Below are 125,000 nucleotides of genomic sequence, written 5' to 3' on the forward strand. Positions count from 1 at the left end.
GCTACTGTCCTCTGCCGCTGTCGAGCTTCGCTGCAGGATGCCGTCCTTCTCTCCCTCCGCTGCCGGCTGCTGACCTTCGCTATATATCCATACATATATACATACAGTATATATAAAAAAAAATATATATATATAAATATATATATATGTTCTTCAGTATTTATTGATACCTTTTTTTTATTTGGACCAACAATTTGTGTCATGGGACAAGCTTTCAAGAGTTTTCCTCTTCCTCAGGTCAAGCAATACCATAAATATATACGCACATAAACATGCGCACACACAGTGTATATGTGTGCGTGTGCGCATGTTTATGTGTGCGTGTGCGCATGTTTGTGTGCGTGTGTGCATATGTGTGCGTGTGCGCATGTATATGTGTGCGTGTACGCATGTATACGTGTGTGCATGTTTGTGTGTGTATATATGTGCGTTTGCGCATGTTTATGTGCGCATGTATACGTGTGTGCATGTTTATGTGTACGTGTGCGCATGTTTATGTGTGCGTGTGCGCATGTTTGTGTGCGTGTGCGCATGTATGTGTGCGTGAGCGCATGTATGTGTGTATGTGTGCGTGTGCGCATGTATACGTGTGTGCATGTATGTGTGCGTGTGCACGTGTATGTGTGCGCGTGCGCATGTATATGCGTGCGTGTGCATATATATCTATATCATACAAACACTCACAAAGGGGGTAAGCGCGGCCCTCCTACCCCAGCCGCCAAAGCTCCCTTACCCCCTCGCCGCTCCCTTCCCCCCCCCCGCCCGCTCCCTTACCCCCCCCGCCCGCTCCCTTACCCCCCCGGCCGCCAACTCCCCAGCCGCTGGGGGGCCAAGCAGCCTCGGATCTGCGCCAGTCCCACTCTCCACCACCTCTCACTCCCGTTGTGTGTGTGTGTGTGTGTGTGTAGGGACATTTTACTCCTGCCAACAATTTGTGCCTCACTTTCACCCCACCCCCCCCCCTACCCTGTCCTTCACCCCCCTACCCCTGCCCTTCTCCCCCCCTACCCCTGCCCTTCACCCCCCCTACCCCTGCCCTTCATCCCCCTCTACCCCTGCCCTTCACCCCCCCTACTACCCCTGCTCTTCACCCCCCCTAACCCTGACCTTCACCCACCCCTACCCTTCACCCACCCCTACCCCTGCCCTTCACCCCCCCTACCCCTGCCCTTCACCCCCCCCCCCACGCCTGCCCTTTGACGCACGCACACACCCTGACTGACGCACACACAGACCCTGACTGACGCACGCACACACCCTGACTGACGCACGCACACACACCCTGACTGGCGCACGCACACAAACCCTGACTGGCGCACGCACACAAACCCTGACTGGCGCACGCACACAAACCCTGACAGCCGCACGCACACACACCCTGACTGACGCACGCACACACCCTGACTGACGCACGCACACACACTGACGCACGCACACACTGACTGACTGACGCACGCACACACACACACACAGACTGATTGACGCACTGACTGACACACACACATACATACTGACGCACGCACACAACCCCTCACAGCCGCATGCACACAACCCCTCACAGCCACACGCACACACACACAGACTGACGCGCGCACACACACACACACACACACACACTGACTGCTGCACACACACCCACTGACTGCTGCACACACACACACTGACTGCTGCACACACACACACACACACTGACACACACACACTGACACAAACAAACACACACACTGACACACACACACACACTGACTGACACACACAAACACTGACTGACACACACACACACTGACTGACGCACGCGCGCACACCCCCACACCCACGCGCACACACACACAGACTGACGCGCGCGCGCACACACAATGAATGGTACACACACACACTGACACACACACACACACACTGACACACACACACACACACACACACACACACTGACTGACACACACACACTAACTGACGCGCGCGCGCGCGCACCCCCCCACACCCACACACACACTGACTGAATGAATGACTGACTGCCGCACGCACACACTGACTGACTGAGGCACACACACACGCACACACTGACTGTGTGTGTGTGTGCGTCAGTCAGTCTGTGTGTGTGTTTGTGTTTCTGCGTCAGACTCACTGACGCGCGCGCACACACACTGACTGACTGACGCACACACACTGCATGAAGCTGTAAAGGAGGGAGGGGGGGGAACTGGATTGATGTGAATGGGGAACAAACAGAGAGAGGGGGAGGGGTGAGGAGAGAGAGAGGAGCGGGAACATTACATCCCGGGCAACGCCGGGTCTCTCAGCTAGTATAAAATAAACGTAAAGAGAGGGTGCATACCATTCAATGATGGATACAAAAAAAGGAACAACAGGACAGTCACTCTTATACTCCCAGAAAGTGAATATATATATCATTTACGTGAATTACTATCCGTATTTGAAGTGTGTGTGTATATAAATATATATATACATACAAATGAGCATACAGTAATATTTCCATTTGTAATATTTCCATTTGCTATTTGCCTTGCTATGGAGGGTTTTTGTCACTTTTTTACTCACATACACTGGCGACACAGTTTATTACACTGCGGCCAGATCCGCAAGCCGGGAGATTTCCCGGCTTGCTAGTGGCCGCCCCTCGGCGTGCCGCGCGTCATAGACGCGCGGTCACGCGTCTTCGGGAGCGTGCGCCCCCTGCACGCGCGTCCAGGGGCTCCCCGAGGGAGCCCTGGTGTCCCGCGATCGCGGGACAGCGGCAGGCCAGCGGCAGGGGGTTCCGGGGGACCCGGCGGACCCGGCAGCGGTAGGGAGAGCGCCCCGATCGGAGGGCGCTCTTCCGCTGCTTCGGCGCGCGCCCGTCACTCTCGGGCGCGCGCCAGGCTACTGCTGCGGCACAGAACGGGCAAATGCTCGAATAAACTGTGCCGCAGCAGTAACTTCACATATACATACATATATAATATATAATATATATATAATATATATATAATATATATATATATATATATATATATATATATATATATATATATATATATATATATATGCGCAGTGGAAGTGTATTGTGTGTATTTACCTACACACTCACTCCACATTTCAGTAACATACATATACATCTAAATAATATTCACATATACACGTTTGCTATAAATGGAATTATTACAATTTTACATTATATACACGTGCAATGAATGGAATAAACACTGTAATAAGTTTGAAATCGCCTATCCGAGCTGCTATGCATGGCTGATCCCTTTTCTCCAGCTTCCTTGAATGTACTACTGTATGAGGAAGATCATGTGACCAGATGCTAGTGCACGTTTAGAGAGAGGGAGGGCAGTGCTGACAAAGGGGTGTGCCTGGGTTTGTGACAGGCCATGAAGGGGCAGTGCCTTAGCAAATGCTTGTTAAAATAGAATACAAGAAAATTGGTCTTTCAAAGTTGTTTTTTTTAAAACAGAAAATGCTAAAAGTATTATTTCTTACTACAGAACTGATTTATTAAAAAAAACACACATGCAGGATATAGACTGAACTGCAGCTTTAACTTGCTAGCATATAACTTACATGCATAGGATATCAATAGGTGTCCCTCCCTAGAGGAGACACTAACTACTGCGTCTCGCAGGACGCTACTACATCATGCGCCACGGCAGACGCCAACAATGCCCGAACCCGCCACCGGGTGATCCCACCCCGTGTCCAGTCACCCCACACAATGTCCCACAGTCTAGAGAGAGAGGATATGGGTGACTGCGCAGTCACTATTAAAGCTAATAGGATTGTTGGTGCACTTGTAGAGTTAGAGTACCTGCCAAGCACTCCAGTGCTTGGATCTGCAACTGGCTTCACAAAGGATCCGATGCGCGAAGACACCGGAACCACCATCCAGGGCGATCCCACCCGGGTGACTGCTGCAGCCACAGCGGAGGTCTGAGCCCACCTCGGAATGGAAACGCAGCGTCCGCTGTGTCCCTAACTGTCACTGAATACTGATAAGGGGTAGGGTCCCTAACCTGGGGCCTGTCCCTACAACACTCAGCTACTGGTGACTCAGGGCTATCTGGGGCCTAGGGGGCTGCTGGCCTAGTGCAGGGAGTCACTGACTCCTGCACCCTACCTCCTTCCCCTAGCTGCTCCGGTCACCAACTGCCAAACATGCTGCAAGCCCGCGAAATGTATCCAATCTCCCCTGCAGGGAGATGCTGTCGCCCTATTGCCTCCCTGGGGTCATGTGAGCGCTCCTAGGCTCATGGGATATGCAGTCCCTTCCAAGTGCCCTCTTTCTATTGGTCCGGGTTGCCGCGCTATCACTGCGCATGCGCGACCTGTCTGTGGGCCTCCCGGCGCTTCTGGCCCCTGCGCATGAGCAACGCACCTTGCAATGGCGGCGCCCTGCACCACGAGCCGCCGGGACCTCAGCAACGCGACCGCGGCCTTACCAACGGGCCGCGCGCGTCCCCAGCAACCGGCCGCATCCATAGCAGAGGCGCGCTATGCTCGCGCACGCCCCCACACTTCACCCCGAGCGGCTGCCGTGAGTAACCGGAGGGGGGGTGGGGGGGTTTGCGCACTGACAGGGGACCTGGCTACATACCTTTATATGTTTACGTAATCATTGAGATAATATCTATATAGTGTGATCTTGTACAGCTTGGGTCCCTGTTTAAACATCTAATTATTTCTCTAGATCTAGTGAGGTTTCCGATATATACACCTGCTTTATATCGCTGCACCATATATATTTGATTACCATTTCTCCGGTACCTATTTTTGGATAGGGGACTATATATTTGGTTGTAAGATTTGTATGCCAACTGTTCTATAGGTGGCGCCTATATCCTATGAGGATTTTATTACACCACACATTATATGTTCACGAGTTATTTTTCATGTTTATTAAAACGTTATTGTTTTTTCACCTTTAGTCCTATGTGGACATACAGTATATGTTTTATATATGTCAGCTGATGGTTAGCCTCACCATTTTGTTGGGGATATTTAATCTCATGGAGTAATCACTCACCTACTATTTTGCCCCAGCGAGTGCTAGATATAGGAACTTTTTTGGGGTTCTCTTGGGACCCACTTTGTCAATATGTGACAGAAAGGTGCCCAGGCACCAGCATGATAAAAGTTAAGCTCGGTCCCTGCACGTCCTTCTCTGGGGCTCCTCTGGCCATCAGACCCCTGAGTTTCCCTGTTTTTACATGCCCGGTAGCCCCTTGCGTCCCATGTAAACTGTCATTCTCTATTCCTGAAGTATATAAACTGTACTCAAGTATAACAGTGTTTTGTACCCACAACAAAGCAGAACCAAGGTCTCTAGACATGCAGGGCTGAGAAACCCCTTTGTGTAGCCCGCATATCTGGAGAAATAGCTAGTGCTGGGACTAGAGGGGGAGGTGTAGGGTCAAAGGAGAGAGTGGCTAGGGGGCAGAGATTGAGCCGAGGGGGACATCTGCCTGAAACGTAGAGCATTTAGCTGTCCCCGTAACCAGAGTGGCGCCAGCCCAGTGGGGGATACCCTGCTGGCCGGGGAAGCCGGTTCCGAGCTCCCGCTGGTGGGCGCTGCTGTCATTGGCCCGTTTGTATTTCCCTCCTTTAACTCTTTCAGCACCGCCTCCAGCCCTGATTAGCCAATGCAGGTGAAGCCTCGCACCGTGATAGGTTCCTGAGCAGCATCCGCGCTGTGATTGGTCGCCAGCCCTTCTACCATGATTAAACGATCAGCGTTCCAGAGCTCAGCCTGATCCTGACATGGAGGTGAGCTGAGCACTGCGCACCGAGGCTGCGCCGGGGACACCTGGAAATGAGGCTGGGAGCCTAACCGAGCGGGAAATTCAAGTGTGCCGGATGCTACGGGACTGTGTGGTGCCGGAGAAGCGGAGAGCAGGAATTTTAAGGGGGAGATGTGAAAGTGCTCTGCTGCAAATTGCCCCAGGTCTGGACGGTCCCTACCCCTACGGCAGGTGGGATCAAACCCTGAGCAAGCCTTCAATTTGGCGCCCAGCACGGAGCCAGCTTGGATCCCCCCGTATGCCCCTGTTTCAGTGTAGCTCTGGTTTGTGTTGTCGTGTTTTATTGAACTGCCTGGCACCTTGATCCCAGAGATAAGTTCTGCTCTCCTGTGACAGGGACCACTTTAGTGGATTAATAAAAAAAGAAAAGTCCGAAATACAGTGCAGCCCCCTCTGGAGAAGCGGCATCTCTTACCCTTTCATTCGGTAAAAATAAAATGAGCCCCTAGTTTTAAAATCCCCAACTCGTTTGTATAAAACTTCTATAAACCGTGGTCTCGTTCTCTGCCGCTATGTAAACCGTGGCCTCGTTCTCTGCCGCTATGTAAACTGTGGCCTCGTTCTCTGCCGCTATGTAAACCGTGGCCTTGTTCTCTGCCGCTATGTAAACGTGGCCTCATTCTCTGCCGCTATGTAAACCGTGGCCTTGTTCTCTGCCGCTATGTAAACCGTGGTCTCGTTCTCTGCCGCTATGTAAACCGTGGCCTCGTTCTCTGCCGCTATGTAAACTGTGGCCTCGTTCTCTGCCCCTATGTAAACCGTGTCCTCGTTCTCTGCCGCTATGTAAACCGTGGCCTTGTTCTCTGCCGCTATGTAAACGTGGCCTCATTCTCTGCCGCTATGTAAACCGTGGCCTTGTTCTCTGCCGCTATGTAAACCGTGGTCTCGTTCTCTGCCGCTATGTAAACCGTGGCCTCGTTCTCTGCCGCGATGTAAACCGTGGCCTCGTTCTCTGCCGCTATGTAAACCGTGGTCTCATTCTCTGCCGCTATGTAAACCATGGCCTCGTTCTCTGCCACTATGTAAACTGTGGCCTCGTTCTCTGCCGCTATGTAAACCGTGGCCTTGTTCTCTGCCGCTATGTAAACGTGGCCTCATTCTCTGCCGCTATGTAAACCGTGGCCTTGTTCTCTGCCGCTATGTAAACCGTGGTCTCGTTCTCTGCCGCTATGTAAACCGTGGCCTCGTTCTCTGCCGCGATGTAAACCGTGGCCTCGTTCTCTGCCGCTATGTAAACCGTGGTCTCATTCTCTGCCGCTATGTAAACCGTGGTCTCGTTCTCTGCCGCTATGTAAACTGTGGCCTCGTTCTCTGCCCCTATGTAAACCGTGTCCTCGTTCTCTGCCGCTATGTAAACTGTGGTCTCATTCTCTGCCGCTATGTAAACCGTGGCCTCGTTCTCTGCCGCTATGTAAACCGTGGCCTCGTTCTCTGCCCCTATGTAAACCGTGTCCTCGTTCTCTGCCGCTATGTAAACTGTGGTCTCATTCTCTGCCGCTATGTAAACCGTGGCCTCGTTCTCTGCCGCTATGTAAACCGTGGCCTCGTTCTCTGCCGCTATGTAAACCGTGTCCTCGTTCTCTGCCCCTATGTAAACCGTGTCCTCGTTCTCTGCCGCTATGTAAACTGTGGTCTCATTCTCTGCCGCTATGTAAACCGTGTCCTCGTTCTCTGCCCCTATGTAAACCGTGTCCTCGTTCTCTGCCCCTATGTAAACTGTGGCCTCGTTCTCTGCCCCTATGTAAACCGTGTCCTCGTTCTCTGCCGCTATGTAAACTGTGGTCTCATTCTCTGCCGCTATGTAAACCGTGGCCTCGTTCTCTGCCGCTATGTAAACCGTGGCCTCGTTCTCTGCCGCTATGTAAACCGTGTCCTCGTTCTCTGCCGCTATGTAAACTGTGGTCTCATTCTCTGCCGCTATGTAAACCGTGGCCTCGTTCTCTGCCGCTATGTAAACCGTGGCCTCGTTCTCTGCCCCTATGTAAACCGTGGCCTCGTTCTCTGCCGCTATGTAAACCGTGGCCTCGTTCTCTGCCGCTATGTAAACCGTGTCCTCGTTCTCTGCCGCTATGTAAACCGTGTCCTCGTTCTCTGCCCCTATGTAAACCGTGTCCTCGTTCTCTGCCGCTATGTAAACTGTGGTCTCATTCTCTGCCGCTATGTAAACCGTGTCCTCGTTCTCTGCCCCTATGTAAACCGTGTCCTCGTTCTCTGCCGCTATGTAAACCGTGTCCTCGTTCTCTGCCGCTATGTAAACCGTGGCCTTGTTCTCTGCCGCTATGTAAACCGTGGCCTCGTTCTCTGCCGCTATGTAAACCGTGGCCTCGTTCTCTGCCGCTATGTAAACCGTGGTCTCGTTCTCTGCCGCTATGTAAACCGTGGCCCCGTTCTCTGCCGCTATGTAAACCGTGGCCTCGTTCTCTGCCGCTATGTAAACCGTGGTCTCGTTCTCTGCCGCTATGTAAACCGTGGCCCCGTTCTCTGCCGCTATGTAAACCGTGGTCTCGTTCTCTGCCGCTATGTAAACCGTGGCCCCGTTCTCTGCCGCTATGTAAACCGTGGCCTCGTTCTGTGCCGCTATGTAAACCGTGGCCTCGTTCTCTGCCGCTATGTAAACCGTGGTCTCGTTCTGTGCCGCTATGTGCTGTGTTTTATTGTTACTTGTCCGTCAGTAACAAGCAAAGCTCTTTTGCTGGAGCTTCATGTATCAAAGTTTTAAGCAAAAATAACCTCAATTAAAGCCCCTTTAGTCAGGGACGGGCAACTCCAGTCCTCAAGGGCCACAAACGGGTCAGGTTTTCAGGGTATCCCTGCATCTGCACAGGGGGCTCAATAATGTTGAAGCGTCCACCACCTGTGCTGAAGCAGGGGTATCCTGAAAACCTGACCTGCTGGTGGTCCTTGAGGACTGGAGTTGCCCCTCCTGCCTTTAGAGCTGTACGAGCATCCAGAGTACCCCATGAGAGCCGTATGATGTATTCTGAACCACATTTTCTAGGGGTAGAACGTGGCGCATACACGAACGAGTACACGCCTCTAGGAGCGGTAACGTGATGCGGCTTCTGTTCCGGACATTGGTCTGCATGTGATGGGGAGGGGGCAGCACAAGCAGAGGCCAATCACGTACGATGTAATGTCATAATCTCCCCTGGGGGGCTCACCATCATAATAGGTAATATCAGGAGGAACTGCACGTTTAAGGCTTGTTTCACTCAGGGGTTTTATTAGCACTGACGGTGCTCAGAAGAATACGCAATCAGGACAGACCAATACATAGAGATACCTTGGTTAGACGAGGTGGGGGCCCTGGGTGGGGTAACTTAACTACTATAGCCACATCCAGGCGAGAGAAAGGAGAGAGGGTGAGAAATGGAAATTCAAAAGACCACCGTAGAAGGAACCACTATAATTTCTACACGTATGGGTGTCAGAGGGTGTAGGACACGTGTTATCTCCTGTACCATTCTTACACATATGGGTGTCAGAGGGTGTAGTATCCGTGTTATCTCCTGTACCATTCTTACACGTATGGGTGTCAGAGGGTGTTGTATCCGTGTTATCTCCTGTACCATTCTTACACGTATGAGTGTCAGAGTGTAGGACCTGTGTTATCTCCTGTACCATTCCTACATGCATGGGTGTCAGAGCGTGTAGGAGCCGTGTTATCTCCTGTACCATTCCTACATGCATGGGTGTCAGAGCGTGTAGGACCCGTGTTATCTCCTGTACCATTCCTACATGCATGGGTGTCAGAGAGTGTAGGACCCGTGTTATCTCCTGTACCATTCCTACATGCATGGGTGTCACAGAGTGTAGGACCCGTGTTATCTCCTGTACCATTCCTACATGCATGGGTGTCAGAGCGTGTAGGACCCGTGTTATCTCCTGTACCATTCCTACATGCCTGGGTGTCAGAGCGTGTAGGACCGTGTATCTCCTGTACCATTCCTACATGCATGGGTGTCAGAGCGTGTAGGACCGTGTATCTCCTGTACCATTCCTACATGCATGGGTGTCAGAGCGTGTAGGACCGTGTATCTCCTGTACCATTCCTACATGCATGGGTGTCAGAGAGTGTAGGACCATGTTATCTCCTGCACCATTCCTACATGCATGGGTGTCAGAGAGTGTAGGACCATGTTATCTCCTGTACCATTCCTACATGCATGGGTGTCAGAGCGTGTAGGACCATGTTATCTCCTGTACCATTCCTACATGACCACATAGCCCAGGCATACCCCATTACCTTTTCCTCTTCTTCTCTCCGCTCTTGGTCACCGGTGACACCCCGGAGGGAGAAGGGCGACTGACTGGAGGAGTTAAAGGCTGGCAGTGAGAGGTGGGGAGATCATGCCACACCCCTCACTCTGTTTTCACAGTGTCTATCCTGGGGCCCATCTCGCACGTGGTCCGTTGGACGTTAATGTAGGTCCGGTTGCGCAGTTGATTCTCACTGCGTGACTCTCACTGCTTGACTCCGTTAATGTTCCTTCAGATCGGGGTTGGATGGTGCCTGTGGGTTTGGCGCTAGGGGTTAAATAGCCCCATTGGTACCGGCTGGGTGGGGGGTAAGTGCAGGGTAACCTTGTCAGACGGGGCTCAGTTAAGGTAATGCCTGGTGGTGGCATGGTGGGTGAGTGGGCAGGGCTTACTGTGCTTGGAGTACTTGGGGCCCATCTTGGGTCTGACGTGGGGTCAGCTGAGCAGCTGGGACTCTGGACGGTCAGGGATAATGGGTCATGATTTGGCCGTCATTGGTCTTACCTGTGCGTGGAGCACTCTGGCAGGGTTAGCACCTCCACTTTTTCTGTATTTGTATAAAAGCCGCAGACCTGTGTGTGTGTGCAGATTCTGAGGTCATGGGATTCAGAGCGTGTAGGAGCTGTGTATCAACTGTCCCATTCGTACATGTATGGTGTTCAGAGCGTGTAGGAGCCATTTATCTCCTGTCCCATTCGTACATGTATGGGGTTCAGAGCGTGTAGGAGCCATTTATCTCCTGTCCCATTCGTACATGTATGGAGTTCAGAGCGTGTAGGAGCCGTGTATCTCCTGTCCCACTCATACATGTGTGGGGATCAGAGCATGTAGGAGCCGTGTATCTCCTGTCCCATTCCTACCTGTATGGGGTTCAGAGCGTGTAGGAGCCGTGTATCTCCTGTCCCATTCCTACATGTATGGGGTTCAGAGTGTGTAGGAGCCGTGTATCTCCTGTCCCACTCCTACATGTATGGGGATCAGAGCATGTAGGAGCCATGTATCTCCTGTCCCATTCCTACATGTATAGGGTTCAGAGCGTGTAGGACCCGTGTATCTCCTGTCCCATTCCAACATGTTTGGGGTTCAGAGCGTGTTGGAGCCGTGTATCCCCTGTCCCATTCCTACATGTATGGGATTCAGAGTGTGTACGAGTCGTGTATCACCTGTCCCATTCCTACATGTATGGGGTTCAGAGCGTGTAGGAGCCGTGTATCTCCTGTCCCATTCCTACATGTATGGGGTTCAGAGCGTGTAGGAGCCGTGTATTTCCTGTCCCATTACTGCATGTATGGGGTTCAGAGCGTGTAGGACCCGTGTATTTCCTGTCCCATTCCTGCCTGTATGGGGTTCAGAGCGTTTAGGAGCCGTGTATCTCCTGTCCCATTCCTACATGTATGGGGTTCAGAGCGTGTAGGAGCCGTGTATCTCCTGTCCCATTCCTACATGTCTGGGATTCAAAGTGTGTTGGACCCATGTATCTCCTGTCCCATTTTTACATGTATGGGGTTCAGAGCGTGTAGGAGCCGTGTATCTCCTGTCCCATTCCTACATGTATGGGGTTCAGAGCGTGTAGGAGCCGTGTATTTCCTGTCCCATTACTGCATGTATGGGGTTCAGAGCGTGTAGGACCCGTGTATTTCCTGTCCCATTCCTACATGTATGGGGTTCAGAGCATGTAGGACCCGTGTATCTCCTGTCCCATTCCTACATGTATGGGGTTCAGAGCGTGTAGGAGCCGTGTATCTCCTGTCCCATTCCTACATGTATGGGTTTGTATTGTATTGTATGTCTTTATTTATATAGCGCCATTAATGTACATAACGCTTCACTGTAATACATGTGGTAATCGAATAAATAACAGATAATATAAATAACAGATCATGGGAATAAGTGCTTTAGACATAAACATAACATTAAGGAAGAGGAGTCCCTGTCCCGAGGAGCTTACAATCTAATTGGTAGGTAGGGAGAACGTATAGAGACAGTAGGAGGGAGTTCTGGTAAGTGCGTCTGCAGGGGGCCAAGCTTTATGTGTCATGTGTTCAGAATATCCACAGTGCTAGTCATATGCTTCTTTAAGCTAGTGTGTCTTAAGGTGGGTCTTAAAGGTGGATAGAGGGTGCTAGTCGGGTACAGAGGGGAAGGGCATTCCAGAGGTGTGGGGCAGTCAGTGAAAAAGGTTTAAGGCGGGAGAGGGCTTTAGATAAAAAGGGGGTAGAAAGAAGACATCCTTGAGCAGAACGCAAGAGTCGGGATGGTGCATAGCGAGAAATTAGGGCTGAGATGTAAGGAGGGGCAGAAGAGTGTAAAGCTTTAAAAGTGAGGAGAAGAATGGAGTGTGAGATGCGGGATTTGATCGGAAGCCAGGAGAGGGATTTCAGGAGGGGAGATGCTGAGACAGATCTAGGAAAGAGTAGAGTGATTCTGGCAGCAGCATTTAGGATAGATTGTAGGGGATACAGGTGAGAGGCAGGAAGGCCGGACAGCAGGAGGTTACAGTAATCAAGACGGGAGAGAATGAGGGCCTGAGTCAGAATTTTAGCAGTCGAGCAACAGAGGAAAGGGCATATCTTTGTTATATTGCGGAGGAAAAAGCAACAAGTTTTAGAAATGTTTTGAATGTGAGGGGCGAATGTGAGAGAGGAGTCGAGTGTGACCCCTAGGCAGCGTGCTTGGGCTACTGGGTGAATGATCGTAGTTCCAACTGTAATGTGGAAGGAGGTAGTAGGGCCAGGTTTGGGAGGAAGTATGAGAAGCTCTGTTTTAGCCATGTTGAGTTTAAGGCGACGGAGGGCCATCCAGGATGATATAGCAGATAGACATTCAGAAACTTTGGTCTGTATAGCAGGTGTAAGGTCAGGTGTTGAAAAGTATATATGTGTGTCGTCAGCATAGAGGTGATATTTAAACCCAAAAGATGTTATTAGGTCACATAGAGAGAGTGTGTACAGAGAAAAGAGAAGAGGTCCCAGGACAGAGCCCTGGGGTACCCCCACAGAGAGATCAATAGAGGAGGAGGAGTTGTTGGCAGAAGAGACACTGAAAGTACGATGGGAGAGGTAGGATGAGATCCAGGATAGAGCTTTGTTCCGAAAACCAAGAGTATGGAGAATGTGAAGGAGAAGAGGGTGGTCCACTGTGTCAAATGCTGCAAAGAGGTCGAGTAATATGAGCAGAGTGTAATGACTTCTGTCTTTGGCAGCATGGAGGTCGTCAGTTATTTTAGTGAGGGCTGTTTCCGTGGAGTGAGCAGTGCGGAAGCCAGATTGTAGAGGGTCTAGGAGAGAATAGGTGTTGAGAAAATGGAGCAAGCGAGAGAATACAAGACGTTCAAGGAGTTTAGAGGCAAAAGGCAGGAGGGAGAAAGGTCGATAGTTAGAAAGACAGGTAGGGTCAAGCTTGCTGTTTTTGAGTAATGGTATGACTGTTGCATGTTTGAAGCGTGTAGGAGCAGTGTATCTCCTTTCCCATTCCTACATGTATGGGGTTCAGAGCGGGTAGGAGCCGTGTATCTCCTGTCCCATTCCTACATGTATGGGGTTCAGAGCGTGTATGAGCCGTGTATCTCCTGTCCCATTCCTACAGTACATGTATGGAGTTCAGAGCGTGTACGAGCCGTGTATCTCCTGTCCCATTCCTACATGTATGGGTTTCAGAGCATGTAGGACCCGTGTATCTCCTATCCCATTCCAACATGTATGGGGTTCAGAGCGTGAAGGAAGCCGTGTATCCCCTGTCCCATTCCTACATGTATGGGGTTCAGAGCGTGTAGGAGCCATGTATCTCCTGTCCCATTCCTACATGTATGGGGTTCAGAGCGTGTAGGAGCCGTGTATCTCCTATCCCATTCCTACATGTATGGAGTTCAGAGCGTGTAGGACCCGTGAACTTCCTTTCCCATTCCTGCATGTATGGGATTCTGAGCGTGTAGGAGCCGTGTATCTCCTGTCCCATTCCTACATGTATGGGGTTCAGAGCGTGTAGGAGCTGTGTATCTCCTGTCCCATTTTTACATGTATAGATTTCAGAGCGGTTAGGAGCCGTGTATCTCCTGTCCCATTCCTACATGTATGGGGTTCAGAGCGTGTAGGAGCCCTGTATCTCCTGTTCCATTCCTAGATGTATGGGGTTCAGAGCGGGTAGGAGCCGTGTATCTCCTGTCCCATTCCTACATGTATGGGATTCAGAGCGTGTACGAGCTGTGTATCTCCTGTTCCATTCCTACATTATGGGGTTCAGAGCGTGTAGGAGCCGTGTATCTCCTGTCCCATTCCTACATGTATGGGGTTCAGAGCGTGTAGGAGCCGTGTATCTCCTGTCCCATTCCTACATGTATGGGGTTCAGAGCGTGTAGGAGCCGTGTATCTCCTGTCCCACTCCTACATGTATGGGGATCAGAGCATGTAGGAGCCGTGTATCTCCTGTCCCATTCCTACATGTATGGGGTTCAGAGCATGTAGGACCCATGTATCTCCTGTCCCATTCCAACATGTATGGGGTTCAGAGCGTGTTGGAGCCGTGTATCCCGTCCCATTCCTACATGTATGGGGTTCAGAGCGTGTAGGAGCTGTGTATCTCCTGTCCCACTCCTACATGTATGGGGATCAGAGCGTGTAGGAGCCATGTATCTCCTGTCCCATTCGTACATGTATGGGGTTCAGAGTGTGTAGGAGCCGCGTATCTCCTGTCCCACTCCTACATGTATGGGGATCAGAGCATGTAGGAGCCGTGTATCTCCTGTCCCATTCCAACATGTATGGGGTTCAGAGCGTGTTGGAGCCGTGTATCCCCTGTTCCATTCCTACATGTATGGGGTTCAGAGCGTGTATGAGCCGTGTATCTCCTGTCCCATTCCTACAGTACATGTATGGAGTTTAGAGCGTGTACGAGCCGTGTATCTCCTGTCCCATTCCTACATGTATGGGGTTCAGAGCGGGTAGGAGCCGTGTATCCCCTGTTCCATTCCTACATGTATGGGTTTCAGAGCATGTAGGACCCGTGTATCTCCTGTCCCATTCCTACATGTATGGGGTTCAGAGCGTGTAGGACCCGTGTATCTCCTGTCCCATTCCAACATGTATGGGGTTCAGAGCGTGAAGGAGCCGTGTACCCACTGTCCCATTCCTACATGTATGGGGTTCAGAGCGTGTAGGAGCCGTGTATCTCCTGTCCCATTCCTACATGTATGGGGTTCAGAGCGTGTAGGAGCCGTGTATCTCCTGTCCCATTCCGACATGTATGGGGTTCAGAGCGTGTAGGACCCGTGAACTTCCTGTGCCATTCCTGCATGTATGGGATTCTGAGCGTGTAGGAGCCGTGTATCTCCTGTCCCATTCCTACATGTATGGGGTTCAGAGCGTGTAGGAGCCCTGTATCTCCTGTTCCATTCCTACATGTATGGGGTTCAGAGTGTGTAGGAGCCGTGTCCCATTCCTACATGTATGGGGTTCAGAGCGTGTAGGAGCCGTGTTATCTCCTGTCCCATTCCTACATGTATGAGGTTCAGAGTGGGTAGGAGCCTTTTATCTCCTGTTCCATTCCTACATTATGGGGTTCAGAGCGTGTAGGAGCCGTGTATCCCCTGTCCCATTCCTACATGTATGGGGATCAGAGCATGTAGGAGCCGTGTATCTCCTGTCCCATTCCTACATGTATGGGGTTCAAAGCATGTAGGACTCATGTATCTCCTGTCCCATTCCTACATGTATGGGGTTCAGAGCGTGCTGGAGCCGTGTATCCCCTGTCCCATTCCTACATGTATGGGGTTCAAAGCGTGTAGGAGCTGTGTATCTCCTGTCCCACTCCTACATGTATGGTGATCAGAGCGTGTAGGAGCCATGTATCTCCTGTCCCATTCGTACATGTATGGGGTTCAGAGTGTGTAGGAGCCGCGTATCTCCTGTCCCACTCCTACATGTATGGGGATCAGAGCATGTAGGAGCCGTGTATCTCCTATCCCATTCCTACATGTATGGGGTTCAGAGCGTGTAGGACCCATGTATCTCCTGTTCCATTCCAACATGTATGGGGTTCAGAGCGTGTTGGAGCCGTGTATCCCCTGTCCTATTCCTACATGTATGGGATTCAGAGCGTGTACGAGCCGTGTATCTCCTGTCCCATTCCTACATGTATGGGATTCAGAGCGTGTAGGAGCCGTATATCTCCTGTCCCATTCGTACATTTATGGGGTTTAGAGCGTGTAGGAGCCGTGTATCCCCTGTCCCATTCCTGCATGTATGGGAATCTGAGCGTGTAGGAGCCGTGTATCTCCTGTCCCATTCCTACATGTATGGGGTTCAGAGTGTGTAGGAGCCGTGTATCTCCTGTCCCATTCCTACATGTATGGGGTTCAGAGCGTGTAGGAGGCGTTTATCTCCTGTCCCATTCCTACATGTATGGGGTCCAGAGCGTGTAGGACCCGTGTATTTCCTGTCCCATTCCTACATGAAGGGGGTTCTGAGCGTGTAGGAGCCGTGTATCTCCTGTCCCATTCCTACATGTTTGGGGTTCAGAGCGTGTAGGAGCCGTGTATCTCCTGTCCCATTTTTACATGTATGGGTTTCAGAGCGGGTAGGAGCCGTGTATCTCCTGTCCCACTCCTACATGTATGGGGTTCAGAGCGTGTAGGACCCGTGTATCTCCTGTCCCATTCCTACATGTATGGGGTTCAGAGCGTGTAGGACCCGTGTATTTCCTGTCCCATTCCTACATGTATGGGGTTCAGAACGTGTAGGAGCCATGTATCTCCTGTCCCATTCCTACATGTATGGGGTTCAGAGCGTGTAGGACCCATGTATTCCCTGTCCCATTCCTGCATGTATGGGGTTCAGAGCGTTTAGGAGCCGTGTATCTCCTGTCCCATTCCTGCATGTATGGGGTTCAGAGCGTGTAGGAGCCGTGTATCTCCTGTCCCATTCCTACATGTCTGGGATTCAAAGCGTGTTGGACCCATGTATCTCCTGTCCCATTTTTACATGTATGGGTTTCAGAGCGGGTAGGAGCCGTGTATCACCTGTCCCATTCCTAGATGTATGGGGTTCAGAGCATGTAGGACCCGTGTATCTCCTGTCCCATTCCTACATGTATGGGGTTCAGAGCGTGTAGGAGCCGTGTATCTCCTGTCCCATTCCTACATGTATGGGTTTGATTGTATTGTATTGTATGTCTTTATTTATATAGCGCCATTAATGTACATAACGCTTCAAAGTAATACATGTGGTAATCGAATAAATAACAGATAATATAAATAACAGATCGTGGGAATAAGTGCTTTAGACATAAACATAACATTAAGGAAGAGGAGTCCCTGCCCCGAGGAGCTTACAATCTAATTGGTAGGTAGGGAGAACGTATAGAGACAGTAGGAGGGAGTTCTGGTAAGTGCGTCTGCAGGGGGCCAAGCTTTATGTATCATGTGTTCAGAATATCCACAGTGCTAGTCATATGCTTCTTTAAGCTAGTGTGTCTTAAGGTGGGTCTTAAAGGTGGATAGAGGGTGCTAGTCGGGTACTGAGGGGAAGGGCATTCCAGAGGTGTGGGGCAGTCAGTGAAAAAGGTTTAAGGCGGGAGAGGGCTTTAGATAAAAAGGGGGTAGAAAGAAGAAATCCTTGAGCAGAACGCAAGAGTCGGGATGGTGCATAGCGAGAAATTAGGGCTGAGATGTAAGGAGGGGCAGAAAAGTGTAAAGCTTTAAAAGTGAGGAGAAGAATGGAGTGTGAGATGCGGGATTTGATCGGAAGCCAGGAGAGGGATTTCAGGAGGGGAGATGCTGAGACAGATCTGGGAAAGAGTAGAGTGATTCTGGCAGCAGCATTTAGGATAGATTGTAGGGGATACAGGTGAGAGGCAGGAAGGCCGGACAGCAGGAGGTTACAGTAATCAAGACGGGAGAGAATGAGGGCCTGAGTCAGAGTTTTAGCAGTCGAGCAACAGAGGAAAGGGCGTATCTTTGTTATATTGCGGAGGAAAAAGCGACAAGTTTTAGAAATGTTTTGAATGTGAGGGGCGAATGTGAGAGAGGAGTCGAGTGTGACCCCTAGGCAGCGTGCTTGGGCTACTGGGTGAATGATCGTAGTTCCAACAGTAATGTGGAAGGAGGTAGTAGGTCCAGGTTTGGGAGGAAGTATGAGGAGCTCTGTTTTAGCCATGTTGAGTCTAAGGCGGCGGAGGGCCATCCAGGATGATATAGCAGAGAGACATTCAGAAACTTTGGTCTGTATAGCAGGTGTAAGGTCGGGTGTTGAAAAGTATATTTGTGTGTCGTCAGCATAGAGGTGATATCTAAACCCAAAAGATGTTATTAGGTCACCTAGAGAGTGTGTACAGAGAAAAGAGAAGAGGTCCCAGGATAGAGCCCTGGGGTACCCCCACAGAGAGATCAATAGAGGAGGAGGAGTTGTTGGCAGAAGAGACACTGAAAGTACGATGGGAGAGGTAGGATGAGATCCAGGATAGAGCTTTGTTCCGAATACCAAGAGTATGGAGAATGTGAAGGAGAAGAGGGTGATCCACAGAATCAAATGCTGCAGAGAGGTCGAGTAATATGAGCAGAGTGTAATGACTTCTGTCTTTGGCAGCATGGAGGTCGTCAGTTATTTTAGTGAGGGATGTTTCCGTGGAGTGAGCAGTGCGGAAGCCAGATTGTAGAGGGTCTAGGAGAGAATAGGTGTTGAGAAAATGGAGCAAGCGAGAGAATAAAAGACGTTCAAGGAGTTTAGAGGCAAAAGGCAGGAGGGAGAAAGGTCGATAGTTAGAAAGACAGGTAGGGTCAAGCTTGCTGTTTTTGAGTAATGGTATGACTGTTGCATGTTTGAAGCATGTAGGAGCCGTGTATCTCCTTTCCCTATCCTACATGTATGGGGTTCAGAGCAGGTAGGAGCCGTGTATCTCCTGTCCCATTCCTACATGTATGGGGTTCAGAGCGTGTATGAGCCGTGTATCTCCTGTCCCATTCCTACAGTACATGTATGGAGTTCAGAGCGTGTACGAGCCGTGTATCTCCTGTCCCATTCCTACATGTATGGGTTTCAGAGCGGGTAGGAGCCGTGTATCCCCTGTCCCATTCCTACATGTATGGGGTTCAGAGCGTGTAGGAGCCGTGTATCTCCTGTCCCATTCCTACATGTATGGGGTTCAGAGCGTGTAGGAGCCGTGTATCTCCTGTCCCATTCCTACATGTATGGGGTTCAGAGCGTGTAGGAGCCGTGTATCTCCTGTCCCATTCCTACATGAATGGGGTTCAGAGCGTGTAGGAGCCGTGTATCTCCTGTTCCATTCCTATATGTATGGGGTTCAGAGCGTGTAGGAGCCGTGTATCTCCTGTCCCATTCCTACATGAATGGGGTTCAGAGCGTGTAGGAGCCGTGTATCTCCTGTTCCATTCCTATATGTATGGGGTTCAGAGCGTGTAGGACCCGTGAACTTCCTGTCCCATTCCTGCATGTAGGATTCTGAGCGTGTAGGAGCCGTGTATCTCCTGTCCCATTCCTACATGTATGAGGTTCAGAGCGTGTAGGAGCTGTGTATCTCCTGTCCCATTTTTACATGTATAGATTTCAGAGCGTTTAGGAGCCGTGTATCTCCTGTCCCATTCCTACATGTATGGGGTTCAGAGCGTGTAGGAGCCGTGTATCTCCTGTTCCATTCCTAGATGTATGGGGTTCAGAGTGTGTAGGAGCCGTGTCCCATTCCTACATGTATGGGGTTCAGAGCGTGTAGGAGCCGTGTTATCTCCTGTCCCATTCCTACATGTTTGAGGTTCAGAGTGGGAAGGAGCCGTGTATCTCCTGTCCCATTCCTACATGTATGAGGTTCAGAGCGTGTAAGAGCCGTGTATCTCCTTTCCCATTCCTGCATGTATGGGGTTCAGAGCGTGTAGGACCCATGTATCTCCTGTTCCATTCCAACATGTATGGGGTTCAGAGCGTGTTGGAGCCGTGTATCCCCTGTCCTATTCCTACATTTATGGGGTTCAGAGCGTGTAGGAGCTGTGTATTTCCTGTCCCATTCCTGCATGTATGGGGTTCACAGCTAGTAGGACCCGTGTATCTCCTGTCCCATTCCTACATGTATGGGGTTCAGAGCATGTAGGACCCGTGTATTTCCTGTCCCATTCCTGCATGTATGGGATTCTGAGCGTGTAGGAGCCGTGTATCTCCTGTCCCATTCCTACATGTATGGGGTTCAGAGTGTGTAGGAGCCGTGTATCTCCTGTCCCATTCCTACATGTATGGGGTTCAGAGTCTGTAGGAGCCGTGTATCTCCTGTCCCATTTTTACATGTATGGGATTCTGAGCGTGTAGGAGCCGTGTATCTCCTATCCCATTCCTACATGTATGGGATTCTGAGAGTGTAGGAGCCGTGTATCTCCTGTCCCATTCCTACATGTTTGGAGTTCAGAGCGTGTAGGAGCCGTGTATCTCCTGTCCCATTTTTACATGTATGGGTTTCAGAGCGGGTAGGAGCCGTGTATCTCCTGTCCCATTCCTACATGTATGGGGTTCAGAGCGTGTAGGAGCCGTGTATCTCCTGTTCCATTCCTAGATGTATGGGGTTCAGAGTGTGTAGGAGCCGTGTCCCATTCCTACACGTATGGGGTTCAGAGCGTGTAGGAGCCGTGTTATCTCCAGTCCCATTCCTACATGTATGAGGTTCAGAGCGAGTAGGAGCCGTGTATCTCCTGTCCCATTCCTACATGTATGGGATTCAGAGCGTGTTGGAGCCGTGTATCTCCTGTCCCATTCCTACATGTATGGGGTTTCACAGCGTGTAGGAGCCGTGTATCTCCTGTCCCATTCCTACATGTATGGGTTTCAGAGCGTGTAGGAGCTGTGTTCTCCTGTCCCATTCCTACATGTATGGGGTTCAGAGCGTGTAGGAGCCGTGTATCTCCTGTCCCATTCCTACATGTATGGGGTTCAGAGCGTGTAGGAGCCGTGTATCTCCTGTCCCATTCCTACATGTATGGGTTTCAGAGCATGTACGAGCCGTGTATCTCCTGTCCCATTCCTACATGTATGGGGTTCAGAGCGTGTAGGAGCCGTGTATCTCCTGTCCCATTCCTACATGTATGGGGTTCAGAGCGTGTAGGAGCCGTGTATCTCCTGTCCCATTCCTACAGTACATGTATGGAGTTCAAAGCGTTTACGAGCCGTGTATCTCCTGTCCCATTCCTACATGTATGGGTTTCAGAGCGCGTAGGACCCGTGTATCTCCTGTCCCATTCCTACATGTATGGGGTTCAGAGCGTGTAGGACCCGTGTATCTCCTGTCCCATTCCAACATGTATGGGGTTCAGAGCATGTAGGAGCCGTGTATCTCCTGTCCCATTCCTACATGTATGGGGTTCAGAGCGTGTAGGAGCCGTGTATCTCCTGTCCCATTCCTGCATGTATGGGGTTCAGAGCGTGTTGGAGCCATGTATCCCCTGTCCCTTTCCTACATATATGGGGTTCAGAGTGTGTAGGAGCCGTGTATCTCCTTCCCATTCCTACATGTATGGGTTTCAGAGCGGGTAACAGCCGTGTATCTACTGTCCCATTCCTACATGTATGGGGTTCAAAGCATGTAGGACCCGTATATCTCTTGTCCCATTCCTACATGTATGGGGTTCAGAGCGTGTAGGAGCCGTGTATCTCCTGTCCCATTCCTACATGTATGGGGTTCAGAGCGTGTAGGAGCCGTGTATCTCCTGTCCCATTCCTACATGTATGGGTTTAAGAGCGGGTAACAGCCGTGTATCTACTGTCCCATTCCTACATGTATGGGATTCAGAGCGTGTACGAGCCGTGTATCTCCTGCCCCATTCCTACATGTATGGGATTCAGAGCATGTATGAGCCGTGTATTTCCTGTCTCATTCCTACATGTATGGGGTTCAGAGCGTGTAGGAGCCGTGTATCTCCTGTCCCATTCCTACATTTATGGGGTTCAGAGCGTGTAGGAGCCGTGTATCTCCTGTCCCATTCCTGCATGTATGTGTTTTAGAGCGTGTAGGAGCCATGTATCTCCTGTCCCATTCCTACATGTATGGGGTTCAGAGAGTGTAGGAGCTGTGTATCTCCTGTCCCATTCCTACATTTATGGGGTTCAGAGCGTGTAGGACCCGTGTATCTCCTGTCCCATTCCTACATGTATGGGGTTCAGAGCGTGTAGAAGCCGTGTATCTCCTGTCCCATTCCTACATGTATTGGTTTCAGAGCGGGTAACAGCCGTGTATCTCCTGTCCCATTCCTACATGTATGTGTTTCAGAGCGTGTAGGAGCCATGTATCTCCTGTCCCATTCCTACATGTATGGGATTCAGAGCGTGTACGAGCCGTGTATCTCCTGTCCCATTCCTACATGTGTGGGATTCAGAGCATGTATGAGCCGTGTATTTCCAGTCTCATTCCTACAAGTATGGGGTTCAGAGCGTGTAGGAGCCGTGTATCTCCTGTCCCATTCCTACATGTATGGGGTTCAGAGCGTGTAGGAGCCATGTATCTCCTGTCCCATTCCTGCATGTATGTGTTTTAGAGCGTGTAGGAGCCGTGTATCTCCTGTCCCATTCCTACATGTATGGGTTTCAGAGCGGTTAACAGCCGTGTATCTACTGTCCCATTCCTATATGTATGGGTTTCAGAGCGTGTACGAGCTGTGTATCTCCTGTCCAATTCCTACATGTATGGGGTTCAGAGCGTGTAGGAGCCGTGTCCCATTCCTACATGTATGGGGTTCAGAGCGTGTGGGAGCCGTGTATCTCCTGTCCCATTCCTACATGTATGAGGTTCAGATCGTGTAGGAGCCGTGTATCTCCTGTCCCATTCCTACATGTATGGGTTTCAGAGCGTGTAGAACCCGTGTATCTCCTGTCCCATTCCTACATGTATGGGGTTCAGAGCATGTATGAGCCGTTTATCTCCTGTCCCATTCCTACAGTACATGTATGGGGTTCAGAGCGGTGTATCTCCTGTCCCATTCCTACATGTATTGGATTCAGAGCATGTAGGAGCCGTGTATCTCCTGTCCCATTCCTACATGTATGTGTTTTAGAGCGTGTAGGAGCCGTGTATCTCCTGTCCCATTGCTACATGTATGGGGTTCAGAGCGTCTAGGAGCCGTGTATCTCCTGTTCCATTCCTACATGTATGTGTTTTAGAGCGTGTAGGAGCCGTGTATCTCCTGTCCCATTGCTACATGTATGGGGTTCAGAGTGTGTAGGAGCCGTGTATCTTCTGTCCCATTCCTACATGTATGGGGTTCAGAGCGTGTAGGACCCGTGTTATCTCCTGTCCCATTCCTGCATGTATGGGGTTCTGAGCGTGTAGGAGCCGTGTATCTCCTGTCCCATTCCTACATGTATGGGGTTCAGAGTATGTAGGAGCCATGTATCTCCTGTCCCATTCCTACATGTATGGGGTTCAGAGCGTGTAGGAGCCGTGTATCTCCTGTCCCATTCCTACATGTATGGGGTTCAGAGCGGGTAGAACCCGTGTATCTCCTGTCCCATTCCTACATGTATGGGGTTCAGAGCATGTATGAGCCGTTTATCTCCTGTCCCATTCCTACAGTACATGTATGGGGTTCAGAGCGGTGTATCTCCTGTCCCATTCCTACATGTATTGGATTCAGAGCATGTAGGAGCCGTGTATCTCCTGTCCCATTCCTACATGTATGTGTTTTAGAGCGTGTAGGAGCCGTGTATCTCCTGTCCCATTCCTACATGTATGGGGTTCAGAGCGTGTAGGACCCGTGTTATCTCCTGTCCCATTCCTGCATGTATGGGGTTCTGAGCGTGTAGGAGCCGTGTATCTCCTGTCCCATTCCTACATGTATGGGGTTCAGAGTATGTAGGAGCCATGTATCTCCTGTCCCATTCCTACATGTATGGGGTTCAGAGCGTGTAGGAGCCGTGTATCTCCTGTCCCATTCCTACATGTATGGGGTTCAGAGCGGGTAGGATCCGTGTTATCTCCGGTACAGTAAATTTGCTGGAGACCGGGATTCTCTCCGGGACACTCTCCGGGACCCTCTCCGGGACCCTCTCCGGGGCCCTCTCCGGGGCCCTCTCCGGGACCCTCTCCGGGACCCTCTCCGGGGCCCTCTCCGGGGCCCTCTCCGGGACACTCTCCGGGACCCTCTCCGGGACCCTCTCCGGGACCCTCTCCGGGACCCTCTCCGGGGCACTCTCCGGGACCCTCTCCGGGACCCTCTCCGGGACCCTCTCCGGGGCCCTCTCCGGGACCCTCTCCGGGACACTCTCCGGGACCCTCTCCGGGGCCCTCTCCGGGACCCTCTCCGGGACCCTCTCCGGGACCCTCTCCGGGACCCTCTCCGGGACACTCTCCGGGACACTCTCCGGGACACTCTCTTATCCCGGTCACTGCATTGGAAGTTTAACATTTTGCTGATTTTATTGGAGCTCAGTTTTATGAGAGTAATTAAACAGCACAAAGGCCCCGGCCCAGCTTGTGTTGTAAGAGGGTAATTAGTACTTATTACAGGGTCTGGCAGCGTGTGCGAGTTCCAGGTTTTCTGCCTAGTGACCTTAAACTGGTCAGTTTATCTCCCTGTGACTTGCCAAACAATTAGATTGTAAGCTCCATGGGGCAGAGACAAATTGATCCTGTAACATTGTACGCACGCTGCCGGTGCTGCACATGCAGCGCAGGATTCTGTGCCGCGTTATGAGGGGATATGCGGTTTTATTCTGCGTTATCACTGCCATTAAACCTTTATGGAAACTCTGTGATATTCTGGGATATAATATAATAATACAGTATATTATACACCGTAATGTGTTATCAGCGGAGAAATAAAGTCTGCTACATCTCTAAATAAGAGAAGATATTCTGATAAATAGGAATTATATTCTCTAACTGTAGAGAGATTGTATAGAGATACTCAGTAACAGTATGCACTGCGGTATGTTTATTTTCAAGAACATGTATGTCTGCTTTAACCCCTTCACTGCCAGGTGGGCTCTGTATGTCATTATATTGTTCTGCAATGCTTTCCTGGCCGCTCTGACTGTGAAGGATTAATAATTATTGTGATTTTTATGTTCACACAACTCCTGAAGTGTATAATAAAGACTCTGTATGGGTGATGAGGGAGAAGGCGCAGGCAGAGTATCTGGGGGATGTTTTGGGGGGTGCTGGAGCATGTTAGAGGTTCTCAGAACTCCTCGTATTCTCTCAGAGCTCCTTTTTCTGCAAGAGAAGAGACAGAATATACAGCAAGTGAGTTACAGAACCTCCCAGGGTGTGAGCTACAGAACCTCCCAGGGTGTGAGCTACAGAACCTCCCAGGGTGTGAGTTACAGAACCTCCCAGGGTGTGAGCTACAGAACCTCCCAGCGTGTGAGCTATAGAACCTCCCAGCGTGTGAGCTACAGAACCTCCCAGGGTGTGAGTTACAGAACCTCCCAGGGTGTGTGTTACAGAACCTCCCAGGGTGTGAGTTACAGAACCTTCCAGGGTGTGAGTTACAGAACATCCCAGGGTGTGAGTTACAGAACCTTCAAGGGTGTGAGTTACAGAACCTTCCAGGGTGTGAGTTACAGAACCTCCCAGGGTGTGTGTTACAGAACCTCCCAGGGTGTGAGCTACAGAACCTCCCAGCGTGTGAGCTACAGAACCTCCCAGGGTGTGAGCTACAGAACCTCCCAGCGTGTGAGCTATAGAACCTCCCAGCGTGTGAGCTACAGAACCTCCCAGCGTGTGAGCTACAGAACCACCCAGCGACTGAGCTCAAGAACCACCCAGCGACTGAGCTCCAGAACCACCCAGCGTGTGAGCTCTAGAACCTCCCAGGGTGTGAGCTACAGAACCTCCCAGGGTGTGAGCTACAGAACCTCCCAGCGTGTGAGCTACAGAACCTCCCAGCGACTGAGCTACAGAACCTCCCAGCGTGTGAGCTACAGAACCTCCCAGCGTGTGAGCTACAGAACCTCCCAGCGTGTGACCTACAGAACCTCCCAGCGTGTGACCTACAGAACCTCCCAGCGTGTGAGCTACAGAACCTCCCAGGGTGTGAGCTACAGAACCTCCCAGGGTGTGAGCTACAGAACCTCCCAGCGTGTGAGCTACAGAACCTCCCAGGGTGAGAGCTACAGAACCTCCCAGTGTGTGAGCTACAGAACCTCCCAGGGTGTAAGCTACAGAACCTCCCAGCGTGTGAGCTACTGGTCCTCCCAGGGTGTGAGCTACAGAACTTCCCAGGGTGTGAGCTACAGAAACTCCGAGGGTGTGAGCTACAGAACCTCCCAGCATGAGCTACAGAACCTTCCAGCGTGTGAGCTACAGAACCTCCCAGAGTGTGAGCTACAGAACCTCCCAGCGTGTGAGCTTCAGAACCTCCCATGGTGTGAGCTACAGAACCTCCCAGCGTGTGAGCTACAGAACCTCCCAGCGACTGAGCTTCAGAACCTCCCAGCGTGTGAGCTACAGAACCTCCCAGCGTGTGAGCTACAGAACCTCCCACCGACTGAGCTCCAGAACCTCCCAGCGTGTGAGCCACAGAACCTCCCAGTCTGCTACATCTCTAAATAAGAGAAGATAATCTGATAAATAGGAATTATATTCTCTAACTGTAGAGAGATTGTATAGAGATACTCAGTAACAGTATGCACTGCGGTATGTTTATTTTCAAGAACATGTATGTCTGCTTTAACCCCTTCACTGCCAGGTGGGCTCTGCATGTCATTATATTGCTCTGCAATACTTTCCTGGCCGCTCTGACTGAAGGATTAATAATTATTGTGATTTTTATGTTCACACAACTCCTGAAGTGTATAATAAAGACTCTGTATGGGTGATGAGGGAGAAGGCGCAGGCTGTGTATCTGGGGGATGTTTTGGGGGGTGCTGGAGCATGTTAGAGGTACTCAGAACTCCCCGTATTCTCTCAGGGCTCCTTTTTCTGCAAGAGAAGAGACAGAATATACAGCAAGTGAGTTACAGAACCTCCCAGCGTGTGAGCTACAGAACCTCCCAGCGTGTGAGCTACAGAACCTCCCAGCGTGTGAGCTACAGAACCTCCCCAGTGTGTGAGTTACAGAACCTCCCAGGGTGTGAGCTACAGAACCTCCCAGCGTGTGAGCTACAGAACCTCCCAGCGTGTGAGCTACAGAACCTCCCAGCGTGTGAGCTACAGAACCTCCCAGGGTGTGAGCTACAGTACCTCCCAGGGTGTGAGCTACAGAACCTCCCAGGGTGTGAGCTACAGAACCTCCCAGCGACTGAGCTACAGAACCTCCCAGGGTGTGAGCTACAGAACCTCCCAGCGTGTGAGCCATAGAACCTCCCAGGGTGTGAGCTACAGAACCTCCCAGGGTGTGAGCTACAGAACCTCCCAGGGTGTGAGCTACAGAACCTCACAGCGTGTGAGCTACAGAACCTCCCAGGGTGTGAGCTACAGAACCTCCCAGCATGTGAGCTACAGAACCTCCCAGCGTGTGAGCTACAGAACCTCCCAGCGTGTGAGCTGCAGAACCTCCCAGCGTGTGAGCTACAGAACCTCCCAGTGACTGAGCTCCAGAACCTCCCAGTGTGTGAGCTACAGAACCTCCCAGTGTGTGAGCTACAGAACCTCCCATGGTGTGAGCTACAGAACCTCCCAGCGTGTGAGCTACAGAACCTCCCAGCGACTGAGCTCCAGAACCTCCCAGTGTGTGAGTTACAGAACCTCCCAGCGTGTGAGCTACAGAACCTCCCAGCGTGTCAGCTACAGAACCTCCCAGGGTGTGAGCTACAGAATCTCCCAGGGTGTGAGCTACAGAACTTCCCAGTGTGCGAGCTACCGAACCTCCCAGGGTGTTAGCTATAGAATCTCCCAGGGTGTGAGCTACAGAACTTCCCAGCGTGTGAGCTACAGAACCTCCCATGGTGTGAGCTACAGAACCTCCCAGGGTGTAAGCCACAGATCCTCCCAGCGTGTCAGCCACAGAACCTCTCAGCGACTGAGCTCCAGAACCTCCCAGCGACTGAGCTCCAGAACCTCCCAGCGTATGAGCGACAGAACCTCCCAGCGTGTGAGCTACAGAACCTCCCAGGGTGTGAGCTACAGAACCTCCCAGGGTGTGAGCTACAGAACCTCCCAGGGTGTGAGCTACAGAACCTCCCAGCGTGTGAGCTACAGAACCTCCCACCGACTGAGCTACAGAACCTCCCAGGGTGTGAGCTACAGAACCTCCCAGGGTGTGAGCTACAGAACCTCCCAGCGTGTGAGCTACAGAACATCACACCGACTGAGCTCCAGAACCTCCCAGGGTGTGAGCTACAGAACCTCCCAGGGTGTGAGCTACAGAACCTCTCAGGGTGTGAGCTACAGAACCTCCCAGGGTGTGAGCTGCAGAACCTCCCAGGGTGTGAGCTGCAGAACCTCCCAGGGTGTGAGCTACAGAACCTCCCAGGGTGTGAGCTACAGAACCTCCCAGCGTGTGAGCTACAGAACCTCCCAGCGTGTGAGCTACAGAACTTCACAGCGTGTGAGCTACAAAACCTCCCAGCGTGTGAGCTATAGAACCTCCCAGCGTGTGAGCTACAGAACCTCCCAGCGTGTGAGCTACAGAACCACCCAGCGACTGAGCTCAAGAACCACCCAGCGACTGAGCTCCAGAACCACCCAGCGTGTGAGCTCTAGAACCTCCCAGGGTGTGAGCTACAGAACCTCCCAGGGTGTGAGCTACAGAACCTCCCAGCGTGTGAGCTACAGAACCTCCCAGCGACTGAGCTACAGAACCTCCCAGCGTGTGAGCTACAGAACCTCCCAGCGTGTGAGCTACAGAACCTCCCCAGTGTGTGAGTTACAGAACCTCCCAGGGTGTGAGCTACAGAACCTCCCAGCGTGTGAGCTACAGAACCTCCCAGCGTGTGAGCTACAGAACCTCCCAGCGTGTGAGCTACAGAACCTCCCAGGGTGTGAGCTACAGTACCTCCCAGGGTGTGAGCTACAGAACCTCCCAGGGTGTGAGCTACAGAACCTCCCAGCGACTGAGCTACAGAACCTCCCAGGGTGTGAGCTACAGAACCTCCCAGCGTGTGAGCCATAGAACCTCCCAGGGTGTGAGCTACAGAACCTCCCAGGGTGTGAGCTACAGAACCTCCCAGGGTGTGAGCTACAGAACCTCCCAGCGTGTGAGCTACAGAACCTCCCAGCGACTGAGCTCCAGAACCTCCCAGCGTGTGAGCTACAGAACCTCCCAGCGTGTGAGCTACAGAACCTCCCAGCGTGTGAGCTACAGAACCTCCCAGCGTGTGAGCTACAGAACCTCCCAGCGTGTGAGCTACAGAACCTCCCAGCGTGTGAGCTACAGAATCTCCCAGGGTGTGAGCTACAGAACATCACACCGACTGAGCTCCAGAACCTCCCAGGGTGTGAGCTACAGAACCTCCCAGGGTGTGAGCTACAGAACCTCTCAGGGTGTGAGCTACAGAACCTCCCAGGGTGTGAGCTACAGAACCTCCCAGGGTGTGAGCTGCAGAACCTCCCAGGGTGTGAGCTACAGAACCTCCCAGGGTGTGAGCTACAGAACCTCCCAGCGTGTGAGCTACAGAACCTCCCAGCGTGTGAGCTACAGAACCTCCCAGCGTGTGAGCTACAAAACCTCCCAGCGTGTGAGCTATAGAACCTCCCAGCGTGTGAGCTACAGAACCTCCCAGCGTGTGAGCTACAGAACCACCCAGCGACTGAGCTCAAGAACCACCCAGCGACTGAGCTCCAGAACCACCCAGCGTGTGAGCTCCAGAACCTCCCAGGGTGTGAGCTACAGAACCTCCCAGGGTGTGAGCTACAGAACCTCCCAGCGTGTGAGCTACAGAACCTCCCAGCGACTGAGCTACAGAACCTCCCAGCGTGTGAGCTACAGTACCTCCCAGCGTGTGAGCTACAGAACCTCCCAGCGTGTGACCTACAGAACCTCCCAGCGTGTGACCTACAGAACCTCCCAGCGTGTGAGCTACAGAACCTCCCAGGGTGTGAGCTACAGAACCTCCCAGGGTGTGAGCTACAGAACCTCCCAGCGTGTGAGCTACAGAACCTCCCAGGGTGTTAGCTATAGAATCTCCCAGGGTGTGAGCTACAGAACCTCCCAGCGTGTGAGCTACAGAACCTCCCAGGGTGTGAGCTACAGAACCTCCCACCGACTGAGCTCCAGAACCTCCCAGGGTGTGAGCTCCAGAACCTCCCAGGGTGTGAGCTACAGAACCTCTCAGGGTGTGAGCTACAGAACCTCCCAGGGTGTGAGCTACAGAACCTCCCAGGGTGTGAGCTACAGAACCTCCCAGGGTGTGAGCTACAGAACCTCCCAGGGTGTGAGCTACAGAATCTCCCAGCGTGTGAGCTACAGAATCTCCCAGCGTGTGAGCTACAGAACCTCCCAGCGTGTGAGCTACAGAACCTCCCAGCGTGTGAGCTACAGAACCTCCCAGCGTGTGAGCTACAGAACCACCCAGCGACTGAGCTCAAGAACCACCCAGCGACTGAGCTCCAGAACCACCCAGCGTGTGAGCTCCAGAACCTCCCAGGGTGTGAGCTACAGAACCTCCCAGGGTGTGAGCTACAGAACCTCCCAGCGTGTGAGCTACAGAACCTCCCAGCATGTGAGCTACAGAACCTCCCAGCGTGTGACCTACAGAACCTCCCAGCGTGTGACCTACAGAACCTCCCAGCGTGTGAGCTACAGAACCTCCCAGGGTGTGAGCTACAGAACCTCCCAGGGTGTGAGCTACAGAACCTCCCAGCGTGTGAGCTACAGAACCTCCCAGGGTGTGAGCTACAGAACCTCTCAGGGTGTGAGCTACAGAACCTCCCAGGGTGTGAGCTACAGAACCTCCCAGGGTGTGAGCTGCAGAACCTCCCAGGGTGTGAGCTACAGAACCTCCCAGGGTGTGAGCTACAGAAACTCCCAGCGTGTGAGCTACAGAATCTCCCAGCGTGTGAGCTACAGAACCTCCCAGTGTGTGAGCTACAGAACCTCCCAGCGTGTGAGCTACAGAACCTCCCAGCGTGTGAGCTACAGAACCTCCCAGCGTGTGAGCTACAGAACCTCCCAGCGTGTGAGCTACAGAACCACCCAGCGACTGAGCTCAAGAACCACCCAGCGACTGAGCTCCAGAACCACCCAGCGTGTGAGCTCCAGAACCTCCCAGGGTGTGAGCTACAGAACCTCCCAGGGTGTGAGCTACAGAACCTCCCAGCGTGTGAGCTACAGAACCTCCCAGCGACTGAGCTACAGAACCTCCCAGCGTGTGAGCTACAGAACCTCCCAGCGTGTGAGCTACAGAACCTCCTAGCGTGTGACCTACAGAACCTCCCAGCGTATGACCTACAGAACCTCCCAGCGTGTGACCTACAGAACCTCCCAGGGTGTGAGCTACAGAACCTCCCAGGGTGTGAGCTACAGAACCTCCCAGCGTGTGAGCCATAGAACCTCCCAGGGTGTGAGCTACAGAACCTCCCATGGTGTGAGCTACAGAACCTCCCAGCGTGTGAGCTACAGAACCTCCCAGCGACTGAGCTCCAGAACCTCCCATGGTGTGAGCTACAGAACCTCCCAGCGTGTGAGCTCCAGAACCTCCCAGCGACTGAGCTCCAGAACCTCCCAGCGTGTGAGCTACAGAACCTCCCAGCGTGTGAGCTACAGAACCTCCCAGCGTGTGAGCTACAGAACCTCCCAGGGTGTGAGCTACAGAACCTCCCACCGACTGAGCTCCAGAACCTCCCAGGGTGTGAGCTCCAGAACCTCCCAGGGTGTGAGCTACAGAACCTCTCAGGGTGTTAGCTACAGAACCTCCCAGGGTGTGAGCTACAGAACCTCCCAGGGTGTGAGCTCCAGAACCTCCCAGGGTGTGAGCTACAGAACCTCTCAGGGTGTTAGCTACAGAACCTCCCAGGGTGTGAGCTACAGAACCTCCCAGGGTGTGAGCTGCAGAACCTCCCTGGGTGTGAGCTACAGAACCTCCCAGGGTGTGAGCTACAGAACCTCCCAGCGTGTGAGCTACAGAACCTCCCAGCGTGTGAGCTACAGAACCTCCCAGCGTGTGAGCTACAGCACCTCCCAGCGTGTGAGCTACAGAACCACCCAGCGACTGAGCTACAGAACCACCTAGCGACTGAGCTCCAGAACCACCCAGCGTGTGAGCTCCAGAACCTCCCAGGGTGTGAGCTACAGAACCTCCCAGGGTGTGAGCTACAGAACCTCCCAGCGTGTGAGCTACAGAACCTCCCACCGACTGAGCTACAGAACCTCCCAGCGTGTGAGCTACAGAACCTCCCAGCGTGTGAGCTACAGAACCTCCCAGCGTGTGAGCTACAGAACCTCCCAGGGTGTGAGCTACAGAACCTCCCAGCGTGTGAGCTACAGAACCTCCCAGGGTGAGAGCTACAGAACCTCCCAGCGTGTGAGCTACAGAACCTCCCAGGGTGTAAGCTACAGAACCTCCCAGCGTGTGAGCTACAGAACCTCCCAGGGTGTGAGCTACAGAACTTCCCAGGGTGTGAGCTACAGAAACTCCGAGGGTGTGAGCTACAGAACCTCCCAGCATGAGCTACAGAACCTTCCAGTGTGTGAGCTACAGAACCTCCCAGAGTGTGAGCTACAGAACCTCCCAGCGTGTGAGCTACAGAACCTCCCAGCGTGTGAGCTACAGAACCTCCCATGGTGTGAGCTACAGAACCTCCCAGCGTGTGAGCTACAGAACCTCCCAGCGACTGAGCTCCAGAACCTCCCAGCGTGTGAGCTACAGAACCTCCCAGCGTGTGAGCTACTGCTGCGGCAGAGTTTATGCGAGATTTCCCGGCTTGCGGTACCGACCACACTTCAATAAAGTGTGTCGGTACTGTACAGAACCTCCCAGCGTGTGAGCTACAGAACCTCCCAGCGTGTGAGCTACAGAACCTCCCAGCGTGTGAGCTACAGAACCTCCCAGCATGTGAGCTACAGAACCTCCCAGGGTGTGAGCTACAGAACATCACACCGACTGAGCTCCAGAACCTCCCAGGGTGTGAGCTACAGAACCTCCCAGCGTGTGAGCTACAGAACCTCCCAGCGTGTGAGCTACAGAACCTCCCATGGTGTGAGCTACAGAACCTCCCAGCGTGTGAGCTACAGAACCTCCCAGCGACTGAGCTCCAGAACCTCCCAGCGTGTGAGCTACAGAACCTCCCAGCGTGTGAGCTACTGCTGCGGCAGAGTTTATTCGAGCATTTGCCCGTTCTCTGCCGCAGCAGTAGCCTGGCGCGCGCCCGAGAGTGACGGGCGCGCGCCGAAGCAGCGGAAGAGCGCCCTCCGATCGGGGCGCTCTCCCTACCGCTGCCGGGTCCGCCGGGTCCCCCGGAACCCCCTGCCGCTGTCCCGCGATCGCGGGACACCAGGGCTCCCTCGGGGAGCCCCTGGACACGCGTGCAGGGGGCACACGCTCCCGATGACGCGTGACCGCGCGTCTATGACGCGCGGCACGCCGAGGGGCGGCCACTAGCATGCCGGGAGATTTCCCGGCTTGCGGTACCGACCACACTTCAATAAAGTGTGTCGGTACTGTACAGAACCTCACAGCGTGTGAGCTACAGAACCTCCCAGTGTGTGAGCTACAGAACCTCCCAGCGTGTGAGCTACAGAACCTCCCAGCATGTGAGCTACAGAACCTCCCAGGGTGTGAGCTACAGAACATCACACCGACTGAGCTCCAGAACCTCCCAGGGTGTGAGCTACAGAACCTCCCAGGGTGTGAGCTACAGAACCTCTCAGGGTGTGAGCTACAGAACCTCCCAGGGTGTGAGCTACAGAACCTCTCAGGGTGTGAGCTACAGAACCTCCCAGGGTGTGAGCTTCAGAACCTCCCAGGGTGTGAGCTGCAGAACCTCCCAGGGTATGAGCTACAGAACCTCCCAGGGTGTGAGCTACAGAACCTCCCAGCGTGTGAGCTACAGAACCTCCCAGCGTGTGAGCTACAGAACCTCCCAGCGTGTGAGCTACAAAACCTCCCAGCGTGTGAGCTATAGAACCTCCCAGCGTGTGAGCTACAGAACCTCCCAGCGTGTGAGCTACAGAACCACCCAGCGACTGAGCTCAAGAACCACCCAGCGACTGAGCTCCAGAACCACCCAGCGTGTGAGCTCCAGAACCTCCCAGGGTGTGAGCTACAGAACCTCCCAGGGTGTGAGCTACAGAACCTCCCAGCGTGTGAGCTACAGAACCTCCCAGCGACTGAGCTACAGAACCTCCCAGCGTGTGAGCTACAGAACCTCCCAGCGTGTGAGCTACAGAACCTCCCAGCGTGTGAGCTACAGAACCTCCCAGCGTCTGACCTACAGAACCTCCCAGCGTGTGAGCTACAGAACCTCCCAGGGTGTGAGCTACAGAACCTCCCAGGGTGTGAGCTACAGAACCTCCCAGCGTGTGAGCTACAGAACCTCCCAGGGTGTTAGCTATAGAATCTCCCAGGGTGTGAGCTACAGAACCTCCCAGCGTGTGAGCTACAGAACCTCCCAGGGTGTGAGCTACAGAACCTCTCACCGACTGAGCTCCAGAACCTCCCAGGGTGTGAGCTCCAGAACCTCCCAGGGTGTGAGCTACAGAACCTCTCAGGGTGTGAGCTACAGAACCTCCCAGGGTGTGAGCTACAGAACCTCCCAGGGTGTGAGCTACAGAACCTCCCAGCGTGTGAGCTACAGAATCTCCCAGCGTGTGAGCTACAGAACCTCCCAGCGTGTGAGCTACAGAACCTCCCAGCGTGTGAGCTACAGAACCTCCCAGCGTGTGAGCTATAGAACCTCCCAGCGTGTGAGCTACAGAACCTCCCAGCGTGTGAGCTACAGAACCACCCAGCGACTGAGCTCAAGAACCACCCAGCGACTTAGCTCCAGAACCACCCAGCGTGTGAGCTCCAGAACCTCCCAGGGTGTGAGCTCCAGAACCTCCCAGGGTGTGAGCTACAGAACCTCCCAGCGTGTGAGCTACAGAACCTCCCAGCGACTGAGCTACAGAACCTCCCAGCGTGTGAGCTACAGAACCTCCCAGCGTGTGAGCTACAGAACCTCCCAGCGTGTGACCTACAGAACCTCCCAGCGTGTGACCTACAGAACCTCCCAGCGTGTGAGCTACAGAACCTCCCAGGGTGTGAGCTACAGAACCTCCCAGGGTGTGAGCCATAGAACCTCCCAGCGTGTGAGCCATAGAACCTCCCAGGGTGTGAGCTACAGAACCTCCCAGGGTGTGAGCTACAGAACCTCCCAGCGTGTGAGCTACAGAACCTCCCAGCGTGTGAGCTACAGAACCTCCCAGGGTGTGAGCTACAGAACCTCCCAGCGTGTGAGCTACAGAACCTCCCAGGGTGTGAGCTACAGAACCTCCCAGCATGTGAGCTACAGAACCTCCCAGCGTGTGAGCTACAGAACCTCCCAGCGTGTGATCTGCAGAACCTCCCAGCGTGTGAGCTACAGAACCTCCCAGCGTGTGAGCTACAGAACCTCCCAGCGTGTGAGCTACAGAACCTCCCAGCGTGTGAGCTATAGAACCTCCCAGCGTGTGAGCTACAGAACCTCCCAGCGTGTGAGCTACAGAACCTCCCAGCGTGTGAGCTACAGAACCTCCCAGCGTGTGAGCTATAGAACCTCCCAGCGTGTGAGCTACAGAACCTCCCAGCGTGTGAGCTACAGAACCTCCCAGCGTGTGAGCTACATAACCTCCCAGCGTGTGAGCTACAGAACCTCCCAGCGTATGAGCTACAGAACCTCCCAGGGTGTGAGCTACAGAACCTCCCACCGACTGAGCTCCAGAACCTCCCAGGGTGTGAGCTCCAGAACCTCCCAGGGTGTGAGCTACAGAACCTCTCAGGGTGTGAGCTAGAGAACCTCCCAGGGTGTGAGCTACAGAACCTCCCAGGGTGTGAGCTGCAGAACCTCCCAGGGTGTGAGCTACAGAACCTCCCAGGGTGTGAGCTACAGAACCTCCCAGCGTGTGAGCTACAGAACCTCCCAGCGTGTGAGCTACAGAACCTCCCAGCGTGTGAGCTACAGACCCACCCAGCGACTGAGCTCCAGAACCACCCAGCGACTGAGCTCCAGAACCACCCAGCGTGTGAGCTCCAGAACCTCCCAGGGTGTGAGCTACAGAACCTCCCAGGGTGTGAGCTACAGAACCTCCCAGCGTGTGAGCTACAGATCCTCCCAGCGACTGAGCTACAGAACCTCCCAGCGTGTGAGCTACAGAACCTCCCAGCGTGTGAGCTACAGAACCTCCCAGCGTGTGACCTACAGAACCTCCCAGCGTGTGACCTATAGAACCTCCCAGCGTGTGAGCTACAGAACCTCCCAGGATGTGAGCTACAGAACCTCACAGGGTGTGAGCTACAGAACCTCCGAGGGTGTGAGCTACAGAACCTCCCAGCGACTGAGCTCCAGAACCTCCCATGGTGTGAGCTACAGAACCTCCCAGCGTGTGAGCTACAAAACCTCCCAGGGTGTGAGCTACAGAACCTCCCAGGGTGTGAGCTCCAGAACCACCCAGCGACTGAGCTACAGAACCACCCAGCGTGTGAGCTCCAGAACCTCCCAGGGTGTGAGCTACAGAACCTCCCAGCGTGTGAGCTACAGAACCTCCCAGCGTGTGAGCTACAGAACCTCCCAGCGTGTGACCTACAGAACCTCCCAGCGTGTGACCTACAGAACCTCCCAGCGTGTGAGCTACAGAACCACCCAGGGTGTGAGCTACAGAACCTCCCAGGGTGTGAGCTACAGAACCTCCGAGGGTGTGAGCTACAGAACCTCCCAGCGACTGAGCTCCAGAACCTCCCATGGTGTGAGCTACAGAACCTCCCAGCGTGTGAGCTACAGAACCTCCTAGGGTGTGAGCTACAGAACCTCCCATGGTGTGAGCTACAGAACCTCCCAGCGTGTGAGCTACAGAACCTCCCAGCGACTGAGCTACAGAACCTCCCAGCGTGTGAGCTACAGAACCTCCCAGCGTGTGAGCTACAGAACCTCCCAGGGTGTGAGCTACAGCACCTCCCAGAGTGTGAGCTACAGAACCTCCCAGCGTGTGAGCTACAGAACCTCCCAGGGTGTGAGCAACAGAACCTCCCAGCATGAGCTCCAGAACCTTCCAGCGTGTGAGCTCCAGAACCTCCCAGTGACTGAGCTCCAAAACCTCCCAGAGTGTGAGCAACAGAACCTCCCAGCATGAGCTACAGAACCTTCCAGCGTGTGAGCTACAGAACCTCCCAGCGTGTGAGCTACAGAACCTCCCAGCGTGTGAGCTACAGAACCTCCCAGGGTGAGAGCTACAGAACCTCCCAGCGTGTGAGCTACAGAACCTCCCAGGGTGTAAGCTACAGAACCTCCCAGCGTGTGAGCTACAGAACCTCCCAGGGTGTGAGCTACAGAACCTCCCAGCGTGTGAGCTACAGAACCTCCCAGCGTGTGAGCTACAGAACCTCCCAGCGTGTGAGCTACAGACCCACCCAGCGACTGAGCTCCAGAACCACCCAGCGACTGAGCTCCAGAACCACCCAGCGTGTGAGCTCCAGAACCTCCCAGGGTGTGAGCTACAGAACCTCCCAGGGTGTGAGCTACAGAACCTCCCAGCGTGTGAGCTACAGATCCTCCCAGCGACTGAGCTACAGAACCTCCCAGCGTGTGAGCTACAGAACCTCCCAGCGTGTGAGCTACAGAACCTCCCAGCGTGTGACCTACAGAACCTCCCAGCGTGTGACCTATAGAACCTCCAAAGCGTGTGAGCTACAGAACCTCCCAGGGTGTGAGCTACAGAACCTCCCAGGGTGTGAGCTACAGAACCTCCGAGGGTGTGAGCTACAGAACCTCCCAGCGACTGAGCTCCAGAACCTCCCATGGTGTGAGCTACAGAACCTCCCAGGGTGTGAGCTACAGAACCTCCCAGGGTGTGAGCTCCAGAACCACCCAGTGACTGAGCTACAGAACCACCCAGCGTGTGAGCTCCAGAACCTCCCAGGGTGTGAGCTACAGAACCTCCCAGCGTGTGAGCTACAGAACCTCCCAGCGTGTGAGCTACAGAACCTCCCAGCGTGTGACCTACAGAACCTCCCAGCGTGTGACCTACAGAACCTCCCAGCGTGTGAGCTACAGAACCTCCCAGGGTGTGAGCTACAGAACCTCCCAGGGTGTGAGCTACAGAACCTCCGAGGGTGTGAGCTACAGAACCTCCCAGCGACTGAGCTCCAGAACCTCCCATGGTGTGAGCTACAGAACCTCCCAGCGTGTGAGCTACAGAACCTCCCAGGGTGTGAGCTACAGAACCTCCCAGCGTGTGAGCTACAGAACCTCCCAGCGACTGAGCTACAGAACCTCCCAGCGTGTGAGCTACAGAACCTCCCAGCGTGTGAGCTACAGAACCTCCCAGGGTGTGAGCTACAGCACCTCCCAGAGTGTGAGCTACAGAACCTCCCAGCGTGTGAGCTACAGAACCTCCCAGGGTGTGAGCAACAGAACCTCCCAGCATGAGCTCCAGAACCTTCCAGCGTGTGAGCTCCAGAACCTCCCAGTGACTGAGCTCCAAAACCTCCCAGAGTGTGAGCAACAGAACCTCCCAGCATGAGCTACAGAACCTTCCAGCGTGTGAGCTACAGAACCTCCCAGCGTGTGAGCTACAGAACCTCCCAGCGTGTGAGCTACAGAACCTCCCAACGTGTGAGCTACAGAACCTCCCAGCGTGTGAGCTACAGACCCACCCAGCGACTGAGCTCCAGAACCACCCAGCGACTGAGCTCCAGAACCAACCAGCGTGTGAGCTCCAGAACCTCCCAGGGTGTGAGCTACAGAACCTCCCAGGGTGTGAGCTACAGAACCTCCCAGCGTGTGAGCTACAGAACCTCCCAGCGACTGAGCTACAGAACCTCCCAGCGTGTGAGCTACAGAACCTCCCAGCGTGTGAGCTACAGAACCTCCCAGCGTGTGACCTACAGAACCTCCCAGCGTGTGACCTACAGAACCTCCCAGCGTGTGAGCTACAGAACCTCCCAGGGTGTGAGCTACAGAACCTCCCAGGGTGTGAGCTACAGAACCTCCGAGGGTGTGAGCTACAGAACCTCCCAGCGACTGAGCTCCAGAACCTCCCATGGTGTGAGCTACAGAACATCCCAGCGTGTGAGCTACAAAACCTCCCAGGGTGTGAGCTACAGAACCTCCCAGGGTGTGAGCTCCAGAACCACCCAGCGACTGAGCTACAGAACCACCCAGCGTGTGAGCTCCAGAACCTCCCAGGGTGTGAGCTACAGAACCTCCCAGCGTGTGAGCTACAGAACCTCCCAGCGTGTGAGCTACAGAACCTCCCAGCGTGTGAGCTACAGAACCTCCCAGCGTGTGACCTACAGAACCTCCCAGCGTGTGAGCTACAGAACCTCCCAGCGTGTGAGCTACAGAACCTCCCAGGGTGTGAGCTACAGAACCTCCCAGGGTGTGAGCTACAGAACCTCCGAGGGTGTGAGCTACAGAACCTCCCAGCGACTGAGCTCCAGAACCTCCCATGGTGTGAGCTACAGAACCTCCCATCGTGTGAGCTACAGAACCTCCCAGGGTGTGAGCTACAGAACCTCCCAGCGTGTGAGCTACAGAACCTCCCAGCGACTGAGCTACAGAACCTCCCAGCGTGTGAGCTACAGAACCTCCCAGCGTGTGAGCTACAGAACCTCCCAGGGTGTGAGCTACAGCACCTCCCAGGGTGTGAGCTACAGAACCTCCCAGCGTGTGAGCTACAGAACCTCCAAGGGTGTGAGCAACAGAACCTCCCAGCATGAGCTACAGAACCTTCCAGCGTGTGAGCTACAGAACCTCCCAGTGACTGAGCTCCAGAACCTCCCAGTGTGTGAGCTACAGAACCTCCCAGCATGAGCTACAGAACCTTCCAGCGTGTGAGCTACAGAACCTCCCAGAGTGTGAGCTACAGAACCTCCCAGCGTGTGAGCTAAAGAACCTCCCATGGTGTGAGCTACAGAACCTCCCAGCGTGTGAGCTACAGAACCTCCCAGCGACTGATCTCCAGAACCTCCCAGCGTGTGAGCTACAGAACCTCCCAGCGTGTGAGCTACAGAACCTCCCAGCGTGTGAGCTACAAAACCTCCCAGCGTGTGAGCTATAGAACCTCCCAGCGTGTGAGCTACAGAACCTCCCAGCGTGTGAGCTACAGAACCACCCAGCGACTGAGCTCAAGAACCACCCAGCGACTGAGCTCCAGAACCACCCAGCGTGTGAGCTCCAGAACCTCCCAGGGTGTGAGCTCCAGAACCTCCCAGGGTGTGAGCTACAGAACCTCCCAGCGTGTGAGCTACAGAACCTCCCAGCGACTGAGCTACAGAACCTCCCAGCGTGTGAGCTACAGAACCTCCCAGCGTGTGAGCTACAGAACCTCCCAGCGTGTGACCTACAGAACCTCCCAGCGTGTGACCTACAGAACCTCCCAGCGTGTGAGCTACAGAACCTCCCAGTGTGTGAGCTACAGAACCTCCCAGGGTGTGAGCTACAGAACCTCCCAGTGTGTGAGCTACAGAACCTCCCAGAGTGTTAGCTATAGAATCTCCCAGGGTGTGAGCTACAGAACCTCCCAGGGTGTGAGCTACAGAACCTCCCATCGACTGAGCTCCAGAACCTCCCAGGGTGTGAGCTCCAGAACCTCCCAGGGTGTGAGCTACAGAACCTCTCAGGGTGTGAGCTACAGAACCTCCCAGGGTGTGAGCTACAGAACCTCCCAGGGTGTGAGCTGCAGAACCTCCCAGGGTGTGAGCTGCAGAACCTCCCAGGGTGTGAGCTACAGAAACTCCCAGCGTGTGAGCTACAGAACCTCCCAGCGTGTGAGCTATAGAACCTCCCAGCTCGTGAGCTACAGAACCTCCCAGCGTGTGAGCTACAGAACAACCCAGCGACTGAGCTCAAGAACCACCCAGCGACTGAGCTCCAGAACCACCCAGCGTGTGAGCTCCAGAACCTCCCAGGGTGTGAGCTCCAGAACCTCCCAGGGTGTGAGCTCCAGAACCTCCCAGCGTGTGAGCTACAGAACCTCCCAGCGTGTGACCTACAGAACCTCCCAGCGTGTGACCTACAGAACCTCCCAGCGTGTGAGCTACAGAACCTCCCAGCGTGTGAGCTACAGAACCTCCCAGGGTGTGAGCTACATAACCTCCCAGGGTGTGAGCTACAGAACCTCCGAGGGTGTGAGCTACAGAACCTCCCAGCGACTGAGCTCCAGAACCTCCCATGGTGTGAGCTACAGAACCTCCCAGCGTGTGAGCTACAGAACCTCCCAGGGTGTGAGCTACAGAACCTCCCAGCGTGTGAGCTACAGAACCTCCCAGCGACTGAGCTACAGAACCTCCCAGCGTGTGAGCTACAGAACCTCCCAGCGTGTGAGCTACAGAACCTCCCAGGGTGTGAGCTACAGCACCTCCCAGGGTGTGAGCTACAGAACCTCCCAGCGTGTGAGCTACAGAACCTCCAAGGGTGTGAGCAACAGAACCTCCCAGCATGAGCTACAGAACCTTCCAGCATGTGAGCTACAGAACCTCCCAGTGACTGAGCTCCAGAACCTCCCAGAGTGTGAGCTACAGAACCTCCCAGCATGAGCTACAGAACCTTCCAGCGTGTGAGCTACAGAACCTCCCAGAGTGTGAGCTACAGAACCTCCCAGCGTGTGAGCTACAGAACCTCCCATGGTGTGAGCTACAGAACCTCCCAGCGTGTGAGCTACAGAACCTCCCAGCGACTGAGCTCCAGAACCTCCCAGCGTGAGCTACAGAACCTCCCAGAGTGTGAGCTACAGAACCTCCCAGCGTGTGAGCTACAAAACCTCCCAGCGTGTGAGCTACAGAACCTCCCAGCGTGTGAGCTACAGAACCTCCCAGCGTGTGAGCTACAGAACCACCCAGCGACTGAGCTCAAGAACCACCCAGCGACTGAGCTCCAGAACCACCCAGCGTGTGAGCTCCAGAACCACCCAGCGTGTGAGCTCCAGAACCTCCCAGGGTGTGAGCTCCAGAACCTCCCAGCGTGTGAGCTACAGAACCTCCCAGCGACTGAGCTACAGAACCTCCCAGCGTGTGAGCTACAGAACCTCCCAGCGTGTGAGCTACAGAACCTCCCAGCGTGTGACCTACAGAACCTCCCAGCGTGTGACCTACAGAACCTCCCAGCGTGTGAGCTACAGAACCTCCCAGGGTGTGAGCTACAGAACCTCCCAGGGTGTGAGCTACAGAAACTCCCAGTGTGTGAGCTACAGAACCTCCCAGGGTGTTAGCTATAGAATCTCCCAGGGTGTGAGCTACAGAACCTCCCAGCGTGTGAGCTACAGAACCTCCCAGGGTGTGAGCTACAGAACCTCCCACCGACTGAGCTCCAGAACCTCCCAGGGTGTGAGCTCCAGAACCTCCCAGGGTGTGAGCTACAGAACCTCTCAGGGTGTGAGCTACAGAACCTCCCAGGGTGTGAGCTACAGAACCTCCCAGGGTGTGAGCTGCAGAACCTCCCAGGGTGTGAGCTACAGAACCTCCCAGGGTGTGAGCTACAGAAACTCCCAGCGTGTGAGCTACAGAATCTCCCAGCGTGTGAGCTACAGAACCTCCCAGTGTGTGAGCTACAGAACCTCCCAGCGTGTGAGCTACAGAACCTCCCAGCGTGTGAGCTATAGAACCTCCCAGCGTGTGAGCTACAGAACCTCCCAGCGTGTGAGCTACAGAACCACCCAGCGACTGAGCTCAAGAACCACCCAGCGACTGAGCTCCAGAACCACCCAGCGTGTGAGCTCCAGAACCTCCCAGGGTGTGAGCTCCAGAACCTCCCAGGGTGTGAGCTACAGAACCTCCCAGCGTGTGAGCTACAGAACCTCCCAGCGACTGAGCTACAGAACCTCCCAGCGTGTGAGCTACAGAACCTCCCAGCGTGTGACCTACAGAACCTCCCAGCGTGTGACCTACAGAACCTCCCAGCGTGTGACCTACAGAACCTCCCAGCGTGTGACCTACAGAACCTCCCAGGGTGTGAGCTACAGAACCTCCCAGGGTGTGAGCTACAGAACCTCCCAGCGTGTGAGCCATAGAACCTCCCAGGGTGTGAGCTACAGAACCTCCCAGGGTGTGAGCTACAGTACCTCCCAGGGTGTGAGCTACAGAACCTCCCAGCGTGTGAACTACAGAACCTCCCAGGGTGTGAGCTACAGGACCTCCCAGCATGTGAGCTACAGAACCTCCCAGCGTGTGAGCTACAGAACCTCCCAGCGTGTGAGCTGCAGAACCTCCCAGCGTGTGAGCTACAGAACCTTCCAGCGTGTGAGCTACAGAACCTCCCAGAGTTTGAGCTACAGAACCTCCCAGCATGTGAGCTACAGAACCTCCCATGGTGTGAGCTACAGAACCTCCCAGCGTGTGAGCTACAGAACCTCCCAGCGACTGAGCTCCAGAACCTCCCATGGTGTGAGCTACAGAACCTCCCAGCGTGTGAGCTACAGAACCTCCCAGCGACTGAGCTCCAGAACCTCCCAGCGTGTGAGCTACAGAACCTCCCAGCGTGTGAGCTACAGAACCTCCCAGCGTGTGAGCTACAGAACCTCCCAGGGTGTGAGCTACAGAACCTCCCACCGACTGAGCTCCAGAACCTCCCAGGGTGTGAGCTCCAGAACCTCCCAGGGTGTGAGCTACAGAACCTCTCAAGGTGTTAGCTACAGAACCTCACAGGGTGTGAGCTACAGAACCTCCCAGGGTGTGAGCTGCAGAACCTCCCAGGGTGTGAGCTACAGAACCTCCCAGGGTGTGAGCTACAGAACCTCCCAGCGTGTGAGCTACAGAACCTCCCAGCGTGTGAGCTACAGCACCTCCCAGCGTGTGAGCTACAGAACCACCCAGCGACTGAGCTCCAGAACCACCCAGCGACTGAGCTCCAGAACCACCCAGCGTGTGAGCTCCAGAACCTCCCAGGGTGTGAGCTACAGAACCTCCCAGGGTGTGAGCTACAGAACCTCCCACCGACTGAGCTACAGAACCTCCCACCGACTGAGCTACAGAACCTCCCAGCGTGTGAGCTACAGAACCTCCCAGGGTGTGAGCTACAGAACCTCCCAGGGTGTGAGCTGCAGAACCTCCCAGGGTGTGAGCTACAGAACCTCCCAGGGTGTGAGCTACAGAACCTCCCAGCGTGTGAGCTACAGAACCTCCCAGCGTGTGAGCTACAGAACCTCCCAGCGTGTGAGCTACAGACCCACCCAGCGACTGAGCTCCAGAACCACCCAGCGACTGAGCTCCAGAACCACCCAGTGTGTGAGCTCCAGAACCTCCCAGGGTGTGAGCTACAGAACCTCCCAGGGTGTGAGCTACAGAACCTCCCAGCGACTGAGCTCCAGAACCTCCCATGGTGTGAGCTACAGAACCTCCCAGCGTGTGAGCTACAAAACCTCCCAGGGTGTGAGCTACAGAACCTCCCAGGGTGTGAGCTCCAGAACCACCCAGCGACTGAGCTACAGAACCACCCAGCGTGTGAGCTCCAGAACCTCCCAGGGTGTGAGCTACAGAACCTCCCAGCGTGTGAGCTACAGAACCTCCCAGCGTGTGAGCTACAGAACCTCCCAGCGTGTGACCTACAGAACCTCCCAGCGTGTGACCTACAGAACCTCCCAGCGTGTGAGCTACAGAACCTCCCAGGGTGTGAGCTACAGAACCTCCCAGGGTGTGAGCTACAGTACCTCCGAGGGTGTGAGCTACAGAACCTCCCAGCGACTGAGCTCCAGAACCTCCCATGTTGTGAGCTACAGAACCTCCCAGCGTGTGAGCTACAGAACCTCCCAGGGTGTGATCTTCAGAACCTCCCAGCGTGTGAGCTACAGAACCTCCCAGCGACTGAGCTACAGAACCTCCCAGCGTGTGAGCTACAGAACCTCCCAGCGTGTGAGCTACAGAACCTCCCAGGGTGTGAGCTACAGCACCTCCCAGGGTGTGAGCTACAGAACCTCCCAGCGTGTGAGCTACAGAACCTCCCAGGGTGTGAGCAACAGAACCTCCCAGCATGAGCTACAGAACCTTCCAGCGTGTGAGCTACAGAACCTCCCAGTGACTGAGCTCCAGAACCTCCCAGAGTGTGAGCTACAGAACCTCCCAGCATGAGCTACAGAACCTTCCAGCGTGTGAGCTACAGAACCTCCCAGAGTGTGAGCTACAGAACCTCCCAGCGTGTGAGCTACAGAACCTCCCATGGTGTGAGCTACAGAACCTCCCAGCGTGTGAGCTACAGAACCTCCCAGCGACTTAGCTCCAGAACCTCCCAGCGTGTGAGCTACAGAACCTCCCAGCGTGTGAGCTACAGAACCTCCCAGCGTGTGAGCTACAGAACCTCCCAGCGTGTGAGCTACAGAACCTCCCAGCGTGTGAGCTACAGAACCTCCCAGGGTGTGAGCTACAGAACCTCCCACCAAATGAGCTCCAGAACCTCCCAGGGTGTGAACTACAGAACCTCCCAGGGTGTGAGCTACAGAACCTCTCAGGGTGTGAGCTACAGAACCTCCCAGGGTGTGAGCTACAGAACCTCCCAGGGTGTGAGCTGCAGAACCTCCCAGGGTGTGAGCTACAGAACCTTCCAGGGTGTGAGCTACAGAACCTCCCAGCGTGTGAGCTACAGAACCTCCCAGCGTGTGAGCTACAGAACCTCCCAGCGTGTGAGCTACAGAACCTCCCAGCGTGTGAGCTACAGAACCACCCAGCGACTGAGCTCCAGAACCACCCAGCGACTGAGCTCCAGAACCACCCAGCGACTGAGCTCCAGAACCACCCAGCGTGTGAGCTCCAGAACCTCCCAGGGTGTGAGCTACAGAACCTCTCAGGGTGTGAGCTACAGAACCTCCCAGGGTGTGAGCTACAGAACCTCCCAGGGTGTGAGCTGCAGAACCTCCCAGGGTGTGAGCTACAGAACCTCCCAGGGTGTGAGCTACAGAACCTCCCAGGGTGTGAGCTACAGAAACTCCCAGCGTGTGAGCTACAGAATCTCCCAGCGTGTGAGCTACACAACCTCCCAGCGTGTGAGCTACAGAACCTCCCAGCGTGTGAGCTATAGAACCTCCCAGCGTGTGAGCTACAGAACCTCCCAGCGTGTGAGCTACAGAACCACCCAGCGACTGAGCTCAAGGACCACCCAGCGACTGAGCTCCAGAACCACCCAGCGTGTGAGCTCCAGAAACTCCCAGGGTGTGAGCTCCAGAACCTCCCAGGGTGTGAGCTACAGAACCTCCCAGCGTGTGAGCTACAGAACCTCCCAGCGACTGAGCTACAGAACCTCCCAGCGTGTGAGCTACAGAACCTCCCAGCGTGTGAGCTACAGAACCTCCCAGCGTGTGACCTACAGAACCTCCCAGCGTGTGACCTACAGAACCTCCCAGCGTGTGATTTACAGAACCTCCCAGGGTGTGAGCTACAGAACCTCCCAGGGTGTGAGCTACAGAACCTCCCAGCGTGTGAGCCATAGAACCTCCCAGGGTGTGAGCTACAGAACCTCCCAGGGTGTGAGCTACAGTACCTCCCAGGGTGTGAGCTACAGAACCTCCCAGCGTGTGAACTACAGAACCTCCCAGGGTGTGAGCTACAGAACCTCCCAGCATGTGAGCTACAGAACCTCCCAGCGTGTGAGCTACAGAACCTCCCAGCGTGTGAGCTGCAGAACCTCCCAGCGTGTGAGCTACAGAACCTTCCAGCATGTGAGCTACAGAACCTCCCAGAGTGTGAGCTACAGAACCTCCCAGCGTGTGAGCTACAGAACCTCCCATGGTGTGAGCTACAGAACCTCCCAGCGTGTGAGCTACAGAACCTCCCAGCGACTGAGCTCCAGAACCTCCCATGGTGTGAGCTACAGAACCTCCCAGCGTGTGAGCTACAGAACCTCCCAGCGACTGAGCTCCAGAACCTCCCAGCGTGTGAGCTACAGAACCTCCCAGCGTGTGAGCTACAGAGCCTCCCAGGGTGTGAGCTACAGAACCTCCCACCGACTGAGCTCCAGAACCTCCCAGGGTGTAAGCTCCAGAACCTCCCAGGGTGTGAGCTACAGAACCTCTCAGGGTGTTAGCTACAGAACCTCACAGGGTGTGAGCTACAGAACCTCCCAGGGTGTGAGCTGCAGAACCTCCCAGGGTGTGAGCTACAGAACCTCCCAGGGTGTGAGCTACAGAACCTCCCAGCGTGTGAGCTACAGCACCTCCCAGCGTGTGAGCTACAGAACCACCCAGCGACTGAGCTCCAGAACCACCAAGCGACTGAGCTCCAGAACCACCCAGCGTGTGAGCTCCAGATCCTCCCAGGGTGTGAGCTACAGAACCTCCCACCGACTGAGCTACAGAACCTCCCACCGACTGAGCTACAGAACCTCCCAGCGTGTGAGCTACAGAACCTCCCAGGGTGTGAGCTACAGAACCTCCCAGGGTGTGAGCTGCAGAACCTCCCAGGGTGTGAGCTACAGAACCTCCCAGGGTGTGAGCTACAGAACCTCCCAGCGTGTGAGCTACAGAACCTCCCAGCGTGTGAGCTACAGAACCTCCCAGCGTGTGAGCTACAGACCCACCCAGCGACTGAGCTCCAGAACCACCCAGCGACTGAGCTCCAGAACCACCCAGTGTGAGCTCCAGAAACTCCCAGGGTGTGAGCTACAGAACCTCCCAGGGTGTGAGCTACAGAACCTCCCAGCGTGTGAGCTACAGAACCTCCCAGCGACTGAGCTACAGAACCTCCCAGCGTGTGAGCTACAGAACCTCCCAGCGTGTGAGCTACAGAACCTCCCAGCGTGTGACTTACAGAACCTCCCAGCGTGTGAGCTACAGAACCTCCCAGCGTGTGAGCTACAGAACCTCCCAGGGTGTGAGCTACAGAACCTCCCAGGGTGTGAGCTACAGAACCTCCCAGGGTGTGAGCTACAGAACCTCCGAGGGTGTGAGCTACAGAACCTCCCAGCGACTGAGCTCCAGAACCTCCCATGGTGTGAGCTACAGAACCTCCCAGCGTGTGAGCTACAAAACCTCCCAGGGTGTGAGCTACAGAACCTCCCAGGGTGTGAGCTCCAGAACCACCCAGCGACTGAGCTAAAGAACCACCCAGCGTGTGAGCTCCAGAACCTCCCAGGGTGTGAGCTACAGAACCTCCCAGCGTGTGAGCTACAGAACCTCCCAGCGTGTGAGCTACAGAACCTCCCAGCGTGTGACCTACAGAACCTCCCAGCGTGTGACCTACAGAACCTCCCAGCGTGTGAGCTACAGAACCTCCCAGGGTGTGAGCTATAGAACCTCCCAGGGTGTGAGCTACAGTACCTCCGAGGGTGTGAGCTACAGAACCTCCCAGCGACTGAGCTCCAGAACCTCCCATGTTGTGAGCTACAGAACCTCCCAGCGTGTGAGCTACAGAACCTCCCAGGGTGTGAGCTACAGAACCTCCCAGCGTGTGAGCTACAGAACCTCCCAGCGACTGAGCTACAGAACCTCCCAGCGTGTGAGCTACAGAACCTCCCAGCGTGTGAGCTACAGAACCTCCCAGGGTGTGAGCTACAGCACCTCCCAGGGTGTGAGCTACAGAACCTCCCAGCGTGTGAGCTACAGAACCTCCCAGGGTGTGAGCAACAGAACCTCCCAGCATGAGCTACAGAACCTTCCAGCGTGTGAGCTACAGAACCTCCCAGTGACTGAGCTCCAGAACCTCCCAGCGTGTGAGCTACAGAACCTCCCATGGTGTGAGCTACAGAACCTCCCAGCTTGTGAGCTACAGAACCTCCCAGCGACTGAGCTCCAGAACCTCCCAGCGTGTGAGCTACAGAACCTCCCAGCGTGTGAGCTACAGAACCTCCCAGCGTGTGAGCTACAGAACCACCCAGCGTGTGAGCTACAGAACCTCCCAGCGTGTGAGCTACAGAACCTCCCAGCGTGTGAGCTACAGAACCTCCCAGGGTGTGAGCTACAGAACCTCCCACCAAATGAGCTCCAGAACCTCCCAGGGTGTGAACTACAGAACCTCCCAGGGTGTGAGCTACAGAACCTCTCAGGGTGTGAGCTACAGAACCTCCCAGGGTGTGAGCTACAGAACCTCCCAGGGTGTGAGCTGCAGAACCTCCCAGGGTGTGAGCTACAGAACCTTCCAGGGTGTGAGCTACAGAACCTCCCAGCGTGTGAGCTACAGAACCTCCCAGCGTGTGAGCTACAGAACCTCCCAGCGTGTGAGCTACAGAACCTCCCAGCGTGTGAGCTACAGAACCACCCAGCGACTGAGCTACAGAACCACCCAGCGACTGAGCTCCAGAACCACCCAGCGTGTGAGCTCCAGAACCTCCCAGGGTGTGAGCTACAGAACCTCCCAGGGTGTGAGCTACAGAACCTCCCAGCGTGTGAGCTACAGAACCTCCCAGCGACTGAGCTACAGAACCTCCCAGCGTGTGAGCTACAGAACCTCCCAGGGTGTGAGCTACAGAACCTCCCAGCGTGTGAGCTACAGAACCTCCCAGCGTGAGACCTACAGAACCTCCCAGCGTGTGAGCTACAGAACCTCCCAGCGTGTGAGCTACAGAACCACCCAGCGACTGAGCTCAAGAACCACCCAGCGACTGAGCTCCAGAACCACCCAGCGTGTGAGCTCCAGAAACTCCCAGGGTGTGAGCTCCAGAACCTCCCAGGGTGTGAGCTACAGAACCTCCCAGCGTGTGAGCTACAGAACCTCCCAGCGACTGAGCTACAGAACCTCCCAGCGTGTGAGCTACAGAACCTCCCAGCGTGTGAGCTACAGAACCTCCCAGCGTGTGACCTACAGAACCTCCCAGCGTGTGACCTACAGAACCTCCCAGCGTGTGATTTACAGAACCTCCCAGGGTGTGAGCTACAGAACCTCCCAGGGTGTGAGCTACAGAACCTCCCAGCGTGTGAGCCATAGAACCTCCCAGGGTGTGAGCTACAGAACCTCCCAGGGTGTGAGCTACAGTACCTCCCAGGGTGTGAGCTACAGAACCTCCCAGCGTGTGAACTACAGAACCTCCCAGGGTGTGAGCTACAGAACCTCCCAGCATGTGAGCTACAGAACCTCCCAGCGTGTAAGCTACAGAACCTCCCAGCGTGTGAGTTGCAGAACCTCCCAGCGTGTGAGCTACAGAACCTTCCAGCGTGTGAGCTACAGAACCTCCCAGAGTGTGAGCTACAGAACCTCCCAGCGTGTGAGCTACAGAACCTCCCATGGTGTGAGCTACAGAACCTCCCAGCGTGTGAGCTACAGAACCTCCCAGCGACTGAGCTCCAGAACCTCCCATGGTGTGAGCTACAGAACCTCCCAGCGTGTGAGCTACAGAACCTCCCAGCGACTGAGCTCCAGAACCTCCCAGCGTGTGAGCTACAGAACCTCCCAGCGTGTGAGCTACAGAACCTTCCAGGGTGTGAGCTACAGAACCTCCCACCGACTGAGCTCCAGAACCTCCCAGGGTGTGAGCTCCAGAACCTCCCAGGGTGTGAGCTACAGAACCTCTCAGGGTGTTAGCTACAGAACCTCACAGGGTGTGAGCTACAGAACCTCCCAGGGTGTGAGCTGCAGAACCTCCCAGGGTGTGAGCTACAGAACCTCCCAGGGTGTGAGCTACAGAACCTCCCAGCGTGTGAGCTACAGAACCTCCCAGCGTGTGAGCTACAGCACCTCCCAGCGTGTGAGCTACAGAACCACCCAGCGACTGAGCTCCAGAACCACCCAGCGACTGAGCTCCAGAACCACCCAGCGTGTGAGCTCCAGAACCTCCCAGGGTGTGAGCTACAGAACCTCCCACCGACTGAGCTACAGAACCTCCCACCGACTGAGCTACAGTACCTCCCAGCGTGTGAGCTACAGAACCTCCCAGGGTGTGAGCTACAGAACCTCCCAGGGTGTGAGCTGCAGAACCTCCCAGGGTGTGAGCTACAGAACCTCCCAGGGTGTGAGCTACAGAACCTCCCAGCGTGTGAGCTACAGAACCTCCCAGCGTGTGAGCTACAGAACCTCCCAGCGTGTGAGCTACAGACCCACCCAGCGACTGAGCTCCAGAACCACCCAGCGACTGAGCTCCAGAACCACCCAGTGTGTGAGCTCCAGAAACTCCCAGGGTGTGAGCTACAGAACCTCCCAGGGTGTGAGCTACAGAACCTCCCAGCGTGTGAGCTACAGAACCTCCCAGCGACTGAGCTACAGAACCTCCCAGCGTGTGAGCTACAGAACCTCCCAGCGTGTGAGCTACAGAACCTCCCAGCGTGTGACCTACAGAACCTCCCAGCGTGTGAGCTACAGAACCTCCCAGCGTGTGAGCTACAGAACCTCCCAGGGTGTGAGCTACAGAACCTCCCAGGGTGTGAGCTACAGAACCTCCCAGGGTGTGAGCTACAGAACCTCCGAGGGTGTGAGCTACAGAACCTCCCAGCGACTGAGCTCCAGAACCTCCCATGGTGTGAGCTACAGAACCTCCCAGCGTGTGAGCTACAAAACCTCCCAGGGTGTGAGCTACAGAACCTCCCAGGGTGTGAGCTCCAGAACCACCCAGCGACTGAGCTACAGAACCACCCAGCGTGTGAGCTCCAGAACCTCCCAGGGTGTGAGCTACAGAACCTCCCAGCGTGTGAGCTACAGAACCTCCCAGCGTGTGAGCTACAGAACCTCCCAGCGTGTGACCTACAGAACCTCCCAGCGTGTGACCTACAGAACCTCCCAGCGTGTGAGCTACAGAACCTCCCAGGGTGTGAGCTACAGAACCTCCCAGGGTGTGAGCTACAGTACCTCCGAGGGTGTGAGCTACAGAACCTCCCAGCGACTGAGCTCCAGAACCTCCCATGTTGTGAGCTACAGAACCTCCCAGCGTGTGAGCTACAGAACCTCCCAGGGTGTGAGCTACAGAACCTCCCAGCGTGTGAGCTACAGAACCTCCCAGCGACTGAGCTACAGAACCTCCCAGCGTGTGAGCTACAGAACCTCCCAGGGTGTGAGCTACAGCACCTCCCAGGGTGTGAGCTACAGAACCTCCCAGCGTGTGAGCAACAGAACCTCCCAGGGTGTGAGCAACAGAACCTCCCAGCATGAGCTACAGAACCTTCCAGCGTGTGAGCTACAGAACCTCCCAGTGACTGAGCTCCAGAACCTCCCAGCGTGTGAGCTACAGAACCTCCCATGTTGTGAGCTACAGAACCTCCCAGCTTGTGAGCTACAGAACCTCCCAGCGACTGAGCTCCAGAACCTCCCAGCGTGTGAGCTACAGAACCTCCCAGCGTGTGAGCTACAGAACCTCCCAGCGTGTGAGCTACAGAACCACCCAGCGTGTGAGCTACAGAACCTCCCAGCGTGTGAGCTACAGAACCTCCCAGCGTGTGAGCTACAGAACCTCCCAGGGTGTGAGCTACAGAACCTCCCACCAAATGAGCTCCAGAACCTCCCAGGGTGTGAACTACAGAACCTCCCAGGGTGTGAGCTACAGAACCTCTCAGGGTGTGAGCTACAGAACCTCCCAGGGTGTGAGCTACAGAACCTCCCAGGGTGTGAGCTGCAGAACCTCCCAGGGTGTGAGCTACAGAACCTTCCAGGGTGTGAGCTACAGAACCTCCCAGCGTGTGAGCTACAGAACCTCCCAGCGTGTGAGCTACAGAACCTCCCAGCGTGTGAGCTACAGAACCTCCCAGCGTGTGAGCTACAGAACCACCCAGCGACTGAGCTACAGAACCACCCAGCGACTGAGCTCCAGAACCACCCAGCGACTGAGCTCCAGAACCACCCAGCGTGTGAGCTCCAGAACCTCCCAGGGTGTGAGCTACAGAACCTCCCAGGGTGTGAGCTACAGAACCTCCCAGCGTGTGAGCTACAGAACCTCCCAGCGACTGAGCTACAGAACCTCCCAGCGGGTGAGCTACAGAACCTCCCAGGGTGTGAGCTACAGAACCTCCCAGCGTGTGAGCTACAGAACCTCCCAGCGTGAGACCTACAGAACCTCCCAGCGTGTGAGCTACAGAACCTCCCAGGGTGTGAGCTACAGAACCTCCCAGGGTGTGAGCTACAGAACCTCCCAGGGTGTGAGCTACAGAACCTCCGAGGGTGTGAGCTACAGAACCTCCCAGCGACTGAGCTCCAGAACCTCCCATGGTGTGAGCTACAGAACCTCCCAGGGTGTGAGCTACAGAACCTCCCAGGGTGTGAGCTACAGAACCTCCCAGCGTGTGAGCTACAGAACCTCCCAGCGACTGAGCTACAGAACCTCCCAGCGTGTGAGCTGCAGAACCTCCCAGAGTGTGAGCTACAGAACCTCCCAGCGTGTGAGCTACAGAACCTCCCATGGTGTGAGCTACAGAACCTCCCAGCGTGTGAGCTACAGAACCTCCCAGCGACTGAGCTCCAGAACCTCCCAGCGTGTGAGCTACAGAACCTCCCAGCGTGTGAGCTACAGAACCTCCCAGCGTGTGAGCTACAGAACCTCCCAGCGTGTGAGCTACAGAACCTCCCAGCGTGTGAGCTACAGAACCTCCCAGGGTGTGAGCTACAGAACCTCCCACCGACTGAGCTCCAGAACCTCCCAGGGTGTGAACTACAGAACCTCCCAGCGTGTGAGCTACAGAACCTCCCAGCGACTGAGCTACAGAACCTCCCAGCGTGTGAGCTACAGAACCTCCCAGCGTGTGAGCTACAGAACCTCCCAGCGTGTGACCTACAGAACCTCCCAGCGTGTGAGCTACAGAACCTCCCAGCGTGTGAGCTACAGAACCTCCCAGGGTGTGAGCTACAGAACCTCCCAGGGTGTGAGCTACAGAACCTCCCAGGGTGTGAGCTACAGAACCTCCGAGGGTGTGAGCTACAGAACCTCCCAGCGACTGAGCTCCAGAACCTCCCATGGTGTGAGCTACAGAACCTCCCAGCGTGTGAGCTACAAAACCTCCCAGGGTGTGAGCTACAGAACCTCCCAGGGTGTGAGCTCCAGAACCACCCAGCGACTGAGCTACAGAACCACCCAGCGTGTGAGCTCCAGAACCTCCCAGGGTGTGAGCTACAGAACCTCCCAGCGTGTGAGCTACAGAACCTCCCAGCGTGTGAGCTACAGAACCTCCCAGCGTGTGACCTACAGAACCTCCCAGCGTGTGACCTACAGAACCTCCCAGCGTGTGAGCTACAGAACCTCCCAGGGTGTGAGCTACAGAACCTCCCAGGGTGTGAGCTACAGTACCTCCGAGGGTGTGAGCTACAGAACCTCCCAGCGACTGAGCTCCAGAACCTCCCATGTTGTGAGCTACAGAACCTCCCAGCGTGTGAGCTACAGAACCTCCCAGGGTGTGAGCTACAGAACCTCCCAGCGTGTGAGCTACAGAACCTCCCAGCGACTGAGCTACAGAACCTCCCAGCGTGTGAGCTACAGAACCTCCCAGCGTGTGAGCTACAGAACCTCCCAGGGTGTGAGCTACAGCACCTCCCAGGGTGTGAGCTACAGAACCTCCCAGCGTGTGAGCAACAGAACCTCCCAGGGTGTGAGCAACAGAACCTCCCAGCATGAGCTACAGAACCTTCCAGCGTGTGAGCTACAGAACCTCCCAGTGACTGAGCTCCAGAACCTCCCAGCGTGTGAGCTACAGAACCTCCCATGTTGTGAGCTACAGAACCTCCCAGCTTGTGAGCTACAGAACCTCCCAGCTTGTGAGCTCCAGAACCTCCCAGCGTGTGAGCTACAGAACCTCCCAGCGTGTGAGCTACAGAACCTCCCAGCGTGTGAGCTACAGAACCACCCAGCGTGTGAGCTACAGAACCTCCCAGCGTGTGAGCTACAGAACCTCCCAGCGTGTGAGCTACAGAACCTCCCAGGGTGTGAGCTACAGAACCTCCCACCAAATGAGCTCCAGAACCTCCCAGGGTGTGAACTACAGAACCTCCCAGGGTGTGAGCTACAGAACCTCTCAGGGTGTGAGCTACAGAACCTCCCAGGGTGTGAGCTACAGAACCTCCCAGGGTGTGAGCTGCAGAACCTCCCAGGGTGTGAGCTACAGAACCTTCCAGGGTGTGAGCTACAGAACCTCCCAGCGTGTGAGCTACAGAACCTCCCAGCGTGTGAGCTACAGAACCTCCCAGCGTGTGAGCTACAGAACCTCCCAGCGTGTGAGCTACAGAACCACCCAGCGACTGAGCTACAGAACCACCCAGCGACTGAGCTCCAGAACCACCCAGCGACTGACCAGAACCACCCAGCGTGTGAGCTCCAGAACCTCCCAGGGTGTGAGCTACAGAACCTCCCAGGGTGTGAGCTACAGGACCTCCCAGCGTGTGAGCTACAGAACCTCCCAGCGACTGAGCTACAGAACCTCCCAGCGTGTGAGCTACAGAACCTCCCAGGGTGTGAGCTACAGAACCTCCCAGCGTGTGAGCTACAGAACCTCCCAGCGTGAGACCTACAGAACCTCCCAGCGTGTGAGCTACAGAACCTCCCAGGGTGTGAGCTACAGAACCTCCCAGGGTGTGAGCTACAGAACCTCCCAGGGTGTGAGCTACAGAACCTCCGAGGGTGTGAGCTACAGAACCTCCCAGGGTGTGAGCTACAGAACCTCCCAGGGTGTGAGCTACAGAACCTCCCAGCGTGTGAGCTACAGAACCTCCCAGCGACTGAGCTACAGAACCTCCCAGCGTGTGAGCTGCAGAACCTCCCAGAGTGTGAGCTACAGAACCTCCCAGCGTGTGAGCTACAGAACCTCCCATGGTGTGAGCTACAGAACCTCCCAGCGTGTGAGCTACAGAACCTCCCAGCGACTGAGCTCCAGAACCTCCCAGCGTGTGAGCTACAGAACCTCCCAGCGTGTGAGCTACAGAACCTCCCAGCGTGTGAGCTACAGAACCTCCCAGCGTGTGAGCTACAGAACCTCCCAGCGTGTGAGCTACAGAACCTCCCAGGGTGTGAGCTACAGAACCTCCCACCGACTGAGCTCCAGAACCTCCCAGGGTGTGAACTACAGAACCTCCCAGCGTGTGAGCTACAGAACCTCCCAGCGACTGAGCTACAGAACCTCCCAGCGTGTGAGCTACAGAACCTCCCAGCGTGTGAGCTACAGAACCTCCCAGCGTGTGACCTACAGAACCTCCCAGCGTGTGAGCTACAGAACCTCCCAGCGTGTGAGCTACAGAACCTCCCAGGGTGTGAGCTACAGAACCTCCCAGGGTGTGAGCTACAGAACCTCCCAGGGTGTGAGCTACAGAACCTCCGAGGGTGTGAGCTACAGAACCTCCCAGCGACTGAGCTCCAGAACCTCCCATGGTGTGAGCTACAGAACCTCCCAGCGTGTGAGCTACAAAACCTCCCAGGGTGTGAGCTACAGAACCTCCCAGGGTGTGAGCTCCAGAACCACCCAGCGACTGAGCTACAGAACCACCCAGCGTGTGAGCTCCAGAACCTCCCAGGGTGTGAGCTACAGAACCTCCCAGCGTGTGAGCTACAGAACCTCCCAGCGTGTGAGCTACAGAACCTCCCAGCGTGTGACCTACAGAACCTCCCAGCGTGTGACCTACAGAACCTCCCAGCGTGTGAGCTACAGAACCTCCCAGGGTGTGAGCTACAGAACCTCCCAGGGTGTGAGCTACAGTACCTCCGAGGGTGTGAGCTACAGAACCTCCCAGCGACTGAGCTCCAGAACCTCCCATGTTGTGAGCTACAGAACCTCCCAGCGTGTGAGCTACAGAACCTCCCAGGGTGTGAGCTACAGAACCTCCCAGCGTGTGAGCTACAGAACCTCCCAGCGACTGAGCTACAGAACCTCCCAGCGTGTGAGCTACAGAACCTCCCAGCGTGTGAGCTACAGAACCTCCCAGGGTGTGAGCTACAGCACCTCCCAGGGTGTGAGCTACAGAACCTCCCAGCGTGTGAGCAACAGAACCTCCCAGGGTGTGAGCAACAGAACCTCCCAGCATGAGCTACAGAACCTTCCAGCGTGTGAGCTACAGAACCTCCCAGTGACTGAGCTCCAGAACCTCCCAGCGTGTGAGCTACAGAACCTCCCATGTTGTGAGCTACAGAACCTCCCAGCTTGTGAGCTACAGAACCTCCCAGCGACTGAGCTCCAGAACCTCCCAGCGTGTGAGCTACAGAACCTCCCAGCGTGTGAGCTACAGAACCTCCCAGCGTGTGAGCTACAGAACCACCCAGCGTGTGAGCTACAGAACCTCCCAGCGTGTGAGCTACAGAACCTCCCAGCGTGTGAGCTACAGAACCTCCCAGGGTGTGAGCTACAGAACCTCCCACCAAATGAGCTCCAGAACCTCCCAGGGTGTGAACTACAGAACCTCCCAGGGTGTGAGCTACAGAACCTCTCAGGGTGTGAGCTACAGAACCTCCCAGGGTGTGAGCTACAGAACCTCCCAGGGTGTGAGCTGCAGAACCTCCCAGGGTGTGAGCTACAGAACCTTCCAGGGTGTGAGCTACAGAACCTCCCAGCGTGTGAGCTACAGAACCTCCCAGCGTGTGAGCTACAGAACCTCCCAGCGTGTGAGCTACAGAACCTCCCAGCGTGTGAGCTACAGAACCCCCCAGCGACTGAGCTACAGAACCACCCAGCGACTGAGCTCCAGAACCACCCAGCGACTGAGCTCCAGAACCACCCAGCGTGTGAGCTCCAGAACCTCCCAGGGTGTGAGCTACAGAACCTCCCAGGGTGTGAGCTACAGAACCTCCCAGCGTGTGAGCTACAGAACCTCCCAGCGACTGAGCTACAGAACCTCCCAGCGTGTGAGCTACAGAACCTCCCAGGGTGTGAGCTACAGAACCTCCCAGCGTGTGAGCTACAGAACCTCCCAGCGTGAGACCTACAGAACCTCCCAGCGTGTGAGCTACAGAACCTCCCAGGGTGTGAGCTACAGAACCTCCCAGGGTGTGAGCTACAGAACCTCCCAGGGTGTGAGCTACAGAACCTCCCAGCGACTGAGCTCCAGAACCTCCCATGGTGTGAGCTACAGAACCTCCCAGGGTGTGAGCTACAGAACCTCCCAGGGTGTGAGCTACAGAACCTCCCAGCGTGTGAGCTACAGAACCTCCCAGCGACTGAGCTACAGAACCTCCCAGCGTGTGAGCTGCAGAACCTCCCAGAGTGTGAGCTACAGAACCTCCCAGCGTGTGAGCTACAGAACCTCCCATGGTGTGAGCTACAGAACCTCCCAGCGTGTGAGCTACAGAACCTCCCAGCGACTGAGCTCCAGAACCTCCCAGCGTGTGAGCTACAGAACCTCCCAGCGTGTGAGCTACAGAACCTCCCAGCGTGTGAGCTACAGAACCTCCCAGCGTGTGAGCTACAGAACCTCCCAGCGTGTGAGCTACAGAACCTCCCAGGGTGTGAGCTACAGAACCTCCCACCGACTGAGCTCCAGAACCTCCCAGGGTGTGAACTACAGAACCTCCCAGGGTGTGAGCTACAGAACCTCCCAGGGTGTGAGCTACAGAACCTCTCAGGGTGTGAGCTACAGAACCTCTCAGGGTGTGAGCTACAGAACCTCCCAGGGTGTGAGCTACAGAACCTCCCAGGGTGTGAGCTGCAGAACCTCCCAGGGTGTGAGCTACAGAACCTCCCAGGGTGTGAGCTACAGAACCTCCCAGCGTGTGAGCTACAGAACCTCCCAGCGTGTGAGCTACAGAACCTCCCAGCGTGTGAGCTACAGAACCTCCCAGCGTGTGAGCTACAGAACCACCCAGCGACTGAGCTACAGAACCACCCAGCGACTGAGCTCCAGAACCACCCAGCGACTGAGCTCCAGAACCACCCAGCGTGTGAGCTCCAGAACCTCCCAGGGTGTGAGCTACAGAACCTCCCAGGGTGTGAGCTACAGAACCTCCCAGCGTGTGAGCTACAGAACCTCCCAGGGTGTGAGCTACAGAACCTCCAATGGTGTGAGCTACAGAACCTCCGAGGGTGTGAGCTACAGAACCTCCCAGCATGAGCTACGGAACCTCCCAGCGTGTGAGCTACGGAACCTCCCAGGGTGTGAGCTACAGAACCTCCAATGGTGTGAGCTACAGAACCTCCGAGGGTGTGAGCTACAGAACCTCCCAGCATGAGCTACGGAACCTCCCAGCGTGTGAGCTACGGAACCTCCCAGCGTGTGAGCTACGGAACCTCCCAGCGTGTGAGCTACGGAACCTCCCAGCGTGTGAGCTACGGAACCTCCCAGCGTGTGAGATACGGAACCTCCCAGCGTGTGAGCTACGGAACCTCCCAGCGTGTGAGCTACGGAACCTCCCAGCGTGTGAGCTACGGAACCTCCCAGGGTGTGAGCCACGGATCCTCCCAGGGTGTGAGCCACGGATCATCCCAGGGTGTGAGCCACGGAACTTCCCAGGGTGTGAGCTACAGAACCACCCAGCGAATGAGCTACAGAACCACCCAGCGACTGAGCTCCAGAACCACCCAGCGACTGAGCTCCAGAACCACCCAGCGTGTGAGCTCCAGAACCTCCCAGGGTGTGAGCTACAGAACCTCCCAGGGTGTGAGCTACAGAACCTCCCAGCGTGTGAGCTACAGAACCTCCCAGCGACTGAGCTACAGAACCTCCCAGCGTGTGAGCTACAGAACCTCCCAGGGTGTGAGCTACAGAACCTCCCAGCGTGTGAGCTACAGAACCTCCCAGCGTGTGACCTACAGAACCTCCCAGCGTGTGAGCTACAGAACCTCCCAGGGTGTGAGCTACAGAACCTCCCAGGGTGTGAGCTACAGAAACTCTGAGGGTGTGAGCTACAGAACCTCCCAGCGACTGAGCTCCAGAACCTCCCATGGTGTGAGCTACAGAACCTCCCAGGGTGTGAGCTACAGAACCTCCCAGGGTGTGAGCTACAGAACCTCCCAGCGTGTGAGCTACAGAACCTCCCAGCGACTGAGCTACAGAACCTCCCAGCGTGTGAGCTGCAGAACCTCCCAGCGTGTGAGCTACAGAACCTCCCAGGGTGTGAGCTACAGAACCTCCCAGCGTGTGAGCTACAGAACCTCCCAGCGACTGAGCTACAGAACCTCCCAGCGTGTGAGCTACAGAACCTCCCAGTGTGTGAGCTACAGAACCTCCCAGCGTGTGAGCTACAGAACCTCTCAGGGTGTGAGCTACAGAACCTCCCAGGGTGTGAGCTACAGCACCTCCCAGGGTGTGAGCTACAGAACCTCCCAGCGTGTGAGCTACAGAACGTCCCAGCATGAGCTACAGAACCTTCCAGCGTGTGAGCTACAGAACCTCCCAGTGACTGAGCTCCAGAACCTCCCAGAGTGTGAGCTACAGAACCTCCCAGCGTGTGAGCTACAGAACCTCCCATGGTGTGAGCTACAGAACCTCCCAGCGTGTGAGCTACAGAACCTCCCAGCGACTGAGCTCCAGAACCTCCCAGCGTGTGAGCTACAGAACCTCCCAGCGTGTGAGCTACAGAACCTCCCAGGGTGTGAGCTACAGAACGTCCCAGGGTGTGAGCTACAGAACCTCCCAGCGTGTGAGCTACAGAACCTCCCAGGGTGTGAGCTACAGAACCTCCCAGCGTGTGAGCTACAGAACCTCCCAGGGTGTGAGCTACAGAACCTCCAATGGTGTGAGCTACAGAACCTCAGAGGGTGTGAGCTACAGAACCTCCCAGCATGAGCTACGGAACCTCCCAGCGTGTGAGCTACGGAACCTCCCAGGGTGTGAGCTACAGAACCTCCAATGGTGTGAGCTACAGAACCTCCGAGGGTGTGAGCTACAGAACCTCCCAGCATGAGCTACGGAACCTCCCAGCGTGTGAGCTACGGAACCTCCCAGCGTGTGAGCTACGGAACCTCCCAGCGTGTGAGCTACGGAACCTCCCAGCGTGTGAGCTACGGAACCTCCCAGCGTGTGAGCTACGGAACCTCCCAGCGTGTGAGCTATGGAACCTCCCAGCGTGTGAGCTACGGAACCTCCCAGCGTGTGAGCTACGGAACCTCCCAGGGTGTGAGCCATGGATCCTCCCAGGGTGTGAGCCACGGATCCTCCCAGGGTGTGAGCCACGGAACTTCCCAGGGTGTGAGCTACGGAACCTCCCAGCGTGTGAGCTACAGAACCTCCCAGCGTGTGAGCTACAGAACCTCCCAGGGTGTGAGCTACAGAACCTCCCACCGACTGAGCTCCAGAACCTCCCAGGGTGTGAACTACAGAACCTCCCAGGGTGTGAGCTACAGAACCTCCCAGGGTGTGAGCTACAGAACCTCCCAGCGTGTGAGCTACAGAACCTCCCAGCGTGTGAGCTACAGCACCTCCCAGCGTGTGAGCTACAGAACCACCCAGCGACTGAGCTCCAGAACCACCCAGCGACTGAGCTCCAGAACCACCCAGCGTGTGAGCTCCAGAACCTCCCAGGGTGTGAGCTACAGAACCTCCCACCGACTGAGCTACAGAACCTCCCACCGACTGAGCTACAGTACCTCCCAGCGTGTGAGCTACAGAACCTCCCAGGGTGTGAGCTACAGAACCTCCCAGGGTGTGAGCTGCAGAACCTCCCAGGGTGTGAGCTACAGAACCTCCCAGGGTGTGAGCTACAGAACCTCCCAGCGTGTGAGCTACAGAACCTCCCAGCGTGTGAGCTACAGAACCTCCCAGCGTGTGAGCTACAGACCCACCCAGCGACTGAGCTCCAGAACCACCCAGCGACTGAGCTCCAGAACCACCCAGTGTGTGAGCTCCAGAAACTCCCAGGGTGTGAGCTACAGAACCTCCCAGGGTGTGAGCTACAGAACCTCCCAGCGTGTGAGCTACAGAACCTCCCAGCGACTGAGCTACAGAACCTCCCAGCGTGTGAGCTACAGAACCTCCCAGCGTGTGAGCTACAGAACCTCCCAGCGTGTGACCTACAGAACCTCCCAGCGTGTGAGCTACAGAACCTCCCAGCGTGTGAGCTACAGAACCTCCCAGGGTGTGAGCTACAGAACCTCCCAGGGTGTGAGCTACAGAACCTCCCAGGGTGTGAGCTACAGAACCTCCGAGGGTGTGAGCTACAGAACCTCCCAGCGACTGAGCTCCAGAACCTCCCATGGTGTGAGCTACAGAACCTCCCAGCGTGTGAGCTACAAAACCTCCCAGGGTGTGAGCTACAGAACCTCCCAGGGTGTGAGCTCCAGAACCACCCAGCGACTGAGCTACAGAACCACCCAGCGTGTGAGCTCCAGAACCTCCCAGGGTGTGAGCTACAGAACCTCCCAGCGTGTGAGCTACAGAACCTCCCAGCGTGTGAGCTACAGAACCTCCCAGCGTGTGACCTACAGAACCTCCCAGCGTGTGACCTACAGAACCTCCCAGCGTGTGAGCTACAGAACCTCCCAGGGTGTGAGCTACAGAACCTCCCAGGGTGTGAGCTACAGTACCTCCGAGGGTGTGAGCTACAGAACCTCCCAGCGACTGAGCTCCAGAACCTCCCATGTTGTGAGCTACAGAACCTCCCAGCGTGTGAGCTACAGAACCTCCCAGGGTGTGAGCTACAGAACCTCCCAGCGTGTGAGCTACAGAACCTCCCAGCGACTGAGCTACAGAACCTCCCAGCGTGTGAGCTACAGAACCTCCCAGCGTGTGAGCTACAGAACCTCCCAGGGTGTGAGCTACAGCACCTCCCAGGGTGTGAGCTACAGAACCTCCCAGCGTGTGAGCAACAGAACCTCCCAGGGTGTGAGCAACAGAACCTCCCAGCATGAGCTACAGAACCTTCCAGCGTGTGAGCTACAGAACCTCCCAGTGACTGAGCTCCAGAACCTCCCAGCGTGTGAGCTACAGAACCTCCCATGTTGTGAGCTACAGAACCTCCCAGCTTGTGAGCTACAGAACCTCCCAGCGACTGAGCTCCAGAACCTCCCAGCGTGTGAGCTACAGAACCTCCCAGCGTGTGAGCTACAGAACCTCCCAGCGTGTGAGCTACAGAACCACCCAGCGTGTGAGCTACAGAACCTCCCAGCGTGTGAGCTACAGAACCTCCCAGCGTGTGAGCTACAGAACCTCCCAGCGTGTGAGCTACAGCACCTCCCAGCGTGTGAGCTACAGAACCACCCAGCGACTGAGCTCCAGAACCACCCAGCGACTGAGCTCCAGAACCACCCAGCGTGTGAGCTCCAGAACCTCCCAGGGTGTGAGCTACAGAACCTCCCACCGACTGAGCTACAGAACCTCCCACCGACTGAGCTACAGTACCTCCCAGCGTGTGAGCTACAGAACCTCCCAGGGTGTGAGCTACAGAACCTCCCAGGGTGTGAGCTGCAGAACCTCCCAGGGTGTGAGCTACAGAACCTCCCAGGGTGTGAGCTACAGAACCTCCCAGCGTGTGAGCTACAGAACCTCCCAGCGTGTGAGCTACAGAACCTCCCAGCGTGTGAGCTACAGACCCACCCAGCGACTGAGCTCCAGAACCACCCAGCGACTGAGCTCCAGAACCACCCAGTGTGTGAGCTCCAGAAACTCCCAGGGTGTGAGCTACAGAACCTCCCAGGGTGTGAGCTACAGAACCTCCCAGCGTGTGAGCTACAGAACCTCCCAGCGACTGAGCTACAGAACCTCCCAGCGTGTGAGCTACAGAACCTCCCAGCGTGTGAGCTACAGAACCTCCCAGCGTGTGACCTACAGAACCTCCCAGCGTGTGAGCTACAGAACCTCCCAGCCTGTGAGCTACAGAACCTCCCAGGGTGTGAGCTACAGAACCTCCCAGGGTGTGAGCTACAGAACCTCCCAGGGTGTGAGCTACAGAACCTCCGAGGGTGTGAGCTACAGAACCTCCCAGCGACTGAGCTCCAGAACCTCCCATGGTGTGAGCTACAGAACCTCCCAGCGTGTGAGCTACAAAACCTCCCAGGGTGTGAGCTACAGAACCTCCCAGGGTGTGAGCTCCAGAACCACCCAGCGACTGAGCTACAGAACCACCCAGCGTGTGAGCTCCAGAACCTCCCAGGGTGTGAGCTACAGAACCTCCCAGCGTGTGAGCTACAGAACCTCCCAGCGTGTGAGCTACAGAACCTCCCAGCGTGTGACCTACAGAACCTCCCAGCGTGTGACCTACAGAACCTCCCAGCGTGTGAGCTACAGAACCTCCCAGGGTGTGAGCTACAGAACCTCCCAGGGTGTGAGCTACAGTACCTCCGAGGGTGTGAGCTACAGAACCTCCCAGCGACTGAGCTCCAGAACCTCCCATGTTGTGAGCTACAGAACCTCCCAGCGTGTGAGCTACAGAACCTCCCAGGGTGTGAGCTACAGAACCTCCCAGCGTGTGAGCTACAGAACCTCCCAGCGACTGAGCTACAGAACCTCCCAGCGTGTGAGCTACAGAACCTCCCAGCGTGTGAGCTACAGAACCTCCCAGGGTGTGAGCTACAGCACCTCCCAGGGTGTGAGCTACAGAACCTCCCAGCGTGTGAGCAACAGAACCTCCCAGGGTGTGAGCAACAGAACCTCCCAGCATGAGCTACAGAACCTTCCAGCGTGTGAGCTACAGAACCTCCCAGTGACTGAGCTCCAGAACCTCCCAGCGTGTGAGCTACAGAACCTCCCATGTTGTGAGCTACAGAACCTCCCAGCTTGTGAGCTACAGAACCTCCCAGCGACTGAGCTCCAGAACCTCCCAGCGTGTGAGCTACAGAACCTCCCAGCGTGTGAGCTACAGAACCTCCCAGCGTGTGAGCTACAGAACCACCCAGCGTGTGAGCTACAGAACCTCCCAGCGTGTGAGCTACAGAACCTCCCAGCGTGTGAGCTACAGAACCTCCCAGGGTGTGAGCTACAGAACCTCCCACCAAATGAGCTCCAGAACCTCCCAGGGTGTGAACTACAGAACCTCCCAGGGTGTGAGCTACAGAACCTCTCAGGGTGTGAGCTACAGAACCTCCCAGGGTGTGAGCTACAGAACCTCCCAGGGTGTGAGCTGCAGAACCTCCCAGGGTGTGAGCTACAGAACCTTCCAGGGTGTGAGCTACAGAACCTCCCAGCGTGTGAGCTACAGAACCTCCCAGCGTGTGAGCTACAGAACCTCCCAGCGTGTGAGCTACAGAACCTCCCAGCGTGTGAGCTACAGAACCACCCAGCGACTGAGCTACAGAACCACCCAGCGACTGAGCTCCAGAACCACCCAGCGACTGAGCTCCAGAACCACCCAGCGTGTGAGCTCCAGAACCTCCCAGGGTGTGAGCTACAGAACCTCCCAGGGTGTGAGCTACAGAACCTCCCAGCGTGTGAGCTACAGAACCTCCCAGCGACTGAGCTACAGAACCTCCCAGCGTGTGAGCTACAGAACCTCCCAGGGTGTGAGCTACAGAACCTCCCAGCGTGTGAGCTACAGAACCTCCCAGCGTGAGACCTACAGAACCTCCCAGCGTGTGAGCTACAGAACCTCCCAGGGTGTGAGCTACAGAACCTCCCAGGGTGTGAGCTACAGAACCTCCCAGGGTGTGAGCTACAGAACCTCCGAGGGTGTGAGCTACAGAACCTCCCAGCGACTGAGCTCCAGAACCTCCCATGGTGTGAGCTACAGAACCTCCCAGGGTGTGAGCTACAGAACCTCCCAGGGTGTGAGCTACAGAACCTCCCAGCGTGTGAGCTACAGAACCTCCCAGCGACTGAGCTACAGAACCTCCCAGCGTGTGAGCTGCAGAACCTCCCAGAGTGTGAGCTACAGAACCTCCCAGCGTGTGAGCTACAGAACCTCCCATGGTGTGAGCTACAGAACCTCCCAGCGTGTGAGCTACAGAACCTCCCAGCGACTGAGCTCCAGAACCTCCCAGCGTGTGAGCTACAGAACCTCCCAGCGTGTGAGCTACAGAACCTCCCAGCGTGTGAGCTACAGAACCTCCCAGCGTGTGAGCTACAGAACCTCCCAGCGTGTGAGCTACAGAACCTCCCAGGGTGTGAGCTACAGAACCTCCCACCGACTGAGCTCCAGAACCTCCCAGGGTGTGAACTACAGAACCTCCCAGGGTGTGAGCTACAGAACCTCCCAGGGTGTGAGCTACAGAACCTCTCAGGGTGTGAGCTACAGAACCTCTCAGGGTGTGAGCTACAGAACCTCCCAGGGTGTGAGCTACAGAACCTCCCAGGGTGTGAGCTGCAGAACCTCCCAGGGTGTGAGCTACAGAACCTCCCAGGGTGTGAGCTACAGAACCTCCCAGCGTGTGAGCTACAGAACCTCCCAGCGTGTGAGCTACAGAACCTCCCAGCGTGTGAGCTCCAGAACCTCCCAGCGTGTGAGCTACAGAACCACCCAGCGACTGAGCTACAGAACCACCCAGCGACTGAGCTCCAGAACCACCCAGCGACTGAGCTCCAGAACCACCCAGCGTGTGAGCTCCAGAACCTCCCAGGGTGTGAGCTACAGAACCTCCCAGGGTGTGAGCTACAGAACCTCCCAGCGTGTGAGCTACAGAACCTCCCAGGGTGTGAGCTACAGAACCTCCAATGGTGTGAGCTACAGAACCTCCGAGGGTGTGAGCTACAGAACCTCCCAGCATGAGCTACGGAACCTCCCAGCGTGTGAGCTACGGAACCTCCCAGGGTGTGAGCTACAGAACCTCCAATGGTGTGAGCTACAGAACCTCCGAGGGTGTGAGCTACAGAACCTCCCAGCATGAGCTACGGAACCTCCCAGCGTGTGAGCTACGGAACCTCCCAGCGTGTGAGCTACGGAACCTCCCAGCGTGTGAGCTACGGAACCTCCCAGCGTGTGAGCTACGGAACCTCCCAGCGTGTGAGATACGGAACCTCCCAGCGTGTGAGCTACGGAACCTCCCAGCGTGTGAGCTACGGAACCTCCCAGCGTGTGAGCTACGGAACCTCCCAGGGTGTGAGCCACGGATCCTCCCAGGGTGTGAGCCACGGATCATCCCAGGGTGTGAGCCACGGAACTTCCCAGGGTGTGAGCTCCAGAACCACCCAGCGACTGAGCTACAGAACCACCCAGCGACTGAGCTCCAGAACCACCCAGCGACTGAGCTCCAGAACCACCCAGCGTGTGAGCTCCAGAACCTCCCAGGGTGTGAGCTACAGAACCTCCCAGGGTGTGAGCTACAGAACCTCCCAGCGTGTGAGCTACAGAACCTCCCAGCGACTGAGCTACAGAACCTCCCAGCGTGTGAGCTACAGAACCTCCCAGGGTGTGAGCTACAGAACCTCCCAGCGTGTGAGCTACAGAACCTCCCAGCATGTGACCTACAGAACCTCCCAGCGTGTGAGCTACAGAACCTCCCAGGGTGTGAGCTACAGAACCTCCCAGGGTGTGAGCTACAGAAACTCCGAGGGTGTGAGCTACAGAACCTCCCAGCGACTGAGCTCCAGAACCTCCCATGGTGTGAGCTACAGAACCTCCCAGGGTGTGAGCTACAGAACCTCCCAGGGTGTGAGCTACAGAACCTCCCAGCGTGTGAGCTACAGAACCTCCCAGCGACTGAGCTACAGAACCTCCCAGCGTGTGAGCTGCAGAACCTCCCAGCGTGTGAGCTACAGAACCTCCCAGGGTGTGAGCTACAGAACCTCCCAGCGTGTGAGCTACAGAACCTCCCAGCGACTGAGCTACAGAACCTCCCAGCGTGTGAGCTACAGAACCTCCCAGTGTGTGAGCTACAGAACCTCCCAGCGTGTGAGCTACAGAACCTCTCAGGGTGTGAGCTACAGAACCTCCCAGGGTGTGAGCTACAGCACCTCCCAGGGTGTGAGCTACAGAACCTCCCAGCGTGTGAGCTACAGAACGTCCCAGCATGAGCTACAGAACCTTCCAGCGTGTGAGCTACAGAACCTCCCAGTGACTGAGCTCCAGAACCTCCCAGAGTGTGAGCTCCAGAACCTCCCAGCGTGTGAGCTACAGAACCTCCCATGGTGTGAGCTACAGAACCTCCCAGCGTGTGAGCTACAGAACCTCCCAGCGACTGAGCTCCAGAACCTCCCAGCGTGTGAGCTACAGAACCTCCCAGCGTGTGAGCTACAGAACCTCCCAGGGTGTGAGCTACAGAACGTCCCAGGGTGTGAGCTACAGAACCTCCCAGCGTGTGAGCTACAGAACCTCCCAGGGTGTGAGCTACAGAACCTCCCAGCGTGTGAGCTACAGAACCTCCCAGGGTGTGAGCTACAGAACCTCCAATGGTGTGAGCTACAGAACCTCAGAGGGTGTGAGCTACAGAACCTCCCAGCATGAGCTACGGAACCTCCCAGCGTGTGAGCTACAGAACCTCCCAGGGTGTGAGCTACAGAACCTCCAATGGTGTGAGCTACAGAACCTCCGAGGGTGTGAGCTACAGAACCTCCCAGCATGAGCTACGGAACCTCCCAGCGTGTGAGCTACGGAACCTCCCAGCGTGTGAGCTACGGAACCTCCCAGCGTGTGAGCTACGGAACCTCCCAGCGTGTGAGCTACGGAACCTCCCAGCGTGTGAGCTACGGAACCTCCCAGCGTGTGAGCTATGGAACCTCCCAGCGTGTGAGCTACGGAACCTCCCAGCGTGTGAGCTACGGAACCTCCCAGGGTGTGAGCCATGGATCCTCCCAGGGTGTGAGCCACGGATCCTCCCAGGGTGTGAGCCACGGAACTTCCCAGGGTGTGAGCTACAGAACCTCCCAGCGTGTGAGCTACAGAACCTCCCAGGGTGTGAGCTAGAGAACCTCCCAGGGTGTGAACTCCAGAACCTCCCAGGGTGTGAGCTAGAGAACCTCCCAGGTTGTGAGCTACAGAACCTCCCAGGTTGTGAGCTACAGAACTTCCCAGGTTGTGAGCTACAGAACCTCCCAGCGTGAGCTACAGAACCTCCCAGGGTGTGAGCTACAGAACCTCCCAGCGTGTGAGCTACAGAACCTCCCAGCGTGTGAGCTACAGAACCTCCCAGGGTGTGAGCTACAGAACCTCCCAGGGTGTGAGCTAGAGAACCTCCCAGGGTATGAGCTACAGAACCTCCCAGGTTGTGAGCTACAGAACCTCCCAGATTGTGAGCTACAGAACCTCCCAGGGTGTGAGCTACAGAACCTCCCAGGGTGTGAGCTACAGAACCTCCCAGGGTGTGAGCTACAGAACCTCCCAGCGTGTGAGCTACAGAACCTCCCAGCGTGTGTGCCACAGAACCTCCTGCCATAGAGAGGGGGATCGAGAATGACGCAGAGAGAGGGGAGTGACAGAGAGAGGGGAAAGAATGTCAGAGGGGTGGAGAGAGATGGGGAGATAAATATGACCATATAGACATGATGTGATTTCCCTGCTCCCCTTACTCAGCTTCCTGAGCACAGTCCGGGCTCGCCGCGCTTTCTTGGCGTCCCGGATGAGGCAGCGGTAGATTTCGTGGCTCTTGACACCGCTCAGAGTTGAGGAGATGCGGTGACTCCCGTCCTGCTTCTCTTCCAGCACGTCCACTGTGGCGTTAGCGGACAGGTCTTCCTCGCGGCGGTTGTACCACGTCACCACAGGGATTTTATACCAGCCGGCGGAAGCACAACGCACAACTGTAACATTCTCCACCGTGTCGAACTGCACAGGGGGCTCCTCCTCCTCTGAGGGGTGAAAAAAAGATGGCGTCACAAAGTGTGTGCAAGTGCTGGCCCAGCAGATACTATTAGGATGGGATAAAACAAGGCTGTGAACCAATCAGAATACATTCCGCACAGACCCTATCACTGTATATAACCAGAAGGGAGCTTCATACGCAGAACTTTAAGAAATCGAGCTCTCTGATTGGCTGAGATTGCTGTCATTGATACATAGAACGTTCCATTCTCCCTAGTATTAAAAACAAAAAACAGAGTATTGATACTGTATCCAATCTCAATCAATTGAAACCCTGGTAAATGAGGGTGCGAAATCTTCGTGGCATCGTTTTATAAAGGTTTATACTGTACACTATTTCTACACACACAAAAAAAAACCTTAAATGTCATGTTATTCCCGTCCACACGCTAAAAGAGAGTTTTTATTCTGGAGAGGAGGATTTAAATTAGCATATTTCCCAGGAATCTCTCCATGTGTAGGTCAGGAAGCTGCAACGTCATCAACCGTGGGTCCCTATCGGACGGCCATTGAAATCATTTTTTTAATTTTTTAAACAGGAAGTTACACAGGAATATGTTTGCGTATACTGGTACTTTCTACTTTATCCTTGGGGGAAAATTAACAGGTTCCCTTAACCCAATGCCCTGTATTATCCAAGCAAATCTCCATACAAAAAATGCATTGATGTTGACAGGTGTGACCATGGAAGAAAGGGGGGGAGAAAAAGGGGGGATGGAGGGAGAGATGAGAGAGAGAAAGGGGGATGGAGTGATGGAGGGAGGGTGGGAGGAGAGAGAGAAAGGGGGATGGAGGGAGGGAGGAGAGAGAGAAAGGGGGGTGGAGGGAGAGAGGAGGGAGAGAAAGGGGAATGGGGGGGAGAGAAAGGGGGAGGGGGGGAGAGAAAGGGGAATGGAGGGAGAGAGAAAGGGGGATGAGGGAGAGAGGAGAGAGAGAAAGGGGGATGGGGGGAGAGAGGAGAGAGAGAAGGGGATGGAGGGAGGGAGGAGAGAGAGAGAAAGGGGGATGGAGGGAGGGAGGAGAGAGAGAGAAAGGGGGATGGAGGGAGGAGAGAGAGAAAGGGGGATGGAGGGAGATAGGAGAGAGAGAGAAAGGGGGATGGAGGGAAGAGGAGAGAGAGAGAGAGAAAGGGGGATGGAGGGAGAGAGGAGAGAGAGAAAGGGGGATGGAGAGAGAGAGGAGAGAGAGAGAAAGGGGGATGGAGGGAGAGAGGAGAGAGAGAGAAAGGGGGATGAGGGAGAGAGGAGAGAGAGAGAAAGGGGGATGGAGGGAGAGAGGAGATAGAGAGAGAGAAAGGGGGATGGAGGGAGATAGGAGAGAGAGAAAGGGGGATGGAGGGGGAGAGAGAAAGGGGGATGGAGGGAGAGGAAGGAGAGAGAAAGGGGGATGGAGGGAGAGAGGAGAGAGAAAGGGGATGGAGGGAGAGAGGAGAGAGAAAGGGGGATGGAGGGAGAGAGAAAGGGGGATGGGGGAGAGAGAGGAGAGAGAGAAAAGGAGGGAGAGAGGAAAGAGAAAAAGTGGGAGAGAGGAGTGAGAAAGGGGAAGGAGAGAAAGGGGGAGAGAGACATGGGGAGAGAGGAGAGAGAAAGGAGGAGAGAGAAGAGAGGAGGGAGAGAGAGTGGGAGGAGAGAAATGGGGAGAGGGGAGAGAAAGGGGTGGGGAGAGAGGAGAGAGAAATAGGGATAGGGGAAGGAGAGAAAGAGGGGAAGGAGAGAGGAGAGTGAAAGAGGGGAGAGGAAAGAGAAGAGGAAAGAGAAGGGGGAGAGGAGATAGAGAAAGGGGAATGAGAGAGGAGAGAGAAAGGGGGTGAGAGGAGAGAGAGAAATACCGGATCATGGAACAGCGTCCCAGGCGAGTTGGTGAAAGCCAAATGATTAGACAATGCGTGGGGTGTAACATTATACCTGTCCACGGGACAATGATCATATTTACATGTCTCACTGAATGAAACATCTACAGACAAATCTCCAAACCATTTATAGCAACCCTTTTCAGTCATTTCTTACCAGTCTATACCATTCAGAAAAAATATATACATAAAATAATCTGCCAGCTCAACTAAATGAGATCGGGAAGAGATTATGGGTCAGAATTACAAATCCATACGGCACCGTTTGGCTTCGGAAGACCCCTTACACTCAAGTAAAGGTGTCCTGTGGCAGAGCACCGTTTAGTAATACAGCCCTATGTCTGGTACTGGAGGGATTACTTCTTACGCAATATTCTTTTGCCTATTCCTATCCGTCCTGTTCTGGTATTTTTATATTGCTGTTTGGTACCTGTTGCATTACATAATTCATTACATTTACATACAGTAGGAATGCTTGGGATTATCCCAGGGATTAAATGGGGCCTGAACCTTAGAAAATAGGCAAACTAAGCAGGCCAGGTGCTCCTAACCGGCTGCCAAGTTCTGTGCTTCTACGTCGGTGTCAGGACCAAGGACATAGCCATTGTTAAAGTGTCTCCTTACCTTGAATCAACAGTTTGAGGGTCATTGTCCCCTTGCCGTGGGGGCTCATAGCTTTACACGTATACAGAGCTTCGTCTTGGTAATCCACATTCTGCAGAGTGAGGGACAGGTCCCCGTCGGGGACCTCGGACATGTCGACGTTGACCCGACCTTGGTAGCTGTAGCTCTGCTCTTCCAGCTCCGCACGATTCCCATAGAAGCTGTACACCATCTGGGTCTCTTTGAAGTCAAACGGCTGCTGTATGTAGGCGTAGATATCCTCCACCTCTATCTCCTCCACAATGTCCTCCCGGAGCCAGCTGAATCCCAGGTTGTCCATGCCCTCAATGAAGGAGAACTCGCAGGGCAGGGTGGCGTTGGAGAAGCGGTTCACCTGCACCGCCTCGTAGCGCAGGGGTGGCATCACGTAGTCACTCTCTGGGATAAAAGACATGGTCACTCACTGGGTCAGATCCACGGAAATGCGCAGAAGGTATTTGCAGTTACAGTGCATGTTACAGTGCATGTTACCGTGCTACCTATTCTAACCTATCCATCGCTGGGGAACAAACAAGTCATCAGCACAGTGAGGCGGGCGCATTTAACCACGTCCCTGTAGCAAAGTAAAAGAGTAATACTCTGATAAAAGAGCAGTAGGAGCAGGAAATATAAGGGGCATGTACTGCAATAAATACATTTCTTGTCGCGCCATCGTGCGAAAAATCACTTTTTGCGTCTGCTCAAAATCCTGCTGCGCAGCCGCGTGCATCGCATAGCGTGCAGCATGGCCGCACTGGTGCACGTACATGCATTTGTTCGTGCCGCGCGCCTTCGCCTGCACTATGTACAATGCTTACTGTGCACTTTTATCCTCCAAAATACTTCTCTTTGTTTGTAGGAGATGTGTTTCCACAGCGGTCTCTAACTCTCTCTCTCTCTCTCTCTCTCTCTCTCCTTGGCTGCCAGTCTCCTACAAGCCTACTCTTTCACCATCTGTGAGTGTCAGACTGTCTCTTAAGCCTCTCTCACTGTCACCTGGGCAGTCTCTCGGTGTGCCTTTCGGACTGGCACTCCCTATCTCTGTTCTCAGGCTGGCACTCCCTCTCTCTGTGCCTGGTCTCAGACTGGCAGTTGGACTCCCTCTGTGTCTCTCACACTGAATGTTTGTTTCAATATCCCATCTGGATTTCTTCTTATCCAATATCCTATCCCCTGCCCTGGAACAGGATTGTGTTTTCCCTGCTCTCTGGATGCCAGCTCACTTGCCCTGAAATGTGTTGTGCATTTCTCCCTGTATGTGATTCCTCTCCCTGTTCAGTGTAACATTGCAACAAATGTATCCTTCCCTCCCTGGTTTGTCTGTTGCCAAGCAACTATTGCACAGACCCCCCCCCCCCCCCTCCTGTTGGTCCTCCCAGCAACCCTGGTTATATAGTTAGTCCTGGCTATATCCTGTGTGCACAGACTAGCTCACTTCCTTTTGGATCCAGCAGTCTGTGAGTACACACCTCACTGCCTCTCCCATACAAGGCATTATTAATTTACCTATCCCCCACATATGCCTCTCACCCACAGTTCCCCTCATCTGTTGTCAATGTTTGTTTTACAATAAAAGAACAAAAAGAAAGAAGGACTCAGTGTGCATCTAAAAGGGAGTGAGTTAACCTGACTGACCCTACCCCTTAGTTACAAGGGGATGGAGGGCCAGAATATCCAGTCTCTTATTCCTTATTGCCCCATGTGATAGGTGGAGCAGAGCAGAGGAATTCTGAATTGTTCACAGTATATACATATGTATATTTGTAGAAGAGGATACAATACATCACACAGGATAACGTCTCTGGCACTGATGGGATTAAAGCCTTTGAGACCTTCAGAGATAAACAATCTTTCCCTCCCAGGACTAAAAAAGTTAATAAGGAGCATAACATTAACTGACACTGTCCCAGAGTCAGGGGGACATTGAAGGTGTTTTATTGTGGCAGAACAGAACAATGTCACAGCTTAAATGTCTCCATGACTGTGCGGGCCTGATTTAAGTGATAGGGGGCACCTTCTTCATTTAATGAATCACTGTGGTGGGTGTTAGGATCCCTCATCTCCGGATCAGCGCTCGGTCACCTAAAGACGCCATTAACTGCACGTGCCGGTACCCTGCGTACACAATTACACAGGGGAAATACTTCCTTTGGAAGCTACTTAGGTGGTTTTATTAAACTGGGACACTTTCCACGACTATTAATTAGTGCTGAAGGTTATTTAATTAGAGTGAAGAATCTATTCATTTGGGAGATTAAGTATCATATTTGCTGTTGTTCACTTAATGGTTTCAAAAGTGTTTACCCCTGTAATCAATGACTTCATAACTATGGGCACATGTGCCAACGTGTGACAGACATTACAGCAATTAGATTGTAAGCTCTTCAGGGCAGGGGCTCCTCTTCCTAAATGTCATTTTTTATGTCTGAAGCGCTTATTCCCATGATCTGTTATTTGTATTATTTGTTATTTATATGATTGTCCCGTGTATTACTGCTGTGAGGGGCTATGTACTTTAATGGCGCTATATAAATAAAGACATACATACATACATACTTTAGCTGCAAACCAGAGATACGGGCATTACGTAGCTCAGCGCTGCGCAATGTTTTCTGCTCGCGCCGCCCATCCTGCTTCCCTCCCTGCTTGCGCCACCCCTCTCTTACCTTCTCTTCGGCTCCCGCTTCAAATGACGCCACGGGGTCACGTGATGTCATGTTGCCATGCCAAAGTGACGTCATATGACCCTGCGGCGTCATTTGCCATGGCGACGCATCGCCGAAGAGATGGTAAGTGAAGTTGCAGAGGCCTAACGCGATCCCCCCGGCATTAATTTAAATGCCTTGGGGGAAGAGCGTGGGACCCCTGCAACAACCCGCGGCCCCCCTGAATAATCTTGCGCTCCCAGTTTGCGCACCGCGGACGTAGCTCATACTGAGGTATAAGGCTACGCTAATACGGACGGCGAAGTCAGGCTACGGTCGCTGGAAAAATCAAATTGAGATGACTTCCAGCGATCGCGGCCAAGGCGCCATGCCGCCCTTACTATAAGCGCACGCGACGGCGGCAATGCATTTGTCTTAACGCGACGTTGCTGTCACCGGCACTGTAAGCGCAATCTTACTTTCTAACTCACGTTGATTATTTCACAGTATACAGTAACTGAACCCTTTTATATAGTAAAATAACTTCTAGTAATAGTAATGTAGGAACAAGTAATGTTTCTGTCTCACCCTCCCCCACTATATAATTATTTACTGATATGAATCATATTTTTTGCATATTTTGTATTTATATTTTGTGTGTCATTACAAAGCAAGAAGCTTCAAAACTCTCACCGGAGCATGCTGAGAACATTCTAAAGACATGCTCAAAACATGCTAAATGTACCAGTGCCCTGTTGGCTCCACAAGCTAAGTGTAAATCTGATCGTTCAAACCCCAGCCAGAGGGGCCAGCAATGCACCGCAGAGCGATATAATAACACACAGAGCGATATAGTAACACGCAGAGCGATATAATAACACGCAGAGAGATATAATAACACGCAGAGCGATATAGTAACACGCAGAGCGATATAATAACACGCAGAGAGATATAATAACACGCAGAGCGATATAGTAACACGCAGAGCGATATAATAACACGCAGAGATATATAATAACACACAGAGCGATATAGTAACACGCAGAGCGATATAATAACACGCAGAGAGATATAATAACACGCAGAGCGATATAGTAACACGCAGAGCGATATAATAACACGCAGAGAGATATAATAACACGCAGAGCGATATAATAACACGCAGAGCGATATAGTAACACGCAGAGCGATATAGTAACACGCAGAGCGATATAATAACACGCAGAGCGATATAATAACACTCAGAGAGATATAATAACACTCAGAGAGATATAATAACACGCAGAGATATAATAACAACATGCAGAGAGATATAATAACAACAAGCAGAGGGATATAATAACAACAAGCAGAGCAATATAATAACAACACGCAGAGAGATATAACAACACGCAGAGAGATATATATTAACATGCAGAGAGATATAATAACACATAGAGAGATATAACAACACGCAGAGAGATATAAAAACACGCAGAGAGATATAATAACACGCAGAGAGATATTATAACAAGCAGAGCGATATAATAACACGCAGAGATATAATAACACAGAGAGATATAACAACACGCAGAGAGATATAATAACACGCAGAGAGATATAATAACACGCAGAGAGATATAATAACATGCAGAGAGATATAATAACACGCAGAGAGATATAATAACACGCAGAGAGATATAATAACACGCAGTGAGATATAATAACATGCAGAGAGATATGATAACACGCAGAGAGATATAATAACATGCAGAGATATAACAACACGCAGAGAGATATAATAACACGTAGAGATATATAATAACATGCAGAGATATAACAACACGCAGAGAGATATAACAACACGCAGAGATATAATAACATGCAGAGAGATATAACAACACGCAGAGATATAATAACACGCAGAGAGATATAATAACGCACAGAGATATAATAACAAGCAGAGCGATATAATAACACTCAGAGAGATATAATAACACTCAGAGAGATATAATAACACGCAGAGATATAATAACAACATGCAGAGAGATATAATAACAACAAGCAGAGGGATATAATAACAACAAGCAGAGCAATATAATAACAACACGCAGAGAGATATAACAACACGCAGAGAGATATATATTAACATGCAGAGAGATATAATAACACATAGAGAGATATAACAACACGCAGAGAGATATAAAAACACGCAGAGAGATATAATAACACGCAGAGAGATATTATAACAAGCAGAGCGATATAATAACACGCAGAGATATAATAACACAGAGAGATATAACAACACGCAGAGAGATATAATAACACGCAGAGAGATATAATAACACGCAGAGAGATATAATAACATGCAGAGAGATATAATAACACGCAGAGAGATATAATAACACGCAGAGAGATATAATAACACGCAGTGAGATATAATAACATGCAGAGAGATATGATAACACGCAGAGAGATATAATAACATGCAGAGATATAACAACACGCAGAGAGATATAATAACACGTAGAGATATATAATAACATGCAGAGATATAACAACACGCAGAGAGATATAACAACACGCAGAGATATAATAACATGCAGAGAGATATAACAACACGCAGAGATATAATAACACGCAGAGAGATATAATAACGCACAGAGATATAATAACAAGCAGAGAGATATAATAACAGGCAGAGAGATATAATAACACACAGAGAGATATAATAACATGCAGAGAGATATAATAACACGCAGAGAGATATAATAACACGCAGAGAGATATAATAACACGCAGTGAGATATAATAACACGCAGAGAGATATGATAACACGCAGAGAGATATAATAACATGCAGAGATATAACAACACGCAGAGAGATATAATAACACGTAGAGATATATAATAACATGCAGAGATATAACAACACGCAGAGAGATATAACAACACGCAGAGATATAATAACATGCAGAGAGATATAACAACACGCAGAGATATAATAACATGCAGAGAGATATAACAACACGCAGAGATATAATAACACGCAGAGAGATATAATAACGCACAGAGATATAATAACAAGCAGAGAGATATAATAACAGGCAGAGAGATATAATAACACGCAGAGAGATATAATAACATGCAGAGACATATAATAACACGCAGAGAGATATAATAACACGCAGAGAGATATAATAACACGCAGTGAGATATAATAACACGCAGAGAGATATGATAACACGCAGAGAGATATAATAACATGCAGAGATATAACAACACGCAGAGAGATATAATAACACGTAGAGATATATAATAACATACAGAGATATAACAACACGCAGAGAGATATAACAACACGCAGAGATATAATAACATGCAGAGAGATATAACAACACGCAGAGATATAATAACATGCAGAGAGATATAATAACATGCAGAGAGATATAACAACACGCAGAGATATAATAACACGCAGATAGATATAATAACGCACAGAGATATAATAACACGCAGAGAGATATAATAACAGGCAGAGAGATATAATAACATGCAGAGAGATAAAATAACACGCAGAGAGATATAATAACACACAGAGAGATATAATAACACGCAGAGAGATATAATAACAGGCAGAGAGATATAATAACACGCAGAGAGATATAATAACACGCAGAGAGATATAATAACACGCAGAGAGATATAATAACATGCAGAGATATATAATAACACGCAGAGAGATATAATAACACACAGAGAGATATAATAACACGCAGAGAGATATAATAACACGCAGAGAGATATAATAACACACAGAGATATAATAACACACAGAGAGATATAATAACACACAGAGAGATATAATAACGCACAGAGAGATATAATAACACCCAGGGAGATATAATAACACGCAGAGAGATATAATAACACGCAGAGAGATATAATAACACACAGAGAGATATAATAACACCCAGGGAGATATAATAACACGCAGAGAGATATAATAACACGCAGAGAGATATAATAACACGCAGAGAGATATAATAACACCCAGGGAGATATAATAACACGCAGAGAGATATAATAACACGCAGAGAGATATAATAACACGCAGAGAGATATAATAACACCCAGGGAGATATAATAACACCCAGGGAGATATAATAACAGGCAGAGAGATATAATAACACGCAGAGAGATATAATAACACGCAGAGAGATATAATAACACCCAGGGAGATATAATAACACGCAGAGAGATATAATAACACGCAGAGAGATATAATAACACGCAGAGAGATATAATAACACGCAGAGAGATATAATAACACGCAGAGAGATATAATAACACGCAGAGAGACATAATAACACGCAGAGAGACATAATAACACACAGAGATATAATAACACGCAAACTGTTCCCCGCAAGCCGTGCTGTGCAGCTCCCTCACTGGAGCACTTTTGAATTTGCCGCCATTAGCTCCCCACTTCACCGCGAGGAGCTGGTGTTATTGCGGGGTATTTCCTCTGACGCCGAGCGCTTCTGCGCATGTCTACACCACGGAGGACAGAGGGAAGAAGCCTAAACCGCTTACTCTGCCCCTGTGAAGCCTGGATAGCTGCTACATCCACTGACTCCCCGGCAGCCAGACGATCACACGTGGCAGACGCCTAGGAGACGGGCAGGCGTTACACCGGTGTCGCATGAGAGGGGATACTCTCCAATTATCCTCTGCCTGATACCAGCTGGGCTCCGGTAAGCGGGCATTCCAGCTAGCTACAGGATACCAGAGGGACTTCTCACATTGTGTGTTTTTAGTTGTACTGAACTATCAGTTATTGTATTAAATGCCTGTTTTACTTTTCAGTCATCTGTTTGTCTCAGCATTTGTTAGTTTTAAGTGTTTGTTAGTGGTGTCACTGTTTTTGTGTTAATGTGATTTACTGTATTACACGGTGTTTGTTTTAAAAATTATTTTTACATGATTTGACTCCCTATACGAGGAGGGCTCTAGTGGACATATACTTCCATCTGGCTGCTTTATATCCTTCTGTTTGGTGTGACTTGGGGCCAAGCGCGATAGATATAACATATTCCTTCCCATGTAAATATATAATAACATGCAGAGGTATAATAACATGTAAATATATAACAACATGCAAAGGTATAATAATAACATGTAAATATATAACAACATGCAGAGGTATAATAATAACATGTAAATATATAATACCACACAGCGATATAATGCCACGCAGAGCGATATACCACGCAAAGCGATGTAATACCACGCGGAGCGCTATAATACCACGCACAGCGATATAATACCACGCAGAGCGATATAATAATATGCAGAGCGATATAATACCACGCACAGTGCTATAATACCACGCAGAATGCTATAATAATATGCAGAGCGATTGTAACAGGGGAGTTATCCCTGTTCAGGAAATGTGCCTCTAATCCAGCAGTGTGGTGGTTAACTGCTGGTAGTCAATTATCCAACACCACCTGCTTGATTAGCTTCTTAGAAAAGCCTGTCTTTTGAGACAGGAAGGGAGATTGTTCCTGAGTCGCACAACTTGTGAGACTGACCGTGGGGACAGATGTCTTGAGCCTGCCAGAAGAAACAACAGAGCTGCTTGCAAGACACAGGGGAAAACACCTCTAAACCTGAATGCTGACAGAACCTGAGAAAAGGCAGCAACCCAAGAAAGAGAGAAGCCTTCCCCACTACAGCTTCCAGAGAGACAGATAAGACTTTCTTTTGGAACTGTTATGTATCTGTATATATGTTTATATTTTGGGGCTGGTGAATAGCTTAGCTAACCAACCCAGTCAGAGAGGGCTGAGCTACATGTGTAGATAGTCTCCAAAGCGGAGATAGGTTTTTGTTTGGCTTATTTGCATATGTTTTTCTGTGTTAAGGAAACAGGCGCAATAAAAGCCTTATTTAATGTCACCTTATCAAGTCTCCCTTGCATACCTCTACGCACGTCCTCCTACAGCGATGTAATACCACGCAGAGCGATGTAATACCACGCAGAGCGATGTAATACCACGCAGCGCGATGTAATACCACGCAGAGCGATGTAATACCACGCAGAGCGATGTAATACCACGCAGAGCGATGTAATACCACGCAGAGCGATGTAATACAACGCAGAGCGCGATGTAATACCACGCAGCGCGATGTAATACCACGCAGCGCGATGTAATACCACGCAGAGCGCTATACTACCACGCACAGCGCTATACTACCACGCACAGAGATATAATACCACGCACAGATATATAATACCACGCAGAGCGATATAATACCACGCAGAGTGCTATAATAATATGCAGAGCGCTATAATACCACGCAGAGCGTTGTAATACCACGCAGAAAGCTATATGTAGAGCGCTGTAATACCACGCAGAGCGATATACCATGCAGAGCGATGTAATACCACGCAGAGCGATGTAATACCACGCAGAGCGATGTAATACCACGCAGAGTGATGTAATACCACGCAGAGCACTATATTACCACGCACAGCGCTATACTACCACGCACAGCGCTATACTACCATGCAGAGCGCTATACTACCACACACAGCGCTATACTACCTCGCAGAGCGCTATACTACCACACACAGCGCTATACTACCTCGCAGAGCGCTATACTACCACACACAGCGATATACTAACCCCGCACAGAGATATAATACCACGCAGAGCGATATACTACCACACAGAGTGCTATAATACCACGCAGAACGCTATAATAATATGCAGAGCGATGTAATACCACGCAGAGAGCTATATGTAGAGCGCTGTAATACCAAGCAGAGCGATATACCACGCAGAGTGATGTAATACCATGCAGAGCGTTGTAATACCACGCAGAGCGTTGTAATACCACGCAGAGCGATGTAATACCACGCAGAGCGATGTAATACCACGCAGAGCGATGTAATACCACGCAGAGCGATGTAATACCACGCAGAGCGATGTAATACCACGCAGAGCGATGTAATACCACGCAGAGCGATGTAATACCACGCAGAGGGATATAATACCACGCAGAGCGATGTAATACCATGCAGAGCATCTCATGAAGGGCATCTCCGGGTGTGCAGGATCCCTGTCCGAGGGCAGATGGAGCTGTAACAGACCAGAACCTGGCCCAGATCCCCGGTTCTGTTCCCTCCGTGCTAGTAACGGGACGCTATGTTCCCCGAGGTTAGCGCATATCCACAGAACTAATTATATGCAAAAGCAATGGCCGCTGTTTCATTCACCGCCATGTGACGCTAGCACTGCCTTGTGTTAACTTGGCGTTAACATGGCGTTAAGCCAGTCCCACCAATAGGTGGCGATACTCCCACCAGGCCCTGAATAAGTGGGATATAACGTTTAAAGCTGCAGTTCAAGCAATATCCTACGTGTGTTTTTTTTATTTTATTTTAATAAATCTGTTCTGCACTAGGAGAAAATACTTGTAGCATTTTATTTGAATTTTTTTAAAAGACATTAACGTATTGTAGTGCAACAAGCATTTTTGTTTCTATAGCAACCATTTACAAAGTCACATCCCCTTTTGCCCTCTCTCTAGCAGTGCACCAATTGTATCTAGTGACTGCCTGGTCATATGATTGTCCACACAGAACTTTGATCTGGGTCCTCTTCTGCAGCACTGACCGTTATTTAGTGAGCCCCCCGAGCCGAATCTTTGGTGATCGATTACAGGAGAACGGATCGATCGGCAGCTTAGTTAAATCACACCTAAGTGTGGTGTTGCTCTCATCCATACGGGTACCCTGCAACTAGGATGACGGTATAGCCTGACCCGCGAGCACCCATCGTGCATCCGGAAAGTGCTGATTGCGCATGAGCGATGGGCGCTCGCATGCGCGGCCGGAACACTTTCTAAAAAATGGGACATTTACTCAAGTTTCGGGACATTTTATATAAAAAAAAAAAGGACTGGCCTGGCTAAACCGGGATGACTGGTCACCCTACCAGTAACAGACCTATTTGGGGGTCTGGAAGTGAGTAACGGCAGGTTTAGCTCTGACCCAACGCCACGTTAAATCCCTGCATTCACGGAAACGGAGCGCTGTGGATTTGCGTTGCAAGGGGGGCTGCCTCTTTTGCATATAATTAGCAGTAACGTCCGTTGTCGTTGCTGCAAAGCTCTAGTTAAACAATTAACATTGCGTTACTAAGCTTTGAAGATACCGTTGACGCTTTAAGTCGATAACGGATCTCTGATCTGGGCCTAATTTAGTTCTGTTCTCCTGCGCTGCTTAGAACTTCATTTTTATTTTTGCCGTTTTACTTATTCTGTATTCCCGGTTTTATTTCTCAGAGCGTTTATTAACGCCGTATATACACACTTTTGCCGACATAATGGGGATCATTTGCTAAAGTCTCCCGACTGATAAATCTGGTTTTGCATAGGAAAGCCCCCCGTTGCTCCCCGTAGGATTCCTTCACATGCTTTATCTGGTGCCGTTTCTGCACTGGTTTTATCTGGGAGTCTCCTTCACCTCGTTCTTCAGCCCAGGACACAGACATCGGTGTATGAGACAGAAGGGGTTAACAGCCCCTGCTTCAATGGCTAACTTTAGGGACTGCCGACTTTTACACTGGGATTTGAAATGCAATGATCCAGCCCGGTCTTTAGATATTACTCTATTAAAGCAGAGCAGCAAATGGAATAGAAACCAGGAGTGGATCATGTCACCCCTGACCTGGAGTCGGGGAACTCTCACTTCCTCCTTTGGTCTCCACCAATGGGCTGCTTCCAGCACCCACAAGGACAGACATTTCCTTTACCTTAGCGCGACAAAAAAAACTGATCCTCATCCAATTTTCCCATCTCTCCTTTCCCGCTCTGACCATAACCGCATCTCACTTTCTCACACTAAAATTGAACTTTTCTTTACTACCGTTCTCCACTGACCCAAACAGCGCGGTCACAGCGCACAACGCCGTCCCCGCCTCCTCTCCTCACTTGACCAGTGCGTTCGCCTCCTGTACGCTAACTCTGCTCTTTTTCTTCCCAAACAGGGTTACAGTACTTCACCTCTCCTATAAAACAGGCAGAAATCTCACCCACGCCACCACTCTTTGACCTCCTGCCACACCATGCTCCACTCCTTCATTTACACCCCAAGACTTCCGATTATTACAAGCACAAGGTGAAAGGTATCCAGAAATAAATCCCCTCTGTCCCTTCCACACCCCTCTTTGGCAATCCTCCTTCATCTACCTTTGCCTCCTTCTTTCCAGTTACAGAGTTTCGCATATACCCTTCCAAACAAGGTCCCATTGTCCCTGAACTGTAGCCCTCACCCTGACGGAGGCTGTGATTTACAGCCGAAATGTTGGTTTGTTTGGCACATTAAAATGCTATATCCTTCGTCTGTGTGCCTGTATCACCCCTTTTCCCCACTGTCTCCTTCTCCATTACAGTCAGTAACATTACTGTCCATCCAGCCTCGCAAGCACGCTGCCTAGGGGTGCATTCAACCCCTCCATTTCCTTCTGCGCACATATAAACACTGTTACTAAATCTTGCCGTCTCTTCCTTCGCAACATTGCTAACATACTGTCACGGGAGGACAGCACTCCACCTCACCGTCACACGGCCCTCCACCTCACCGTCACACAGCCCTCCACCTCACCGTCACACAGCCCTCCACCTCACCGTCACACAGCCCTCCACCTCACCGTCACACAGCCCTCCACCTCACCGTCACACAGCCCTCCACCTCACCGTCACACAGCCCTCCACCTCACCGTCACACAGCCCTCCACCTCACCGTCACACAGCCCTCCACCTCACCGTCACACAGCCCTCCACCTCACCGTCACACAGCCCTCCACCTCACCGTCACACAGCCCTCCACCTCACCGTCACACAGCCCTCCACCTCACCGTCACACAGCCCTCCACCTCACCGTCACACAGCCCTCCACCTCACCGTCACACAGCCCTCCACCTCACCGTCACACAGCCCTCCACCTCACCGTCACACAGCCCTCCACCTCACCGTCACACAGCCCTCCACCTCACCGTCACACAGCCCTCCACCTCACCGTCACACAGCCCTCCACCTCACCGTCACACAGCCCTCCACCTCACCGTCACACAGCCCTCCACCTCACCGTCACACATACCCTCCACCTCACCGTCACACAGCCCTCCACCTCACCGTCACACAGCCCTCCACCTCACCGTCACACAGCCCTCCACCTCACCGTCACACAGCCCTCCACCTCACCGTCACACAGCCCTCCACCTCACCGTCACACAGCCCTCCACCTCACCGTCACACGGCCCTCCACCTCACCGTCACACGGCCCTCCACCTCACCGTCACACGGCCCTCCACCTCACCGTCACACGGCCCTCCACCTCACCGTCACACGGCCCTCCACCTCACCGTCACACGGCCCTCCACCTCACCGTCACACGGCCCTCCACCTCACCGTCACACGGCCCTCCACCTCACCGTCACACGGCCCTCCACCTCACCGTCACACGGCCCTCCACCTCACCGTCACACAGCCCTCCACCTCACCGTCACACAGCCCTCCACCTCACCGTCACACAGCCCTCCACCTCACCGTCACACAGCCCTCCACCTCACCGTCACACAGCCCTCCACCTCACCGTCACACAGCCCTCCACCTCACCGTCACACAGCCCTCCACCTCACCGTCACACAGCCCTCCACCTCACCGTCACACAGCCCTCCACCTCACCGTCACACATACCCTCCACCTCACCGTCACACAGCCCTCCACCTCACCGTCACACAGCCCTCCACCTCACCGTCACACAGCCCTCCACCTCACCGTCACACAGCCCTCCACCTCACCGTCACACAGCCCTCCACCTCACCGTCACACATACCCTCCACCTCACCGTCACACAGCCCTCCACCTCACCGTCACACAGCCCTCCACCTCACCGTCACACAGCCCTCCACCTCACCGTCACACAGCCCTCCACCTCACCGTCACACAGCCCTCCACCTCACCGTCACACAGCCCTCCACCTCACCGTCACACGGCCCTCCACCTCACCGTCACACGGCCCTCCACCTCACCGTCACACGGCCCTCCACCTCACCGTCACACGGCCCTCCACCTCACCGTCACACGGCCCTCCACCTCACCGTCACACGGCCCTCCACCTCACCGTCACACAGCCCTCCACCTCACCGTCACACAGCCCTCCACCTCACCGTCACACAGCCCTCCACCTCACCGTCACACAGCCCTCCACCTCACCGTCACACAGCCCTCCACCTCACCGTCACACAGCCCTCCACCTCACCGTCACACATACCCCTTCCTATGTTGCACTAAACACGTGGAAAGAGTCTGAGTAGAGGAGCTGGGAAGCTCCCTGGCCTCTGGCACTTTCCTCTCTTTCTTTAAGCGTGCAGTCATCACACCTACAGTATTCACAACAATTAGGCCCTAAGTGCCTTACTAACTACCACCCTGTATCCCTCCTGCTGTGTGCTTTCTAATTGCTATGGGATGAGGGGGGAGAGGATGGAGTGTGAGAGGGGGGAGAGGATGGAGTGTGCGAGGGGGGAGAGGATGGAGTGTGCGAGGGGGGAGAGGATGGAGTGTGCGAGGGGGGAGAGGATGAAGTGTGAGAGGGGGGAGAGGATGGAGTGTGAGAGGGGGGAGAGGATGGAGTGTGAGAGGGGGGAGAGGATGGAGTGTGAGAGGGGGGAGAGGATGGAGTGTGAGAGGGGGGAGAGGATGGAGTGTGCGAGGGGGGAGAGGATGGAGTGTGAGAGGGGGGAGAGGATGGAGTGTGAGAGGGGGGAGAGGATGGAGTGTGAGAGGGGGGAGAGGATGGAGTGTGAGAGGGGGGAGAGGATGGAGTGTGCGAGGGGGGAGAGGATGGAGTGTGCGAGGGGGGAGAGGATGGAGTGTGCGAGGGGGGAGAGGATGGAGTGTGCGAGGGGGGAGAGGATGGAGTGTGCGAGGGGGGAGAGGATGGAGTGTGCGAGGGGGGAGAGGATGGAGTGTGCGAGGGGGGAGAGGATGGAGCGTGCGAGGGGGGAGAGGATGGAGCGTGCGAGGGGGGAGAGGATGGAGCGTGCGAGGGGGGAGAGGATGGAGCGTGCGAGGGGGGAGAGGATGGAGCGTGCGAGGGGGGAGAGGATGGAGCGTGCGAGGGGGGAGAGGATGGAGCGTGCGAGGGGGAGGGGATGGAGCGTGCGAGGGGGAGGGGATGGAGCGTGCGAGGGGGAGGGGATGGAGCGTGCGAGGGGGAGGGGATGGAGCGTGCGAGGGGGAGGGGATGGAGCGTGCGAAGGAGGTGGGATGGAGCGTGAGAGGGAGGTGGGATGGAGCGTGAGAGGGAGGTGGGATGGAGCGTGAGAGGGAGGTGGGATGGAGCGTGAGAAGGGGGGTGGGATGGAGCGTGAGGAGGGGGGTGGGATGGAGTGTGAGGAGGGGGGGAATTATGGTGTATGAAAGGAGGGGGGTGGAGTGTGAGGGGGGATTTAATCAGAGAAGGGGGGTTTGAGTGAGAGGGATGGAGTGAGAGATGGGACATGAGAAAGGTGGAGTTTTTGAGTTATAGGGAGGGGGAGTGTGAGAGAGGGGGACATTGAATGGGAGAGGTGAGTGAGTGGAGGGGGAATTGAGTGAGAGGAAGGGCTGAAAGGGGGGTTTAGAGGAGTATGGGAGAGTGAGAGGAGGGGTGATTGAGTGAGGATAGTGAGATTAAAGGGGTGGAGGGTGAGTGGAGTGGAGAGGTGTGTAAGGACCGTTCTATAGTGCCGGGTGCGTGCTACGCCGTGCGTGCGCACGGCAGATATAGATGGCTGAGGTTAGTCAGCCCTTGTATACAAGGGCCGCGCGCGCGCGCACGGCAGGGAGCGGGGAGCCGACAGACAGCGGCGAAGACGGGGAAAATCATCTTTTTGCGCCGCTACCGGCGCTGAATGTATGTGTGTGTCCTGGAACAAGAATCATATCTCAGTTCACCCCCCCCCCCCTCCTTTGCAGCTTCTGCCTGTCAGTTCCTTAGTTTCAGCTGCATGTATTGGCTCTGAACACACACACACTGTGCCTGTGTGATTTATTACAATGTTGCCTTTTCCCCTCTAGTCTATCGCACCCCTGGTTGCCCTGGCAACATCTCCAGTCCTCCTAGTTAATGGGCTTTTCCATTCCTCCCTATCCATGCTGACCGTTTAGCCTTACCCTATTCCTGTGTTACAAGCAGTACCCACTTTCTTTTACTTCCTGACACTGGCAGAGTGGTACCCTTCTATGTTACTCCACCCAGCAAGGCCTAATCCTTTTTACCTGCCTCTAATTATAAAGCTACACTACACACCATCCACAAGTGCCTGTATATATTGACTCCTTTTCTAATAAAGTGAAGAAAACGTAGCAGGACTTGGTGTGCTTTGGAAAGGGGGCTGAGTTAAAGCTAACTGGAGCTGTTCACTCATCACACGTGACCCTGGTTCCAGGATAGTGTATGTGTGGATGTGTGTGTGTGTGTGTGTGTGTGTGTGTGTGTGTCAATGATTGCACAACTAAAAAAATAAAAATATTAAGATTTTTTAAAGAAAAAAAAAATCTTATTTAGGACTTCCTTCACTCATAAACCCATGCACACCATATACTCACATATATACACACACATACACAGTACCTGTAGCTCCCGGCTCTATAACAGGGAAAAGCATGCGGCACGTGCACGCGCGTTCGCACGGCCGCATGCAGTATAGAACGGGCCTAAGAGAGGGATATGGGCACACCGGTGCAAACTCTAGTCCTGGACCACGGAAAGCTGTCGGCGACACTGTTTCTGTAACTCCATATTTCTTGAGAGGGGATCTCCTCCGATCCCTCATTACACCCCTACTCGTCTCCTACGCTCATCCCAAGACCGTTTCCTCTTTGCACCTTTTTACCTCCAAAGCCCTCTCCCATCTTAAGCCTCTCTCACTATTCTCACCCTACCTATAGAACGCTCTTCAACTCACTATTCTCTCCCTACCTATAGAACGCTCTTCCACTCACTATTCTCTCCCTACCTATAGAACGCTCTTCCACTCACTATTCTCTCCCTACCTATAGAACGCTCTTCCACACACGATTCCCTCCCTACCTATAGAACGCTCTTCCACTCACTATTCTCTCCCAACCTATAGAACGCTCTTCCACTCACTATTCTCTCCCTACCTATAGAACGCTCTTCCACTCACTATTCTCTCCCTACCTATAGAACGCTCTTCCACTTACTATTCTCTCCCAACCTATAGAACGCTCTTCCACTCACTATTCTCTCCCTACCTATAGAACGCTCTTCCACTCACTATTCTCTCCCTACATATAGAATGCTCTTCCACTTACTATTCTGTCCCTACCTATAGAACGCTCTTCCACTTACTATTCTGTCCCTACCTATAGAATGCTCTTCCACTCACTATTCTCTCCGTACCTATAGAACCGCTCTTCCACTCACTATTCTCTCCCTACCTATAGAACCGCTCTTCCACTCACTATTCTCTCCCTACCTATAGAACCGCTCTTCCACTCACTATTCTCTCCCTACCTATAGAACCGCTCTTCCACTCACTATTCTCTCCCTACCTATATAACGCTCTTCCCCTCACACTTCTGTCCCTACCTATAGAACGCTCTTCCACTCACTACTCTCCCTACCTATAGACTGCTCTTCCACTCACTATTCTCTCCCTACCTATAGAACGCTCTTCCACTCACTATTCCCTCCCTACCTATAGAACACTCTTCCACTCACTATTCTCTCCCTACCTATAGAACGCTCTTCCACTCACTATTCTCTCCCTACCTGGAGAATGCTCTTCCACTCACTATTCTCTCCCTACCTATAGAACGCTCTTCACTCACTATTCTCTCCCTACCTATAGAACGCTCTTCCACTCACTATTCTCTCCCTACCTATAGAACGCTCTTCACTCACTATTCTTTCCCTTCCTATAGAACGCTCTTCCACTCACTATTCTCTCCCTACCTATAGAACGCTCTTCACTCACTATTCTTTCCCTACCTATAGAACGCTCTTCCACTCACTATTCTCTCCCTACCTATAGAACGCTCTTCCACTCACTATTCTCTCCCTACCTATAGAACGCTCTTCCACTCACTATTCTCTCCCTACCTATAGAACGCTCTTCCACTCACTATTCGTCACACACCTTCACTTTCCACATTCAAGGCCCAGCTGAAAATCCTCCTCTTAGAAGACGCCTCTCATTAGACGTTTTATGCCTCTGCTCCGACCTCCGGGTGCCCTTCACCTCCCCTTCACCTCTCCTTCACCTCTCCTTCACCTCCCCTTCACCTGCCCTTCACCTCCCCTTCACCTGCCCTTCACCTCCCCTGGCTGCACTTTTACTACTATGTCTGTAAGACTCCCCACATAACACTTTAGATTGTAAGCTCATCGGGGCAGGATCTCACTTTACCTTATGTTGTCACTTACCTGTGCACTTTTCCCCATTATTTGTCATTCATTTACCTTGTATTGTAACTCTGTAAGGCGCAGTATACACTGTTGGCTCTATAAATAAAATGATACATGTAGCTTGATGCTATAAAGACCGGGACTGGTCCGTTTGGGTGATTTGGCTCCTGGTGTCAGCACGAGGCGTAAGCAGAGTGACGGGAAGGAGCAGGTTACTCACCTGCCTGGTATAGAATGAGTATCAGGACGAGCGATGTGAGCAGCAGCACCATCCTGAGGAGACGGCAGCACCGGCAATTATCCTGCAATTAAACGTTTCATTGGTATGGGGTATTTATAATCATCTACAAGACACACAGAACGGGGGACAGGAGCCCGTGGTTATTACAGGGTGAGGCACTGCCAGGAGTACGGCAAATCTATATATCATGTATACTATGTGTATCTATTCCTTTGTGTGTGTACTGTGTGTGTTTAGGTGTGTTAGTCTGTGTACTATACAGTATGTGTACCAGTGTCTGTGTGTTTGTGTGTACTGTGTGTGTACATCGGTGTGTTAGCGCGGAATCAGACATTTGGTTGCCGTCCGTCTCACCATGATCAAATCTCCGCCACACCCTACACCGCAGGACACTTGGCCGCCCGTCTCGCCATGACCAAGTCTCCGCCGCACCCTACACCGCAGGACACTCGGCCTCCGCCCGTCTCGCCATGACCAAGTCTCCGCCGCACCCTACACCGCAGGACACTCGGCCGCCGCCCGTCTCGCCATGACCAAGTCTCTGCCGCACCCTACACCGCAGGACACTCGGCCGCCGGTCTCGCCATGACCAAATCTCTGCCGCACCCTACACCGCAGGACACTCGGCCGCCGCCCGTCTCGCCATGACCAAGTCTCTGCCGCACCCTACACCGCAGGACACTCGGCCGCCGCCCGTCTCGCCATGACCAAGTCTCTGCCGCACCCTACACCGCAGGACACTCGGCCGCCGGTCTCGCCATGACCAAGTCTCTGCCGCACCCTACACCGCAGGACACTCGGCCGCCGGTCTCGCCATGACCAAATCTCTGCCGCACCCTACACCGCAGGACACTCGGCCTCCGCCCGTCTCGCCAGGACCAAGTCTCCGCCGCACCCTACACCGCAGGACACTCTGCCTCCGCCCGTCTCGCCATGACCAGGTCTCCGTCGCACCCTACACCGCAGAACACTCGGCCTCCGCCCGTCTCGCCAGGACCAAGTCTCCGCCGCACCCTACACCGCAGGACACTCAGCCGCCGCCCATCTCGCCATGACCAAGTCTCTGCCGCATCCTACACCGCAGGACACTCGGCCGCCCGTCTCGCCAGGACCAAGTCTCCGCCGCACCCTACACCGCAGGACACTCGGCCGCCGGTCTCGCCAGGACCAAGTCTCCACCGCACCCTACACCGCAGGACACTCGGCCGCCGCCCGTCTCGCCAGGACCAAGTCTCCGCCGCACCCTACACCGCAGGACACTCGGCCGCCGGTCTCGCCATGACCAAGTCTCCGCCGCACCCTACACCGCAGGACACTCGGCCGCCGCCCGTCTCGCCATGACCAAGTCTCTGCCGCACACTACACCGCAGGACACTCGGCCGCCGCCCGTCTCGCCATGACCAAGTCTCTGCCGCACACTACACCGCAGGACACTCGGCCGCCGCCCGTCTCGCCATGACCAAGTCTCTGCCGCACACTACACCGCAGGACACTCGGCCGCCGCCCGTCTCGCCAGGACCAAGTCTCCACCGCACCCTACACCGCAGGACACTCGGCCGCCGCCCGTCTCGCCATGACCAAGTCTCCGCCGCACCCTACACCGCAGGACACTCGGCCGCCGCCCGTCTCGCCATGACCAAGTCTCCACCGCACCCTACACCGCAGGACACTCGGCCGCCGCCCGTCTCGCCATGACCAAGTCTCTGCCGCACCCTACACCGCAGGACACTCGGCCGCCGCCCGTCTCGCCATGACCAAGTCTCCGCCGCACCCTACACCGCAGGACACTCGGCCGCCGCCCGTCTCGCCATGACCAAGTCTCCGCCGCACCCTACACCGCAGGACACTCGGCCGCCGCCCGTCTCGCCATGACCAAGTCTCCACCGCACCCTACACCGCAGGACACTCGGCCGCCGCCCGTCTCGCCATGACCAAGTCTCTGCCGCACCCTACACCGCAGGACACTCGGCCGCCGCCCGTCTCGCCATGACCAAGTCTCCGCCGCACCCTACACCGCAGGACACTCGGCCGCCGCCCGTCTCGCCAATAAGGGAAGTTTATTTCAGGTGTTCTGGTACAGGGAAGCGGGTTAACGAGACGGGTTAGGGATTAGGGTCAAGGGTTTTTGGGTACGGGGTTAAGGTTTTTATGGTAGGGAGTAACGTTAGTATTAGGAGAATTTAGGGGAAGGGGTAAGGGGCTTACCCTGGTGGAGAGATGTCCAGGCGACTAAACTGTCTTAGTGTGTGTACATCAGTGTGTTAGTGTGTGTGCTGTGTGTACATGTGTGTGTGTGTGTGTGTTAGTGTGTGCGTACGTTAGTGTGTGTACATCAATGTGTACATGTATGTATGTCTTTATTTATATAGCGCCATTAGTGTACATAGCGCTTCACATCAGTGTGTTAGTATGTGTGCATATCAGTATATTTGTGTGTGTGTGTGTGTGTGTGTGTATCAGTGAGTTAGTGTGTGTGTACATCAGTGTGTTAGTGTGTTAGTGCAGTGGATAAAGAGCATCAGGTGCTGGCATTTGAGGGTGAGAAGTTACAGGTGGCAGAGGGGTCTGCAACGCATTGCTCTGCGTGTTAATATATAGCTCTGCAACGCATTGCTCTGCATGTTAATATATAGCTCTGCAACGCATTGCTCTGCGTGTTAATATATAGCTCTGCAACGCATTGCTCTGTGTGTTAATATATAGCTCTGCAACGCATTGCTCTGCGTGTTAATATATAGCTCTGCAACGCATTGCTCTGTGTGTTAATATATAGCTCTGCAACGCATTGCTCTGCGTGTTAATATATAGCTCTGCAACGCATTGCTCTGTGTGTTAATATATAGCTCTGCAACGCATTGCTCTGCGTGTTAATATATAGCTCTGCAACGCATTGCTCTGCGTGTTAATATATAGCTCTGCAACGCATTGCTCTGTGTGTTAATATATAGCTCTGCAACGCATTGCTCTGTGTGTTAATATATAGCTCTGCAACGCATTACTCTGTGTTAATATATAGCTCTGCAACGCATTGCTCTGTGTTAATATATAGCTCTGCGATGCGTTGCTCTGCCTGTTAATATATAGCTCTGCGTGTTAATATATAGCTCTGCAGCGCATTGCTCTGTGTGTTAATATATAGCTCTGCAACGCATTGCTCTGCATGTTAATATATAGCTCTGCAACGCATTGCTCTGTGTGTTAATATATAGCTCTGCAACGCATTGCTCTGCGTGTTAATATATAGCTCTGCAACGCATTGCTCTGTGTGTTAATATATAGCTCTGCAACGCATTGCTCTGCGTGTTAATATATAGCTCTGCAACGCATTGCTCTGTGTGTTAATATATAGCTCTGCAACGCATTGCTCTGCGTGTTAATATATAGCTCTGCAACGCATTGCTCTGTGTGTTAATATATAGCTCTGCAACGCATTGCTCTGCGTGTTAATATATAGCTCTGCAACGCATTGCTCTGCGTGTTAATATATAGCTCTGCAACGCATTGCTCTGTGTGTTAATATATAGCTCTGCAACGCATTACTCTGTGTTAATATATAGCTCTGCAACGCATTGCTCTGTGTTAATATATAGCTCTGCGATGCGTTGCTCTGCCTGTTAATATATAGCTCTGCGTGTTAATATATAGCTCTGCAGCGCATTGCTCTGTGTGTTAATATATAGCTCTGCAACGCATTGCTCTGCGTGTTAATATATAGCACTGCAACGCAGTGCTCTGCGTGTTAATATATAGCTCTGCAACGCATTGCTCTGCGTGTTAATATATAGCTCTGCAACGCATTGCTCTGCATGTTAATATATAGCTCTGCAATGCATTGATCTGCATGCTAATATATAGCCCTGCAACGCATTGCTCTGCATGTTAATATATAGCTCAGCAACGCGTTGCTCTGCATGTTAATATATAGCCCTGCAACGCATTCCTCTGCGTGTTAATATATAGCCCTGCAACGCATGGCTCTGCATGTTAATATATAGCTCTGCAACGCATTGCTCTGCATGTTAATATATAGCTCTGCAATGCATTGCTCTGCGTGTTAATATGTAGCTCAGCAACGCGTTGCTCTGCGTGTTAATATATAGCTCAGCAACGCATTGCTCTGCGTGTTAATATATAGCTCTGCAACGCATTGCTCTGCGTGTTAATATATAGCTCTGCAATGCATTGCTCTGCATGTTAATATATAGCTCTGCAACGCTTTGCTCTGCATGTTAATATATAGCTCTGCAACGCATTGCTCTGTATGTTAATATATAGCTCTGCAACGCATTGCTCTGCGTGTTAATATATAGCTCTGCAACACGTTGCTCTGCGTGTTAATATATAGCTCTGCAACACGTTGCTCTGCGTGTTAATATATAGCTCTGCAACACGTTGCTCTGCATGTTAATATATAGCTCTGCAACGCATTGCTCTGCGTGTTAATATATAGCTCTCTGCAATGCATTGCTCAGCGTGTTAATATATAGCTCTGCAACACATTGCTCTGCGTGTTAATATATAGCTCTGCAACACATTGCTCTGCGTGTTAATATATAGCTCTGCAACACATTGCTCTGCGTGTTAATATATAGCTCTGCAACACATTGCTCTGCGTGTTAATATATAGCTCTGCAACACATTGCTCTGCGTGTTAATATATAGCTCTGCAATGCTTTGCTGACCGCTCTGGCAGGGAAGGGGTTAAACATTGTGCATATAAAATATTTGACTTTTCTGACCCCCCCTGCTCACCCACTCCCCCTCCTCACCCACTCCCCCTCCACACCCACCCCCCCTGCTCACCCCCCCCCCCACGCTGCTCACCCACACCCCCGCTGTTCACCCACCCCCCCTAGCTCACCCACCCCCCCTAGCTCACCCACACCCCTGCTCACCCACACCCCTGCTCACCCACCCCCCCTGCTCACCCACTCCCCCACACCCCCTACTCACCCACTCCCCCCCACTGCTCATCTCCCCTACTGCTCACCCAGCCCCCCTACTCACCCAGACACCCTACTCACCCAGCCCTCCTACTCACCCAGCCCCCCTACTCACCCACCCCCTGCTCCCCCACCCCACCCGGCTCTCCCACCCCCCCTGCTCCCCCTACTCACCCACTCCCCCCACACCCCCTACTCACCCACCCCACCCTACTCACCCAGCCCCCCTACTCACCAGCCCCCCTACTCACCAGCCCCCCTACTCACCCACCCCCCCCTGCTCCCCCTACTCACCCACCCTACTCACCCACCCCTCCTACTCACCCAGCCCCCCTACTCACCCACCCCCCCACTGCTCACCCACCCCCTTGCTCACCCACCCCCCCTGCTCCCCCTACTCGCCCACCCTCTACTCGCCCACTCCCCCCACCCCCCCTACTCACCCACCCCCCTACTCACCCACCCCCCCTACTCACCCCCTACTCACCCACTCCCCCCCCCTACTCACCCTCTAAACATGATCTCTGTATGTGCCAGTGATGAAGATGAAGCCCCACGGTGCGCACACGTTTGGCCCCGCGCCCCCCTGCCTGCTCAGCCCCAATGCCCCCCCCCCCCCCCTACTTGGTATCCTGCGTCAAATGAGTGATGTCACATGACCCCAAGGCATCATTTTGACGCTGCGTTGTCATGGCGATGACACCCGAAGCCCTCGGAGAGAAGATAAGCGAGTTACAGAGGCCTCGCGCACTCCCCGGCATTTAATTCAAATCTTTGGGGAAGAGCGGCGGACCCCTGTAACCGCCGCGCCCCGCCCCCCAAATTCTCGCACCCCTGATCTAACCAACGGGACGCTGCACTGACACCTACAGTATTTGGCTTACTGCCTTATTCCCATAGAGTTACCATTTGGGATCACGCACACACGTGCGCGCACAAACACACGCACACGCACATACGCACACACACACACGCACAAACACACGCACACGCACATACGCACACACACACACGCACAAACACACGCACACGCGCACAAACACACGCACACACCTATAAACCCGGTGCTATTCCTTGCACGGCCCCTGCCCACATTTTGCACCCAGACTTAATGAAATAGAAACCTCATAAGTTTATCAGTTTGTTTCCAGGCACGAGGGTCCGGCAGGCGCCATGCGCTGGCTGCGTCTCTGGCGCGGAAGGGGTTAACCCCCCCTTTTATAATAAAAGGATCCCCTTACCTGAGTCCCTGGGAGCGGGGAGCGGTGGAGTCGGCTCTCGGAAAGCTCACGGTGATAATGACACGGATCCCTGGTGTGTACGGATACAGCGTCTGCCCGGGGGAGCCGCGTCTGATAAGTGCCGGGTGACAGCAGCCAGTGAGATGCTGCCACGCTCCATGCCCGTCTCCTGCCACCCAGGTGTGATGGGATGATGACACCGACGGGCCATCCGGCACCAGCACTCCCTGCCTTACAGCGGCAAAGAGTGTGAGCTCCCAGGTCCAGTGCGGTGGCGCAGGGCAGAAAGCGCGCCATTACTTTTCTGTTACAAACCTGCTGGGTCACATGGTGGGGTTTTAACCCCTTCACTGCCACGCGCCAGCAGAGAAGGATTGCATAGGTAGGGCTTTCTGGGGGGTCTTCAGCACAAAGATTGTGCGTCTTCAGCACAAAGATTGTGCGTCTTCAGCACAAAGATTGTGCGTCTTCAGCACAAAGATTGTGCGTCTTCAGGGCAAAATTGGCATTTTTTTTTTACTGAAATTCGCCACTGAAGTCAATATGCCACATCGGCACATATAGAATCACAGCCATAGGGTGGAAGTCAGGGGAGGGTTCCCACGTTTACGCGTTTATAATGCGGGATGCCGAAATCCAGCACGGAAGTGTGACGCCATAATCAGGGATGAATGATTTGCACACGCCTCGCGCTGACTGGTATCTCCCGCGTGAGCGCTATGTCCTTCTGTTTTTATCCTCTCTGCGCTTGGCGGGACGGGGAAAGACGCGCGCTGAGTAACGCCTATAGGGGTGGGAGAAAAGGTAACGCCTATAGGGTGAGAAAAAAAGTGATGCCTATAGGGTGAGAAAAAAAGTAACGCCTATAGGGGTGGGAGAAAAAGTAACGCCTATAGGGGTGGGAGAAAAAGTAACGCCTATAGGGGTGGGAGAAAAAGTAACGCCTATAGGGGTGGGAGAAAAAGTAACACTTATAGGGATGTGAGAAAAAGTAACGCCTATAGGGTGGGTTTCATGGTGTTATGAGATGACCAGGCAGTGTCCTAACTTTGTTATTTTAATAATTTGGTCATTTAATTCAGCGACATCTATGGGAAAAGATAATTATTACACAAGTAGAAATCTATTACGTTCTTACGGCTGATTTCATTACAGTCATTTTAAGATCAGACATTTCCCGTCAAAGCGCTAATATACGGGACAATGATGCGTCCCGACAGACTTTAGCGGGATAACGGGACAATCCCATATATACGGGACACCGGGAAACCCTAAATCAGGCACAGAACTGGTACATGTTTTTTAACCCCTTCAATGCTGCACGAAGGGAATTATGATCACCTGAGCAGCTGCTTGAAGCCGAAGGCTGCGGTCCCAGTCACTGCCACAGCGCACGGCTCGGCGTGCGCTGTGCGTGTAAGCACCGCCCCTCAATGGGGAAGGGCCCAGTACGCACCGTCACGCTGAACGTGCAGCCGCGCCGTGCTGCAAGGTTTTTTCAACTCTATGAAATTGATTTGGCCACGCCCCCGCCGGCGGTTCACCCAATGAGGGCGAACCAGCCGCGTGACGTAATGGCCACGCCCACGCAAATCCCCGGCCACGCCCCCCCCACCCCCCCCACATTAAAATGGGGCCCCACTGACTGCTGAGAAAGGAACTCGGTCCCAAAAGTCTGCACTCAAAATATGAGAAACAAACAGGTATATATTTAATTATTGCAAAGCTAGAAAGTGGTATAAAAAGCGCAGAATAACAACAATATATAATACCGCATTGTGCCAAACAGTACAACAAGGCCGGAGCCTGAGACACCCTGAGGTGCTGTTCTGTACTGTATGTTGTATTGTTATTATTCTGAGATTTGGCCTGCAGTACAGAATGCAATGTTGGAATATATCACTTTTGTATAACGCAGTTTGAGTGCGGATACTGTTTCTGAGTTTCTTTCCCTGACGGCTTTGTCACTTGTCAGTCGTGTGGCACTGCCCCACTCACCCACCCCTCGCTCACTCCACCCCTCACCTACCCACTCACCAATCCTCCTCCACCCCTCACCCACCCACTCCTCCACCCCTCACTCACCACTCCTCCACCCCTCACTCACTCCACCCCTCACTCACTCCACCCCTCACTCACCACTCCTCAACCCCTCACTCACCCACTCCTCACCACTCCTCCACCCCTCACTCACCACAACTCACTCACCACTTCTCCATCCCTAACTCACCACTCCTCCACCCCTCACTCACCCACCCCTCCACCCCTCACTCACTCCACCCCTCACCCACCCACTCACCAATCCTCCTCCACCCCTCACCCACCCACTCCTCCACCCCTCACTCACCCACTCCTCCACCCCTCACTCCACCCCTCACTCACTCCACCCCTCACTCACCCACTCACCAATCCTCCTCCACCCCTCACCCACCCACTCCTCCACCCCTCACTAACCACTCCTCCACCCCTCACTCACCACTCTTCCACCCCTCACTCACCACAACTCACTCACCACTCCTCCACCCCTCACTCACCACAACTCACTCACCACTCCTCCACCCCTCACTCACTCCAACCCTCACTCACCAACTCCCACTCCTCACTCACCAACTCCCACTCCTCCACCCCTCACTCACCCACTCCTCCCTCACAAACTCCCACTCCCCCATCCCTCACTCACCCAACACCCTCACTCCCCCATCCCTCACTCTCTCCTACACCCTCACTCCCCCACCCCTCTCTCCTGCACTCCCCCTTTCCCCGTTGGTTTCTTCTTGCCCCCCTACCTCCCCCACCAGCATGCATGTTAAGCTTGCCCACACGCTGTATCTGTGCTGTGTTATTTTCTCCCTGACTTCCCCTGACAGGTGTTCCCTCCGGGGGCCTGTTGCACACACAGTGATTACCTGTGCTCCTGTCCCTGCTCATACCGGGGCCTCCTCCTGCAATCTCTCTGTATCTCTCCCTGGGGAGCCCCCGCCTCGGGCACCGAGGCCTATAACGGGTCAGTCCCACTTGGGACCCGAGCGCACGGATTGCAGCTTAATACATAACCCCTACAATGGGATGCACAGACATGATCACCAAGACTTAACCCATTGAAGGGAAGAGGCTGTTAATGGGTTGGAAATGTTGAACATTTTCATGTATTAATCTTATTTTATCCACCCCAATAATAAGATCATTTAAGATTTACTTAGGAGCACAAAGTACAGCTGAAAAGTGTCAGTAAACTTGAAGAAGAGACCTTTGAGGTTCTGTACAATAAAATGTAATTTATGAAAAACTCAGATGTTGGTCCAGTAAAAGGTATCAGGACCTGCACCGAATCCACCGTGCTCTAATACAACTCTCAATTTGCAGTGTTTACAAACATATAACTCTCAAACGTGTGAGATTTTATTTTTAACTCATTGATTTCCAAGATTTTGCTCCGTGGCTGTTTAATGGCCGCATACACCCCGTTAGAAAGGTACCCGGCCAGAGAATGGAAATAAACGGGTATTGAAGAGGAGACAAACACCAAAGAAATATGACAGGCTGAGAAAACTGTCATTTGCCAAAGGTTTGGATTTGAGCTAATTAACATCTGCCGACTGAAACTTAACATGGCAAAAACAGAGCTCCTCATACTTCCTCCCAAACCTGGCCCTACTACCTCCTTCCACATTACTGTTGGAACTACGATCATTCACCCAGTAGCCCAAGCACGCTGCCTAGGGGTCACACTCGACTCCTCTCTCACATTCGCCCCTCACATTCAAAACATTTCTAAAACCTGCCGCTTTTTCCTCCCAATATCACAAAGATACGCCCTTTCCTCTGTTGCTCGACTGCTAAAACTCTGACTCAGGTCCTCATTCTCTCCCGTCTTGATTACTGTAACCTCCTGCCGTCCGGCCTTCCTGCCTCTCACCTGTCTCCCCTACAATCTATCCTTAACGCTGCTGCCAGAATCACGCTACTCTTTCCTAGATCTGTCTCAGTGTCTCCCCTCATGAAATCCCTCTCCTGGCTTCCGATCAAATCCCGCATCTCACTCTATTCTTCTCCTCACTTTTAAAGTTTTACACTCTTCTGCCCCTCCTTACATCTCAGCCCTAATTTCTCGCTATGCACCATCCCGACTCTTGCGTTCTTCTCAAGGATGTCTTCTCTCTACCTCCTCTGTATCTAAAGCTCTCTCCCGCCTTAAATCTTTCTCACTTTTTGCCCCGCACCTCTGGAATGCCCTTCCCCTCAATACCCGACTAGCACCCTCTCTCTCCACCTTTAAGACCCACCTTAAGACACCCTTGCTTAAAGAAACATATGAATAGCACTGTGGATATTCTGAACACATGATACATAAAGCTTGGCCCCCTGCAGACGCACTTACCTGAATTCCCACCGACAGTCTCTATACGTTCCCCCACCTACCAATTAGATTGTAAGCTCCTCGGAGCAGGGACTCCTCTTCCTTAATGTTACTTTTATGTCTGAAGCACTTATTCCCATGACCTGTTATTTATATTATTTGTTATTTATATGATTACAACATGTATTACTACTGTGAAGAGCTATGTACATTAATGGCGCTATATAAATAAAGACATACAATACAACATGGCACGAGTTCACTTTGGTCCTAGGTGGGACTGCACCTCTAAACATATGTTTGTGGGAGGTCCTTGGTACCCTGGGAAATGATGACTAGGGGAGCATCAATGACGTTCCTTCCCATCACCCCGCTGGAGCTGAACATTTAATACAGGGAAAGCAGCTTGCTACAGTGTAACTGTTTGTGTGTCCATCCTCATGCGTCTCTAGGAGATAGGCTGCTGTGTAAGACTCTAATGCCATCTGGTGGAGTGTGGCAGCTACTGCATAGTAATAAAAGGTGAGTGCCATACTGTATCTATACTGCCAGATGTTTCAGTAGACAGTGGAGATAGGAGAGTTGGAGCACAGAATCAGGATGGGTGGTGCTAGACAGAGACAGCAAAGGATGATACTTATGTAACACTCCTCGTCCGACTCTAAAGGAGTTTATGTCAAGTTCAAATATATACAGTCTCTCAGACCTGGTCAGGGTGCTGGGTGCAGGCTGGGCTCAGTCTCTCAGTCCTGCTCAGGGTGCTGGGTACAGGCTGGGCTCAGTCTCTCATACCTGGTCAGGGTGCTGGGTAGGTGCAGGCTGGGCTCAGTCTCTCAGACCTGCTCAGGGTGCTGGGTGCAGGTTGGGCTCAGTCTCTCAGACCTGCTCAGGGTTCTGGGTCAGTGCAGGCTGGGCTCAGTCTCTCAGACCTGCTCAGGGTGCTGGGTGCAGGTTGGGCTCAGTCTCTCAGACCTGCTCAGGGTTCTGGGTCAGTGCAGGCTGGGCTCAGCCTCTCAGACCTGCTCAGGGTGCTGGGTGCAGGTTGGGCTCAGCCTCTCAGACCTGGTCAGGGTGCTGGGTTAGTGCTGCGTGGGCTCAGCCTCTCAGACCTGGTCAGGGTGCTGAGTCAGTGCTGGGTGGGCTCAGTCTCTCAGACCTGGTCAGGGTGCTGAGTCAGTGCTGGGTGGGCTCAGTCTCTCAGACCTGGTCAGGGTGCTGGGTCGGTGCAGGCTGGGCTCAGTCTCTCAGACCAGGTCAGGGTGCTGGGGGCAGGTTGGGCTCAGTCTCAGACCTGGTCAGGGTGCTGGGTCAGTGCAGGCTGGGCTCCGTCTCTCAGACTTGGTCAGGGTGCTGGGTAGGTGCAGGCTGGGCTCAGTCTCTCAGACCTGCTCAGGGTGCTGGGTGCAGGCTGGGCTCAGTCTCTCATACCTGGTCAGGGTGCTGGGTAGGTGCAGGCTGGGCTCAGTCTCTCAGACCTGGTCAGGGTGCTGGGTGCAGGCTGGGCTCAGTCTCTCAGACATGCTCAGGGTTCTGGGTCAGTGCAGGCTGGGCTCAGTCTCTCAGACCTGCTCAGGGTGCTGGGTGCAGGTTGGGCTCAGCCTCTCAGACCTGGTCAGGGTGCTGGGTTAGTGCTGCGTGGGCTCAGTCTCTCAGACCTGGTCAGGGTGCTGGGTCGGTGCAGGCTGGGCTCAGTCTCTCAGACCAGGTCAGGGTGCTGGGGGCAGGTTGGGCTCAGTCTCTCAGACCTGGTCAGGGTGCTGGGTCAGTGCAGGCTGGGCTCAGTCTCTCAGACCTGGTCAGGGTACTGGGTGCAGGCTGGGCTCAGTCTCTCAGACCTGGTCAGGGTGCTGGGTCAGTGCAGGCTGGGTGTGAATATGCAGATAGAATAAAGATGGGCGCCAGGAACTTATATGAAACATATAGCGCTTTATTGGACATCCGTCAATAATGCGGCACAGATGGTGACATCAGGCCCGTATTTAGGCATAAGCAGCCAATTTTGGGGCGGCCTGTGCAGCGGTCACAGAGGCCACTCTCTTTCCCCCACAATTAAACTGTTTGCCGGGGAGAGGGCAGGGCCTCTAAAGGTCTCTTACCTCATTCTGCAGTGTCACGGCATCAAATGACATTGCCGTGACGTCACATGGAACCCCGATGTCATGGAAACGTGCCACCTGCAGAAGGAGGAGGGTGACGCTGCAGGAGAATGAGGCCAGGGCGGCAAAATGGGTAGTTCTTAATGTGGCAAAATACTAAAACCGTCCCCGATTTACATACTTCACACGCAACTCATGGCCAATAATAGTTACTCTGTGCTTCTCCCCCTTGTAGCTCTAATTCCTGCGCTAGAAAGGCACTCAGCTTGTTACCCACAGTAAGGGTTAAATTGGCGGCCTCTTGCATAGTTAGTGACGCCTCATGTTAAATGGACCTCTCTGGAACACACTTCCGGTTGCTGAATTAAGAACCCGCTGCTGTGTACCGCATACTTCTTCCATACCTATGTGACCAGGATTGCACCTGGGACCTTCTGGTTCAGCCGATCCAAACACACTCTGGAGTTACTAACACTGAGAACTCCTTACTGGACGCATGGTTCCTCCTATTCAGTAGTGAGAACAGTCTCTGACCCATACTGCTGGCACTTACTTAAAGGAGCACAAACAAAACAGTGACAGGATATATTTTACACACAAACCTATTTACAGGACTCACAATGAGGCCTCAGTCTGAGTGAGCCCACACCGTTAACCCCTTAACTGAAATAAGTCACAAAGGAGGACTACACATGAACTTCCACAGGCTGGGTGCTGTCCATCTGAGCACTAAAAAGAACCAGTGACGTGTTTAAAGGGTTACATTTGGGTGACTGAGGCCTTTTAACAGCTTGTATTTCCAAATAACTATTCACAAAGTCAGCTTGTCATTTCCTCCCCTTGTGAAGCCACGGCGTGGTGCAACGACGTGATGCCACGGTGTGCTGAGCCGGACCTGTCCCCTCGCTTCTCTTTCATGCCCGTTACCTTGTTTGGTTCTGTAAAGGGGTGGGGATGTGCATGAATAAAATGACCAGGCTTTTGAAGTGGGTGAAACTGGTTTGAATCCAAGCGTTGGCTCTTCTTGTGACATTGGAAAGTCCATGATCTCCTTGAAAGTAGATCAGAAGACCTTCGGGACAGGAACTCATTGAAAATACTATTTCTGTAGCCTAATTGTCATTATCTGCATGGTGTTCAGGCCCAGTTATGATGTAGAATGCCAATACTCCAACTTAACGAGTTTTAAATAAACTATCTATTGGTTAACAGCAGCACCAGGTTTCCCCGGGGTGGTCAGATCCTGTGTGGCAGTCCAGGGACAGGGTTGCTGGAGTGTTTAGGATGGCTTCCCAGGATTGTGACGCAGCCTACCTGAGCATTATGATCCAGGGAGGAGAAAGGGGGTATGGTGTGTTGCTTAGCAGCTCCCTAGTACTCTTCTAGTATCTAACTATGTTAACAGGATGTCCTATGGCCTAGGCTGCTATTTATAACCTACCTAACAGCCACAGCCCCAGGCAGACCTATTCCAGTGGCTTCAATAGTTAACCCATTACCCCTCTGTGATTGTGAAGGGGTAACCAGGCCATCTATAAAGGTACAGTATTATGCCCGGCTGGTTACCTCTGAGCCCTATTTCTGGTTGTATATTTTCAGCTCTTCAACCTGTGTATTGTACCATGTGCAATGAATGTAACTGTATGGCAATAAAGAATTTGTGTGTTTTACCTTTCCAGGAGTGCTAACCAGTGGAGATCTCAGGCTATGAGTTTCAAGGGGGGTTTTGTGGTGTTGTCGGATTGTGCCTAGGTAACCGGGGTCCAGAATTGCTTGCCACCCCAAAAATGTAGCCAGGAGTCATGTCAGATTCCCGGGGACATATAGACACATCGCCCCGGTTAATCCTCTGGCCGGACCATATCAGGTCAGACCAGGGTAACAGTAGCACCGGAGTCTGACGATAGCTTATCACAGGTTGTAATTTACACAAATAACTGGGTTTGAACTGAACGAGGCTTAGATATAATAAAGTATATTTATTCCTTTGGATAGGTGAACACACGAATAATACAGTATCAGACAAGAAGTACACTTACTTTGGGGTTGGGGGATGAGAAGTATGTAGCATAGCAATTCTCTCGCAATTAGGTAACAATCAGATGATATCAGAAGACAAAGGATAAAGGGTGGACAACAGTTTATAAACCTTTTGTACCCTATCCTTAACATTAAGTACAGGTGATTGGTCTTCAATTACCTCTAGCCAGTCATTAACGTGGGAACACATTTTGATACATGCCCCCCTGCTAGCTGGTACATGCACATTAGAGCTCTGGGGTCTCATTTCTGTAGCCCCTCATCTGCATCAGGAATGCCAGCTAGTCTACCAGATTGGATTCCTGGCAGGATATTCTTTGTTGTAAGGTGTTAAATGGGACACTTAAAGACTGCTCTGGTTTGAGTAATCTCTGCCCTCATGTAAACAGTGGAGGTGACAAACTCCTTTGAACAATACTTAAGTCCTAGACATTGGGTCGCCTCTCTGGCCATATGCTACCCTGGTATGCAAAGGAATTTCCTCTGGGTTTTACCCATACCTTGGAACACAGTATGAAGGATAAAACACAAACATATTCAAATATCCGGTTCCGTTGGGTCCAGCAGGTCCAAACTTCCCAGTTCTCAATGCTGGAACTGGGACACCCTATGGTCCAATTTGCGACTTGCTACGACCTTCGGAACCGGAGATACACAAATACACTTAAAACCGTTTCTCATTTTAATACAAAAATCTCCGCTGTAAATTAAATCACGGTTTTTCACTAAATCCCCATTGAAAACAACGGGCTTCGCCACCATAGACTTTCAATGGCAAACTGCCGCCGTTGGCGGCTATGGGAATCCGCCGCCATAGACTTTCAACGGGGCGACGCCGCCGTTGAAGTCAATGGGGGTTTTCCGCCATAGCCGGTCAATGGAGATTGGCCGCCATAGGAGCCTATGGGAAAAGTCCAAAACTTTCAAGGGTGTCCATACTCCGTCGGGTTGGTCCAAGAGGGTCAAGGATGGTTCTGCAGCGATGCCGGAGCAGTGACTACAGATACCCCAAACCCTGATCCTCTGGGCCCTCCGGAACCGAGCTATGGATTCCCAAATTTCAGCTTTTGACACTTAGCTGTTTTCCTGAGCCGTTTCTGCCGCCGCCATTGGAACCTATGGCGTGACCCGCTCTTCTCAGTTCGACCCTTCTCGGGGGTCCAGGATACGGGAACCCGGTTGTGGTCGAGTGGGGGGAGGTCTAGGAACTAGGGGCAAAAATTATTTTATTTCTATGTGCTCTAGAACTGTTTATTCCCACGCCACTTGTCGTTGAACTTGACTGTTAAGTGATCATAGCTCTCCTATTGAAAATGTATCCGCTTTGCGGTTTAGCGGTTTGGACGGCAGCCAACTCGTTCCTGGAAAGCTCTTTCGAGGATTCTCCATTGAAGTCAATGGGCCCATTGACTTACAATGGGAAACCGCCGCTCCTCCTCTCGGACGCCATCTGCTGGTCTTCTCAGGAAACAGGACCCAAACAGCAAGATTCGCCATTGAAACACATGGAGCCCCAATTGCGGCCTATGGGATCCTGCAAAATGGTGCCTGAAAAGGCGGGAAAATTACACAAAGGGCTATAATCACTAAACAACTATTAACCCTTGTTCTCCCGGATGGATCCTAGTGTGTGTGTGATGCAGACACTGATTAAACCAGATTTTACAATAAAGCATGGGAACAAGGGAATACACATTTTCATGTCATAACAAGGGTTACATCACATTTCTGGACCTCAGCCCAGTTAACCCCTTGTCTCCCTGGTGAGGTCAGGGGATGGCCAAATGGGGTGCAACCCCTTTAATACCGGGCCACCCCCTTTCTCCCTCTACAGAGTCGAGCAAGCCAGCTGCTTGGTGACCTCCAATGGTCACGGTGCACAAATGCTTCTGCCGACCGGCGCAATCTGAGGTCCCTCCATCTCCGCTGCTGTACCATAATCTGTAGGTGCAGGATCCTCTGTCGGCGCTTCTCGCTGGACCGGCTGGTTTGCTGTACATGGCTCCTTTGTGTGTGCCAGTCTCACACAGGTGACCAGCCTCACAGCTGGAGAGTGTTGCCCCTATGAAGGGGTACCAGACTTTGCACGGTCCGGACAGTCTGGCTTTGTGACCAGTACTAGGATACAAATACAAGTGATACTATAAATAGCGCTAGATCAAACAATATGACAGTGCAGTGCACAAAGGTGACTATGAAAGTGACAATAAAAATCACTTTGATAAAGCTGCCCGGTTACCTATTGTGGGGACTAGCTCAAATAGTCACCAAAAACAAGTGCGTGATACAAATAATAGGAAGAAACCCTGGCGCATGTGTTAAGTGAATATACAAAAATATACAATTGATAAACAATAAGTCCTAAAAGGATATATCAATGGTGGTTGTTGAAGGAAAAATGTCCTTTCTTCTTAGTGATGACAAAGCTGAAATAGTCTCAGTCCTCTATATGTAATGTAAGTTCGTCTTTGTAGCAACAGCTATCCTATTCAATGAGACAAAAAACGGGGACAAGACATTGCGCAGTAACGTTTTAGCAATGAAGCCCTCCTGTGTGGATGTCCCAAAGGATTGCCTACTTACTAGAAATGGGAAGATAGCGTGCGGTGGAGAGAAACTGTATGGTGAGCCCTCTGAATCCAATCTTCTCCAGGGTGGCACGAACCCCACGTGATTTCCCTGGTTAAGATGGATATTGAGAAAAGGACCCTCTTTCACATAGAGTGTTTCAGGATCTGCTTCAGTGCTCCTATATTAAGATCTCCAAACCATGGGATAAAAAGACGTTGGATTGCGCAATATCGTCTAAACTTTAATAACACAACCTCGCATGAACAGAAATGTACTCGCAGTGTTTCTGTAAGTTAAAAGCAATGAATAGAAGTGCCTCAACGGGCTTGATATCACCGCACAGTCTTTGACAATCTTGGGCACACATCTACCAGAGTGCAGATGGTCTACAAAAAGGCCCCAAATATTAAAAATAAGTTGGCCCCTAGTGCCATTAGGAGACAACCTGTGGCCAACCACTCTACCTGGCTAGACCCTCCCAAAGGCTTCTTTAATTGTAAAGCGTGTACTGCCTGCTATTATAGCTCCAAAATAGGAAATAGCTTTATGTCTACTACCACAAAAAAATCATATAAAATCAAACAACATTTAAATTGTAGATCTAATTATGTCGTTTACCTCTTAGAGTGTAACTGCGGTCTACAATACATAGGTAAGACTATACGTCCCCTCAGAACTCGTATACTAGAAGACCTTGGCAATATTAAAAAGAAACTCACTACTCAAAGTGTATCAAATCATTTCTTACTATTTCATCATTCTAACCCCCAAGGTCTTTCATTTAAAGCAATAGAACAAGTTATGCCTCACTGGAGAGGGGATAATAGAAACTCAGCTCTCATAAAGAGGGAATTATATTGGATGTTCGAACGCCAAACCACATCCCCCTTAGGTTTAAATCTAGATTTTGACATTAAACCGTTCCTGTAATGCATTTCTTTAAATGTGTGACCTAACTACAGTTTTTTGTTCCCTTCTTAGATTTTTTTATGATGATATTTTGTTTTTAATAAATGGTCAGATTGTCTAAATTTGAGCTCCACATATATGCGATGTGGAGATAATATATCCTGTTATCGACTATTCTTAGCAAACTCATTCATTGTATCACTTTAATAATGATCACCTAATTAGCCAACTACCTATTAGATGAGAGTTTAGAGTATATAAGTCCTCAACATCTAGTCATCGACACTCCTGATGAAACCAAGGAAGGTGAAACGCGTAGAGTGACGCTGACAGACGAATCCTACAGCCGACCGGAACCCGTGGATCCTGCTAACGTCACTTCCGGTATCGCTGAGACGCATCCGTGAGACGCACGCCACAAAGACAGGCTGACTCCAGGGGAAGCAGAGAGTTCATTCATCCTGCAGCCGTGATCCCTTTGTGAGATCTAAATGCGTGTTACTATCTATAACCATGTGAGTGCATTGCATTATACTTACCTTTTATAAATTTGTATACAGTCTGCACTATGTCCGGTTCTTTTGTTCATTATCAAAGGTACCTGAGTGCATACTTCCATTGAGGCAAAAACCTACCCCCACCGTACTGGCGGATCATCACCTAAAGATACCATTACGTACATACATCCATCCTCACACTTGTGAGTATTCTAAATATAGACTTTAAGAAGACATCCTCACTTTTATTATCTAAACAATATTGCACTATCAGAATATTATTTTCTGTCTTCACATGTTTGCGCTTCCCAACGATCATCACTTCAACCACTCCACACGGGATTGAGAGAGCAATCCCCCACTGGGTCACAGCAGCATTCATCAAATATGTTTGTATATCATTTATTGCTTTTCACTATTGCACTGATAATATTCTGTTGCACACGGATAAATTGAGCGCCACTATTGATAATTTTTCTTTTCACTTGTAGGCGAAGTTGCGCCTCGTGTTGCTCGTCTTTTAGCGTCTGATGTAGGGACAGCGCCATCTGCTGTACTAACGCCGCAGTACTTTCAGTTTGTGACTGTCATCTGTTGTAAACTCATTATAGGATTTTGACATCTCCTCTTGGGTCTTTGCCAATTGCTGCAAACCCCGCATTAGGATAGCAGCATTTTCTGTTTGTTTGTACTGAAGCGAGGTCAGAAATTCCTCCATTTTCCACTTTCACTGCCTTGTGGACTGCCCGCATTTTCCACCAATTGTGATGTCTCAGTCCCAGCGTCAGATCTTTTGTCCAGATCAAAAGCAGGAAACACTGTACTTTCTAAGCAGGGGTTTATTTACAGGGTACAAAGCAGGTACAGGGTTAACTCCTAACACAAAACAGAAACAAAAGAAAGACCTAACTCCTTCCAGGAGTACTGACTAATCTTGCTTAGTCCCTAACTAATCGTGGGAGAACTAAACTCTTTCCCTACTTTACCCAGTGTACCTGCAGCAGGTCTCCTTTCAGTCTCTCACAGGGCTGTCTGTGTGTGTCTTCAGATCAGTATAGCAGCAGCGCCTCTCACTCTCAACAGTGTGTCTCTGGCAGTATGGGGGGGGGGAGTCTCTGTATCACTTCCTGATTATACAAGCTAGGCTAATTAGCTCATTAACTAGCAGCTGAACAGACCTTTCCAGGAGGATTAACTCTATGAGAGCTGTAAAGTCCCACAACTGCCCCATTCTAGCCCTTAGAGGGCAGTGACGGCATCACAATATATATGTAGCCATGTTTAAAAATGGTATACAGTTCTTCCTCATGGTGGCAGTAAACCTGGTAAGTATACAGGATTGCCAGCATCAATCATGGAGGTTTGCCCTCACACCCTGGTGAGGTGTCATATGTACTCAAGGGGAGTGGTAACATGCTCTGAGTCCACTGTTAGTGACATAAGAGGTGTGGCTATTTCCTGAGTCTATATAAGACACAGCACTGTCTAAAGGAGAGAAGATATAGAAGTTCAAGAGTGTGGTTCTATAGTAAGCAGTTCAAGGTTCGTCAAAGTCTGCAGCAGTAACGCTGGCAGGCACACTGATAGTGTCTACACTGTGTTCAGGGACCTGGCACAGGTGGGGATCTCCCTGAGGGGAGAGGTGACTCAACACCATTAGGAGGGAAGACCTTCTGAAGGGATGGGCGTTGCAAGAATGAGCGGCTAAGCTGATCGCTGCGAGGGGCAGTTTGCCTATCATGTCAATAAAATGCCCATGTTCAACAAAACCTTGCTGTGTATGTGTGGAGTAATTGCACAGCAAGGGGCACCACAGAGGAGGTCCTCATCAGAACCATCTCCCTGCGGACGCAGAGATCCTGATGAGGTGGAGGCGCTGCACTGGATGTAGGTAGGACTCAAACACACTACCTCAAGTGCCTGTCTTGCTGATATCCCCACCAACATCATGCGGGAGAATCAGGAGTCCTGTAGCCAACAGGTGCACCACAAGACACATCCATGTAATGGGGACCGGTTAGACCAGGGGGGCGCAAACTTTTTTCCCTGCGCCCCCCTGCCGGCTGTCCCCTCACTCCCGCGCCCCCCTCCCAACCCCAACTTACCCGCGCTCCGGCGTAATGATGTCACGTTGCCATAGCAACGTGACGTCACATGACCTCGCAGCGTCATTTTGACGCCGCGTTGCCATGGCGACACAGGGAGGAAGCCGCCAGAGCCACGGTAAGTTAGGTTTACAGAGGCCCTGCAGCTCCCCCGGCACTTAATTTAAGTGCCTTCGGGAAGCGCGCGGGGCCTCTGTAAACCCCGCGCCCCCCGTCGGCAGTGTCGCGCCCCCCCTGGGGGTCGCGCCCCACAGTTTGCGCACCGCTGGGTTAGACCACAGGGGCCAATCTGAGATTGGGTGGGTCAGGTGGGTCCAGAAAAACCGTTTTATATATATATATATATACATACCATAATACTGAGTTAAGTTATGGTGAGTAAAAAAAGTGACAAAAACCCTCCACAGGAAAGCAAATATGCAAATACAACTGTATGCTCATCTGCATGTCTTAGGCAGGTCTGCAACCCTGCCTTTCCCCATTATCACCCAGCATACAACACGTCCACTGCAGCAAGGGATTCTGAGAAATGACATGCAAATGAGCACACAGCGTCACTTTTTGCCTCAATAACAATTTTTAACATGGTTCCCTATAGGCTTAAGCTTGCTGCATGGTCACAGCTTTGAGCACAGCCAGGGTTAAGGTGCATACCCAGAAAACCACCCACAGACAGTCGTTTCGACCTTGATGGGTCTCATCAGTGTGAGATCATCCTTCTGGAAAGGGATCCCAAGTACAGATCATCTGCGTGCCAGGGTGTGGACACACCTGGCAGGTACAGTCAAGTCACCAAGTGCACCAAATTCATCTCATCTTAGTGGGCAGTGGTGTCTCACACTTGGGTGGGAGGGGGACTCTTATACCAAGAGTCCCCCTCCCACCCAAGTGTGAGACACCACTGCCCACTAAGATGAGATGAATTTGGTGCACTTGGTGACTTGACTGTACCTGCCAGGTGTGTCCACACCCTGGCACGCAGATGATCTGTACTTGGGATCCCTTTCCAGAAGGATGATCCCACATCGCGTCCGCCTCTGTGATGGATGGCTCCCGCATGGAGTGATCCACCACTTAACAGTCTATGCCTCTGCTACCACAGAGGATGATTCACCTTCACAGCAAAGGCCAGGCTATAACACTTCCTGGCTGTGACCCTCACTTAAGCTGCTCTACAGGACCCTGTCCCTATCCTAGGGAGCGTCCCTGTAACAGCCACAAGCTGAGAGTGAGTAGGGCCTAGCTGGGGCCTAAGGGGAGACTTCTGGCCTAGTGCAGAGGCTACTTGCCTCCCTGCAAAAATACACCTTCCCATCTCTGTGTCCCAGCTCCTACTGACTAGCATGGTCCCTGTCTGCAGTATCTATATCCTGTCAGCAGGGGTCTAGTAACTCTCTTGGCTGCTGTGAGTCACCTGTGCTCCAGCCCCTGGGGCTGCTGGGATTTGTAGTTCCCCATAGAGCCCTTTAACATTGCAGCCGCGTGCGCTCTCTCCCACGCATACGTGACTCTGTAATGGCCACCACGGGCTCTGTCTGCGCATGCACAATCTTAGGGAGTCCCTGTACTAAGGGTAATGGTCGCCGCGACTCCAAACACTTACTGTGCATGCGCAAACCATGCGCCAACCCTAACATGGCACTTCCAAAATGGCGTCGCCCACCCGAGGGACCAGCCAGGAGCCTCTGCAATTTCCTGCACGTGGACCGTGGGTCAATGCTCGCTATGCGAAGGTAAGGGGGTAAAAACGGAGATCTGTTTGGAGCCAGAGGGGACTTGGCTACATTCTCCCCCTGGTGGAAATACCAACAGCCCCGCTTGGAGGACAGCGTCACATTCCATAAGTTTATACAATAAAAATGCAGGGCATAATATGTACAACTTAACATAGGTGCTTTAACATCAACGGTACACACCATAATCACATTGATACCTGAGGCCAGCTGAATGTTAGCTGGTTGCTGAGACCCATAGGGGGGTGCCCCTGACTGATCATGGGAAGGCACCTCACTTTGACTCCTGTGAGTCTCCTTTTCTGAATCTGGAGCCTCTGTAGGCTCTTTGAACTCATGGTCAGGTGCTACAGTCTCGAGTTCTAAACCACTTCCTCGCCCTGGTGGAAGAAACAGCAAGGCGTCTCTGTGCCAGACCCTTACCCGGCCATCCGCATCATGGATGCGGTAGAGAATTTGGAATTACCCAGTATACCGAGGCTGCTAACAGGTAGTGCACACACTTTATGGCAACTTGATTGAAGAGAGACCCAGCAATGATTAATGAAACAATAAGCCTCCGGTATTGAAAACAGGGAGTTGGGTAATAGTAAGCCGGATAGAGGTACAGGGGGACACCTCCCTAAGGGGCGCCCCCAAGTAAATCACAGCCCGGCACTAACCACCTCAATAATCTCCCTGAAATACCGCGTGGAGGTTAGGAGTACTCACGAAAAAGCCGTCCCTGTTGATGCAGGGAATTCTGCAGCGGCTTCCTCCTCTGGTGTAGCTGGCGTCAGCGTGCTCCTCCGGAAATGATGACACAGGAAGAAGGGGGTAGGATGGTCCGTGGTTCACAGCAACTTCAGCAGCCAACGCATGGATGTCTAAAAAAACTTTATTGATCGCTAGCAGCAAACATCAGGCAACCACTCTAACATGTTTCGTCCAGGCTATGGACTTTTTCAAAGAGTGCTGATAGTGTATGGCAGCCAAATAGATATAGGGAGTGGTGAGTGTATGCCACCAATAGAAACAGGGAATGTATTTAAACCTCACCTTTGGTAAATTAATCATTAAAGTGGATAACTATCTCCACAACAATCCCCATAGCAATGGCTGCACAACAAGGTATTTACAACATACACATAAGAAATCTTAAAAACAAAACAGAACATATAATGGATACATTTAAAAACACAACTACTGATGTTTTAAGTTACCAGCATCATTATTATTATATAAAGCTATATCAATTAATGGAAGTATACAGATGTATAACAAAGGATTTCATATATCTAGTACTTATAAAATCTTTTCAGTACTTATAAAGCATTTTCAGTATCAAGATTCACCTTAAAGGGATATAAACATTTTATCAATTTATCCACATAATTCATATCCATGAATACAGTGGCAACCGCATGACAGACAGTAACTTAATATGTCACCTCCCAGATCACAATGTAATCGGGGGAACACTGTGAACACACCCCAAAACTTAGCCATTACCCCATCAGGAAGTGTTTAAGTTCCCACTCCTGGTTGATGCCGGCCGGATGGAGTGTGTTCAGAGTGTACACCCAATACATTTCCTGTTTATTTAATACCCCCTCTCTATGGCCTCCTCTAGCGTTACAAGGGATATGTTCAATTGCCATATAGGAAAAGTTAGCTATTCCCCCTTTAGGGCATCTGGAGAAGTGTCTGGGGACTGGATGAGATACATCATTCTTTTTAATAAGCCTGACATGCTCGGCAATGCGGGTCTTAACTGGCCGAATGGTTCGTCCCACATACAATTTTTTGCAACCACATCTCAAAAGATAAATGGTATAGGATGTATTACAATTCAAAAATTCTTTAATAAAATATTTTTTTCCATTGATGTCAGTTTGGACAAATTTTGTACTATGAACATATTTACACATGGAACAATTTCCACATGCAAAAAAGCCTTTAGGAATACTACCAATTCTTTTAAGATCAGTTTTAGTTTGAAAGTGACTTGGCGAGAGGTGCGATGCTAGTGTCTTGGCCCTACGGAATGAAAATTTTGGTCCCTTCAAGGTAAACTCAGCAATATCCTTATCAAGGGACAGGGTGTGCCAATGTTTATGCACAATGTCGCATATAAGCTTGGATTGGCGACTATAAGTGGTGATGAATAATGGACTCATATCACTATACTTGTTCTTAGATTGTATGTAACCCTTATGATGTTTGTCTTTTTTCTTTTGATCAAGGATTCCAGGGCGATCCAAAGTCATAGCGTACTCGTATGCTGTCTGGATATCTGTATATTTGTAACCCCTGGCTTGGAATCTCTCAAATAATGCTTGTGACTGCAAAGAGAAATTCTCATCATCAGAACATATCCGTCTCAACCTTACAAATTGGGCTCTCGGAATACTTTTGATTAAAGATTGTGGATGACAACTTTTGGCTGACAGTAGTGTGTTCCGGGAGTTTGGCTTGCGAAATATGTCAGTTTGGATTAGCATGTCATGGTCTATGTAAAGGAGCAGGTCCAGATAGTTAATGCAATTTATATTTTGTTCATAAGTGAATTTAATATTAACATTATTGATATTAAGTGTATTTATAAATGCTACAAGTGATGATTCATCGCCGTCCCATATAATAATGAGATCGTCGATGAATCTTTTATAGTAAATAATTTGTGAGCGATAAGAATTATTACTGTGATATATGTATTGTGCTTCCCATAACCCCATGAATAAGTTTGCATATGATGGTGCAAAACTTGTGCCCATTGCAGTGCCTAATAATTGTAAATAAAAACGTGAATCAAATAAGAAATAATTGTGAGTTAATAAAAATTTAATAGATTCTAATAGAAAAGTGCAAAGTGAAGTGGACAGATGTGATAATTGTAAAAAGTGCGTGATAGCTAATAACCCGTGATCGTGATTAATGATGGAATACAGAGAGATCACGTCAAGGGTGACCCATCTGTATTCCTTTTTCCAGACCAGATCCCTTACATCTACCATGAGGTCCGTGGAATCCTTAATGAATGACGGTAATGCCAGTACCAATGGTTTGAGATAAGAGTCCACATACCGCGATAACCCATCTCCCAAAGATCCAATACCTGCCACTATAGGACGACCAGGAGGGTCGACCAGTGACTTATGGATCTTTGGGAGATGGTGGAATACCGGAATCACGGGATGTGGACTTCTCAAAAATTTAATCTCATGTTTGTCTAATGTACAAAGTATCTTTCCAAATTCAATAATTTCATCTAGTTGACTAATAAAGTCCTGTGTTGGATCCTTTTTAAGAAGTTTATACTGATCCGGATTCCCTAGCTGCCGTAATGCCTCCTGTTTGTATTGTAGGGTGGATAGAACCACAAGGGCTCCACCTTTATCAGCATTTCTAAACATGATGTCTTTGTTATGCTTCAAAGTGTCTAGTTCATGAATCTCCGTGTATGTCAGGTTATTGGCATGCATAGATGAGCAGGAGAAACCTTTAGATAAAATTTGAAGGTCTCTTTCTACCAACCTTTCAAATGCCGTAATGAAAGGCCCCCTATTGGCATTGGGGCAGAAGATAGACTTCTTTTTAAATCCTGAGGAGTGGGTGCCAAAGAAAGGTTGGGAGAAAGCATTGATTTCTTCAACTTGCTGCTCAAGTAATGCGTCCAAGTCTGATAATACACAGGTTTCCTGAAAGGTATCAAGAGAAATATTAGTTAATACATCGTTAGTAACAATATTAGGTAGTACATCATCAGTATTGGGTAATACAACATCATTATCAGAGTCAGACACGTTATTGGTTTGAAAATGTCCTCTTGATATAAAAAACTTTTTTAAGGATAATTTGCGGGTGAACCTTTGGAGGTCAATCACTGTCTGAAACAAGTGGAAGTCCTGAACCGGGGCAAAACCCAGTCCCTTATTTAGTAGAGATAATTGTGCATGGGAGAGTTCCACTCCTGAGAGATTAATGACATTATTATCACACTCATCTATGTGTACTTCTTTCTTTTTGGTCTCCCGCGAGTTTCCACGTTTTCTCCGCGATCGTCTGGTTCGCGGCGTGATCGTGTTCCTGTGGATAAAAAAGAAGACGAAGAGGGAGCCTGTTCCTGATTTTTTGATCTGGCCCCATTAGATGTGATAGATGACCTGCTGTCGCTCCTAGATCTCCCATGGTTATCCCGTATACTCTCAGTAGAACCTTCAAAAGATACAGAGTGAGATCTCAATTCGCACTCTGAGTAGTCTGACTCTGCACCTGAGTTGTCAGCTGATCTTCCCTTTAAGATAGACTTATTAGGGTTGCTTTTAGACCATCCTTTGGATTGAGGTTTAAACCCCCTTGCTGTATTAGATCCCACATTCTCTCTTGTTTGAGGTTTCTGCCAACAATAAATTTGTCCTTTTATGTAATCTACACGGTCTCGTTCGAACTTGCTGTGTTTTTTGTCACTTATTGTGTCCTCTATGGTCTCAATATTAGTCAGCAGGGTTTTGTCGTTTTTTATAAATTGATCCATTTTAGTAAATGGCTTCAAGTTATTCCTCAAAAGGTTTATTTCCAACATTAATTGCTCCTTTTCTTTTGACTTCTGCTGAATGATTAGTTCCATTAGCTTTAGGGAACATTGGTTTAGAGTATCAGTCCAGTCCTGCTCAAATTGCATATTGGTAAAGCCAAATGTTGGTGTCTTTTTTATTCGCAAACCTCGTGGTATTCTTTTACATCTAATATAGTTGTTCAATGAGGTGATGTCCCACCATAGGCGTATATTCAACACCAACAGTCTTTCTAGCTTTACAAAATAATGTGTGAGGTCTGAAGGCTCCTCACATATAACCTCAGTACTTTCATTAAACAAGTGGGCAGCTTTTTTTGAACGTTTGGCATTGTCCCCGCATGCATTGACATATGTATCCACATTTGTATCCTCTGATTCAACATCAATATCTTCCATGGCAACAAACCAATATAATAGTATTGAATTAAAAATAAAAAATGATTTATTAATATCTTGTTAAAAACTCTCATGCGTTGGCTGAAGCCTACTGCACCGACACACTTTATTCGAGCAAATACCCAGTATGTACCTGGCAGATACCTGGAATGCGCCGCTCCTCACCTCTGACAAGCCCCGTTGCGTTTGCCTTCCCAGCCTGGGTTCATGCCTGGCTGACGAGCGGCTGATCTGTTAAATGATAATGATTAGGATTTAATAGGCTGCAATGCTTCGCGTGTCTACCAGATGGCATAAATTCATGAATTGTAATGCAGTATATATATATATACTGTGCAGTATTGCAGCCAGCGGGAATAAAATGCTTCAATCCCTGCCTGGAAAATAACGCAATGCACTCGGGCAGAAAACAGTCACAAACCTCAATACACCCGGGTATACCCGAATTCGTGGGACTAGCCGAGCTCGAATAAAGTGTGTCGCCAGTGTAAGTGCAAAAAACAGTAATCCTTAAATTCTTGAGTAATTAATGTCCTTTATATTTTGGAATTTTCCAGGATAGTCCAAATAAGCATATACAATTTACTTATTCACTTATTCACTTGCCCGTGAGCCATCAGGTAGGAATAGATTGCTAGAGAATTTGGAATTACCCAGTATACCGAGGCTGCTAACAGGTAGTGCACACACTTTATGGCAACTTGATTGAAGAGAGACCCAGCAATGATTAATGAAACAATAAGCCTCCGGTATTGAAAACAGGGAGTTGGGTAATAGTAAGCCGGATAGAGGTACAGGGGGACACCTCCCTAAGGGGCGCCCCCAAGTAAATCACAGCCCGGCACTAACCACCTCAATAATCTCCCTGAAATACCGCGTGGAGGTTAGGAGTACTCACGAAAAAGCCGTCCCTGTTGATGCAGGGAATTCTGCAGCGGCTTCCTCCTCTGGTGTAGCTGGCGTCAGCGTGCTCCTCCGGAAATGATGACACAGGAAGAAGGGGGTAGGATGGTCCGTGGTTCACAGCAACTTCAGCAGCCAACGCATGGATGTCTAAAAAAACTTTATTGATCGCTAGCAGCAAACATCAGGCAACCACTCTAACATGTTTCGTCCAGGCTATGGACTTTTTCAAAGAGTGCTGATAGTGTATGGCAGCCAAATAGATATAGGGAGTGGTGAGTGTATGCCACCAATAGAAACAGGGAACGTATTTAAACCTCACCTGTGGTAAATTAATCATTAAAGTGGATAACTATCTGGACCTGCTCCTTTACATAGACCATGACATGCTAATCCAAACTGACATATTTCGCAAGCCAAACTCCCGGAACACACTACTGTCAGCCAAAAGTTGTCATCCACAATCTTTAATCAAAAGTATTCCGAGAGCCCAATTTGTAAGGTTGAGACGGATATGTTCTGATGATGAGAATTTCTCTTTGCAGTCACAAGCACTATTTGAGAGATTCCAAGCCAGGGGTTACAAATATACAGATATCCAGACAGCATACGAGTACGCTATGACTTTGGATCGCCCTGGAATCCTTGATCAAAAGAAAAAAGACAAACATCATAAAGGGTACATACAATCTAAGAGCAAGTATAGTGATATGAGTCCATTATTCATCACCACTTATAGTCGCCAATCCAAGCTTATATGCGACATTGTGCATAAACATTGGCACACCCTGTGCCTTGATAAGGATATTGCTGAGTTTACCTTGAAGGGACCAAAATTTTCATTCCGTAGGGCCAAGACACTAGCATCGCACCTCTCGCCAAGTCACTTTCAAACTAAAACTGATCTTAAAAGAATTGGTAGTATTCCTAAAGGCTTTTTTTGCATGTGGAAATTGTTCCATGTGTAAATATGTTCATAGTACAAAATTTGTCCAAACTGACATCAATGGAAAAAAATATTTTATTAAAGAATTTTTGAATTGTAATACATCCTATACCATTTATCTTTTGAGATGTGGTTGCAAAAAATTGTATGTGGGACGAACCATTCGGCCAGTTAAGACCCGCATTGCCGAGCATGTCAGGCTTATTAAAAAGAATGATGTATCTCATCCAGTCCCCAGACACTTCTCCAGATGCCCTACAGGGGGAATAGCTAATTTTTCCTATATGGCAATTGAACATATCCCTTGTAACGCTAGAGGAGGCCATAGAGAGGGGGTATTAAATAAACAGGAAATGTATTGGGTGTACACTCTGAACACACTCCATCCGGCCGGCATCAACCAGGAGTGGGAACTGAAACACTTCCTGATGGGGTAATGGCTAAGTTTTGGGGTGTGTTCACAGTGTTCCCCCGATTACATTGTGATCTGGGAGGTGACATATTAAGTTACCGTCTGTCATGCGGTTGCCACTGTATCCATGGATATGAATTATGTGGATAAATTGATAAAATGTTTATATCCCTTTAAGGTGAATCTTGATACTGAAAATGCTTTAGAAGTACTGAAAAGATTTTATAAGTACTAGATATATGAAATCCTTTGTTATACATCTGTATACTTCCATTAATTGATACAGCTTTATATAATAATAATGATGCTGGTAACTTAAAACATCAGTAGTTGTGTTTTTAAATGTATCCATTATATGTTCTGTTTTGTTTTTAAGATTTCTTATGTGTATGTTGTAAATACCTTGTTGTGCAGCCATTGCTATGGGGATTGTTGTGGAGATAGTTATCCACTTTAATGATTAATTTACCACAGGTGAGGTTTAAATACGTTCCCTGTTTCTATTGGTGGCATACACTCACCACTCCCTATATCTATTTGGCTGCCATACACTATCAGCACTCTTTGAAAAAGTCCATAGCCTGGACGAAACATGTTAGAGTGGTTGCCTGATGTTTGCTGCTAGCGATCAATAAAGTTTTTTTAGACATCCATGCGTTGGCTGCTGAAGTTGCTGTGAACCGCGGACCATCCTACCCCCTTCTTCATGGATGCGGTAGGCAAGGAGGTCTTAACCTTTTCCTCGGTCCACCACATGGCGAATAGAACACTTCCGATTGCGCCTGGAGGAGGCAATAATTACCAGAGCGGTCACTACACAGTCCTGGTTCACTCCAGCAATTGCTTCAAAAGTGACGTCTTCAGGGGACATCACGAGATCAACGTGCAGGTCCATGTATTGAGACGGATGTGCGTAGGGATTCTTCGCAATGAAGTAATCGCTGAGCAGGCCTCTTCACTGGATACCTCCATAGCATCCTGCATGGGGGATGAAAAGGGCAGGTGCCTCACTGCTCCGCTGGCTGCTGACGGCTGTCAGGTCACCAGGAACACTGTCTAATACCACCTCTGCTGCACTGGGCACCGCGATGGGGCTGAAGTTTCTCTCCCCTTAGCGGGTAGTCTGTGGACACTGATCCACACGTACCACCGGGCAGCAATCTTCTAGGGGGGACACCTCCACCAGGACACGATGCCAGGGCGAACCAAATGCCCTGGTAACCATGCTTAAGGAGCTACCATGCTTCGTGGTCACCTGTGGACTCACACCTGACACCCCTTGGACAGTCAACTCACCCCTGTCGTCGTTGGGTACCGGTCATAAGCCTGGAACCGAAGGTACCATTGTTGTAGGACAGACCGGCTGTGGTAGGGCCCACAGGCCCACAGCAGGATCCACAGCAGATGAGGTAGTTGGCTCCTTGTCCGCAGCTTCACTTGGGTGGTCCGCCGGCTGGCACATCACCACGGGTCGTTGACTACTGTCATCAGTAGAAGAAGATGGGGGTAGGGACACCTCTGCAGGGGAACAGCGTTAGGGCACTTCGCAAACACAGGGGATATGATAACCAGTGTTCGACAAATCACCCAAAAATCTACTCGCCCAACCAAAAAATCTACTCGCCACCTAGTCCCGCCCCCAACTCCGCCCCTAGTCCCGCCCCCAACTCCGCCCCTAGTCCCGCCCCCAACCCCGCTTTAAAATAAAATATATAAATAAAATACATTTAATAAATTCCTAGTCAGAACAACATTCATTTTTGACATAAATGTATTTATTGTATTACATTATACTACAATTAGACGTGTGTGTGTGTGTGTGTGTGTGTGTGTGTGTGTGTGTGTGTGTGTGTGTGTGTGTGTGTGTGTGTGTGTGTGTGTGTGTGTGTGTGTGTGTCAATGTCGGATCTAGAAATAAAAGCCAGATGTGAATGACTAGTTTCCTGAAGTCCTTAACCAGTGTCTGGACGTCGGCGCTTCACAGAGAGAGACAGACAGAGAGAGACAGACAGACACACACACACACACACAGAGAAAGAGAGACACACAGAGAAAGAGAGAGAAAGAGAGACACACGGAGAAAGAGAGAGAAAGAGAGAATGAGAGACACACACACTGAGAGAATGAGAGACAAAGAGAGAGTGCGACAGAGAGAGCGAAGAAGAGAGTGCGACAGAGAGGGAGAGGGAGACAGAGACAGAGAGAGGGTGACAGAGAGAGGGAGAGGGTGACAGAGAGAGGGAGAGGGCGACACAGGGAGACGGAGAGGGTGGGTCACACAGGGAGAGGGTGACACGGAGAGGGAGGGTCACAGGGAGCGGGACAGGGTGACACAGGGAGAGGGTAACACAGGGAGAGGGTGACACAGGGAGAGGGTGAGAGGGAGAGGGTGACACAGGGAGAGGGAGAGGGTGACACAAGGAGAGGGTGACACAGGGAGAGGGAGGGTGACACAGGGAGGGTGACACAGGGAGAGGGAGGGTGACACAGGGAGAGGGAGGGTGACACAGAGAGAGGGAGGGTGACACAGGGAGAGGGAGGGTGACACAGGGATAGGGAGGGTGACACAGGGAGAGGGTGACACAGGGAAAGGGTGACACAGGGAAAGGGTGACAGGGAGAGGGAGGGTGACACAGGGAGAGGGAGGGTGACACAGGGAGAGGGAGGGTGACACAGGGAGAGGGAGGGTGACACAGGGAGAGGGTGGGTGACACAGGGAGAGGGTGGGTGACACAGGGAGAGGGTGGGTGACACAGGGAGAGGGAGGGTGACAGGGAGAGGGAGGGTGACAGGGAGAGGGAGGGTGACAGGGAGAGGGAGGGTGACAGGGAGAGAGGGAGGGTGACACAGGGAGAGGGAGGGAGAGGGTGACAGAAAGAGGGAGAGGGTGACAGAGAGAGGGAGAGGGCGACACAGGGAGAGGGCGACACAGGGAGAGGGTGACACAGGGAGACGGAGAGGGTGGGTCACACAGGGAAAGGGTGACACGGAGAGGGAGGGTGACAGGGAGCGGGACAGGGTGACACAGGGAGAGGGAGAGGGTGACACAGGGAGAGGGAGGGTGACACGGGGAGAGGGAGGGTGACACAGGGAGAGGGAGAGTGTGACACAGGGAGAGTGTGACACAGGGAGAGGGTGACACAGGGAGAGGGTGACACAGGGAGAGGGTGACAAAGGGAGAGGGTGACACAGGGAGAGGGTGACACAGGGAAAGGGTGACACAGGGAGAGGGAGAGGGTGGGTGAAACAGGGAGAGGGTGGGTGACACAGGGAGAGGGAGGGTGACACAGGGAGAGGGAGGGGGTGACACAGGGAGAGGGAGAGGGTGACACAGGGAGAGTGTGACACAGGGAGAGTGTGACACAGGGAGAGGGTGACACAGGGAGAGGGTGACACAGGGAAAGGGTGACACAGGGAAAGGGTGACACAGGGAGAGGGTGACACAGGGAGAGGGAGAGGGTGGGTGAAACAGTGAGAGGGTGGGTGACACAGGGAGAGGGTGGGTGACACAGGGAGAGGGTGGGTGACACAGGGAGAGGGTGGGTGACACAGGGAGAGGGAGGGGGTGACACAGGGAGAGGGAGATGGTGACACAGGGAGAGGGAGAGTGTGACACAGGGAGAGGGTGACACAGGGAGAGGGTGACACAGGGAGAGGGTGACAGAGGGAAAGGGTGACACAGGGAGAGGGTGACACAGGGAGAGGGTGGGTGAAACAGGGAGAGGGTGGGTGACACAGGGAGAGGGTGGGTGACACAGGGAGAGGGTGGGTGACACAGGGAGAGGGAGGGTGACACAGGGAGAGGGAGGGGTGACACAGGGAGAGGGAGATGGTGACACAGGGAGAGGGAGAGGGTGACACAGGGAGAGGGTGACACAGGGAGAGGGTGACACAGGGAGAGGGTGACACAGGGAGAGGGTGACACAGGGAGAGGGTGACACAAGGAGAGGGTGACACAAGGAGAGGGAGAGGGTGACACAGGGAGAGGGTGACACAGGGAGAGGGAGGGTGACACAGGGAGAGGGAGAGGGTGACACAGGGAGAGGGAGAGGGTGACACAGGGAGAGGGAGGGTGACACAGGGAGAGGGAGAGGGTGACAGAGGGAGAGGGTGACACAGGGAGAGGGAGAGAGAGAGAGAGGGTGACACACTCACAGACACACAGACACTCACTCTCACTCAGACAAACACACACACACACACACACACACACACACACACACACACACACACACACACACACACACACACACACACACACACACAGTCTGTCACTCACACACACACACACACACACAAACACTCACCTGCACGGCAGTGGGCCCCCCACACGGCAGGAGGGGTCGCACATGGCAGCGGGGGCAGCACCGGGTGAGGGCTTTCCCCTGCTTAGAGCAAAATAGCCCCCCAAACAAGGTCTTCTTCCAGGAATACACAATCAGGGCCCAAACACCTCAAGCTGGTGATCCCGTCAGTGGATACCTCCAGGAAACCTTTAGGCAATGAGTAGTGGGCAAAGTCTATATCGCCCTTTCTCACTTCATGTAGTCACAGGCACAAAAGAAAGGGGTAACTGACTCCTATCGCTCGCCATGCCTCTGGTAACTGAGGTTGTGGTCTGCTGCATCCTGTACTTTTCTTATGGGGAACAGCCGTTGCTGATGGCAGTTCACTGTGCTCACTCCCCCTGGTGGAATTTAGAGGAGGGGCGGCACATTCTATCATGGAGTGTTTCTGGCTCTGCGCTGAGTCACTCACATCGCAGGGGAGGGGCTCTGATTTTCGCGCCAGACCCGGACAGATTTCTACAACATTTTTCTGTGCAGACTGGCGGTCAGCAGCACGTGCCGTATCCTGACTTGGCGAGAGACGCCATTTTAGGTGTGACTCACTGTTAGCATTCCCTGATGAGGAAGCCACCATTTTGATCACTGTTCCGCGTAGATAAGGGGATAACCTT

At 52.4% G+C, this 125,000-nt stretch overlaps 1 protein-coding gene across 1 annotated transcript; it reads right to left on the reverse strand.

Annotated features, from left to right (window-relative positions):
• Nucleotides 1-24,991: 24,991 nt before the first annotated feature.
• LOC142491219 (butyrophilin-like protein 10) lies at nucleotides 24,992-96,636 on the reverse strand. The gene is made up of 5 exons (XM_075593486.1): nucleotides 96,518-96,636; nucleotides 90,313-90,394; nucleotides 71,956-72,372; nucleotides 69,191-69,469; nucleotides 24,992-25,250 (listed from the first exon to the last, which is right to left on the reverse strand). The coding sequence occupies exons 2-5, from the start codon at nucleotides 90,362-90,364 to the stop codon at nucleotides 25,216-25,218; spliced, it is 783 nt and encodes a 260-aa protein (XP_075449601.1). The 5' UTR covers nucleotides 90,365-90,394; nucleotides 96,518-96,636; the 3' UTR covers nucleotides 24,992-25,215.
• Between the last annotated feature and the right edge of the window lie 28,364 nt (nucleotides 96,637-125,000).

The sequence above is a fragment of the Ascaphus truei genome, chromosome 3, assembly GCF_040206685.1.
Source record: "Ascaphus truei isolate aAscTru1 chromosome 3, aAscTru1.hap1, whole genome shotgun sequence".
In the NCBI taxonomy this organism is placed as follows: Eukaryota; Metazoa; Chordata; class Amphibia; order Anura; family Ascaphidae; genus Ascaphus; species Ascaphus truei.

Excerpts from the sequence above, each read along its gene's own strand:
- LOC142491219 (XM_075593486.1), bottom strand. The coding sequence starts at position 90,364 with ATGGTGCTGCTGCTCACATCGCTCGTCCTGATACTCATTCTATACCAG. Across the intron at positions 69,470-71,955 it reads CCTCAAACTGTTGATTCAAG|AGGAGGAGGAGCCCCCTGTG; the intron begins GTAAGGAGACAC and ends TTCACCCCTCAG. Across the intron at positions 25,251-69,190 it reads GACTGTGCTCAGGAAGCTGA|AAAAAGGAGCTCTGAGAGAA; the intron begins GTAAGGGGAGCA and ends CTTCTCTTGCAG.